The sequence below is a fragment of the Hippopotamus amphibius genome, chromosome 10, assembly GCF_030028045.1.
Source record: "Hippopotamus amphibius kiboko isolate mHipAmp2 chromosome 10, mHipAmp2.hap2, whole genome shotgun sequence".
Classification (NCBI taxonomy): domain Eukaryota; kingdom Metazoa; phylum Chordata; class Mammalia; order Artiodactyla; family Hippopotamidae; genus Hippopotamus; species Hippopotamus amphibius.
Genome location: NC_080195.1, coordinates 32,484,696 through 32,625,073, shown reverse-complemented (window position 1 = coordinate 32,625,073; position 140,378 = coordinate 32,484,696). Strand labels below are relative to the sequence as shown.

General features: G+C 53.5%; 2 protein-coding genes across 4 annotated transcripts; both read left to right on the top strand.

The window, feature by feature from the left end:
* Positions 1-30,239: 30,239 nt before the first annotated feature.
* On the top strand, positions 30,240-130,466 carry ANK1 (ankyrin 1). 3 transcript variants are annotated; one of them, XM_057696688.1, is made up of 44 exons: positions 30,240-30,288; positions 36,629-36,730; positions 57,920-58,018; positions 62,381-62,479; positions 63,025-63,123; positions 64,105-64,290; positions 65,304-65,402; positions 65,757-65,855; positions 66,117-66,215; positions 68,402-68,599; positions 70,213-70,311; positions 70,754-70,852; positions 71,353-71,451; positions 73,199-73,396; positions 73,912-74,010; positions 74,644-74,742; positions 78,881-79,078; positions 81,240-81,338; positions 83,055-83,153; positions 83,736-83,834; positions 84,817-84,909; positions 85,328-85,400; positions 86,170-86,193; positions 87,016-87,112; positions 88,651-88,729; positions 90,703-90,800; positions 90,881-91,105; positions 91,999-92,153; positions 92,455-92,666; positions 93,148-93,352; positions 93,607-93,703; positions 93,973-94,201; positions 95,484-95,609; positions 95,725-95,844; positions 96,867-96,945; positions 97,207-97,278; positions 98,781-98,912; positions 100,163-100,309; positions 114,073-114,631; positions 117,541-117,793; positions 122,111-122,194; positions 123,134-123,274; positions 123,525-123,659; positions 129,417-130,466. In XM_057696688.1, the coding sequence occupies exons 1-43, from the start codon at positions 30,250-30,252 to the stop codon at positions 123,621-123,623; spliced, it is 5,706 nt and encodes a 1,901-aa protein (XP_057552671.1). In that variant the 5' UTR covers positions 30,240-30,249; the 3' UTR covers positions 123,624-123,659; positions 129,417-130,466. The 3 variants fall into 3 exon arrangements, with proteins under 3 accessions (XP_057552671.1, XP_057552673.1, XP_057552672.1); XM_057696690.1 differs by lacking the exons at positions 30,240-30,288; positions 36,629-36,730; positions 57,920-58,018; ... (35 more) ...; positions 114,073-114,631; positions 117,541-117,793 and adding an exon at positions 121,073-121,477 and having other exon boundaries at positions 123,134-123,199; XM_057696689.1 differs by lacking the exons at positions 30,240-30,288; positions 36,629-36,730; positions 57,920-58,018; ... (35 more) ...; positions 114,073-114,631; positions 117,541-117,793 and adding an exon at positions 121,115-121,477.
* Positions 130,467-134,362: 3,896 nt separating this feature from the next.
* NKX6-3 (NK6 homeobox 3) lies at positions 134,363-138,320 on the top strand. Its single transcript, XM_057697885.1, has 3 exons — positions 134,363-134,744; positions 136,565-136,734; positions 138,084-138,320. The coding sequence occupies exons 1-3, from the start codon at positions 134,363-134,365 to the stop codon at positions 138,318-138,320; spliced, it is 789 nt and encodes a 262-aa protein (XP_057553868.1).
* Positions 138,321-140,378: the final 2,058 nt, after the last annotated feature.

The following is a 140,378-nucleotide window of genomic DNA, read 5'->3' as shown; positions in this document are numbered from 1 at the left end:
CAGCAAGGAAAGCGTGTGAAAAACTAGACCCCACGTGCCTGCAGTCCCAGGGCTGGTTAAGCAGAGAAGGCCAGAGGCTTCTGGAGAGCCCTCTGCCTGTGGAAGGGATGCTACCCTCACTGGGGACCTCATCCCCTCCAGAGGCCTCCTTCAGGCAGCCCCGCCTCTGCAGGACTCCTGCACCCAAGCCGGGGGGGGGGGGGGGGGGGAGGGGGGAGATGAGCAGGGGCGCTCCCTGCTCCCAGCTCTCGGAGGGGCTGCCAGCCCTGTTCGCAGCCCGAGGGGCCCGGGGAGTGGGGCCAGGCCTGCGGGCTGAGCACACAGGCGCGGGTATCGCTGCAATCTGCAGGTGCCAGGCGGGCGCCTCCCCTCTGCTTGGCTCCTGGGCCGGATAGCGCCTCTGCTGCTGATAAAGGCGCCAGGCCCCGGCCTCCCAGGCCCCGCAGAAGTGCGGTGGCTCCTACGGCCCCAGCTGTTCCCACAGCTAACAGCGGCGACTGACCTCAGGGATCCTGTTAGGGACGGCATGCACTTACCGGGCAAAGTAAGTTCTGGAGCAGCTGCTCCAAGGGGAGGGGGCGTCCGGGGAAGATAAGGAGGCAGGAGGGGAGGGGAAGCAGCAGGGCCGGGTGTTCACCCCGGGCACGCATCCCTGGGCTCCAAGCATCCCTGGGCTCTGAGCATCCCTGGGCTCCGAGCGTTACAATCACATCAACTCTCATTCTCTTCGTTGGCGAAGGTAGCAGGTGGCCTCTGCTTGACTCAGTTAATCCAGTTCATATTTTTTACAGCCTGAGATGTGATGTCAAATTGAGTTCCGCCTACCTGGGTGTCTGAATTATGTCTCTCTCTTCCCAACCTCAGGGGTTGGGAAGAAGAATCTTTGGATTCTATTTCTTTGGTCTGTCTGGAGAGCTTTTAGAAGCTTTCCTTTGATGCCGCTTAGCCGTGTATTTTCCAGGTGTGTGGTCACAGGCCCGTGGCCCTAAGGGAGTATAAGGGCACCTGTTGGGGGCGGCCTGCTGGGGGCCGGGTCACCCCTGTCGGGAAGGGGCTCTCAAAGACCCACAAAAGCCAATCACTTCGTTGTCACGCCTGCTCCACTGTTGAGACCCTGAACTTTGGGTTCATGTTGCTGACTAAGCAGAGGAGAAAAGTCTAAGAAAGAAGGGCTGAAAGCGGGCTGCGTGGCCTCAGGGTGTTCTTCAGGCGGCCACGGAGGGCCACGGGGCCGCCCCACCCCCGATCCTCCCAGTGATGACGGGACTATCACCGGGTCGCAGCGCCGCCGGCCGTGCCTCTGTAAGGTGTCCGGGGTCAGGGTGAGGCTCTTGGTTTTGGTGGTGGATTCAGGCCTGAGACGGACCCCAGGCCACAGGCTCAGAGGGTCCCTGTGGCAGCCTCCAGGCAGGACATCTGCCCTTCCTCTCGTCTAAAAGTCTTTGGGTGCAGGAGAAACGATATTTAGTGGAAATTGCTTTTTAGTGCTCTGGCATCTTCATGGTTGGCTTTTCCGATGGTTGCTGTTTCCTCCCCCGGGAAGGGGGAGGGTCTGCGGAGGAAGCCAGGGACCCCGTTTTTGTCTCTGCAGCATTGTGAGTCAGGCTAAGGTCGTCTGAGTCTTCTCCTTTCACTTGGTCACCTGGGGCTCGAGTTCACCGTGAGTCTCGGAGGCCCGCTCCCTGCGGACCACAGGACGCAGGGAAGGGGCTGTGGGTGGCACACAGGACACAGGAACCGTCTCCAGACTCGAATACAAGCCCGGCGTTTCGCAGGAATGAGCCATGGCTTATGAACAACCTGTTTAAAATTAACATGATTTAATTTAACTGTTTGCTGTGGGTCAGTTTCTTTTTCTCTCTCTGGAAACTGGGTCTGCTCTGAGGCTGAATGTGAAAACCTTAGGAAAAGACACAAGTCTTGAGGGTGGTTTACATAAGCAGGGTCGTCTAAACTCAGCTGATCCCTGACCTCAGGGGTCAATGGTCGTAAGTTTCTAAACCCGGATTGCCACCCCTCATTCCCCCCTGTCTTTGCAAAATCAGCTGACTTAAAACTAAAAAAAGAAAAAAAAAAAACAAAACAAAACAAAAAACAAAACAAAACAAAAATCAGCTGACTTATCTTGAGGTTCAGCTAAGCGAAACGTTGAGAAAGGCAGGTTTTTCATTGCTGCTGTTGCAAAAATATAAAAAAGAGAAAGTAAGAAGGATGAGAGAGGCAAAGACGAACTGAAAATCGCTGTCTTCAGGGTCTGTTCTGCATTTAACCAGCTTTCCTCATATGCTGCTGTGTCTGTTCTGGTGTGGCATCAGGACATGGCCACGCCTGAAACACACATCCCTGTCCTGTGGAGCAGGGCAAGGAGACCGACAAGAAACAAAATAAATGAGTACTCATTTATCGAAAGATGAGAATCGCTGAGGCGGGGAGCAGGCAGGAGCTAAGATGCGTGGGGACGTCTGCCATTAAAACAGGTGCTCAGCAGGCCTCAGGGAGGCTGACTTTGGCTGTTGTGTTTCCAAGCTAGATTCCACAGGACTATTAATAAAGAATTATAATTTGCTGTGCAGCATCTTCTGTATCAGACTGTGCTGACTGTCAGAAGCTGCAGGTTGCTCAGTTACGTCATCACGGTTGAGACGGGTCACCTCGGAACCCAGCAGAATTCGTGATGCTTGCGTATGCTGTCCTGTCAGAGTCCAGTGGTACCAGGCTGGGCGCTCGCCTTTCCGGCTGGCCCAGCTGGATGGATGACATTTTAGGCCTCTCCTCTCTGAGTTGCCAGGATTTCTCATGAGAAACGGTTGACGACTGTATTTGCATGTTATAATTTTGGGTGGCTGCGGGGGGGACTTGTTAAATGTCTGACGGGCACTGACAAATGTGATTATCTTGGTTAGGAGTCTTCTTAAGAGTAAAGAATGTTATTTTTCATATCTCCTAAAAAACCCCCAAAAAGCCACTGAGCAAAGACTTGAAGGAGGTGAGGGAGGTCCTGCAGGGCTCTGGAAGAAACGCCAGATGCCCAGGTCCTGAGGCAGGCGTGGCTGGAGCAGGAGGAGGGCGGAGTAAGAGGGGGTGGGGTCACAGCTGTGGCGGGAGGAAGGATGGGGGAGGAGCAGGGGTGCAGAACCCATGGGGCCTGGTGCACCATCCTCAGGACATTACTTTTACCCTGAGCAAGATAAGAAGCGTTAGGGCTTCCCTGGTGGCGCAGTGGTTAAGAATCCACCTGCCAATGCAGGGGACACGGGTTCGAGCCCTGGGCCGGGAAGATCCCACATGCCACGGAGCAACTAAGCCAGTGCGCCACAACTACTGAGTCTGCTCTCTAGAGCCTGAGAGCCACAGCTATTGAGCCCACGTGCTGCAACTACTGAAGCCTGTGCGCCTAGAGCCTGTGCTCCACAAAAAGAGAAACCACCACAGTGAGAAGCCCGCCCACCACAACGAAGAGTAGCCCCTGCTCCCTGCAACTAGAGAAAGCCCACGTACAGCAACGAAGACCCAGCACAGCCAATAAGCAAATAAATATATATACACATACACAAAGCATTAGACAGTCTTGGGATTGGACAGACGGGATGATTTGACTTGTCCCTACACCCATGACCTCCTAACGCCTTTGAAACCAAACTCCTGGGGATGGAGTTATGGCCGCTGACCCCTCGTGCAATCGTTCTCAGCCATCTTCTTCCCTCTGGGACGCAGGAGCCTGGCTGCTGACATAGTTGCGGAGGGTCGATTTCACCGCCACTCCCGGATGTTGATAACCCCGCCTTACCCTCTGCACTTTAATGAGAAACTAAATAGTGCCACAGATGCTCTTTACTTAAAAACTTGCCATGGGTAAAATTAAAGAGGAAACGGAAGCCACTATAAAATCACAATTCACACGCCGTACGGCCATTTGCAGTCACAGCTGCAGTGGGCCCTTCGCTGATTTCTTTGGCCCTCGGCGTGGGTGGCGCCGACTGAGGCTGCGCGGAAGGCTTACTGGGGGAGCGCGAGGTTGCAGAGGTGCCAGAGGGGAAGGCTTGAATTTGCTCGAAGTTTTGAAAGGTAGTAACGGTCTTCCTACAGGAGGCTTGGTTCCCTGGGATCTTGATTCCCTGGGATCGCGCACAACCAAGGCGATTTTGTGGGAACTACATCCCACCCTGTCACTGCCCTGCTGTGACTCTTCTATGGCTTTACCTTGTTCTTAGGGTGGAGTCCAGCCTCCTTCCTGGGACCCCTCCCGCCCTCCCCCCCCCCCCCCCACCTTTCCCCCCGGACTGCTTCCTACTCCGAGCTCCCAGAACTGTTGGCTTCTTTAACCAGCTGAATGTGAAAATTGTTCTGGGTTTACAAGCGTCCCACGTGGGATCTTGTGCTTACTTTGTTCACGCTTGTTTCCTTGGCACATGGCACAGTGCCCAGCACATACCGGATGCTCATGAAATATCGCCGCGTTCGCGCATGAACCGCAAGTTCCTTGCAAAAAGCATCCCGTGACTGATTACTGCTCACTAGTTTGGTCCCAGTTCCGCAGCCCAAGCTCTAGTGGTTTGTGTGTGTGACTTTTTAGATCCTCGGCTCTTGGGATTTTTTTTAAATCCAAGGATGGTTTCTCCTTCCTTTGAACCCTTCTTGCATTGTATTGGAACCTCCCTTGAGGCCCTTGTCATTTTTGATGTCTTTCCACTTATTTACATGGGTGTCACCGCTCACAGCCTGGGGGGGGGGCGGGGGGGGGCCGGAGGAGGGAACAGCCCGGCTGACTCACGTCTGAGTCACTTTATGTTCCCAGGCACCCACCCAGGTCTTGAATGTGGCGCTGAAAAAAACGCGTATTTGTTAAATGAAATCATCTAAAACCAATGAATGAGTCTGGACGCCTGCTTCTCCTTCACTTATCCACACTGTGAGCGCTGACTGAGCGCTGGGAATGTATGGGGGCGTTTATTTGGAAAATCTATCTCCCGCAGGCCCCACGCAGAAGCCACAGTCACAGCCCGGTGCCCGGCCGGCCACACAGCCCCCATTTCTCTGAGATGCCCGCTGTGGACGGAGGTCAGTGTGAGTCGGCTCAGGGCAGCCTCGGCGTCTGTCATCATTTTCCGACAGGCAGTGACAACCGATTAGAGATCTAGTGAGAAATAGAATTGTTTTCTCCCCTGCCTCCCGCTCACCCCTGACCACCACCGTCCCTCTGTGGCTTGCTCTCTGAGTCCAGGCTGATTTATCTCCTGAACTGAATGTCTGTCGTGGCCCAGGAAGGAGGGCGCATTCAGGGAGGAAGCGGTCTCCCAGCTAATGGGCCTGAGCCGCTAGCTGCCGAAATCTATCAGCCCGCAGGGAAAGGCCGGCGGGATGGAGGCGGCCGGATGGCTGGACGGGAAACTCGCTTACGGACAGATGAGGGAAAACCAAACAAGCAAACAACCCCTGCCCCCCAGCCCTTCTCTCCTGCCAGAGGGCTGGAAGGAGGGGTTGCCCGTGAGGAAGAAGCAGGCACCAGAGTTGCCAGGATACAGCAGGGGCAGCGGGAAGCTTGTCTTGCCTGCCCCACCCCCCCAAGACCGTATTGGTCAGAAGGCTGTGCTGCCTTTCCAGGATGGGAGGATTGTGGAGCCGCAGAGTTTGTAAGGAAGAGCGCCCGGTTTCCGTTTCCTTTGGAAAACTCGTGCCTGTAAAAGCTGAGAAGAAGCTGGCTGTGGTCCAGCCGTTGATGGAGGGTGAGGATGATTTGCAAACACTGGAACACGTTCCAGCTGCTCTGAAAGCCCCTTCTGGGCTCCACTCCCTTTCCCATTCAGGCAGCCGCTCTCCCCAGTGGGGGCGGGGCAGGGGGGGTCGCCGTGTGTACCTGTGGTTTTCTTTTTTTTCCAAAGGAAGGGAATGGCTGGGGTGTGTCATCTGTATGTCACCCCCCCAGGGCTGGCTGACATTTCTAAGTGGTGTGATTTGAGGGTACCCTTAGGCTGTGAAGCCCGAAGTTCCACCATTAGAAAGCATCCCTTAGGTTCTTAAAGGGGTTTTCATCTCTAAAAGTCTTCTGTTCATTGCATACACTTAAGCCTTTCTAATAGGATCTCGAATCTCGTACAGACGCAAGGATCTAATTCTTATCTTGCGAGATTAGCCGAGGATTAGGCAAAAGGGAGGAGTAGAATTTAGGGCAGGTTCACAGAATGGGACGGAGCAGGTGGGGTGGGGACAGAGGGGCTGAAGGAAAGAAAAGGTCACCCCTTGCTTAGAACAGTGACTGCCTAAGACTCCTTCCTAGGTATTCGCACAGCCTAGGATGTGGGTTTCAGGCAGCCTGCCTGTCACAGTGTGGAATGTGACAAGTGATGTTGGACTGAAAGTGAAAGTAGGGACAGTGGTGGAGTTACTTGGATTCTGAATCCCCTCCTCGCGCACGTGCCATCCAGGTGGCCATGGGATCAGCCCAGGGATCGGCTGTGCTTCTCAGCCCCAGCGCCCAGGGCTTCATCCCTGCCCTCGACTAGACTTTCAAATGTTGTGTGGAACAATGTGCTTTTGCATTATTACATTGATCTGTGTCGAGTACTGTAGCCCTTGTTGTTTTTTTTTAAATCAATTACTTTATTTATTTATTTATTTTATTGGCTGTGTTGGGTCTTTTTTGCTGTGCGTGGGCTTTCTTTTAGTCGCGGTGAGTGGGGGCTACTCTTCGTTGTGGTGTGCAGGCTCCTCATTGCTGTGGCTTCTCTTGTTGCAGAGCACGGGCTCTAGGCGCGTGGACTTCAGTAGTTGCAGCACATGGGCTCAATAGTTGTGGCGCACAGGCTTAGTCACTCCGCAGCATGTGGGATCTTCCTGGAGCAGGGCTCGAACCCGTGTCCCCTGCATTGGCAGGCGGATTCTTAACCACTGCGCCACCTAGGAAGCCCTGTAGCCCTTGTTTTGCGTCTTCATCTAAATGTGATCTTGAGACCACCCTGTGAGATGGGTATTATTATCCCCACTTTCCAGATGAGGAAACAAAGGCTGAGCAGCCAGTTGACTGGCCCAAGTCCCACAGCCAGGTTCCCAGCTCTTGTCTGTCTCCTAACTGTCTATAGACGATGGGCACAGGTGCGAAGCTTCCTCATCTCATGTACTGGTCGTGCTGAAATCATTATTTTATGTGCTTGTCTCCCTGCTAGTCTAGACCCCAGTGCCCAAGCTGTACAAGGCAGGGAGTCTTATCCCAGCATCACCAAAGGCTGATGTTGTGACTGCAGCGGTCCAGCCTCTGAGCTCTGCAGCCTGACTACCTGGGTTAGAATTCCTGCTCTGCCACTTTCCAGGTGGCGCCCTGGAACTAGTTCTCTTCAGATGCCCCCTTGACGGATTGGATGTCTCCCAGATAAACAGCAGTCAGAACACGGCTCATCTGATTACGGCTCAGTGGAAGAAGAAAGAGACAGAAAGAAGAAAAAGGAAAACAACAATGGACCAGAAATGGCTGCTATAACCCTCCCACGAACACCCAACCCTCCCCCACCTGGCACCCAGAAGACATTGCTAATTTATCACACACGCTTTCCCACGAGCCTGAAAGAGGCTCCAGAATCCTTCTCAGTACAGCATCCCAGGCAGCTGCGACCAATCGGATTGGCACTGACATGGGTGATGAGACCCATTTTCTATTCCAGTGTTGTTTAACCAGCAGTTTGGTTAAACAACCAAATTGATTATATACCCAAATTGCTATAAACCCTCCCCGTACCTCTATTTTCTCATCTGTAAACTGGAGACAGTGGTGGTCGTCCTGGAGTCGTACATGAGATCGGAGCCTGACATACCAGGAAGTATTGGTTATTATGATTTTGTTTGGAATCACACGTTCTTTTCTGGACCCATAACTTCCCACATTCTAAGAACTTTGGGAATTAAAAAAATATCTTTCTACCTTCGAGTACCTTCGATTCAGGTCGACAGAATTTGCTGAATAGGAAACAAGAATAAATAACCCTCAGGACGTGGTAGGTGTGCCATTACTGGGGGACTGGGATGAGGGAGAATGAAGGCTACTTGTCAGGAGAACAAGGGAGCTGGTCAGGGGAGCGTTGTAGAGGAAGAGGACTTTGAACGGGCCTGGGAGAATCAGTAGAACGTCACAGAGATTGGGAAGGTGTGACAGCGGAGGAAGCATGTCAAAAGCATGGCCAGTGCAGGAGCCCGGTGGCTGGGGATGGGCAGGTGGTGGACCGTGGTGGGGGATGAGGATGAAGAGGGTGGGCGAGGCGGGAGTGTGAATGTTTCTGAGCAGCAACTTCAGACTCTGGACTTTCTCCTACAGCTGCTGGGAGGCGGCAGAGGGCTTTAATTCGGACAGTGTCACGATCGGAATGCTCGCTCTGGCCGGGTGAGGAAGAGGGGCTACGGGAGTGGCAGGGAGAGGAAACCAGTTAGGAAAATGTTGTCCCCTCCAGGAGAGACTGGGTGAAGTCCTAATTAAGGGGATGGCGGACAGCTGACATTGTTGAGGGTTCCAGCCACCACGCTGTGTGAGTCCCACACCTCAGCCCATCTAGTGTTCCCAGCAGCCCCACCAGGAATCACTACCCATGTTCCCGACGAGGACACTGAGTCTCGTTTCATCCGGGAAGGGCGAGGACATAAAATTGCTGCCTGGGGCATTGTAGGGGTGCCCCTGTGGTCTGGGGTCTGGTCCTCAGCTTGCAGTCCCAGCAACTCGATGTGGAGGCACAACCAGAGGACAGCAGGTTTGGGGAGGGACAATGCTAATCCAGTCCACTGGCATCTGGTTTGGACATCGCCCGCCAACTTCCCGATGACAAGTATGGCTTCTCTGGTCCTCTGGCGTCCTGCTGTCTTGTTCACCGGTGTTCTCTGGTCAGTGAATTCATCCCAGTAAGAGAATCTAAATGGCCAGTGAGCTATAGCGGTGTCTGGTGAGCGTGCAATCAGAGAAACAGAGGCGAAATCATCTTGAAGAATGTGTCATCAAGACCGTGGTGAGGCCTGATGAACGAGTCGCGCCCCACCGCCGAGAGCATCACATGCGTTACAAATTGCTGGTTAAACAACCCTGGAATGGAAAATGGGTCTCATCGCCCATGTCAGTGCCAATCCGATTGGTCACAGCTGCCTGGGATGCTGTGCTGAGAAGGATTCTGGAGCCTCTTTCAGGCTCATGGGAAAGCGTGTGTGATAAATTAGCAACGTCTTCCGGGCGCCAGGTGGGGGAAGGTTGGAGTGTTTATAACAGGGTTATAGCAGCCATTTCTGGTCCATCATTGTTTTTCTTTTTCTCCTCTGTCTCTTTCTTCTTCCACTGAGCCGTAATCAGATGAGCCGTGGTCTGACTGCTATTTATTTGAGAGGCATCCCATCCGTCAAGGAGACGTCTGAAGTGAGCCAGTGCTTGTGTACTGTGTGTCGCTTTGCTGCCTACCTCTCAGAAGGTGCGATCAGCACATATTTCACGTTCCTAGTCTTCCCTGGCTGCCGCTGTCTCGTTCAGGGGTTAAATTCAGGTCAGAGAGCCAGGAAGTGGCAGGGTCCACATGCAGACCTCGGTCTGTGGGGGCCTGGAGCTCACTGCCCCTGTCACTGCAGCAAAGGCAGAGGAGGCCGCCTCATCGCCACGTGTGTGTGAGGTGACACTCACGTCACTGTTAGGATGGAGCTTTCCAACCCGACTTGCCCAACCAAGCTTTGATACAATCACCAACAAATCAGGACTGTTGGCCTCCGGGCCGGGCCTGCCTCCACCCCCATCTCTCTGTGCCCATCCAAACGCCACCCTCCTTTGGGGCTGAGAGGGCCCGTGGTCCCCCCACACCAGCTCCCTTGGTCCCCCTGCCCTCCAGTCTCCTCCAGGCTGTGGCCTCATCTAGCAGGTTATCCATTTCTGCACTGGGATGGCTCTTGCACCAAATGAATATTTACAGCGTCAAAAAAGTGAATAAGCATTGAACACCACCTCTGACCTCTGTGTGTGTGTGTGAAATGTGACGTGTCAGGTTTGCTGCACTGAGTGACAAGTCCGTGGCACGTGTTCCACCGCTGCCTCTGTTCTTCTCCTTAGGGATTCCTCCCTCGTTGAAACAGCCTCTTAGGAGAAGCACAGCCTTTCTCAGATTTGGTTAAAAAACATTTGCAGATGGAGTGGTGAACTGACAGGCTGGGAGGTTTGGGCTTTCCGTCTCCATCTAAACTGTCTTCCTGTAGGGTTTTGAAAAATCACTTCATTTTGAAAGTTCTTGTCTCTCCATCTGAAGACACACCCTTGGTACTGAGGACCACGAAGGAGTTTGGTGTCAGATGCTGAGTTCGTGGTACAGGTTGTTCTGCATGTCTTGGGCACACGGTGATGCTCAGATAGGTGCTCCGGGATGAGGATCCCTGTCCGAGCCCTTTCCCTCCATCCCATTCATCCCGAAAGCGTCCCTGGGAACTTCGTCTCCAGCCGTTCAATAAATGGGATCTATTTGGAGTGTGTAGTTCATAGGGCTGCCTTAAAGTTTTTTTTTAATTGAAGTATAGTTGATTTACAATCAACTGCACAGCAAAGTGATTCAGTTATACATGTATATACATTCTTTTTTATATTTTTTTCCATCATGGTTTATGATAGGATATTGAGTATGGTTCCCTGTGCTGTATAATAAGACCTTGTTTTTTATCCATTCTATACAGAAAAGCTTACATCTGCTAACCCCAACCTCCCACTCCATCCCTCCCCCAAACCTCTCCCCCTTGGCAACTACCAGTCTATTCTCTATGTCCGTGAGTCTGTTTCTCTTTGGAGGTGAGTTCATTTGTGTCATATTTTAGATTCCACATATAAGTGATATCATATGGTATTTGTCTTTCTCTTTCTGACTTATTTCACTTAGTGTGATCATCTCTAGGTCCATCCAGGTTGTTTCCAATGGCATTATTTCATTCTGTTTTATGGCTGAGTGGTATTCCATTGTACATATGCACCACATCTTCTTTATCCATTCATGTGTTGATGGGCATTTAGGTTGCTTCCATGTCTTCAGCCTTAAGTCATTGACTGAAGCTCTTTGCTTTGCTTGTTGGTGTCTAGTTTTGTTTGTGTAACAGAGCAGGTATGCCCTGCTGAGAGAAATTGCTAATGGCTGAGCTGGGGAGCCTGTCTCTGGGGTCCCCCACGATCCAGTGATTCCTCTCTTGAGGCAGGTCTCCTGGGGCCCAGGGTGACCTGCACCACTGTCTGGAGACTCCCTTCCCTCACGCCTTTCCCACATGGAGACCTTCCTCTGAAAATTCCTTCCTCTGAAAATTCCTTCCTCCCTCATCCCCAGCAAGCCTTTCCCTTGCCCCTGTTCCCTCAGAGTCTTCCTCTGGGTCATTTCCCAAGCTGTTGAGTGATTATTAGCTCCAGAGATGGGCAAGGTCCTGGGGGGCGGCAGATGTGAAGCCTGGCGTGACCGCTCTGAAAGCACCTGCAGCCGGGAAGGGGAGAGGAGGCAGGTACAGAAACCACAAGACCCCCAAGATGGGAGGAATCTGCCACAGGGATAAAAGGCTTTGGAAATTCAGAAGAGAGAATCCCGCAAGCAGAAGAAATCAAGGGCAGTTCTGCAGAGATAGTACCTCCACGTTGGCTGTAAGGGACAGGTTTGGGGCAGACAGTCGAGGATGGAGGGAGGAGAGCACGGAAGGGTGTCCCAGGGGGAGGGAACAGCGTGTGTGGTCAGCCCTGAGAGGTCAGCACATCTTCATTCAGTTCAGGGCAGGACAGGAAAGGAGGTATGAGGTCAGGTTGGAAGCTTAGCTAGAAAGGGGACCAGGAAGGGTCTGGGGATGACCCGCCAGGGTGTTTAAAGGACCTGGAAAGCAGTGAGGAGCAACAGAGGGGTCCTGAGTAGGGAAGGAGCAGGATCCTGGCTGAGGTTCAGGAAACTGACTCTTGCACTGGCGCCGTGTAAGTTTCGCAGGAGGGAACCCGGAGGTGGAAACACTTGCGAGGTGGCCGCTGAGTGGTCCAGGTGAGATGTGATGGAGCCCCGACTCAGGGTGTGAAATGGAAAGCAGTGGATGCAAGCGATGATGGAGCTGAGGAAGGGAACTGCCGCTGACACTTCCTGAGTCCCGTGCAGGCTCTGTTCTCAGATTAGACAGGATCCCTGTCACGGCTCTGTGAGGTCACTGCCTGTGATGCTGAGGACACGGAGGCACAGAGAGGTGAATTTGCTCACGGCTACAATAGCGAGTATGCGATGGAACTAGGATAAGCTGCAGGGAAAGCTGGCCCCAGAGCCTGGCTTCTGAGCCAGTGCCTTATTCTGCTTTCATGCGAGCAGCAGAGGCAGGAGGCTCGAGGGGAGAGGCAGGGGCTGGGGATGGCTGGCACCCCTCCTGCCGGGTCCTGCGGTGGCATTTCATGTGGAACTCCCGAGCCCATTGACCGAATGCTTGACCCCAGAGTGACAGTGTGGCCCTGTGGCAGGATCCTACAGGCTAGGCTTTTGGACCCTTCACATCCCCTGCTCTGCTCATTTCTTCAACCAAGGCTTATGGGGCCACCTGTGCCCGGGGCACCCCCCATGCTCTATAAATCAAAGCAGAATCACCTCAGTAAGCGTGTACCCATCTGAACTCAAAAAGCAGATGTGGGGCAGGATGTTTACTTAATTTGCAAAAGCTTCACCGTGGGGTTTCTTTAAGTAGCTAGCTCCCAAGTGCATAGGAAAATTATTATATATGAAAACATTCGTGGAAGGCAAAAAAAAAGAAAAAAAAGCTTCAACAGAATAGATTCGGATATACTGTACGTGCTGAAAGTACCTAAAATTGTTCCCAATTTTCTCCTTGTCTTTCATATTGGTCAGTCAATTTAATGAAAAACATCAACCACCTAAAAAAACGTAACCACAGGATAGATGGTAGCATTGAATTGTTCTACAGGTCTTACTGAAGAAATGAAAATGTAGTAGAGTTCACATGTCCCAAGCAGGAAAATTATGGAATTGATTCACTGTATCCTCAAAGGCTGTTGTGCTTTAGGAAGGAATCCACTAAATATAGTTTGCTGTTGAAGTTCTTGTTTTCCTGTCATCAGTTCATGGGGACCAAGGTGATTGGGGCGAGCAGGGAGGTTAGGGCCACAGAGCCCTGAAGTGTTGTAAGGCTTAACTAGCTGGACATCAGTCAGAGTGACATGACCAGCCTTTCCCGCTGTGGGGAAAATAAATAGTTTTAGAGTCAAATGCCTTTGGGGTACATTGGCTTAAACACCCCTGAGCAGGGTTTCCCCAAGATTGAGCAGAGTCTTACCATGCTCTCTTGTTCTGCGTCTCTCTGAGGATCGAGTTTGCATTTCCCACATTCACTTGGCCAGCACACCTTTGGGGTGCGGTGGGTGACATCACACGGGGGCTGGTGTTCCTGGGAACACACTTTGGGAAATGGAGTATCAGGTGCTATGGAGAAGATGGTGTTCAGATTTTCATTTCAGGGCGGACTTTAACCACTGGAGAACGTATGTAGGTTCCAATTTTGAATGAGGACGAACTTTCCAACAGTTAGAACTCTCCAAAGGGGGAAGGATTTGCTCAGAGACCTGTCAAGAAGGCCAGGAAGGAACTTCCCTGGTGATCCAGTGGTAAAGAATCTGTCCTGCAATGCAGGGGACACGGGTTAGATCTCTGGTCAGGGAACTAAGATCCCATATGCCATGGGGCAACTAAGCCCTGATGCCACAACTGTTGAGCCTGAGCCCCTCAACTAGAGAAGAGAAAACCCACCACTACAACTAGAGAGAAGCCTGGGCCCTGCGGCAAAGAGCCCACACGCCACAACAAAGATCCTGTGTGAAGCAGCTAAGATCCGACACAGCCCAAAAAAAAAAAAAAAAGGTAAATTAAAAAAAAAAAGTCAGGAAGAAGAGCTACGTGGACCAGGAGGAGGACTTAGATGACCCTGGAAATGATAACCTTGAACAACGCGACGATCAGATATACGGCTGAGACCGGAAGCAGGGTTCGGTTAACAAATACTCCACGTGCTGTGTTCATTCCAGGCACAGTTACTTTGTCAGGGGGTTGACTTACCTAAACGTCGCCTAATTTCTTTCTCCTGCTGGGTCTGTAGGGCCTTGATACTCACATGGGTGGTTTCGCAGCTCTCTGTGGAAATGAGAAAATCATTCAATCAGGGGGAATGGATATAGGGTGAGCGAAGGAGCTTTTTCCAGGGCGGATATTTTAGGAATGCCTCTACCATTTAGTATACACGGCGGTTAAAAATATTGGGACTCTCTGATCAGCTGCTGTCTAATGATCAAGTCAATGAAATCCTTGAGATTTTATAAGCTGAATAGGATGGAACTCTTTCATCTAATTTGGGATTCAGATTTACATCTTATTTACTTAGATTTGCATAGGTGATTAGAGATAGAGAGGTCCTAATCCCAAACGTGTAAGATGAAATGAAAACTAATTTATGCAATGTGTGATCTTTTGATTCAGATAAAATGCTTAGGCTTTGATTCACCCAAGGATCCAAGGCTCCTTGAGTTGGTTCTCAGCAGGCAGTACCTTCCCCGCATGGGCGTTGGGAAATACCTGCGGGGTGCAGAGGGCAGTACAGATATTTAGGGACAGGCCTGCAGGACGCAGAAGTGACTCACTCGGTATGTTGCTTTGCTGCTTCCGCTGGGAAATAAGATCTCATCTTGCGGAGCTGGAGACAGAGGAGCGGAATGGCTGAGTGACTTGCTTGCAGGCAAACAGTTCAAGGGAGACATGCAGGGGGTGATAGTAGGAAGCCTGAAGGATGGCAGCTTTGCTCTCCCAGTTTGAAATACCCACCCAGGGAACGCCAGGCACACCCTCGCCAGACACATCCTTATCGACACAGATGGGCATTTCGACAACATACTCTGTCTTTTCTGGCCCCGTATTTTGGCCTTGAGAGTGTGCCTGTTGAGTTTAACAGCCCTTCAGGAAATAGTCCGTCTTCCATCAGGCAGCCCCGTAGCAGGGGTACACCTTCCCCCAGAACTGGGGTGGGCTGGGGGATGACTTCCTATCTGGGATGAGGACGTGGCAGACGCATCCCGATGTTGGAGGGCTCCTGGCATCCTTAGACTGGTGCCAGGTAGCAAGGAGCTGGTGGCGGGCACGTGAACGGTCTACTCTCTCCAAACCAAGGACCCAGCAAGCAGCGGCTGAGCTCCTCTTTCGTACCAGCCGTTTAGAACCCCAGTGATTTACATCCTTGGGTTGCTTAGATCCATTCTCCGTTTGGCCAGAGTTGTTTCTGACCGCTCGGTCCTTGGCTTTCATTTAGATGGGCGCTTGCCCCGGGTGCCTCATGCAAGAGGTTTGGGAACAGCCGTGGATTCCACAGCCCCCACTCAATTTGTTTCTTACCCTCCAGCACTTGCTCTCAACTCCCTAGCGCTGCACTCTGGGATGGAACCTGAACTTGACCCTCTGGGCCTTGGAGACCTTGTGCCTCCCCTCCCCTGCACCCCTCTCCTGGTCCCATTAGTTCTATTGTGTGTCCTAAGCACACTCCCCACCCAGGAAGGGCAGGGAGGAGGGGCCATCTGAGCAGACTACAGGGGTGTGGAACATCCTGGACCAGAGGGTGGACGACTCAGTTTCCGGTCCTACTTCTGCCGTGAACTGTGACCTTGAGTTGGTCACTTCATCTTTCCAGACCCGGAGATGAAGGGTTGCTCCCAGGTCCCGAGATCTGTGCCTTTCCAGCTGCACCCAGAACGTGCAACTCTGAATGTGGTTTTTGATTTCCACTCTGGTTGGGATTAGGAATGACTGCAGGCTGCTTCCTCTGCAGAAGGCAACCGCAGCGCATGCCTTGGAAATAAAACAGGGCGGGGAGGGAAGGTGGTGAGAGCAGAGCCGGAACACCAGGGTCAGGGAGCCTGGGAAGGTGGTCCTGCCAAGTCCCTCAGTGGTGGGATCCCTGGGGTGCGGTCCCCAAGCTGAAGGCAGGCGGCACCACTGCCAGGAGGGGGTGGTTCTGCTGTGGTACCTGGCCTGAAAGGTATCTCTTGGATCACACACAAATTAGGGGGATTGCAAAGCAATTAGGGAAGGACCCCTAATTGTTGGTGGACGGTCCAAAGCTTGCTGGCGGTCTAGGAAAACTGCAGATGGCAGGGAAAGTGGAGGTGCCGAGAGGCTTGGGGGTGAGGATCACACACTCCCCATCCCAACCTCCGACTGACTGTCTTCTCCTCTCTCGAGCCTTCCAAATGGAGTCCCCAGTTAAAACATAAAAGGATGGCTTATTTTTTCCCCAGAGAGGGAGACGTCCCGTGAATGTAGAAGCGCAAGACAGAGACATTTCTCTTTGGCCCTGCTGAGTTAGAAAACAGTGGCTGACATTGTTTTCTAGCGAGACACAGTTACAAGTTAAATGCCGAAACCCCTCCTGATGTTCTGTGTATCTGTGGTGTAGCCTCTCCCCACCCCCACCTGTCTGTACCGTCTTTAAGCAACCTCTCCAGTCAAACTCTAACACATCTTCCCACAGAAAAGACAGAAAAGACAGTGAACACAGCAGGCCTCTGCCCTCCTCAGCATCCTCCCCGCGCTGAGCCCCGAGCCCTGGAGTCTAATGCCCTCTGACCCACTGTTTGTCTGCATGTCTGAGTTTGCGCCGACACACACACACACACACACACACACACACACACACACTGCCTGGGAAGTATTGGAGCCACCCAGGCCTTGGAGCCCAGGAAAACCATCCCCTTGTGTCCCGAGAAGCATCCACCACGTGGGTGGGAAGAATCTAGTAAAAGAGAGGCGTCTGCCCCGCCCCCTGCCCCCAGTGGGGTGTTGGGGTGTGGGAGGATGTGTCATCCCATCCTGGGAGTAGAAGAAGCTGGATGCTCTAATACTGAGTCACTCAGGTTAAGTCAACAAACTCCTACAGACACTTGAAAAATGTTTGTGCTGTTTATGAACTCAGAGTCCAAGAGGAAATCATGGAAAGAGTTTGGTTCGAAATGAAGAGGAGGTGCACTTGGGCCTCCGAGCTGGTCTGATGAGCCAGCTGCATTCCGGGCGAGGTCCCGGGAAGACCCAGGAAGGTCTGTGACTTTAGCCTCCTGATCAGCCCCAGGACAGGGTAGGCACTTAGCAAATGACAGATGGTCACGAGAACAAGTGCCTGGAATCAGCACGGCTGTAGAACACACCAAGCTGCCCTTAGCGGACAGTGACCTTCCCAGACTCTCTCTCCTCTCTTTCATAGCCAGACCTGCCATCTCTGATTGATTGGTTTCTCCAAGGTCCCCGGGCTTTCTGTGCCTCTAGTCTCACTGTCCCCTAGAGCATGATGTTTGCAACCGCAGGCTTGGCTCCAGATTGCAGAGTTCAAATTCTGACTCTACCACTTATGTGCTGTGTGACCTTGGGCAACTTTCTTAACCTCTCTGTGCCCCTGTTTTCTGCTCTTAAAATAAGGACAATTAGAGCATCTACCTTCTGATGCTGCTGTGAGGACTGAATGAGTTCACATCTGGAAAATGCTTAGAACCGTGCCTAGCACACAGTAAGCACCCCAAAATATTGCCTCTTTTGCTTTCTTTTGGTTCCTCTACCAGCACCTCTTCTGGTCCCACGGGCATCAAAAGATGCATAGAATGTGCAGGTTTAGAGGAGGGCATTCCAGACCTGGCAAGAGGAGTCTCCTGGTGATGGGAGAGGGCTGGGCGTTCCGGGCACTAGAGTGTTTCCTGTCTGCATCGAGCTTACCTCTCAGAACCTTTGCATTTCCAGACACATAAGGTGCATCCCTGCCTGCGGCCAGGCCTCTGCTGCAGTGTCACTTCCTCAGAGAGGCCCCGCATGCCTAGGGCTGCATCCCACAGGGCTCTCCATCCCTTCTGCTTGGTGCTTATCACTTCCCCATGGGAGACGTGTCCACGTGTGTTACGGCCCCATCCACTTCTCCTCTCCCATCAGAGGCAAGCTCTGTGAGAGCAGGATGTCTGTCTGTCTGTGGACACACTGGGTCCTCAACAGAGCCAGCACCCGACAGGCACACAAATATCTTTTAAAGAAACAAATGAGTCTAACAACGAACATCTCACCTTCCTCTTTGATAACATCTCTGCAAGGGATGGAAACTCCCTTCAACCTCACGGCGGGAGACATGTAAAACTTTAAAGGCTGTGCTATTATTAGGATTAAATTGTTCTTTTAGATAATTTTCACACCATCCCCTAGAATAGGCATGTTTGTTTTGCTGACTCACACACATATTTTTAATTGACAAGTGTCTGTTTCTGAACCCCCGCCTTCTGTTGGAAGCATGTATTCCTTTGTTTTCTAGAACCAAACACCTAGAACACGGGGCTTCAAATAAGCATCAGTGGTATTGAAATCGATCCCCGTGACTCCCTAAAAACTGGCAGTCCTTAAGGTTTGGTTCAAATCTCACTGCTCAATAAAAGACTCCCCCCAGTGCCGTATTCCCCTCTGATCTCAACCCTTCCTTTGAATTCCTGGAACTACTTGTTGGAACCTCTCACTTCCTTTTTTTTTTCAAATGTTCTCGGAGTACAGTGGATTTACAATGTGGTGTTGGTTTCAGGTGTACAGCAAAGTGATTCTGTTATACGTATACATGTATCCACTCTTTTTCAGATTCTTTTCTCAAATAGGATATTACCAAATATTGAGTCGTTCCCTGTGCTCTACAGTAGGTCCTCGTGGATTATCTATCTTATGTATAGTAGTGTGTGTATGTTAACTCCAAGCTCCTGATTTATCCCCCTCCCCCACGTTTCCCCTTTGGGGACCATAAGTTTGGTTTTGATATCTGTAAGTCTGTTTCTGTTTTGTAAATAAGTTCATAAATATCATTTTTTAAATTAGATTCCACATACGAGTGATATCATATGATATTTGTCTTTCTCTGTCTGACTTACTTCACTCAGTATGATAATCTCTAGGTGCATCCATGTTGCTACAAATGGTGTTTTCTTCTTTTTTATGGCTGATGTTCCATTGTATATATGTACCACATCTACTTTTTTTTTTAAAGTATTATTTTCTTTATTTTTTGGCTGCATTGGGTCTGTTGCTGGGTGCAGGCTTTTTCTAGTTGTGACGAGTGGGGGCTACTCTGTTGTGGTGCTCGGGCTTTTCATTGTGGTGGCTTCTCTTGTTTCAGAGCATGGACTCTAGACACATGGGCTTCAGTAGTTGCAGCACGAGGGCTCAGTAGTTGTGGCACACAAGCTTAGTTGCTCTGTGGCATGTGGGATCTTCCTGGACCAGGGCTCAAACCTGGGTCCCCTACATTGGCAGGCGGATTCACAACCACTGCGCCACCAGGGAAGTCCTACCACATCTTCTTTATTCATTCCTCTATCAACGGACATTCTCATTTCCTTTTAATCATACACTCCCGGGTTATCTCTTGAGCTATTGTCCTAATGAGTCTTTAACCCGTGTATCGTTCTGTGTACTTCCCATGTAGCTGTATCTTTCACCTCCGCTAGTTCGCAATCTTCCCAAGGCTGGGAACCACAGAATGTGCTTATTCGCATCTACCATTGTGTTCTCAGACCGCACATGGAAACTCGGCAGTTTGAATGGAAGAGTATATGAAAGAGGAGAAGCAGACCTATTAGCACCACCAAGTCTTGCAGTATCACTAATTTCTCTCTTACACCCTCACCTTGAAAGCACTTGTGGAACTAAAGGTTGATGTAGATATTAACAGTGATTTGCCTTTGGAAATGTTGATTGGCCTCCAGGTACCTGATTTCAGAAATCCTGGAAATGTCTTTCTCTGAAAGCTAAGAACTAGCTCAGTCATTACAGAAATGATAACGGTTGTATTAGTGATAATTGATTAATTGCGCATTTTTCTCTTTCTTTCTCTAATACTTATCCTTCCTTTATTCAGAAGTTCAGGTCAGGGTAAGACAGGTCATGTTGAAAAATAGCTTATGGAAGTGGCTGTCAAGGGTGATTGTAGAGTAGAAATGAGGACTCCATAGAGTCATAACATTTTGAAGATGGAAAGAACATCAGTACATCTATAACATTTTATTTCTTCCCAAAAATACGAAGCCTAGGTTTCAGAGAGAAACCATCTAGTCATGCTTCATCATTGTCTAGATTAGAAATGTCCAAATGGGAAACATACCTCAGGATTTACCCATGGGGGGTGGGGTTTCCTGTGGATGAAGCAGGCTGGAGAGAGATGCAGATCAGGCTGATGACTTATAGCTTATTTCCTCACCTTTTTGATTTAGGTAATTATAAAAGGGGTGATATAAATACTGCATGAAAAGATATTTGAAAGAGAAGCCAGCCGGAATTCATAGGAGGATTAAAGAGAAAGATAATGGCCTCTATTCAATTATTAAGAATACTATGATGAGCCCTGTGTGAAATATTATGTGTGGCATCTGCCCTGTTGCCTTGGTAGTAAAGAGAAAATAGGACCAGGAAGTGGAAGGCAGATGCCAAGGTGCTTTTCAGTGGTAGCTGCTAAGTACCCTGTTGAAAGGTGCTTAAGAGTATCTCGAAGGAAAGAGCTGGCCTTCCTGTTGTTAAGTCGTGAACAATGGCAAACTTCAGGGGACTGTAGGTAGGCTGGGTGGTAGCCTAATTGGGTTGAACTGCCTTGAAATGTTTTGGCTCCAGGAAGAGAGAGGAAACCACTTCAGTCAGCATTTGGCCAGCTGGGTCTGCCCTTGACCATCAGGGCCCGAATGAAAGGGGAGCGAGGTTGGTTCCACTGTAGAGGGTCCCTACAGGCTCCACTGCCTCCGGGCTGAGCACCTGCTTCTCAGACCTTCCTTCGCCTGGTTTGGAAGGGGGTGGTACTGAAGTCACGGTTCTGAGTCTAGAGAACTCAACCTGCGTAGCCTGGGATTAAGGTCAACCTTATTGTTTCAAGACCCTCCATTTCCACAACCCTCTGGGAAGAACAGTTTCAATCATCTCTCATCAAACCTTATTTATTTATTGATTGGCTGCGTTGGTTCTTCATTGCTGCGCACAGGCTTTTCTCTAGTTACGATCAGTGGGGGCTACTTTTTGTTGCGGTGCCCAGGCTTCTCACTGCTGTGGCTTCTCTTGTTGCAGAGCACGGGCTCTAGGCATGCAGGCTTCAGTAGTTGGGGCACACAGGCTCAGTAGTTGTTCAGCGGCATGTGGGATCTTCCCGGGCCAGGGATTGAGCCCGTGTCCCCTGCATTGGCTGGTGGATTCTTAACCACTGCGCCACCAGGGAAGTCCCTCATGAAACGTTTAATATAACAAAAGAGAAACAGACACAGATGCAGAGAACAAACTAGTGGTTACCAGTAGGGGTAGGGGATTAAGAGACGCAAACTACTATGTATAAAATAAATACAAGGATCTATTGTACAGCACAGGGAAATAGAGCTAATATTTCATAATAACTCTCAATGGAGTATAATCTATAAAAATATTGAATCACTACATTGTACACCTGAAACTAATATAATATCGTCAATTAAAACAAAAACAAAACATAACAAAGAACCCTTTGGGGCCTCGGTTCCTAGAAACACGGGTCTAACATTTTTGCATTGAATGTGTCTTGGAGCAGCAGCTGGGGTCTTTTCTAACTACAGAGAATGGCCAAATTCGAGAGGCCCTGGTTGCAATCAAATTTCCAGGACTGAGCAATTCTTTCCGGAGAATATTGAATTTCACGTTTCTCACACACTCTAAAAATACCTTAGGCTCATATAATCAAGCGAAAACCAGAGCAACTGCCTGCACTCTGTTCCACACACCACTCCAAGCATCCTATTACTCTTCAGTGACTTTGGGTAAGTTACTTAATGTCTTTGTGCCTTGACTTTGTCTTCTGTAAAATGGGGACAATCACGGTAGTTACTTCTTAGGGTGGTTGTCGAGGATTAAAGGTGTTAAGGCATCTAAATTGCTTAAAGTAGTGCCTGGCTTGTGAAGTTCGGCTATTACTGTTTTCAAATCGTGCCTTCTCCTGCCCTTTCATCTGTATTGCATTGTCACTACAGTGAAGTGTTATGGGCCACAGGGCATGGAAGAGGCCACCCAGCATCATCTTCCCAGGTCCCACTTCCTAGTGGATGTCCCAAGGCCGCCTCTGCCAGGCTGGGTAAACCTTGCTACACAGACTGGACAAACCTGGGGCCCCTCTGGAATTTTTCATGCAAGTCTCCATGTGGCTGGCGATGGGCCACCACCCATCCTGGCTCTGTCCCCTTAGGGAGAACTGTTCAAATAAAGGATCTACTGGGTGGCCGGGCAGGGCTGTCTGAACTGACACTTGAGCATCCTTCAGAAACTCTGGAACCATGGGTTTCATTGCCGATACACGAGCCCATTGGGCAATTTGAAAGGGAAAAAAAGGTGTTTCCGTCTTAGCACGTGCAAGTGAGAAGTGAGTTTAGCTGTGCAGTTTCTCGAGCGTATCACACCCTTCTTCCCGTGCCAGCAGGCTGCAGGGGCAGGTTCCCGTGATGTGTGGAACCACTCAGTGGGCATAGGACCACCTGGCAGCGCACTGCATCTCACGTGTTTTCCAAAATGTGTGTGATTTCCACCTCGAGTCTGGGCTCCGCCATCAGCAGTCAGGCAACATGTTCTGAAACGTCAGTTCTGAATGTAGCCAGCTCCTCGAACCATGGGGAAAGTGATGCAGGATGGTCCGACGTGAGCCAGGGCACCTGACGATGGGGGATGCTCTTGGAAGGATACTGATGCCTCTCTTGACATCTCACTACCTTCCCAGCCTCCGCAGAGAGATGTGAACTGTTGCAGACCTGTCTGCCTCGTTGCCCTGGGAGTGAGGAGACGGAGTTGCTCTGTGGGTCCTAGACTGGAAATTTAGTCCGATGGAGATTGTGTGGAAGAGCCAGGGGGTGCTGGCTGGGGTGTGGGATCCTTGCCTGCAGGGTGGCCCACCAAGGACCGTAACCTCCCCACCCAGGAAATGCAGGGTTCTAAGGCTGTATCCACAGGGGCTATCATGGCTTATGGGGAAATGAACAATTGTGTCAAACAGCCCTGGATATCTGATTTTTTTTTTTTGCCACGGATGTGACATTTACAAATCCGAACTGATCATTCAGATTCCAATTTGGTTAATGTTTATTGAGCCTCTGGTGTGCGGCCAGGAGCATGCTAACACTCGTTTTGACCAGACCTGGCTGAAGCTCCCATTGGTGGAGGCATTTATTGAGCGTGGCTTTGTGGGGATTCTGAGATGCACAGGTGAAGACACCTCATCGCATCCTTACTGGGTGGTCCCAGAATTGCTCAGCAGAAGCACTCGCTTCTTCTCAAGGCAGTTCTTTCTATAGGAATTCCAAGTCTATTTCTTACCCCAAAAGAGAAATGAATACTGAAGCTGAAACTTGTTATTGTACATACACATTCTGTTCTCTTCATCTGGTTATTTGATGGGAAACTGACGTTCGGTGCCTGTTGGCGTCTCACTATTGAGAAAATAATCCCATCCCCTGCAGACTCGCCCCTCGAGTCCCCTCTCCACCCTTCTCTCCAGCACAGGGACAAGATTTCCAGCGTGGGTGGTGGGCACAGAGAGCCCTACGGAGGTCAGGCTTTGCTTGACTCCTCTAGTGGGCAAACCTGGCTGTGGGCTCATGGTGCTGAGGGGCAGGGGGGTGTGGGGGTTTCTACTTCTGATGTGAAAATCAGAAGAGAGAGAGATGACAGATACACAAAAAGGCAAGTTGATTTTTCACTCTGGGGGAGTGGGGGGAGTGTATATTTTTAAAATCTCAGGACCGAAACATAGACTTAGAAGGCAACTCAAGGGTTCATTGTCCAGGAGTCAGATTCCACAAGGTCATGTCCAAGAGGGGCCTGCAGCTAAAGAGATCCCTTTGATGGACAGTCCGTATCTGGTCCCAGGACCGAGGGGAACCCTGTGTGTGGGAAGAGAAAATCCTAGATTCGGCTACACTCTCCCCGCCTCCCCCGTGTGACCTCGGGTTTAACGTTGGCCCTCCCTGGAATCCATGTAGCACCTTCTCATAGCTTTAAAAATAGACTCCGGGCCTGCCAACCCTCTTAAAAGGAACACGATAGAGACCAGTGCCAGCTCCGTGGGACCTGATACCCGGCTCCGATCACCTCCCTAAATAGACGCCTCACTCCGGATCCTTGCTCCAGTGAGGCGGGGCCGGGGCCACTGCACAGGCTGCCTGGAGCTCACCACACCAAGTTAAACAGAAAAACGGGCCAGGCTCTCTTTCCTTGCCTCCCTCTCTTCTCTCACTACTAACCGAGTCACACTGGATCTCTTGCTCCATTCAACACATCCGCTGTAGCATCTGTTCTGTGAAGTTCCTTCCTCATTAACTGGGGAGGGGGCTAAGCAGGCGGAGGCAACAGTGTGCACCAGAGAACACACATTTCCTGGGCAGGGATGCTCTAGATGGTTCGAGACTCCCCGGGCGGTTGACCGCTGCCCCCGGTGGTGATAAGCTAGCCTGCCTTTCTCAGTAAAGGGTGGGGCTCCTGGCATCGACCCTTATCGGCTCCCACACAGACGGGGGCAACTCCCTGAGTGGATGGGGGGCCGCCCAGATAGAAGAATGGCGGGGGGCAAAGCTAGCCTTGTCAGCAGGGGAGAAGCTATGGACCTGGGCCGGGTTCGGGAGCAGGGCTTCAGCTCTGCACGCCCCCTGAGAATTGGTTCTCCACTGCAGAGAAAATGGAAATTGAAAATGATGCAGGGAAAGAAAGCCCAAGGGGTCCAGTTGCTACAGCAACGCGCTGGGGAGGCCTGGAGTCCTGTTCTCGGCCGTGGGGGTTCTGACCTTGCAGAAGCGGTGACCAGGCCCTAATCTTCCAACGTGGAAGCAAAATCAGTCACACCACCCCTTACCTCGGAGTGGGAGGCAAGAGTTAACCTTTGACCAAAGCTTTGGTGAAGGAAGGGAGGGAAGGAGGTAAAAAGAGCATCCCTGTCATTTCCTGAGGACTTACTAAGTGCCTGCAGAGGTGCTGGGCATTTTCCCATTATTCTCACAATACCTGAGGATGGGTTATTTTCACGTCACGGATGAGGAAGTCAATGCCCAGAAAAGTTACTTCCCTTTATCAGAAGTTACGCAGCTCGACTGTCGGGGGCCTGCTAAATTTGAGTATTTTAAGGCTGCCCAGAAGAGCAAATGGTGACGTTGCAATTCATTGAGGACTGAGTCTGACTTGACTGCAGGGGAGGATTAACACAGAAGGAGCGGGAGGCCCCCCTGTCCTCCAGTGACCTGCAGGGGGAGGGAAGTGGTCGTTGCACGGGGCACGAGGTGTCAGGAGACCCATTTCTGGAATCCTGGGTCCACCCCGAATCTTAGCTCTGACGTCCCTGTAGAGAGAGAAGAGGCAGCTTGGGTCCAGGCTCTGTTCCTGTTCCCCCAAAGCATCCTGGGGTTCATCCAAGAACCCCACGCACCTGGGATCCTTTGTGGCAGGCTTATGAGTAAAACGAAGCATCCTCTCAGTTTCTGAAGAGCTAAAGATTCACGGGGGAGTGCGTGGCAGGGAGCCCAACAGCTGTGCGGGCTCCCACTCCATCCAGGGGTTCTGCATGCTGTATCCCTTTCTTCTCCCTGCACCGTCTCCTCCTGACGTAGCTGATGTGGCCTGGAGGACAGAACTCCACAGCCGAAGCCTCCAGAACCTCATTAAGCTTGCCTGTGAGGAACTGCAGAGACAGCTGGTAAAATATTTAGCATAACTGGAACAAACACTGCACATGCCATGATCCTGGAAGATAGAACAGGGGGTCCATACCAAGCACCCCTCATCTTTTTTCTTTAGCGCATCAGTTCCTTTCTGGTCCTTTGCTTTGGTCGTTTGCTTTGGTTTCAGTGACTCTCCCTGGCAGATCTCACTGGCACGCTAAATACCTGTAATAAAAGTGCAGCTTCAGGTATGAAAAAAAATAGGAAAGGAGTAAGGAGCAGGATGATTCTTTGTTATCTAAGTTTGTGGGAGTGACAGAGGGTTGAAGAGGGACAGTCAATTAATGGGAAAAAAAATAAGGGCTTCTCTTTCTGAATCCCTAGAGCCCAAAAGAACCCTTCCAAGTCATCTAGTTTATCCTGTGCTTCTCTACACCATATCAAATGATGAGTTTTGTTTCTCTACTACCTTGAAGATCCCCAGCAAAGATTCAGCCCTTTCTGAATAATGAGTTCTATTAAGTCACATCCCTTACTGCCAGAAAAATTCCTTCTGTCTGATCTAAACCTTCTCCACATCAATTTGACCCCATGACTTTCAGTTTCCTTATGACCTGTGGAAATGTTTGTACATCAGTCAGCAAGCCTTTATTTGGCACCACTGCCAGCTCTGTGCTAGTCACATAGGGGAGTGAGTGGGATAGGTGAGGGAGAGGGATTGGGAATACAAGACACGTGAACCAAGCTGTCCCTACCTGTGGGAAGCTTATCATTGACTCATGATGGCCACGGCACCTGGGAAAGGGCGTCATATAATTAGTCCTGCTCTGGGATCCAGGCTCTAGTGCTGGAGGGGTTTACATCTTAAGGGCTATCTCCTTGAGCCTTCTCTTCTTTAATGGCCATCATCCCAGGTTCTTTAACCTCAGGCCTTATTGAGGAATGTGCCTGGAGTTGTTTCCTTCTTCTCCTCTTGGGCTTTGTCCAACTCTGCATATGTTTTCTTTTTTTTTTGATGTGGACCATTTTTAAAGGCTTTATTGAATTTGTTGCAACACTGCTTCTGTTTTTATGCTTTTGGTTTTTTGGCCACGAGGCATGTGGGATCTTAGTTCCCCGACCAGGGATGGAACCCACACCCCCTGCATTGGAAGGTGAGGTCTTAACCACTGGACCATCAGGGAAGTCCCCAACTCAGCATATCAATGTTGCAAAACCTCAACCCTACAACCAATGTCAAGAATTCTTGGCAGTCCTGAGTACTCGAGTCCTCTGATAATACCTCAGGCCCTTTCCCATTCTCTCAACAGTACCATGGGTTGTTTTCAGCTTCTGGTCCACTATGACTAGCTCATCCTTTTCCTTTGTGATTGTACATAACCCATAGCATACATGGCATAAAGAACCCTGGGCTTAGGAGTTATACTTCCTGGGTATCAGAATTGGGTTGGGAATATTTTGCTCTTTAACTTTGAACATTCCACTCTACTTGTAAAATCTCAGTTTATCTCACCTTTAAAATATATATGCTGTCTAGAAAGGACTCTCAAAACTCAGTAATAAGAAAACAAAGTACCCAATTTAAAAATGGGCAAAAGATTTGAATAGATACATCACCAAAGGAGGTATGTGGATGGCAAGTAAGCCCCTGAAAAGATGTTTAGCATCATTAATTATTAGGGAAATACAAATGAAAACCACAATGAAATACTACTACACATCTATTAGAATGTCTAAATTAAGACTGACCATACCAAGTGTTGGCAAGGACATGGACCAACGGTTGGGGGGGGGAGACTGCAAAGCGGCAGCAGGAAACTTTTGGACATGATTTTGGAGGTTCATTGTCTTGAGTGTAGTGATGGATTTATAGGGTTACGTATATACACAAACTTACCAAACTGTACATTTAAAATATGCAGTTTATAGTGTGTCAATCACACTTCAATACAGCTGTTAAAAATTGTCTATTTTTCAGTTCTCTGTGCGAGTCAATTGTATTCGTGTGTTTGAAACTCTTGTATTGGTCACATCATCTTCCATCTGAGGAGGGCATTTCTCTCTCACTCTAAATATTAATGTTGGAACAGTGCTTTGGAATCCCTTGAGATATTGCACTGGGCTATGATCAGAGCTGTTCCAGTAACCATAATTTATTAATTGAAGCTCTCTATGTAGAGGCTTTTAGCAAATCTGAGAGGCAGTTTTAAGAAGCAGGCAGTTTTAAGAAGCACAGAGCAAGAGACCTGCAGAGTAACCGTGTTTTTTAAATGTGTGCATTTTTGTGCTCAGAGAAGGGGCTGTGGTGACTCCCCCACCCAGACACCTGCCTTTGGTACAGGGGTGTGGTACTTTCCGCCTTTTAGAGGTTGCCTGTGCTCTGATGGTGTCGAGGGTCTCGGGCCTGGAACATTCTGAAGCTGCTGTCTTCAAATACCAGTGTTTTCATCCACACGGGAGGAGTTAGTTGTATTGTACACTTCAGATCACTCATTTTTGTCAACATTCCATCCTTCTCTCTTGATCTTTATTTATTCCATTTATTTGGGATGTTCCGCTTGTTGTCGAATGGCTTTGCAGGGCACCTTACTTTTTTTTTACTTGAAGCATAGTTAATTTACATTATATTAGTTTTTAGTTTCAGGTGTACAGCATAGTGATTTAATATTTTTATAGGTTATACCTCATTTAAAGTTATTATAAAATATCGACTCTGTCCCCTGTGCTGTACATTACATCCTATATCTTATTTATATCATACGTAGTAGTTTGTACCTCCTAATTCACTTCCCCTACCTTGCCCCTCCCCCACCCCTCTCGCCACTGGGAACCATGAGTTAGTTTTCTGTATCTGTAAATCTATTTCTGGTTTGTTATATTCATTTGTTTTATGGTTTAGTGTCCACATATAAGTGAAAACGCATAGTGTTTGTCTTTCTCTGTCTGACTTAATTTCACTAAGTGTAACACCCTCTGAGTCCATCCATGCCGTTGCCAATAGCAAAATCTCACTTCTGTATGGCTGAGTAGTATTCCATTGTGTGTACCACATCTGCATCCACTCATCTGTTGATGGACATCTAGGTAGCTTCCATATCTTGGCTCTTGTAAATAGTGCTGCTGTGAACACTGAGGGGCGTGCATCTTCTCGAATTAGCATTTTTGAGTTCTTGGGATAAATACCCAGGAGTGGAATTGCTAGATGATATGGTAGTTCTGTTTTTAGTTTTTTTGAGGAACCGCCTTACTGTTTTCCATAGTGGCTGCACCAACTTACAAGAGCACCTTACCTTGGAAAACAGTTTTTTTTCTAACCTCAGAGCGTCCTGTACCTTGTCCCCTTCTGGCACTGGGCACACGTGGGCTGGGGGTCTTGCCAGTGCTGCCAATGGAGGGGCTTTGGGTCAGCTGGACTCTCTGTTGACTGGTAGTAACCTTGGTCCTGACCTTAACATCCCTGGGCTGAGCTTCTCCAACCACACAACTACAGGAGCATCTCCTCCCTTAAGAGCCGCCTGTGAGGGTTAAATAAGGTAACGCAGTATGTCCTTCACCTAGTAGGTACTCAATGGGTTAATTCCTCCTAAACACTCGGGTCTCCGGAGCCCATGCTTTGGGGCAGGAGGGGTGGGAAAAGAGCATTTGGTGTCTTGTCTCGACTGCTATGTGAGGAGAGCGCGAAGCTGGGCTCATCGCACGGAACATCCGTCTTGGAACAAGCAGTGTCGCCAGCGGCTGTCACAGCTCTTGTCACTGCTTCTGCCGGCCACTGCTCATCACTCAGCGTAATCCCTAGTGTCACCCCCACTCCCCGACATGCTTGTGACATCTGTCCCCGAAATGGCCTCACGAAGAGATGAGGATGGCCCCGGAGCAGAATCTGGGCGCCTCCTGTCGCGGCCTTGGGTGACATTCCCCAAAACACCGTCAGCCTGGAGGGACGAGGGAGACGTAGTAACAGATGCGCGTCTCAGCTTCTCTCCGCCGCGCGGCTCCCGGCAGGAGCTGGAAGAGGCTGATGAGCTGGCATCTCAGGACACGCTGCGAGAGCTGGAAACATGCAAATCGGGGATGGGGCAATAAATAGCCTCTGCTGAGCTCACCCTGGCCGTCGCCGCCGGCCCCGGGGCCCGTTCACCCGGGCGGTCGGGGCGGCAGGAGGCAGGGCCGGGGCGCCATGCAGCTTGGGGCTGCTCACCTCCATCGGACGTGTGCGCCTCCCGCCTGCAGCCGCAGGACGCTGCCCTCCGCCGGCCGGCCGCACCCCCGCCGCGCCCTCCACGCGCCCGCAGCGCGGGGCCCGGCCCCCGGTGCCTGGCCTCCGGAGATCGCCTCGCATTAACTCTCCCATCAGACGCGGGGATGGGGAGACCATGAAGAGACCCCACTAGCGGCTGGCGGGCGGCCCGGAGCCGGGGTCCGCGCGCCCGAGCCCAGCCGCGCCTGGGAGAGCGGCGGGCGCCTGTATTTTTAGCCCGATGCCGCGTAACTTGCTGGCGCTCCGCGCGCCGCCGAGCAGATAACGGGGGAGGGGAGCCGGGCGCGGGCTCGGATTTCCGCGCGGGCGCCGGACGATGGCAGCGCGACAGGGCAGGTCGGGTCCGGACGCCGCGGTGAGTGCACGGCCGGCCCGCGCCGCGCGGGGTCCCCGCCGCCGCCGCCGCGCCCCTCGCCGCGGGCTCGCCGGGCGCCAACTTTCCGGGCGCGGGCCGGGGCGGGGACGCGCGCCGGCCGCCCTTCTGCTGCCTCACGCCCGCGGGCGCCCGGGCTTCTAGCAGGATCCAGAGGAAAATTCCTCTGGCCTGGAGGCCGCCGCCGCCGCGGAGGGGCTGCTGTCCGGAGGTGGCCGGACCCGAGGCCTGGCGGGCGGGCGGGCGGGGCGCACGGGAGGGCGCGCAGGAGGTGCCCGGAGGACAGTCCCGCTGGGCTGGCTCTGCGGTGGGGGGCGCCCGGCCGCCCCTCGCGGGGACCCACTCGCACCCGCGGGGATGCCCCGGCCCTGGCCTTGGCCGGAGAAGGGCCTCCTCGGGCGTCCGCGGCACGCCTGAGCCCTAGACCTTAGAAACACGAGCGCCCGGAGGTCCACAGGCAGCGGGAAATGAATGGGGAGGGGGGAGAGAGAGCCGGGCGGACTCCGCCTGTCCTTTGTCATCCTCAAAGCCACCCCCCTGGCCCCCCGGCGGGCTGTGTACTGTCCCCATTTTAGCTATGGGGAAATTGAGGTCTGGGAACTTGTACGAGGTACAGCATCAAGTGGTCGAGCAGGGCTTCACGCCAGGTCTGCCCAACGTCAGGGTCCACGGTGGCTCTTCTCACCTCCTGCATCACCCAGCCTCCCGGCACGAAGCTGCAAGAGCACAGAAACGCACGGGGTTTTCCCCAAGGCCTCGCACTTGTGTGGAGAGGTTGTAAGAGGACCTCATTTCCTCAGTGACACCTTTAATAGCGCAACTTTCTGGAAAGACAAATGAAAGAAACCTAATGGAAATGCACCCTGGGGCCCAGGGGTCACTTCTGTTTCTCTGTAGTCAGTGGCCTAGCGCCGGGGCCACACAGGTGTGCGCTGGCTTGGAGCTGCCTGTTCTTTCTTGGACGCCCCACCTGGGCTCCAAAGAACAACCCCGTGCTGAGTATGAAGGGACGCTCAGATGTGAAGGAGAACCGCCATATACTGGCGGAACACCACCTGCTGTAGCTGGTCTGGCTGTGCTGCAGTCCCGCGGAAAAGGGTCCAGAACCGCTACTGGCAGTTCTGAAAGTGACTCTGCCTTTTGCCCAAATGACACCCTTTGGGACAGCGATACTGTGTTATCGCTGTTTACAGAAATTGATAAGAGCTCAGTTTCCATTCATCTTTTAGATGAGAATTTTGTGTTGAAAGACCTTGAAAAAGTCAGTCCTGATTTGTCCTGGGAAAACTCAGGCCATCTCAAGCCCCAGAGAAGGTGTGAGGAGCCCTGGGTTCTCCCGCGTGGCTCTGGTGTTCCTGCAGCCTTCCCTGGGTACAGGCTAGTTGACATTTAGCAGCCTGCTTCCGGCTCTCCCTCCCCAGACACTGGAGCCCCTCAGCTACTTATCTATTGCTATATTCGTATTGCCCCACTCAGGAAGTGCAAGTTTAATAATAGTCTGGCTGTCTCAGGTAACCAAGGGTTCACCTCCCTTTTCTGAGTATCAGCCCTGATGAGAACCTGAGTCCCAAGAGGAATTCCATTCCCTTCCTTTCCCCTCCACCTCCTTCCTGCGGAAGCAAGGGCTGAATGGGGCACAGCCTCTGAGCACAGGCAGAAGGCTCCCTCCAGCCAGAGCTGAACTGGAGAGGAATCTCTGGGCTCTAGAGCATGGCTAGTGAGGAAGTACTGCTTAGATTCAGTTCCTGGCCCAGCCAGGCTTCGCGGTGTGACCTCGGACAAGATGCTTAACCTCTCTGTGACTCGTTTACCTCATCTGTGAAAAGGAAGCAATGAAAGCACCTGCCTCCAGAGATTAGTGGGAGGAACCAATGAATCCGTTGATGTAGAGGGCTTAAGCGTAGGAAGGGCTTTATAAAGGTAACTTATTTCGTTGTGAAAAGACGTTCAGGGACCTCACACGGGTTCATCTGTACGGATGTGGGCCGGGGACGCAATGACAGGTGCGGTCCCCTCCTCCCCCCAGTGCCGGCAGTTTCCTCACGGGTAAAATTAAAATAAAGCTCGAGATGGTGGGGGTGGGGAGGTGGGGGTGGGGGGGGGCAAAGGTGCAAGTGGACAGCCTTGGTGGGGTGCTCAGAGGGCTGGCAGCTCTTGGTACAGCGTTTAGGGCCATCGTGGAATGATTTTTCTGGACGCATTGAGCAAGCAGCCTTCTTTAGCTCCTCTGGTCTGTCCACACAGAAGCCTCTCTGAGGCTGCCCATCAAGGACGGGGCACTCGGGGAGGGCCAGAGACTCTGCTCTAATTTATCCTAGCGCTGAGATAGTCTGGTGCGTATTTTGTGATTATCGTTGTTTTTCTGGTTGGTATGTACTCAGGTAAATAGTCTAAATGGACCATCTTGGATTCTTTTGACTCTCTTTCTGCCCTATTGGATTATAGACTGTTCCTAGACGCACTGGGAAATGGCACCTAGGACAGAGGCTGGGCAGGACAAGATGGCAAGAGTGGGTCTCATCTTCCAAAGAGGGCCCTTTGCTCTGCAGCTGAAATATTCTCCGGCACCCGGGAGCTGCCTACCGTGTGCTTGTGGAATGCAGCGCTTTCTAGCTCTGTCACTTTGTTTTTCAAATCACGAGGGCAGGGACCTATATTCGGAGCTTTTAGTCTCTCTCTTTGCCCTAGCAGGATTCTGGACTTGAAATAGGACTTCAGGAAATACGTTGTAGAATTAACCTGGGGGTCGCACAGTGGAACGACACCATCATTATTAACAGTCCACCTGTAAGATGCCCTGAGAACCCTACCCAGGTCCTGGCTACCCTATGCTCAGAGAAGACCACAAAGAAAATGAAAAAGCCTTAGCAATTGAACTTCACCTCTCACTATCTAGGTGACCTTAGCCAGTCACTTTCCTTTTACTGTCAGTTGTATCATCAAGGAAGGGAAGGACTGCGTCTAGATAATTCCTTGCTAGAGGCCTGTCTTGGTCTCAATGCAGTGCTCGGGATCAGAGCCAGGAGCTGCTGGGGACCCTTTCTCTGCCGTGGATTCACTGTTTGATTAGAAAAGACACAAGGGCCCTCCCAGCCCCTACATCTGTCCTGGCTTTCTGGTCACCCTCAGGTTTGAAATCTCTGAGAATGCACCTCAGGGTCAAGCGCAGTAGGAAGACGTCGGCTTGATTCAGGGAGTCCTGGGCTGAATCCCTGAGTGTTGACTAATGCACAACTTGGGCAAGTTATCAAGCTCTCCAAACCACAGTTTTGTCGCCTCTAAAATGGTCACAATGATTATACCGACCTCACAGGTTGTGATCAGGATTAAAAGATAGAATGTTGGTAATACACCTTCCCAGGGATTGATATTAGTATTGTAACTTCATGGTTCAGTTATCCACATGACAGAAACTAGTTAGCTGTCCTCAGCCTCATCTACATAGGGCTTCCCCAGTCCTCGGTTTATCTGCTTGCCTGTCTGTCCTAAATATTCTCCTTCATTTTCTAGATTCAATGCTTTGAACAGTGACAGTGTCATTAGTTGGTGCTGCATCTATTTTTATCCACTGCGCTTAGGTTTTCATCCCAAATCCTACGATTGTGCAGCAGAAGATAGTTTGGACAAGTGGGAGATGTGTCTCTCTATAATACTCTCATTTTGGGGAAATAATATACTTTTTTTTTCCAAACAGCTGAGTCCAGACAGGCTTTCTTAACCAGCAGGCAGAGAGAGACATTTTTGGAGAGGCCAGACCTTGAGCGTGATTCCTCTGGGAATTCAGCTCATGGGGAACCAACAGATTTATCCTCATTTCTGGAATATTTCCTTCTCTACAGAAGCCCTACCAGGGATCCTGCGGACATTACGTGCCCTGTGTTTTAGGGCAGGGAGGTCTTGGCCTAGCAGATGCTTCAGGCTTTGAAGGATTCAAAAGTGATCGAAGATTTGGTCCTTGCCCCAAGACCTTTGGCAGGGGAGAAAAGACTTGCGTGAATCAAAGAACTAGAGGAAGGTGTATTTAAAATGCATTAAAAAAAAATCAGGCTCTTGTTCCTAGACTTTAAAGATGGTAAATATTAAGTATCCACGATTAGCATCCCAGAGGACACAGGGGCTGAGTGGACCATGAAGAAAGGCAAGATCGGGCTTCACAAACAAGAGGATGTCAGGACCCCGGGAATAGTCAGAGTGTGGGCCTGCTGGAGACAGAACATGGGACAGGGAGGGAGGAGAGGGGAGGAAGGGGCCCTCTTGCTGTACTGGGGGCACCGAGACCCACGTGTGTCATGACTGAGAGCTTGGGTTTGAGCCTATCTAGCAGGACCCTTGCGGACCTGGAGTCGGGGAGGGCTGGCAGGACATCAGGATTTTAGGAAGATCAGTGAGGCCGCGTGGAGCGGGGTCGGCCGGGAGTTCTAGAGCAGGACTGGAGGCCTGGGGTGGCGCAGGGGTGGGGACGGGGCAGCCTTCGGTGTGAAGGTCTGAGAATCTTTACTGCCCTGGCTTAACTGTTTAATTGGCGAAGGTGTGCAGCCCTGCGTTGGTTTAATCGTAGGACATTGAGGTTGTTGGCTGTAGATTCTGCGTCTTCCACGTTTGGGGACCACCATCCTCGTGGCCGCTGTAACACACTACTGCAAACGTGGTGGTTTAAAACAAAAGAAATTTCTTCTCTCACAGTCTGGAGGCCAGAGGTCTGAGTCAAGGTGTTGGCAGGCCTGTGCTCCCTCTGGAGGCTCCAGGGAGACTGTTCTTCACCTCTTCTAGCTTCTGCTGGTTGCTGGCTTCCTTGGCCTGTGGCTGCATCACTCTGACCTCTGCCTGCATCTCGTGTGTGTGTGTGTGTGTGTGTGTGTGTGTGTGTGTGTGTGAGAGAAAGCGAGCGAGAGAGAGAGAATGTGTTCTGTCTTTTATAAAGACACTTATCATTGGATTTGGGACCAACCTACGTAATCTAGGACAATCTCATCCCAAGGCCCATAACATAATTACATCTGCAAAGACTCTTTTTCCAAATAATGTCCCATTGACAGGTTCCGGGGATTAGGGTGCAGACATCTCTTGGGGGGCCACGGTTCAGCCACTACAGCAGGTTCTCGGAGGAGGGGAGCATGAAAGAGGAGACAGAGTGCCCTCGGGTGGATCTTCTAGAAGAACGATACAACTGCCCCCAACCCTAACCCCCCCCCAACTTCACACGTGGCTTGTCACGTGACAGCTCTCACCTGGCAAACTCACCCAGAGTGCACACCACATGCAAACACCATGCTCAGTGCTTGTGCTGATGTAATCATTTTAATCATATATCCTATGTAATATCTCCTTGCAGCTTCGCAGCTGGGGTATGGGAAAACCTTGCCCCACCCCCCGGCTTACAGATGAGAACCCAGGAGCAGAGGTACCTGCGGACTGCAGGGCCCCCTAGATGCAGGGGAGCTACTCCGAGCCCCTGCCCTTGTCTGACATCCCCCCAGCCCTCCCTCTCGGGCCGTCCTTCATCTCTAATACAGACCGACGTCCTGGGCAGGATTTGGATGTGCCTGTAGGTGTCTAAGCCTCAGTGGACAGACCCCAAGTGCTTCACTCCCATTCAGGAAAACTGGCAGGGGGCACCTGCCAGGTCAAGCGGCAGAGCCAGATTGCCTGCTGTGCCTCTTCCCTGCTGTGTGACCCTGCACCCGTCACTTGGGCTCTCTGGGCCTCGTTCCCTCATCGGTAAAATGGGGACGGCAATGGTACTTACCTCTTGGAGATTTTTTTTAATGACGAAATGCATCTCTCTCTTTGTGTTAATACATATTATATGTCAAGTGCTGATAATGGTTCTGGGCACGTAGTAAGTGCTGTGTGCTGTTTACTTAAAAACAAAACCACAAAATAGCACCAAAGAGCTTGTGTTTGGTTCCTGCGGCATCTCCATCTGTGACTCAGTGGGTGGGGCCGGGCGATGTGATTTGGGCTCCCCAATAGGAAGGCAGAGCCCATGGAAGCGTCCAGGCAGTGAGACCTGCTGAGCGGTCACTGGTGGAATGGGCACCCCCTTGAAGGCGGGCCCCTCCCAGGTCCTCGCCGAGATCACTTCCTCGTGAAAACGCCAAAAAGGAAGGGAGGCTGGGCTCTGAAGGCTGCCCCACACGTGGGCTGAGAGCCATCCGTCCAGGGGCTCCGGGCCTGCCTCACCCGGGACCATGGTGGGTGCCTGCATGGGGGGGTGTGCTGGCTGAGCCGTGACCTTGGCCCTTTCCCAGAGCCCCAGGCTGAGTGAATCTTGAGATCCGGGCCACACAGACCCGCTCACAGCTGCTCTTTCTCCTCACAGGCCGATGCTGCTACCAGCTTTCTGAGGGCAGCAAGATCAGGTAACTTGGACAAAGCTTTGGATCACCTGCGGAATGGGGTAGACATTAACACCTGCAACCAGGTAAGTGAGATGCAGGCAGGCATGTGGTCTCTGCAGAGCGGCTCTGCCGGTGCCCTTTCCTTGAAGGCTTGAATCTGCCTCTATTAACCTTTCCCCACTGGCTTCAAACACTGCCCAGGGCTCCCGCCGCGGAAGGCCCTAACCTGGTGTTTGCGGCCCTGCAGCAGCCCTGGGCCCCACAGAGAAGGGCTGGTGCCCGAACAGCCTGGGCCTCGCCCGGCTCCACCCCTGCGGCCTCTCCGCTTAGAAGTCGCGGCTGGTCCCTGCTGCAGTCTTAGAATGTGTGGCCTTTGAAAGTGGGCTGGAGGAAGGGCCTTTGAAGGATGCTGTGTCCGTGGTGACATTCATCTCCTTTGTCCAGCAGCGGCCTTTGTGGGTTTGCCGCTGGGCTGAGAGGGAAAGATCACTGAGGGCTCTGTCGGGTGTTGACAAAGGCTGAGAACCCGCGCAGCTGAAAGGGCTTCTCTGGACCGTTCTGGTGCTGATAGGGCTTGGTTTGGGGAGGGGCTGGGGAGGAAAGAAAGTGCGCGGGATGGATTGGAGGACAGCTAGGTTTGGGGCCAGAGATGGAGACACTGACTGAATAGACAGGGACTCACTCCCTGGAAAGAGGGTGGGGTGTGGCTGGAGCTGTGGACTGGATGACTTTTGTTTTGTTTCTGCCAGTTGTTCAGGTACACGGCCGGCCGATTCCATTTCTAATTGAGAAGAAATTTACCAATTGTGACTTTTTAAAAAATCGTCTTCACCGTTTAAAAAGTTGTTTTAATTGTGGCGAAAAGCATATAGCATAGAATTGACCATCTTAAGCATGCGTGAGTGTACAGTTCAGTGGCCTTAAGTATATCCATGGACATCACCCCCATCGGTCCCCAGATCCTTTATGCGTCTCGCAAAACTGCAACTCTGCCCCCATTAAACGGTAACTTCCTATTCCCTCCTCCCCGCAGCCCCTGGCCACCACTGTCTGTCTCTAGCCACCAGACTCCTGTCTGTCTCTAGAAATCGGACTGCTCCAGGTAGTGCACGCGTATCAGTGGACTCACGTAGTGTATGTCTCCTATGACGGGCTTATTCCACAGAGCACGGTGTCCTCAGGGCCCGTCCCTGTTGTGCTGGACTGGATGCCCTTTTTTACAAGCCAGCAGGGGAGATCCCAGGAATGCAGCTTCACTTTTCCTCCGGCTCCGGCCCCTCTGCCTCCCTTTCCTGCCCCTCCACCCCACTGAAGACGCGCCGTCCCACGTGTCAAGACCCCTCTGGGATCCAGTTGGGCTTCTGTGGTCTAAATCCACAGCTGGAAGATCCAAGAGGATGGGGCGGGGTGCGGAGGGCGGTGTGAAAGGAAACACGGGCAGGTGTGTGATGCGAAGCAGCAGGCGAGGCAGTGAACTTCGGGGCAGAGACACGTGTGGGCAGACCTGGGGATGCAAACTAGATGGGGAGACGCAAGACCCCCTTCCGTCCTCCCTCCACCCAAATATCCCAGCACGTGGGCGTCCACAGACCTGAGGACGCTGCCGCTGATTCTAAGCAAACGCACAGCGCTAAGGGTTGCCTTTGGAGAGACTGACATCCGGGACCCATTTCTTTCATGAGGAGGGGCAGTGAGCGCAGAGGCTGGGGGCCGAGGGAGAGTCCTGGGCTCAGAGGGCTCAGGAGAGCGGCTGTGTGAGCTGTCGTGGTGTCCCCGCGCCCCCCTCGCCAGGTGGGGGCACCTGTGGGTGCCTTCCTGCGCAGCAGGGATTCGAGTTCTGGCTTCCTTTGTTCAGGCCCAGAAACCCGGCTGAGCGCGCGTGCTTGAGAAGCACCGGCCCCTCAGAAGCCTTTCCGAGGGTTAAGATGCCAGCTCTCAAGGGAGCCACTTAGCAGAGATGGGGGCAACTGCATGTCCCTAAGCCCCGAGCCAGAGCTGATTTTCCGTGTGAGGCTGGAAGGCTCTGATGACACTGGGAAGGGCTCTGTCCTGATTGGGCTGCTGGGGGTGAGGCTGGGCGTGTGACTGGCCTGTCCCTCTGCCGTGGCTCCTCAAGGCGCCCCCTTGGTTCATCTCGGGCTGCAGGAGCACCGAGGCAGCATTTGCACTCCAGGGACGCTGTTTCCGTTGGGCTGAGCACCAGAGGAAACTGCTCACCACTGCAGGCAGGGAAAGAGTGTGGGGGCGGGGCAGTGTTAAAGGAAGGCTTCCCAAGGTGCAAAACCCCTCCTGCTGGTTTAGTCCTGAGGCTCCATCCCCCCCAACCCCAAATCTGGGCCCTGCTGGTCTTTGTCCTGTGCTCGGTGCCTGCCTCAGGGGCAGAGCTGCAGACCCTCCCAGAGAGGACTGAGTGGCGGGGGCGGGGGCAGGTTGGGCAGAACTTAAACCTCAGTTAACCTCAGCGCACCATCCATCCGGGGGTTGCCCTTTGATGTGCACAGACCCATCCGCCTCATGGGATGAGAGCTGCTTTTCTTTAAAGCACATGTTCATTGTTTTGAGAAGACAGAAAAACAGGCTCCTGTCCTGGGGTCATCGCTCAAGGATTTGCTTTTGCTTGAATCTTTTGAGCCTGTGGACTGTAATAGCAGTAACGCGGCAAATGTCGATCCTTATGTAAGTAACACACTTTCAAAGAAGATGTTTCGTGGATAGAATCTGAGTCGTTCGCCATAATCGGAAGCAATTACTCTAAGTAGTGTGAAAAGAGGCTTCTAAAAGAGACATCTGAATGTTCAGGGCAGCTTCCTTACTGCATAGATCACATCTACTGATTTTTATCACCATGATTAGAGCTGTAGAAAAGAACAAATCCACACACAAGGACACATCCCCACATGCCTGCACCAGTATCTTTGCATGAATACCTGCCTCTTCCATTTATCCAAGCAGTTTTCAAGTTTCAGACCCATGTCGCCAGTGTCTTCCTGGCCACCTCCTCAAGTGTAGAGCTGGGCTTTAGGAATTTAATGGTTGGAAAAAAAAAGCCATCATCCTCAGCCTCTCTGAACTGTAGTCTACTGGCTGTTAATCAAATAATTAACAAATAATCACCCAAAGCTGTTAATCAAATAATCCCGCAAGTGGATCTACAGACCAAACTATGTTCGGGGCTGTGGAGGAAAGGCAGAGGGTGTTAGGGGACTATGTGAGAGGGACCTGGGGTAGGGCTGGAGGTCAGAGAAGGCTCCTGGAGGAAGAGATATTGAGCTAAGGGGTGAGTGGGGGTTAATGAGGGAGGGGAGGGAAGAACATTCCAGAAGCAGGGACAAGCCCGGAGAGTTTAGGGAGGGCCAGAGGGGCTGCAGGTGGAGAGACCAAGGACCAGATAAAGTCAGAGGGGTGACCTCGGGGCTGTGCTGGACCCGAGAGGCAGGGGTGACGGTCACAGCAGCCAACAGCTGGGTTAGCGTGCCCCAGGGCCCGGGCCGTGTGTGTGTGTGTGCGCGTGTCACGTGTGTGGGCACGAGTGCACCAATGTGTTTCCTGTGGTGCTGCACGTTAACCCTGCGGTTGCTGAGTGAGGAGAGGGGACTGGGGGAGGGGCCAGAGTGGCCAGAGCAGCAGGGGTGGAGGGATTTCAGCCTCTGATCACCTGCACAGCTGTGTCCGCTGTCCTGGTAGAGCATCCACGCCGCTTGCAGACCTGGTTAAGGATTCTGATCTTTACCCTAAGAGCAGAGGGGCGCAGCCACAGACTCAAGCACAGGAGTGACGGGGCCACAGGTGTGCCTTAAAGGGGCCCAGTGCCTGCTGTGGACACAGCAGGTGGGGGAGGGCCCCCAGGTGGACCCAGGGAACCTGGTTATGAGACGACAGCAATAGTCCAGGAGGGACATGTCAGTGGCCTGGATGAGGGTCGTGGCCGTGGGGATGGGTGAATTGGATGGGGGTGGAAGGACCCTCAGACAGCTGGCTCGTGCCAGGGGTGGAGGGTGGCACCACTCATGGCCCCGAGAACTGGGAGCGGGCTAGGTGTGGGGAAGGGATGAGGAGGCTAGAGCAGGGCTGCGCGGGGATCCTCTTAGGGAGTCTTTGAGGAATCCAGTGAAATACCTAGTAAGCAGTTGGATATTTGAGCCTGGAGCTCAGATAAGAGGTCCAACCCAAAGATAGATATTTGGAAGCCATTCAGCACTCGAGGAAGTGAAACGCTGGTGTTGGCCGATGGGAACAGGGCCGAGAGGTGTGTTGAATCTAATCCCCCAGTGTCTTTGTGGCGGGCACGTCACACGTATTTATGAAACACCTCTTTTGTGCCGGGTAGGAGGCACTGGGCAAGACAGACAGAGACACAGTCTGTGCGCTTGTGACATTTATAGCTGGTGAAGAAGACAGACAGTAAGCAAGGACGTGAACAAATATATAACTTCAGCTAATGAGACATCCCATGGAGGAGAGAGGAAGAGGGGTTATTGTAGAGGGTGGTTAAGGCTGGCCTTTCTCAGGGGATGACTTAAAAAGAAGTAAGGGAGAACCATGTGGTTTCCGGAGGCGAACGTTCCCTGAGGAGGGCGTGTGCAAAGGCCCTGGGGTGGGGGTGAGCTTGGTTTGTTTGGGGAAGAGCAAGAACAGCGTGACTGCAGTGGAAGGATGGGCGGGAGGCATGGTAGGCAGGGATGTGGGAGAAATTGCCAGGGTGGAATCTCGAGAGCTTTCCGGCCCCGGTGAGGACCTGGATTTTGCTCTCAGGGTGACAGGAAGCCTTTGGAAAGTGCTCCACCTAACTTAGGTATTTAAGAGATCACTCTGGCTATTGTGTGGAGAATCAACGTGGGGCACAGGGATGGAAGTGGGGAGACTGGTGGGGAGACTGAGGCAGGGAACCAGGCAGAACCCCAAGGGGGCTCTGAATAAGGGGAGAGAGTGGGGTGGGTGAAGCTCCAGGACTTGCCCCCACTCCGCCCAGGACCCTGTCATTCTCACCACCACGGCCGCCACGTGGCCATGGGCTGGCTGGGTCATGTCTCAGCTCAAAAGCCATTGTGAAGACACGGTGGTTCCCAGAGCCTGAAGCAATGTCCCCTGCAGTCACCCCAAGCCTCTCGCGGCTCAGCCACGTCCGCCCGCCCGTATTGTATAGCGATGTCGTCTTGTCTGTCCTGATGGATGCTGAGCGACTTGGGGGCAGAGTCTATGGCTGCCTCTGCCCCTCGTATGGCATATGGTAGATCCTGGCTCCAGTAAATATCTCCATCATTAGGCACATACTAACCTCAGCTTCATATGTCCAATTTCCAAAGCGACTGCTAGATGACTTATGGCAAATTAAATTATTTTATTATGGCGGCCATAGCATGAAGAAAAAAAAACCATTTATGGGAAGAACTAATTGACCTTACGCACTTAGCAGTTAGCCAAATAGAAAGAGAACGCGAGGAGAGCGAGGCAAGAGCCTCTGTTCTCCCGATTTCCTAGAATTGCTGGGTTTACACGGGGCTCTGCCAGGAATGGCCAGCTCTAACTCTGGGGGTGAAAAGCCTCACTGTTTTAAGTTTCTGCTCTGTTCTTATGATGCTCACAAACCCTGGCTCGTTGGCCCTCCTGATAGGAATACAGGAAATTTCACTCCAGTAGGAGAAGCCTTGCTGTCCGCAGCACTGGCACGAGGGGTCTCCCGCAGCATCCCAGACACCCTCCACCCCCTTAGCCTGTCTTATCCTTCTCCGTGGTCCTCGCTACTGCCTGCCTTGCTATACGTCTGTGTGTCTCCTTGCTGCTCTCCGTCTTCCCCGATACAGTGGAGGCCCCTGAAAGGGAAAGGACTTTGCTTTTTCAGTGCTCCTCACCAGGAGGCTGGCTGGCACATCGTAGGTGATCATAAACTCCCTCGGTGGCTGTCCAGTCTCCTGTAGCCGCTAATGATGAAAGCTTATGTATTTGATGCGTAGCCCATGTAGGAACCCGTCTTGGCACTGCCTTTTTTTTTTTTGGCTTTTTGAATTTTATTTATTTATTTATTTTAAAATTTTTCTTGGGGTATAGTTGATTTACAGTGTTGTGTTAGTTTTAGGTGTAAAGCAGAGTGATTCAGTCATACATGATACATGTATATATCCTTTTTTTTACATTCTCTTCCATTATAGGTTATTACAAGATACGGAGTAGCGTTCCCTGTGCTGTATAGAGGTCCTTGGTGGTTATCTCTTTTGTACATAGTAGTGTGTCCAGGTTAATCCCAAACTCCTCATTGATCCCTCCTTCCCGTCCCTTTTGGTTCCCGTAAGTTTGTTTTCTACGTCTGTGAGTCTGTTTGCGTTTTGTAAGTGAGTTCGTTTGTACCGTTTTTTCTTTAGATCCCACACGTAAGCGATAGCATATGGTCTTCGTGTTTCTCTCTCTGGCTCCCGTCACTCGGTGTGATCATGTCTAGGTTCACCCATGTTGCTGCAGGTGTAAGCACGGCCACCTTGAAGTGCGTCGTGAGAGAGTCCCTCTTAGGAGAGCGTCGCCCCTGCACGACGGCGGTTCTGGCACCAGCCACGCTCGTCAAATACGTGGCCAGAAGCGCGACCATCTGAGCGATCACAAAAACATAAACAGTTTCCATCACAGCCCACGAGAGCATGTGAAACCATCCTGGTTTCACTGGTACTCCCTCAATTTCCACACGTGCCTGCCACATGCACCCCACCACTGCTGGGTAACCATTTATCTTCAAAGTGAAGGGTTTTCCGCATTTCAGGTAAATGGAGCACCTGAACGAGAGCTACAGGATAATCATTTCTACGGCAGCCAAATACCAGGTCTTCTGATGAGGATTCGTTGGGCTCTGGTGATTGTGATAATTGCTACCTTTTCAAATTATAGGCTTAGAGCTTAGAGGAGATAGTGGCATTTAACTCTCTCTCACTTTATAGCTCAGGAAGCTGAGGTCTAGAGGTTACTTCTGATTATCTTCTGAGCTTTATGACGTTGGATTTGGAGAGATGGGCTTGCAACGAACACCTGAAGTTTGTCTGCTCATTCAAACATGTATTTTTAAACTTTTCTTTAATTTTTTTCCTTTTTAAAAATTTATTTTATTTTATTGAAGTATAGTTGATTTACAATGCTGTGTTAATTTCTGCTGTACAGCAAAGTGACTCAGTTATATGTGTATAGATATATTCTTTTTCATATTCTTTTCCATTAAGGGTTATCACAGGACATGAATATAGTTCCCTGTGCTTTACGGTAGGGCCTTGTTGTTTACCCATTCTCTATATAATAGGTCTACAAACATGTATTGAGCACTTACAGCGCCTTGGTAGACACTAAATTCATCCAGGCCCTGCTCTCAAATAAACTCAGAGTCCAGTAAAGAAGCCCAGCTTGTAAGTAGAAGGGTACAAACCCAGAGCCATCCCGAACAAGTACAGAGGCTGCTTTCATTCACTTTTTCATTCACTCAACACATTTCACGAGCTGCTCTACTCAGCCACGTGCTGGCCGCTCGCCGTGAGTCCCCACGACAGCTCCCCCATCACTCCTAGTCCGGGGGTGGTGGCTGGGATGCCAGCGAGTCAGAGAAAGGCTTGGAAGGGAGAGTGGGAGGTGGCCGGGGAAATCAGGAGTGGGGCATTGCAGTGAGGAGGAGCAGACCGCGCAGAGGCAGCAGCGGCGAAGGGCACGGGAAGATGGGTGAGGCTGGGGTAGACGAAATGTAAGAGGGGCGGGTGGGGGTGATCAGGCTAAGGGGAGGACGTCTGGATCAGGGTCAGCAGGGAGCCTGTTACGCGTCTCTGGCATCACCTCTTTATTTATTTATTTATTTTGGCCACACCACACAGCATGCGGGATCCTAGTTCCCCAATCAGGGATCGAACCTGGTCCCCTGCAGTGGAAGCTCAAAGTGTTAACCACTGGACCTCCAGGGGAGTCCCCTCTGATATCATCTTTTTTTTTTTTAGAGTTTGAGTAGGATTGGTATTAATTCTTCTTTTTTAAAAATTAATTAATTAATTTATTTATTGGCTGTGTTGGGTCTTTATTGCTGCATGTGGGCTTTCTCTCGTTGTGGAGGGCGGGGGCTACTCTTCATTGCAGTGCAGAGGCTTCTCATGGTGGTGGCTTCTCTTGTTGCAGAGCATTGGCTCTAGGCGCGAGGGCGTCCGTAGTTGTGGCATGCGGGCTCTATAGCTGTGGCTCGCAGGCTCTAGAGCGCAGGCTCAGTCGTTGTGGCGCGTGGGCTTAGTTGCTCCGCAGCATGTGGGGTCTTCCCAGACCAGGGATGGAACCCGTGTCCCCTGCATTAGCAGGCAGATTCTCAACCACTGCGCCGGCAGGGAAGCCCTCTCTGATATAATCTTTTGCTTAAGAACTGCTGACAGGCATACAGATGGTGTTCAACTACATCATTTCCTGATTCTCCCTGCACCCCCAACTCACACAGAGAGCCTCTCTGTATGATAATAGGGTAACATTAAGCCTTCTGGAAACGCGGCTCTGGAACAGCGATGGAAGGAGGGGGAAGGGTGTGTCATTGCAGCCCCCAGGCAGGAGAGCGGTGGTCTGGGGTGTGCCGTGAGTCGGGGGGAGCACTAGACACCCCGACACCCGGTTCCAGGGGCTCTCCTGGAGCTCCAGTTCCTACCAGAAAAGACATTAGTGAAAAAGACAGAACCTGAAAACCTCCTTCCCCTGAACTATTTTAAATAGGTAAATTACTTCAGCATCGCGGCAGAAATGAGCTATTTGATGTTCATCTTGCTACTTACAGTGGCTAATTTATAGTCTGAAAGGAAGCTGATTGCTTGACATGAGTCAAAGTGACCCATGGTGTTTAAGAATCACAGATTTCACTTCTCTGCTTTCTCAAGCCCTTCCAGGCACGGCCGCCCTGGAGGCTCACATCACCCTCGCGGGGTGGATAGAGCGGGTGCTTGACGAGTGAGGTCGGCGAAGCGGCCAGGAGTCTTCCTCAGCTGGAACCAGGGTCTCCCAGCCCCCCGCCAGGCCTCAGTGCTCCGTGCTCCATGGAGGGGTGACTGGTTATATTTTCGTTTTCCTTCCCTCTCGGTGAAGGAAGCGTTAACTGACCGCTTCGGGTATACAAAGATGTCCACTTGTAGCAACAACAGGGACCTCTCTGGAATCCTAAGGACTAGAACAGGTGATAGCATCGTCAGGAGGGATCTGAGACATATTACAAGGAAGGCACACCCTCCAAAGTCTACTTCATGGCTCGACTGCTGTGAATTTACAATGTGAAGACTGGATGTGGCGTTGTGAGTCTTGAGAGACTGAGAGATAGCTGTGTGTGTGTGTGTGTCAGGTTGCAGGCGTGTGAAAGTAGTTCCGCCAGCTCTTAAGGAGCACACGGTGTGTGCCAGGGCCCGTCCTGGGGCTGGAGGCACAGCAGGACGTGGGGCACCGCAAAGAGACAGAGACACGAGCGCTGCTACATGCAATGTAATGAGGGCCTTGGTGGACTCGTGGATGCCATGGGAGAGCCGTTCACTTCGGGGCGCTGGGAATGGAGCAGCGATGAGAGAGGGACAGGGAAAGTCACGGAGAAAAGTGACATTTGATCTGGGCTTTGGAGGACGATTGGCCTCCCTGGTTAACAAAGGAATTGTAAATGCCATTCATTTTCTTTCCAATTAGAATAGACTGTCCTGTGAATTTGCCTGGGATTATTGACATGCGATTGTGAATTCTCTGTCGTTTGTGATAACCGTGTCCCTGAGTTTAATTGTTTCGAGATTTTTCCCTTAACAACAAAATGAATACAGGGTAGTTGTTGACAAATTCACACTTTACAGAAACAAAGTCAGCCTTCTATAAGTCTCCCCTTCTTCCCCTGCTCCCCCCAGATCACTGTGAACAGTTTGGCGCGAGTCTTGTCATATCTGTTTCTGCATCTCTGCGTGCAAAAGTACATATCTTAATTGTTTCCTGTTTGATTCTGGAACTGTGGAATTAGGAGGAAGCAGGCCTTTCATTTTGAAGATTCACAGACTGGGAGGTGAAGTGACACGTCTAGACACAGGAGGACCATTTAGAGGCCCTCATCCCGTATCCGATGTTCTTTCCTCTAAACCTCACTGCCCTGCTTCCAAAGGGCTGGCTCTTTTCATCCTTTTAAAGGAATGCCGAGATCTCGGAGGTGGACACTGTTTCTAGTCCATAGGAGATATTCTTAGCTGCTGACATCAATTTCAGAGTCCCGTTGCCTTATTAACTTGAGCTTACACTTTCCTCCGTGTCCCTAAGGGCCTCCAGCCCCTGCGGCTGCCGTGCTGCTGAGCACGGGAGGCTGCCCAGGTGTGTACGGAGAGGAGAGGACAGGGAACCGGGTTGAGGTATCTCCTTCTGGAGCTCCCAAACAGGTGTGGGTTTCTGGTTCTTTCTTTCTTTCTTTTCCTTTCTTTCTTTCTTTCTTTCTTTCTTTCTTTCTTTCTTTCTTTCTTTCTTTCTTTCTTTCTTTCTTTCTTCCTTCCTTCCTTCCTTCCTTCCTTCCTTCCTTCCTTCCTTCCTTCCTTCCTTCCTTCCTTCCTTCCTTCCTTCCTTCCTTCCTTCCTTCCTTCCTTCTCTCTCTCTCTCTTTCTTTCTTTTTCTTTTTTTCTTAAGAAAATGAAAACATTCAAGTGTTCTCCTCCTCGTGAGTATCCAGTAACCTCTAAATTGTAAGCGCTACCCGGGCAAGGAGGTAAATTTTGGTTGTAGTGAAGCAGGGGAGGGGCGTGCTGGGAGCTGGTCCTGTGCCTTTCTCTGCCTGTGCGCCTTCCTCTCCATTTCTGAGCTGCCTCTACCTTCCCCGGCGCTGGACCAGAGACAGGCTGGCAAAGGAGAGGAGTGATTTCCCGCCAGGGTGACACCAATCGCTTCAGCTCTTTCTGGCTTCCGATGCATTAGATCCAGGATAGTATATGTTTAGCAGACCTTTCCCACCAAGCAGTCTCTGGGGAGCCACGCGATATCCGGGTCAGAAGGAGGCTGCGGGTGGGGGTTCCCATGCGGGGCTTGGGCTGTTCTCTGGGGTTTCTAGCCCAGAACAGTCTCTCAGCTCTGGTGAAGGTCGCGCCTCACGGGGCCTGTAGAAATAGGAGGGATGTGTACCCTCAGCCGCTCACTCTGGCTCTGGTCCTTACACGTGCGGGATCCCCAACGGGCTGTACATCCTCTCCCACCAGAGCGAGAACCCAGAGTAACCCACAGCTCTGCCTCTGCTTCTCCATCAGCCTCGTCTACCCCTCCCCCACGGCTCCTTCCAACCCTCCACTTTCTTTTTTAAAATTGTAACATTTCGATATATGTATAAATACAGCTGATTCCCTTTGGTGTACCTCAAAAACTGGCACAATAGTGTAAAACAATTATATTCCAATAAAGAGCTTTAAAAAATATTGTAACATTTCGAACCTATAGAAAAGTCGCAAGAACAGTACAAAGAATCCCCACATCTCCCTCACCCAGGTTCTCTGTGACCTTTCCTGTCTATCAGTCTATAATATGTACTCTAGATGATGTAATTCCCCATCACCCCTAAACAGTCAGGGAGCACCACCCAGAAGTCAGAACACTTCCCCACAGAACACAGAGTCTCTCCAGGAACACACTTTGGCTTCACTTGTCACATCCCGTCGGCCTCCTTCAATCTGGAATGCTTCCTCCGTCTTGGCCTATTTCTCCTCTTTCTGACTGTTGTCCCTTCTGTAGTTTCAACCTCAGCTGTGGCTGCTGATGTTTCCGGGTGGCCAGGCTGAGGCGGTACATTCTTGGCCGGATCCCATTGAAGTCACGCTTCCTTTCCACCCCTGGGGATGTTAACCTTGATCGCCTGCTGAAGTTGGTGTCTGCCAAGCTTTTCTGCTGTAAAATCATCGATTTTTCCCTTTGTGGTTGATGGGTATTTTCTGGGGGAGGAATATTCTGATAGGATGCCAATAATCCTGGTCCTCATCCAACTTCCAGCCACCGTTCTTGGAATACCCTGGTGACTTCTGCTTGCATCGACTACCACGGTGATGGATCCAGGGAGGAATTCTCCGTCTCCATCATTTCTTCTACGTTTATTAGCTGGCATTCCCCTGAAGGAGGAGCTTTCCCTTCTCCCTCATTGATTTGTTTTCATGATTTGAGTATACCTGTTCAGACTCATGGGTTCCTATTTTATTCTCTGGGTTGTAATCTGATACTCTCATGACTTATTTTTGGTGTTCAAATCTAAGTCAGGCCACTAGGAGCCCTTTTGATAAGCTGGGTTCTGTGTTCCGTGATGCGACTGCATCATTCCTTGATTTCCTCACTTTCTGGCATAAGTTATCCCAGCACCATTTTTGCGCTTTTGCTGCCCTAGCCCCTCATCAGCCACTTTTCCAAGGCCCCTGGTTCCTTTTAGTGGAGGATGGTATGTAGACACCAAAATCTGGTCACTCAGTGTGCCCATTGCACCTGTTTGTCACATGTACACACACATCTGCAACTATCTCCACATCTATCTGTGTGTGTATATTTTAAAGAATCCGTGAGATCAAGCCAATACTTCTAATCCTAGCCCAAGAGCTCAGGGTTCTTCCTAGATTCTCCTCTTTCTGGGTTTTACATCCCTTCACACAGTGAGATAACTAACTCCCTACTGATTTGCATCATCCTCAATGCACTGTGTTTATTTGCTTGATGCACCAACCTCCCAAGCACTCCAGAGCGGCACCTTCGCCCTCTCAGATGCCACTGCAGGGCACCTCTCTGGTTCACTGTCCTGCTTCCCCAGATGCCGGCATCTTCCGGCTGGGAGGTGAGGGAAGGCAACAGGAAGAGAAGGGAAGATGGGAAAAACCCCGTTCCCTTTGGATGTCATTTCTGTTTGGGTTGAAAATTTAATGCAGGCAATTTGAGGAGAGGACTCAAGATTTATACTGTTGTAGTAATTTCTTTGCCAGCAGCTTAATTCATGCCCTCATCTCATGAGCCTAGGGTGACAGTCACTCCATCCTTCCTTTCCCATCACCTCTTGTTGCCCATCATCCCCTCTGCCTGTGGTTTCCGTGGTCTCTGCCTTTCCTTCTTGCCTGACACTTTCTCTCTTTCCCATCAATTTCAGGATTCAGAGTAGGGACTGCAACGACTTCAATTCCTTTTTTCTCTCCATAGCCCTGTTTAGATTCTTATTTCCTACTCTGTTTCAGGGCTGCAGACCTGCAAATATATAATGTCAGTGATTGTGCCCCACAAATAGGAACCAATAATAGAGCAAAGCTAGAGGTCACAAATATACAGGCGGGTTTTTATTCAGGGAATTAAGCTTCCGTAACATAGAGTATAATACTTATCTTCTCTGGACAGATATAACAAGCTAATAGAGGATCCGTGCTGGGTGGGGAAAGTAGCACATAAAATATAAGAACTAGGTGCATGATCCTCTGTGTGTACATCCTTGTCCTTTATGGGCGAGACCTTCACTCCTTGCTGACCACCTGGGTAAAGTGGGTGTGGCCTGAAGGCGAGTTACCTAGAAGCCCCTCCCCCACCTCTTCTTGTTCCCCTCTGGGGTCCTCCGCTTCTTGGCTTTCTCTGCCACTGCTCTGGCTTATTATTCCAGGATTCCACTCCTTTCCTTCCCCATCAAAGCTCCCCTTGCCACCCTGGGCTCCATTGCCTTTGGCAATAGGACAGCCAATTAAACGATCAGCTGAGTCAATAACAGAGTAGTAGGTGCTTATGAATAAAATGGTCCTGCTTCCCAGCTGCTGCAGGAGCAAACACTGCTTAGCTTCGAGAAAAGGGTTGGGGGCTGGGGTCATGAGATTCCGCGGCCGTGGGGTTGGGAGGGCGGGTGAGCACAGGGTCCTCAGGACACAGCCTGAAACTGCCCGCTCTGTGGGGGCAGGGCCAGCTGTGTGGATGGGTGAAATCATCAGCTGTGAGAAAAAGTGTGGAACAGAGCGTGTCCACCCGAGAATGCCAGCATCAGCCCTGGAGGTGTTCTTGGAGTTTTCAAAGAGGCAGAGGATCTCTGGACACCACAGCCTCCCTGTTTGAAATCATCCTTTGCTCTGGACAGGCTGAGAGTGGAATTTCCTGTGACACATCTACTGTATTTGTACATTGAGAAATCAATTAGCATAATTGGGGCAATCAGAGACATGAAACAGAGGGATCATTTGCTGAGAACAAATGTCTGAAATTGTCTATTTTGCCAATGGAATTTCTCACAGTTGGTACAAGAAAATACTCCAGATTAAATCATTCGGGTTGAATGTCACTTTTTTTTCCTTCTTCTTCCTCTTCCTCTTCCTCTTCCTCTTCCTCTTCCTCTTCCTCTTCTTCTTCTTCTTCTTCTTCTTCTTCTTCTTCTTCTTCTTCTTCTTCTTCTTCTTCTTCTTCTTCTCCTTCTTCTCCTTCTTCTCCTTCTTCTCCCTCTTCTCCTTCTTCTCCCTCTTCTCCCTCTTCTCCCTCTTCTTCCTCTTCTTCTTCTCCTTCTCCTCCTCCTCCTCCTCCTCCTCCTTCTCCTCCACCTCCTCCTCCTTCTCCTTTTTCTTCAAAATGTTAAAAGAAACACAGCCTGGCTGAGATCTCCTCCCCTCCCAGCAGACACATTGCTGCCCAGAAGAATCCTCTAAATTGACATTTTACCTGAAAAAAAAGAGCAAAGGCAGATGAAAAACTCCAGGTATGCATGCTTGACATGAATATTTTTACCAGAAAGACCCTAAAATGGTTGTCTGCCATGTTACAACCACATGGGATGAGATCATAAGAGGCCAGGTGGCCTCAGAGGCTCAGGATGGTGAGTTTCTAGAATGTAAAAGGCTTTGAAGAACATTGCTCCCACCCTAATAGCAAGAAAAGCCTGGATAATCTACAGAATTACGGTTTTCCCTGAGCCCATCCGAGGGATGAGGCCACAAGGCAACGGAGTGAGATGAATTCCCAAAAGGGACACGCCCTCCGAGGAGAGGGCCACTGTTCCAGCTTTGGCAGATGCAGGAGAGAAAAGCAGCTGCCTTACAAGCCAAAGTCTCAACAGATTCTTACAGGCCAGTGTGGCTGCCGTGTGTCTGGAACCCCAGCCCTACACCGGGTGCTCCTGAGAAATATGGGGGTAAATCAGGAGATCAGAGAGCATCCCTGGGCGGCACAGGAGAGCAGGTGGTACTTGTGACTGTGGGGCAGGGGTAGAGGGGAGAGCAGACAAAGCCTGCCTTGCAGACTCTCCCTCACGTGAAGCAAAAACAGACCCTCTCCCCTTCAGACCACAAGCAAAATCTCTTCTCCAAGGGAGGAGTAGAGGCAAACTGCCTCTGCCCCTGGGGAGGGTAACCTTCCAGCCCCAGGACACAGGCAGAGACGCAGCGCTGCTTCAGGAAAGGGGGAGGCACAACCCCTGTACTCCTAGGGAGGTTGTTTGGGGCCAATAAATGCCTTATACCAGTAAAAAGCAGAGGTCTGCTACTGCTGGGGGAGGAGCAAGGGAATCTCACCCAACACCAAGTATAGAGACAAGGCAGGTTTTGCTGCTACAGAGAAGAGGAGGAAAATGATGAAAAAAATAATCCCACCTTTGAGGTCCAGGAGCAAAGCCTGCCTAAGACTGAAGCTGGACCAGGACAAAAGAGAACCTCTGTGCTCCTACCTTGTAACTGCTGGGAGGGGGCAAGCGCATGGAGAGACACCCCAGCTGAGACACAGGCATGCAAGGATGGCTGGAAGCTGAGGGGAGATCAGGAACACAGAACAACCCTCCAGCACCCCAGCTCCTACTCTGAGCTCAGGGTGACAGCAGCCTACCTCTGGAATAATCTGAAGGCTGTGTGCACCAATGGTAATGACAAAATCCAGACACAGATCAACTCCTGGCTAGGTTGACTCAGCCCCCCAACCTGCCCCACCCTGCCTGTGCTAACAGCTTCACAGAAGCAGAGGCATGTCCATTTCCAGGCACAACTTACATCAGTCTCTACTGCTCTTCTATGTATAATGTCTGGCATTCAATTAAAAATTACAGTGCATACACACATGCACATGCGCACGTAAGAAGAAAACAAAGCATTGTCAATAGACAAAGCAATAAACAGAACCAGACTCAGAGATGACCTGGAAGTTGGAACTGTTAGATGGTCTTTAAAACAACTGTGCTTGATATGTTTAAAGGATCTAGTAGGAAAAGTGGACAACATTCTTGAACAGATCAGGGATTTCAATGGAGAGATGGAAATTATAAGAAAGAGTCCAATAAAATGCTAGAAATTTTTTAAAAACTTTCTTGGTGATGAGGAATTTCTTCAACAGGCTCAATGGTAGACTGGACACAGCTGAGGAAAGAATCAAAGAACTTGAAGATAAGTCCATAGAAATGATCAACATTGAAACAAAAGAGAGAGAAAGAATGATGAAAGAAGAACAGAATAGAGCAGCCAAGGGCTGTGGAACAATATCAGTTAGTCTAACATGTGTGTAATTGGAGACCCAGAAGCAGGTGTCTTTAACAAGAGGAGTCTGGTAAGCTGGCATTTTCTTGAGAAAAGTGTGTGGTTAAAAAAATGGCCACAAGTAGCTATTGCTTTGCTCCCCAGCTTCTAATTTAGCTGAAGTGTTTATTCCAATATCTCTCCACCTCCTTCTTGATTATCTTCTACACCCAGTTATTTGGGAGAAGAAATATGTGATTCCTCCCCATAATCCCCCTCAGCAGTCTGCCTGCCATTCAGCACGGAGTGGAGTGGCTGTCAAGTTAGCTGGACCAACTGAAAACGTGCAAGGAAGGTTCAGCAGCTTGCCCTTTAGTCTTAGCCAACAACTTAAACTTGATTTAACTCGAGTGCAACACATGGATCTTGATTTTATAGAGGTGGTAGATTACAGTTTGTCTCTGTCCATAGTTATAGCTAAGCTCCCAGAATTTGCACCCCTCCCCTTCAAATTTGAGCAATAACAAATCTGCTTTTAAGAAAGGATGAGGGCTTCCCTGGTAGCGCAGTGGTTAAGGGTCCGCCTGCCAATGTAGGGGACACAGGTTTGATTCCTGCTCCAGGAAGATCTCACATGCTGCAGAGCCACTAAGCCTGTGCGCCACAACTACAGAGCTTGTGCTCTAGAGCCCGTGAGCCACAACTATTGAGCCCGCATGCCACAACTACTGAAGCCCGTGTGCCTAGAGCCCATGCTCTGCAGCAAGAGAAGCCACTGCAATGAGAAGCCCACCCACCACAACAAAGAGTAGTCCCCGCTCACTGCAACTAGAGAAAGCCTGTGCATAGCAATGAAGACCCAATGCAGCCAATAAATAAATAAATAGATAAATAAATAAATTTACTTAAAAAAAAGAAAATATGAAAGGCAGCATTTCTCCATGAAACACTCTTTTGAAGTACCAGAAGTAGTCTCCTGTATAGACTAGTTATGCCTCTAGTAAGACAGTTGTACAAGTGCGTCGTGTACAGGTGCAGTTAACTCATTTTCAGGCTTTCAGCGACTTCAGCTGCTGGGTGTGGCTATCTCTCCACTGAGGCCAATTGCTGGAAAAAACTAGCTGCAGTGGGTCTGAGTGTTTTTGTATTCCTGGAATCCAGATGCTTCGTGGAAGAGAGAGGTGGGCGCTTGATGAGAATGGCTGGGAGCATCGTTTCTAAAATTTGAGCTCATGGGTTTAGAATTTAAACTCAGACACGTTTAAACTCACATTGCCATTATTAACGGACCTGCACCCTTGGCTGTGCAGACTGCCCTACAAAGGGCTCTGGGAAACTTTCCTGACCGCGTCACCAAGCATCTCCTTTCTCCTCTGTGCTACTTTTAGTCTTATACCTGCATCTGGGGCATTTTTCACATGATTTTGTCTTTATTTTTGTGCATCTCTTTTCTCTACTAAACTGAGTTCTTCGAGGGTCAGGGTTTGTGCTTGGGACATCCCTAGCTGTACCAGGCACAGAATAGGTTCTCAGTAAATGTTTGCTGAAGTGGAGTAAGTGCGTGCTCCGTGCGAGGTAACTGTAGATGGGATGAGAGTTCGTCACAGCTGTGCCCCTGTGTGATTTTGCCCTGCACTGGGTTCCTGGGCCTTCTTGCACACTCGTCATAGCTGTGCCACATGGGGCTTGTTCTGTGGCCGTGGGGAGGGTGTTGGATTCAGATCATCACAGTAATGGACTTGGAAGTAATTTAGAGTGATCATGTTGGAAACAAACAAATCAAAGATAAAGTGAGAAAAATAAAGTCATAAGGAAGAAAAAGATCTTTGAACCAGGATCTGAGAGGGAAGCTGAGACGCAGATCTGTTTAGACGGTTCCTCGCCTTCTGCCAGGGTGCGGCTTTGGGAGGCCAGTGTGCGACTCAGGGAGGGAAGCAGGGGGGCTTTCTAGGGACCAGGGCAGCGAGCAAATCCTGGGGACCCCCTACAGCGGTCCTGACCAGACCCACATGGATGGTCAGGGTGACTGAGCAAGCCCTCGCTCCAGGCTGCCTGGTAATCACACAGGGAATCTGTGCTTTCATCATCTGATGAAAAGAAATGTACTAGTTCCTTGGGTTAAGGAAAAAAAGAACAAAGACAAAACCCAAGCCCTTTCTTCCTGGGGAATCCAGGTTGACTCTGTATGTGGCTGTGTGACCTGAGACAGTCATTTGACTTCTCTGGGCCTCAGGTTCCTCAGCATCCAGGGATATCCAACATCCCTTTGGACGCCAGCATTCTCTGGGTGGACAGTGTGTCTAGAATCCCTGTGGACTGAGATCCTGACTCTGGCCCCAAAGAGCAGGGACAGCCACCCTAGGGCCTTAGCAGCAAACATTAGCTGCCGCTTCCCCAGCGTCGAGGCATTCAGGCCCAACAACTGCCCCTGGAAAGGGACCGCAGCCCTGGCAGCACTGAAACCCCAGCAGTCAGCACACCCACAGCCACAGCCACAGCCGGGTCCCCTGCAGTGAGCAGCCTGTGACCCCCACAGGTGCACCCCACCCTGGATTCCCACGTAACCACAGGGTGCCTGTGCTCCGAGTCCAGAGCCTTCCAGACAGGGAGCTGCTGGGCGTGAAGAGGAGAGCCGGGAAGGGAGGGGGCCTCTGCCTGTGCAGACCTGCCCCGGGGGTAAAGGCAGGATGCAAAGCTGGAGAAAGTGCCTCCAGTACCCAGAGGGGGTCACCTGACAAATGTTCTTCTGCAAGTTTGTGTTTTGCAAAATGATTTGGGGGACCTGGTGTACTTCACCCCAGCTCTTACCCCTCCCCCAGATGCCTCTCGTAACAGACAGCTGTCTTGCCTTCAACCAGTTTCTCCCTTTCTGTTATCAAAACTGGCTCTAACCCGGCCTTTATCTGACAAACTCATTTACACTGGGGTGTGGGTTATTCACAATGCTTTGGACCCTACGTTTCATGGTGTCCAAAATCTGCAAGAGGAAGAAATCTAATGGAGGTTTTCAGGTATTTGCAGGGGAAATATTGCAACGGGCTCTCCCATCACCCACCTCCCATCCCTTACACCCACACCGACCCTAGCAAGCCTGGCTGTGTGGCAAAGGTTTGGCCAACTGTACTCTGTGTGTTTGGGGTGCAGGGAGGGTCTGTTCTAAAGAAGAGGTAGGTAAAGTTTCCCTCAGGCCTACCCTGGGCTGTTCTCTGACACCTAAGGCGCCTGTTATATTTGCCCTGACCAAGGACCCGATGTAAAGAGGGTCTTGTACATGTTCCGTTCTCCTGTCATGAGACACTTGTGTCATATTACCACAGCAATCACGCCGTACTTTCCTTTGCTAGTTTTAGCAAAGCAATAGGACTAATCTGTTAGTTGGTTAATGTACGACCCCTCCCAGGCAGAATATTTGTGTTTTAATTGGAATCTCCTGAAAATGATGCCCAGATACAAAGGGAGAGTGGGAGTTTCAGGACCCTATGGTGGGGATGCAGAGATGGGTGAACCGGGGACCCCTCCATCCACACCATCAAGAGCCAGCCCCTCCACCTTGGTGGCGAGGGTCTTTCTTCTCAGCCAGAGCCCGCAGTGGCCCTGGGGCACCCCCTGAGAGGGGAGATGCAAGAACAGAGTTGACCGGCATAGGAGACAGGAAGGAGGAGGCAGGAAGAGGGGAGACTTGCTGGTGGGGAAGGAGGGGGAGATGGAGATCACTGACTAATGAAAATCATCCTCTGTGTGGAGCTGGAATCTACTTCTCCACTGGAACTGAAAGCTAGTTCCATCGCGTAGCCAGTTGTGTGTGCTCTGAGTAGCTCTCTTTGAAGTAGGCTCTTGCCAGAAAGTTTCAAACATCTAAGTCCTAAGGGTCAGAAGGGTCAGGCGCAGGTGGGGGACCAGTGAGGCTGGAGCTGGCTTCTTTCTCTCGAGCCCGGGAGCAGCTCCAGCAGGGCAGCTGGGACTTTTACTGCTGAGTGAGAGTGCACTGATGGTTGCTTGCTTGTTTTTCTCTTTCCCCCTAAAATGTAACTGTCAGACAAACGTTGGTCACATTTGAAATGCCAAGGTGGCCAAGGGGCTATTTCATTTTATTTCATTGAAGTATAGTTGATTTACAATATTGTGTTAGTTTCAGGTATACAGCAAAATGATTCAGTTATATATATACATTTTTTCTGATTATTTTCCATTATAGGTTATTACAAGATATTGAGTATAGTTCCCTGTGCTATGCAGTAAATCCTTGTTTATCTGTTTTATATACCGTAGCGTGTATCTATTAATCCCATACTCCCAATTTATCCCTCCACACTTTCCCCTTTGGTAACCATGTCTGTTTTCTATGTCTGTGAATCTGTTTCTGTTTTGTAAATAAATTCATTTGTATTATTTTTTAGATTCTGCATATAAATGATATCATATGATACTTGCCTTTCTCTGTCTGATTTACTTCACTTAGTGTGATAATCTCTAGGTCCAATAGGCTATTTTAATACTGACTCTTCTGTTGAGGAAATCTTACAGCTGGGTGGTTGGTGGTATTTAGTGTTCATATGACCTTATTTCAGAATATATTATCTTACTAAATATACATCTAGCTCTACAAATGTTTAGGATGCCTTGGTGTTGCCTGTTTGATTTTTCTGGTTGCTGCTGTGAAAAATTAACCAGGGGGTTGAAGTTAGACCATCTCAGTTAAGTGGCTGCCTGAACCTGGCTGAGATGTGAATTTTAAGGGTCCCCTTGGGACCCCTTGGGGTCTCCACTTGCAGCCCTTTACACATCCCCTTGCAGACAGGGGCTTCGGTCCAGCTGTCTGGACCAGCAGGACGCACAGACCCTCTAACCCCATCGTCTCTGCCTCTCTGCTCTTCACAGAATGGGCTGAACGGCTTGCATCTGGCCTCTAAAGAAGGCCATGTGAAGATGGTGGTTGAACTTCTGCACAAAGAGATCATCCTGGAAACAACAACCAAGGTACGCCTTCTCAGGGGATGGGAGCTTTCCATCAAAATTCACATACTGTCCCAAACTCTAAAGCCATAGAAGCCAGCCCTTCATGACAGAAACCCAAGCCTGCTTCTGAACTTCTCTCGTCCTTCCAATCACTTCCTAGTCCTGTGAGCGCCTTAGGTCACCTGAAAAACACAAGACCCCGTTTCCACAGGGATTCAGAGGGCCTTTATCCTCATCACAAGACTGTAAATCTAAAAATAAAACTCCTTTCCTGGGGGCTTCATGCTTTCCCAGGCTAAGAGATCCACAGGCAGGAGCTTTGGGTCCAAATCCTCACTGAGATGTTTCATGCTCTGTGACCTTCAATAAGTTACTCAGCCAGTGAGAAGCCTCAGTTTACTCATCTTTAAAGTGGAGATTATAATACTGAGTTGCAGAGTTGGTATTAGAATTAAACGTGGTAGTGTGTATAAAATGTCTACATAGGAAGAAATCAATAAATATTGGTGACTATGTTGTTCGTGAGGGCTATAGAAAAGCCCAGATCCCCCTCATTCATCCTTCTCCAGCAAGTCTTCCTTGGTCACCTCCAAACCCATTTCCTCTCCTTACTGGTCCCCTTGAATAGCGAGCAGAACAGCGTTCTCTTTACTCCAAGTGTTTGGCTGACGTCACACCTCTCACAGCAGGACATTTCTCCCCAGAGCAGTAGATTGTAAAGACCAGTAACTCAGGTCCAGAAACTGCAGTCATGAAATTGATGCATCTACATGCTGCAAAATCAGTTTCATTTCTTATGCATCTTACTTGTTTACTAAGCAACAAACAGTCAGCATTTTAAAACAAACAAAACTAAACCAAAAAATCACCTCTGTTTACTACGTTTCCTCTTCTCCCTCTTCCTTGGTTACATCCCATGGTTTTTCTTCCTGGGCTGGTTCCCGCAGCCTCTAATTTTCCATTTGCTGTTTATTCGATTCGGTCTCACACACAGCTCCGATTTCAGTTTCACGCAGCAAACGTTTTCCTGCCTCATGAGCAGAGAACCAGAGGAACAACATGTAGAGCACAGATATAATTTACGGTTATGAAGTGAGCTACCAAAATATTATGAAGGTAGAATCATCTCTCGAGGTGAAATTCTGTAATTTTCATGTCATTTCCCAAAGGTGAAAAGATCTCACGGGTGAAACAGACTGACTTGCTCTTTCTGAACGTGTACAGGGCTTTTTTTTTTTCTTTTTTCCTAACCCCGTGACACATACCAATTGTTTCCACCCGGCTTCTTCTGTGGATGAAAGGGATGTGGTCATTTCTCTACTGATGCTTTTGCCCACCTGACCACAAGCACGGTGCCATCTGACCGGCTGTGGGGGCCAGAGCGGCTGTCCTTCCCCTACCATCCCCCCAAGAGCTGCAAAAACGTGACGCTTCAGCACGTTTACTCTCTCCGAATTTCCCCCTTTGACTGGTATTTGGCAAGCGAATCCTTGGTGTGTCTTTGTGATTTATAGAAATTGTATAAGTCGATGTGGTTTCCGAGGGCCCAACAGAGGGAGGAAAAAAAAGGGCAAAGCTGAAACCGTGGGCAGAGCAAAGTCACAACAGATTGGGGGATTGTAACGGGTCTCACAAGCAGGAGTGAGATTAAAAAAAGAGAAGACTGAAAAGCCAAAACCAATATAGATTCCTAAACGGTGCTGAGAAATTTTAAAAGCGTGAAACAAATGTCTTCTCTGCCTCCCATCTCCACCCCCAGAGGCCAGCTCGGCATCCAAGCTGGTGGTGATCAGAGCAGCGCTAGCCTGCCCCTCCCCCACTCGGGCACCCACCGCAGCCACCCTCCCTTCCGTGAGCTCTGGGACTCCCTGGAAAGGGAGAAATTGGGTCTTTGTGGATCCAAATATAGCTAAGCAATTTCTCCTGCTTCTTTGAGGGCATGTTCCTTCAGGCTGAGGGAGGGGCAGAGAAAAACCCATCACCCTGTGAGTCTGGACCCGAGGCCGGGGGGGCCTTCTTCTTGAGCCTTGCAAGGTGTGCATGTGTGTGTGTGGAAGGGGCGTCCATTCCTCACCGGGGCTGCTCTCAGCCCAGATTCTGGAGGTGTCGTGGGCTGAGACCCACAGCCGGGCCCCCACATCTCTCCCCGGCCAGCTCCCCTCCACGCGGGTTTATATGGGGTGAGCCCTGTTGTAGTGGGACTTCAGGCAGGATGGGTCAGACGAAAAGAAATGTTCGAAGGCCCCTCCGGAGCTGGCCCAGTGCCTGACACACACGTGCTCAGCGTGTGATGAATGAATGGATGGACACGGCACGCCTTCTTCTAGGTGGGGAGGTGTGGAGGTCTGAGTCCTGATTCCTAGAGTAGGTTCTGGTGCCAACAGCCCTGTTCCTCTTGGTACAGCAAGAGTCAGACCCAGGTGCCAAGGTCCCTAAGTGGAGGCTCTTTGGACTTCTAAGAAAACATGATTAATTAGCATCTATATACTCATTTCTGGCACTTATTCTCTGACGGATATTTGAGGAACAACCCTTTTGTTTATCAAATGGAACTTAGGGAGACATCAGAAAGACAGCTTGGGGAGGTACTGAGAGGACACTCCAGGCCACGCTGTAGAGACAGAAACCTAGCCCTGGGGCACTGGGGCAACGGTGGCCAGTGGGGGTACCTCATCCCCCTGGAGCACCAGGTGGCCCCAGAGCTCAGACCCCGTGAGGCCCAGACCCCCTGGGGAAGGCGCTTGGCTCCCAGTGACGGGTGGCCCCAGCAGATGGACTAGATTTGAAGTCTCTGCTTGGCGGGTTTCCTGAGAGGGATTAGCAAGTATTCAGGTAATTTCGTTAAAAATTATATGTCGGGGACTTCCCTGGTGGCGCAGTGGTTAAGAATCCACCTGTCAATGCAGGGGACGTGGGTTTGAGCCCTGGTCCAGGAAGATCCCACATGCCGCAGAGCAACTAAGCCCGTGCGCCACAACTACAGAGCTTGTGCTCTAGAGCCCATGAGCCACAACTACTGAGCCCACGTGCCACAATTGCTGAAGCCCGCGTGCCTAGAGCCCGTGCTCCGCAACAAGAGAAGCCACCAAGAGAATCATGCTCACTGCAACGAAGAGTCGCCCCCGCTCGCCACAATTAGAGAAAGCCTGCGTGCAACAACAAAGACCCGACTTGGCCAATTAAATAAATAAACAATTGAATAAATTAAAAAAAAAACAAAACTGTATGTCTGAACTAGAAACAGTGAGGTTGTATGAGACCTCTGCTTCTTTAGTAGCAGAGGGAAAGATGGATCCAGCCGCTGTCCCTATTTGATAATTTGTCACGTGGGGCCGTCCTGCCCCTCCTGGAGCAGGAACGCCTGTGGGGTCACGAAGGCGAAGGCGAGAGGGACCTGCTAGAGGGGGCAGGAAGGAGCCCAGCAGGGAGGCAGCATCCGGGAAACAGAAGCCGCCTGCTGGACCTGAGGCCAGCTAGGAAGTGCTGTCCAACACCCGGGACAGATCCACACGGAAACCTCATGCACCCCCCACTCCGCGCTCCCCCTTCTCAGAGCCTGCCTGGCTTCCTGGTCTCCGTTCTCAGCTTTTCAAAAGTTTACTTTAAAACAGCCGTGGTCCTCATTTTCTTCTAGCGTTTGTTCTCTCTGTCCTTTCTCTCCGCCCTTACTTAGTGAACTGTGACTCGCTGTATTTTACTTCATATTCTTTGTATTCTCCCTTGCCAGATTTGATTCTGTTTCTTTCTCCCCACTTAGTTTCGTATTTTTCTTCTACATACATCATATAGTTTGTTTTATTACCCACCCCCACACTCCTTTACCTATTTCCACCCTTCCCGCTTCTATCTGAAGCTTGACTCCCCTCGCCCCCTGCCCCCTTCGGTCCAGCCTTTGGTCAGTGGGTGTTAGCGTAATGGCACAAGGGTGCTGGGCCTTCGGGATCTGCGGCCTCCTTGTCCCCGGAGATTGGGGCCTCAAGGGGCTGCACGCCGTCCTGCAGAGCTGCAGCCTTCAAGGAGCTGGACGTGCAAGGAGCCGCTCGCCTGGCAGCCCTTCAGCAGGTGTCCCGGGGCATCCTCACTGACCATCAGCCAGTGACAGGACGCCGAGCCCGCGTGCAGTAGACCCGTGCTGAGAAGCTGGCTTTCGTGTGCTGGGGTGTTATTTCTCAGGAGAACGGGGGGAGTTTCCCTCGCTGGGCTTCCAGTGCCGTTCACGATGCCTGACAGGTCAGGCGCTCACGTGTGTGCTGTCCGCCCCCCGGGGCCGTCAAGGAAGCCCGCTGCCTCCCTGCAGCCTGCACCCTTGTCCCGCACCTGTGACAGCCCTGCGCCTGTGACAGGCCCCTGGGAACCTCCTGTCTTCCGATTTGTGTGTTTCAGAAGGGGAACACGGCGCTGCACATCGCCGCCCTGGCGGGTCAGGACCAGGTGGTGCGGGAGCTCGTCAACTACGGCGCCAATGTCAACGCCCAGTCGCAGGTGATGCTCACGGCCCCGGGCAGTGGGGCCGCCTGGCCCCTTCACCTGGGCGGACACACTCTGTGGCCGGGTCCAGGTGTATTCAGGTGTCTCCGAGCACGTTCTCGCTTTTTCCTGATTCACAGCGGACATTCTAAGCACGATGGGGGTGGGGTGGGTCATCGTGGACCCCGTCCCTGTTCCTGGAGCCATGTAATATGTTCAGTTGTGGCTCATCTGTGTATGGCAGGGGGGCGTGGGGGGATGAAGAAGGGAGTGAAATTAGCAAGGGGATGTGTGCCCAAGAGGCTGACCATCCTGGGAGGGGCAGAAGCAGACTTCTGGGGGGATCGCCCCACCTGGTGGTCTTTTGCAGTAACCCTGCTACGCCACTGCAAAGTGTCCATGAGTTTTTACAGCTGGAGACACGGGCGGGGAGGTTGCCCCAAGGCCTGGGTGGAAACAGGATGCAGGGAGTGCTGTCGTGGAGTCTGGAGGATCTCGCGTCGGTCTCAGCATCTGTCCAGAGTGTGGTGAATTGCAGCGGCTCTTCTCTGGGTTTACAGAAAGGCTTTACCCCCCTGTACATGGCAGCACAAGAGAATCACCTGGAGGTAGTTAAGTTTTTGCTGGAAAACGGAGCTAATCAGAACGTCGCCACAGAAGTAAGTACCTCGGGGGCGTGGCCTCGTGGCTGAATGTCTCTTGTGGGGAGGACACGGTCGCAGGGGCGTGTGTTTCTGGGACGTGGCCTGGGGTGCGTCCTCGGTCGTGATCCGTGTTCTGGGCGCGGTCGGACCCTACAAGGGGGTAAGAGACCAAGTCGTGGCCGTTGAGGGATGCCCAGACACGTGCCAGAGGAACGACAGCAGGGCTGAGCCCCTCATTCCCACGGTGACCAACGCTGGAGGCCGGGCAGAGGTGGGGGTGCGCGTGCGTGTGTGTATGGTGGGGGAGGTGACAGGTCTGCCTCAGACCTTAGTGAAAAAGGCTCCTTCCAGGAACCCAGGTGCACCTCGGACAAGTCACGTGACCCTGAGTTCTGTTGCTGGTGAAATGCTGTAATGGGACTAGACGGAACCAAAGCATCGCTTGACTGTTAGCATCACGTGACTCAATGATTAGATGACTCTGTTTTCATTCTGCTTCGCACGTTCAGGGGGCCGTGTGCCCCTAGTACACGACACACCGAGGAGATTAATAACAGTAGCTCACAGTTGAAACCTCGGTGCCTGGTATGGTTTCCAGCGTTTGGTAGGTGTTCAGTAATATTTGTCAAATGAATGAAGGAATGATGGTTGGCCGTCAGTTCACGGCATGGTCCTGACACCGGGAGGTGGGGGGAGAGGGAGGCAAAGAGACGGGCTGTTGAAAGCTCTCATAGCACTTGAACTAGGAACAAGTCATCAAGGGAATATTAAATAAGTGCTACAGGAAAATTACTGTAGGTGCTGTGAGATGCAGAGAACGAAAGTGGGCCAAGAAAGGTGTCAGGGAGGAGGTGGCATCCACGCCGAGCTTGTGGAGGAGGGCCATCTTCTCGGGCAGAGGGCAAGAGCCCTGAGCTTGAAAGCGTGTGTCCCGCCCTGAGGACCGGAGAGGTCAGGACGGGCAGAGCAAATGGGTCTGTCCTCTCCCCCGGCCAGGACGGCTTCACCCCTCTGGCCGTGGCCCTGCAGCAGGGCCACGAGAACGTGGTAGCGCATCTCATCAACTACGGGACGAAGGGGAAGGTGCGCCTGCCGGCCCTCCACATCGCGGCCCGCAACGACGACACGCGGACGGCTGCGGTGCTGCTGCAGAACGACCCCAATCCCGACGTGCTTTCCAAGGTGAGGCGGCCGGGAGCATCCTGGGGCCCCGGCCGGGGGGCCACAGGGTCTCCACTGAGTCCCGGACAGTTACCCGGAAGCGACCCAGAGCAGAGAAGCTCCAGCGTGCGCCCCAAGCAGCAGCCCTGCCGCGCCCGCCGTTCCCCCAGCCACCCGAGAGCCACAGGGGACGCCCCCCTTTAAATCCCCAGGGAACACCAAGGAACACGTGCTTGGTGTGGCTCTGGGTCACCCAGAATGGCGTCCAGGCGGGCCAGGAGGAGTCCCTGGCCAGAGTAGCACCCACCCCCAGGTGGTGTTCTGGAACTTTATTCCAGCTCTTTTCCTGGCCACCCCTCATTTAAGGAGGGAGGGAGGGGCCCCCACGTGGAGATGGGACGGTGCAGGGGCCCCCCAGGGGCCTGGCCAGCCCGCCGTCTGCACACGCTGTTCAGGGTTTTCACTACCTGCAGGCTTAGACTGTTAACATCTCCCTCCTGCTGGGAATGGACATGAACTGAGTCAGTCACACGGTCTCCCCACCCCACGGTCACAGGGTTCTGCTTGGAAAACTGTGCCTGGATTATTAGGGGTGGGGGGAGGTTTAGGAAGAGAAGGATAACGAGGAACCCACCGAGGGTCAGAGGGCCGCCTTGGCCACCCAGCTGAGTCACGGCACCCCTTTAGGGGCTGAAATCGTCCCGAGGATTAAGGTCATGGACCCCATAACCCGTCTCACTCATTAAAATCTCTTCAGACGTAATCGTTCGGGGAAATGGGTCCTGCCTGCAGGGCTGGAGGTCACCGTGGTCCGTGGTTTGTCCACGTGAACCACGGAGGCTGGGCGTCCCCAGAGGCAGCACCTCGCTTTTGGATGTAACCCGCCGTGGGGTGTCCCTCGACCCCTTCCGTCCGAATCTGCCCTCTGCGGGGGCTCCTCTGGCCCTGCCGGCTCTTCAGAACCCCGGTTGATTCTGAGGTAGAAGTGACAGTACGTGGCCTGTGACGCCTTGTCCCCCTCCTTCGTGCCCCAGACGGGATTCACCCCCCTTCACATCGCAGCCCATTACGAGAACCTCAACGTCGCCCAGCTGCTCCTGAACCGGGGAGCCAGCGTCAACTTCACCCCCCAGGTGAGGCTCTCCGACGGGGTCCCCCACACGTGCCGGGGCTGGGGGCCTAGATCGCAGAGCCCCCGCCTCTCATGGCACCGAGGACATCGCCGGGCTGCGGACGCGCCTGCGGGGGAGACAGCCCTGGGTGGGTTTCTAAGAAACTGCAGCCCGTGCTGTTGACTCTGGGAGACTTGGGCTCGGCCAGCTTGTGTGATGAACCACGATGCTGGGGTGTCCGCAGAGGCTTTGAAATCTTTCTTAGGCGAGAAGAGCCGTAATGGCGGGCTGGGGCAGGGGCACGGGGGAGTGGGGTGCAGGCGGCTGCCTCCTGGACGAGGATGCGCGCCCTGACCGGTCCCTTCCTCCCCCCAGAACGGCATCACGCCGCTGCACATCGCCTCGCGCAGGGGGAACGTGATCATGGTGCGGCTTCTGCTGGACCGCGGGGCCCAGATTGAAACAAGGACCAAGGTGGGTGCCTGCCAGCTGCGTGGCAAGGCCAGGGGAGGGAGTGCCGCCTGCCATGGTTCCACCCGGGTCGTGGGCTCTCCGTGACCAGCTAGGGAAGGGCGTCCAGCCTCTGGAACAGCCCGCCGGGGCAGCTGGAGACCAGACTGCTCCATGGCGCTGGTCCTTCAGGAAGGTTCCCGTGCCCCTGCGGCTGGAACAGTGCCTCTCCCGCGGCCTCTGATGGGTCCTCTGGGGCTGTCTCTTTTTGACTGTCTTTTAAAGGATGAACTGACACCTCTCCACTGTGCAGCTCGGAATGGGCACCTGCGAATCTCAGAGATCCTGCTGGACCACGGGGCACCCATCCAAGCCAAAACCAAGGTGCGACCTTCCTTTCCGCGAGGAGTATCTCGTAGGCAGGGCTCCAGGTCAGGCTGATCCGGGAGCGAATCCCACTTCTGAGAAACAGAGCTGCTAATACTGCTAACTCAGCCAGCGTGTGTGACGTTGCCCCCAGTGTCTGTCGCACAGGAGGCACTCAGCTCTAATTATTATCTAGATCAAGGTCGGCAAACTTTCTCTCTAAAGGGCCAGATATTAAACATTTTTAGGCTTTGCAGGCCATGGTCAATGTCACCACGATTCAAGTCTGCCACTGCAGTGGGGAAGCTGCCCTGGATAATGTGTGAGCTAGCAGCCCTGTTCTAATAAAACTTTATTGACAGGCACAGACAGTGGGCCGGATTTGATGCACGGGCTGTCATTTGTCTATACAGCTCGAGATCAGGCCTCATCTCTTTCACCCTGACTCCAGAAAAGACAGGAACTAAGCACTTGGGGTGTCTTCAGAGCCTGGGATAGACCAGATGATGTTAAAAAGAACACAAAACGGTTCTTCCCAAGGTCCTTTCGGGACCAGAGCAAAAGGCTAGCCCTCAGTTCTAACATGAGGTCTTGCATCTTCCTGGGACTAAAGCTGTCAGACCGCCCGGTGCTGTGTACACCTCCTCCAGCCCCTCTACCTCATTCTTGGGGTGAATTTAGAAGGTGGTCAAAACAGCAAGGCAGAAACCAGACCCACTCAGGGTCGCTCCTGAGGTTTTCTGTGAGCAGCTCCCTGTCATAAGATTCCACACCATGAAAGCAATTTATTTCCTGATGGATGATCAGATGAGTGTTGGATGGAGCTCTCTGAAATCTGGGTCATGTTCACGGCCCAGGCTTTCGTGTCTGTGTGTGTGTGTGTGTGTACATTTCCCCTTTTTATAAGGACAGCAGTCATATTGGATTAAGGTCTATACCAGTGACCTCATCTTAACTAACTACATCTGCACTGATCCTATTTCCAAATAAGGCCACATCCCGAGGTCCTGTGCATTAGGACTTCAATGTGTGAATTTTGAGGGACACAGTTCAATCCAAATAACCTGATTGTGTTTCTCCCTCGCTGAAAGTCCTTCTTTCAGCTGCCTCTTCCTAAAACCTAATGTCGCAGTGTCCTCGCTCGTGGGCATTCATGATGCAGCTCCCGCCTGCCCCTGGAGTCCAGCTCCGTGCCCCATCCTCTGCGGCCTCCTGTGTGTTTCCATGCACCGAGCTCCCTGGTGCCAGGGTGGCTGCCTCTGCAGCACTGCAGGCGCTGTTCCCTTTGTGGGATGCTCTTCCCGTCATCTTCCTGGCGAGGTCCTAGCTCAGGGATCACCTCCCTGGGAAGCCTTCTTTCCCCATGTCCCCCTCATCGTGACTCCACCCTCCCCTGCTCCTCTGTGCTTTATCACGCCTTCCTGATGTCACCACATGAATGGCAACAATGTATCTCTTTCCCATCTTTAACCTACTAGTCTGCCAGCTTCCCTGGCCTGGGATTGTCTGTTTTGTTTCTCCAGAGTGTATCCTATACCTGGTGCACTCAATCTCTTAATATTTGCTGAATTAATGTCTGAATGAATGAGTGAGTGAGTCTTCTCTGTCTTTAATTTTTTGAAATAAATTTCTATCTAAGAAACAGTGAGGATCCTTACCAGTTTAAATTTTAAAGTGATGTGCACTCGTTAGGGGCAAAGAACAGAGGGCTTTAGATCCAAATTCCATCTTAGCGTCGTTCATTCATTCAAGACCACATTGATTAGGGACCACTGTGTGTGTTACACATGCGCACGGGGTGTGTAAGAGATACTAGGCACCGTCACTGGTCTCAAGAAGCTTCTAAGGAAGGAGAGGAGATACATACACCTGAAAAGTTAATTACGAAAACAATTTGGCAAATACATGAGTAAGGTCCCAGTGAGGGGTACGATGAAAAAAGCCCACAGGGGTCGAGGGTGGCCAGGGGAGGCTTCGTGAAAGAGGCAGGCCTGGCCGGAGCTGGCCTGGAGGATTTGGCGGGATGGGAAGGAGGAGGTTTGCAGTCAGAGACCAGCAGGAGCGCGGAGGCCGGGATGAACCAGGCTCAGCCGGGAGCCACGCGGAGGCCCCTGTGCGGGCAGGAGGTGAGAAGGGAGGTTGGATCCTTGCCCTGCATTTCTGTGTTCGTGGCCTTTGCAATTCCTTGTTTCCCTTGTCACCAGAATGGCCTGTCCCCTATCCACATGGCGGCTCAGGGAGACCACCTCGACTGTGTCCGACTCCTACTGCAATACAACGCAGAGATAGACGACATCACCCTGGACCACCTGACCCCGCTCCACGTGGCCGCCCACTGCGGCCACCACAGGGTGGCCAAGGTCCTTTTGGATAAAGGGGCCAAACCCAACTCCAGAGCCCTGGTGAGTGGGAGGCTATCGGAGAAGGTGCCGGAAGGGCTAGGGCCAGAGCTGTGTGGCTGAGACCCCCGGCAGCTGCCCTGGAGACTCAGGGCGGGGACAGTGTCGGGGTGCTGAGGCCCAGGGGGCGTGGCAGCGCGCAGGCGGACGTGACCTCACTCCCTGCCGCATCCCACACATAACGACTGAGCCCCCGTAACCGGCTGAGGTCCGGGTGGGTTCGGGCCCAGGAGACCTGACTCACAGACAGCGTCCGTGGTACGTATGTGGGGTGTCGCTCCCGTCCAAGCCCAGAGCCGAGGCACCGTGACGTCTGGCTTTTGGATCTGCTCTGGGGGCGAGTGAAAGGGGCTCCGCTCAGCGTCCTTCCTCTGCAGGGGGGCTCCCCGTGGCCGCGGTGCGCGAGCAGAGTGCATTCAGGCCTGAAGCAGATTCCCTCCTGGGACTGTGGTTCCTCTCCCTCGCCCCAGGCTGGGGGCTCCCAGGGAAGTTTCTGGGGGGACCGGAGCGCTGCACAGAGCCTGCCCCCGCCACCCTGCCGTCTCCTCTCTGCCCACTCCCAGAGGAGGAGAATTCAGGAGGCAGGGCAGCCTCCAGCCCGCAAAGATGGCTCGTTCATTCGTTCAGAAAGCTTTCCCTGAGCACTCCCCGCGTGCCAGGCACTATCTGGGGCTTCTCAGCCTCAGTGCTACTGACATTTGGGGCCCGACATTCTTTGCTGTGGGGCAACGGGCCTGGGAAGAGATGTTTAACAGCGTCCCTGGCCTCCATCCGCTGGGCGCTAACAGCACTCCTCCCCTCGTTGGGACCTGCAGATGGTCATACGGAGTGAAGTGAGTTAGACGGAGAGAGATAAATATCATATGATATCGCTTACATGCGGAATCTCAAAAAATGATACCATTGAACTTATTTACACAACAGAGACAGACTCACAGACTAAGAGAAGGAACTTATGGTTACGGGGGAGGGGAAGGATGGGGAGAAGGGTAGATTGGGAGTTTGGGATTGACATGTACATACTGCTGTACTTAAAATAAAATGCCTTTCCTTGAAAAGAAAAAAAAATGTCTCTAGACATTGCCAGATGTCCCCAGGGTAAGGCATGGCTGGTGAGACAAAATCCCCTCCCCCCACATGGCAACCACTGCCCTAGGGGATAAAGTACTGGAAAAACACAAGCGGACAGACAAAACCCTGTAAACAAACAGAAATCCCTGTCCCCGTGGAGTTTACATCCTAGGGTATCACATTAGAGCAGGGCTGAGAAATCCGTTTGATCTGCAGTTCCAGGGACATCGGAACGTGATGGGCTTCACAGAAGTTCTCTTTACTGTAAATTTCCCCTTAAGGAAACTTTAAAGAGCAGGCTTTTTCAGTGCATCCAAAAATATGACTGAATTTTTAAGAAAGGGTTTACAGACAACATATCCAGGACCATGCCTGGTGCATAGTGAGGGCCACCTGCCTCTGCCTTGATTCGCAGTAACTGACGTCCTGGTCCGTGGGGACTGCTGATAGGCTGGGCTGCCTTTTCACCAGCAGGGCGGTCTGGGTGTTCCCTGGGCTTGTGAGTAAGCCTCTGCTTGTCTGTCTCCCTTTGTGTGGGGCTGCAGAACGGCTTTACCCCTTTACACATCGCCTGCAAGAAGAACCACATCCGTGTCATGGAGCTGCTGCTGAAGACGGGGGCCTCCATCGATGCTGTCACCGAGGTAGGAGAGGCTCGGCGGGCCAGCGGACGGTCTCTGCGGGTCTTCTTCCAATAGTCATGTTGAGAGCTGTTCTTTGTGGCTGTGTGTGTGTGTGTGTGTGTGTGTGTGTGTGTGTGTGTGCGCGCGTGCGCGCGCGCACGTGCATGTTCGCATAATAAGGGGTCGATAAGACCGGGAGCTTGTGTCAGATCTCAGGGAGCTGTCCAAGGTCAGATGCAATTTTGTGAGTTATACACGTGGGTGGAATCACCTCGCAGTGGTGTTTTCTCCCTCTGGCCCTTTTCCTGGAAGCAGACCCATTTCATAGAATTCCCTTTCCTTGGAAGATTGTTCTGGAGCACCTAGAGGCAGAAAAAGCTAAGATCCATCCGGCTGTGTCTCTGGAGGAGTGGGAAAGCGCCCCCCCCCCCACCCCATCTCACTCCTGTCTGGTCTGTTCCAGTCTGGCCTGACACCTCTCCACGTGGCCTCCTTCATGGGGCACCTGCCCATCGTGAAGAGCCTGCTGCAGCGGGAAGCGTCGCCCAATGTCTCCAACGTGGTAAGTCCGTGGGGAGAGCAAGGCCTTCCTGTGAACTGGGTGCTCAGAGGTGAGCACTTGCCGGTGAGCCCAAGCCCTCCTCTCGAGGGTAGAAGTAGAGTTCTCAGAATAGCAGGGGCTTCAGACTTGGGGAGGACATCTGTATATACTGGCGCTTTCCCAGTTAAACTTGTCTCAGATCTGTAGCTCTTGGGGGGTTTATTTTGGATAGTCATTTGGGAATTTCTGTAAGTGTTACCTGGGAATACATGTACATTCTTAAACATTCCTTAGCTCTGGGGTTTACCTTTAAATATATCTTACACACACACACACACACACACACACACATACACACCCCAGGTATCGGCAGAATAAAGGCTGAAGTTGCTTGCTGGGGCAACTCCACCTCTTGAATGAAAGCCCTCCAAGCTACTCCAGGCTGGCACTGTGGAGCTCTGTGTGTGCCCTTTGGGAAAGCCAGCGTGTGTTAACACTTCCATCATTTTGTTATTTGACAGAAAGTGGAGACCCCACTACACATGGCAGCCAGAGCAGGACACACGGAAGTGGCCAAATATTTGCTCCAGCACAAAGCCAAAGTCAATGCCAAGGCCAAGGTGAGTTCTGGAGGCAGGAGGAATCCCATATGTAAGCAATTCAAGCGAAGGAGGAGGAATCCTCCCTGATCGGAGACCGGGCTGCAGGGCTCGTGGCACTGAGATTCCTCGTCACACCCACGTGGTGGCACTGAACGCTCGGGCTCCGCTTTGCAGGGGTTCTGAGAAGGCAGAGGTGTGTTGGCATCCACAAAAGGCCAGGAAGCAGTGTTTGGGGGCTGAAAGATTGCGTGGTGGTTACAGTTACAATATCAGAAGAGAAGCAACTTTCTGAAGACAGCATTGTCGGTGAAAATCAGTCAGGAATTGCTTGATCTAAAAGTGGAAGGTGCCCCTTCCTTGTAAAAGGCATCTCTGAAGGACCGAGCGAGCAAAGAGTAAGAAGAGCCTCTGAGTTTGCAAGCTGGCTTTGGCCAAGATCAGGCTTTCCTACCGCACAGGCCACAGAGTCTCTGTTTAGTGTCAGGACTGTGGTTTGGGTCTGGGCCACGTGAGGGAGGGGCCCCAACTGGGCCCAGGAACACAGAGACCCCACCCACCGGCCCCCTCAGCTTCCGAGGGAGCAGGAAGGGGCAGGGCTGGGAGGAAAAGTCATCTTTCCCTAGTTCTGACCCTCCCATCACTCCTGGTGTAGAGAAAACCAAGGTAGCCTTCAGACAGAAAGACAAGCGGGCCCCCAGACAGGACTTGGGAGACAGTACAGATCCCCTTATTTGACTGCCCTTCTGTTGAGTGCGCTTTGCAGGTAATGTGTTTTTTAGAATTTTGTGGCAACCCCGCATTGTCAGATGGTTCGCATTTTTTCTAGCAGTAAAGTATTTATTTATTTATTTATTTATTTTTATTGGCTGCATTGGGTCTTCGTTGCTGCGTGTGGGCTTTCTCTAGTTGTGGCGAGTGGGGGCTACTCTTCGTTGCGGTGCACAGGCTTCTCATTGCGCTGGCTTCTCCTGTTGTGGAGCACGGGCTCTAGGCACACGGGCTTCACTGGTTGTGACACGCAGGCTCAATAGTTGTGGCTCACGGGCTCTAGAGCACAGGCTCAGTAGTTGTGGCACACGAGCTTAGTTGCTGCGTGGCATGTGGGATCTTCCTGGAGCAGGGATTGAACCCATGTCCCCTGCACTGGCAGGCAGGTTCTTAACCACTGCACCACCAGGGAAGTCTCGTCTAGCAGTAAAGTGTTTTTTAATTAAGGTATGTGTAGTTTTTTAGACATAATTTTATGGCACACATAATGGTGCGTAATACCATGTAAATAACTTTTATATGCACGGGGAAACCAAAAAAATTCGTGTGACTCACTTTACTGTGATACCCAGTTTATTGGGGTGATCTAGAACTGAGCCCACAGCATCTCCGAGGTCTGCCCCTGAGAGCAACCAGGATGTATAGTTTGTGCCAAACGTGGTGTGAAACGTCTTACATATGGTGTCCGCTTGACCCTAACCATAGCCCTATGATGGCAATACCATTATTCCCAATTTACAAATGGGAAGGCTGAGCCTTTGGGCAATTAGGTAGGAATAACAACTAACTTGAAAGTTTGTTGGAAGGATTAAATAATACAGAACATACTGGTTCCCAAAACTCAGAGACTTGCATCTCAGCTCTTCCTCTTCCTAGCTGTGTGGGCTTGAGAAAGTCAGTTAACCTCTCTGGGCCTCACCTGCCTTCTTTGTAAAATGAAGAGCTAGGTCAGGTAACCTTAGCGTTCCCTGTTCTTTGTTTTGGCTTCGGGTTCCAGGATGACCAGACCCCACTTCACTGTGCAGCTCGCATCGGCCACGCAAACATGGTGAAGCTCCTGCTGGAAAATAATGCCAACCCCAACCTGGCCACCACGGCCGGGCACACCCCCCTGCACATCTCGGCCCGTGAGGGCCACGTGGAAACGGCACTGGCACTTCTGGACAAGGAGGCGTCCCAAGCGTGCATGACCAAGGTACAGCCTTCCTCCTCCTTCCAGAAGCAGCAGGCTGGTCCCGGCTGGGCCTGGGGCAGGGCAGGGGCGTTCCTGCCTGGTCCTCTGTGTTGCCTTGACGGCGCTGAGGGCCACCAGGAGGGTTGGACCCACAGGACCGGCTGCCTCCCTTGAGCCGGATGTGTTCTGTCCTTCTCCAGGAAGGTGAGCTGTAGGTTCTCATCCACCCACCAGCCTCCATCCGTTTCTCATGAGTAGCTCAGCCTCTGCTGTGGACAAAGCAGACAGGTTCTGGGACGTGAGAAGGATGATGGCTGGGCCCCTGCCCTCCGCTAGCCGGCTGTCAAATAACAGCGCAAGTGGTTTGGACTCCATCACGAGAGGGGCCGCTGATTCCCGGAGTCTGGGCGTCACATTCCGGGCCCTTATGGCTTCTCTCTGCCAGTCAGAGCGGGACACCTCCTTTGTCACCGGCCCTTTCTCCGGGGAGGACGGCGCGGCTCCCCGCGGTGCTGACGGCCTGTGTTTCTCCTCAGAAAGGATTTACCCCTCTCCATGTGGCGGCCAAGTACGGGAAGGTGCGCGTGGCAGAGCTGCTGCTGGAGCGGGACGCACATCCCAACGCTGCCGGGAAGGTGAGCTTGACCTTCCCTCCTGGCCGGGGGGGGCCAGGGCGGAGGGACAGCTGCACGCGGGTGGCCGCTTCCCTGCCTGAGCTGACTGTGTCCACCTTTTGAATGTGGCCTCTGGGGAGATGGTTCTTTCGAACAGAGACTTCGCTCTTCTAGAAAGACCTCACTCTTCTAGAAAGACCTGGTGGCTCCTCTGAGAGGAGATGCCGACTGCACTGCCCCATCAGCCCCTAGGACCCCCAGGAAAGAGGAGGTGACCCCCAGGAATGAGGAGGTGACCCCCAAGAATGAGGAGGTGACCCCAAGGAAAGAGGAGGTGACCCACAGGGAAGAGGTGACCCACAGGGAAGAGGTGCCCCCCAGGAAAGAGGAGGTGACCCCCAGGACTGAAGACGTGATCCTTCAGGAATGAGGTGACCCCCAGGACTGAGGAGGTGACCCCCCAGGACTGAGGAGGTGGCCCAAGTCCAGCTGGCTGTGTTCTTAGTGACTTCAGATCACTACTGGCCCTGAGAGGGCTGTCAGGCAGGCGTCCTGGGTACTGGTACAGGCCCCCAGGTGGTGCTGCCTGTACCCACAGGCATGGCCAGTGGGACGTCCCCTGAGTGGAGGCCACCCCCGTCTGTCTCCCCGCAGAATGGCCTGACGCCCCTGCACGTGGCCGTGCACCACAACCACCTGGACATCGTCAAGCTGCTGCTGCCCCGGGGCGGCTCCCCGCACAGCCCGGCCTGGGTAAGCCCCCGGTCCCCACCCCGGGACCGCAGGCAGCTGCCAGCCCTCAGGGAGGGCTGTGCGGAAGCGGTGGAGTTACCTGCAGTGTGATGGCTGCTATCAGAGACCAGGAGCAGGGAGGGAAGTGCGGGACACGTCTCAGCCACAGGTCACCTCGCAGAGGTGGAGCTCATTTTAAACAGCAAATGTGTCCCCCAGACGGGTGTCAGAGGTCCGTAGGTACAGCGTGTTCGTGGATTCCTGGACCAGGGCCATACGTGGAGAATAGGCAGGGCTGGGGGGAGACGCGCCAGGACCTTGAAGCGAGGCATCTACCTTGAATGCAAATAGTCTCCCCCAAATCTGTTTCTCTCTGGAGTTCAGACTCTGAGAGGGTGCTGTTTCTGCACATACACTACACCGTGAGATGTGAGCCGTGTGCCCCCCTCACACCGGCCCCTGAGATGCTCAGAGCCGGGGGGCTTAGCTCCTGCGGGACCCTGCATATAGGGAGCGGATGGGGCTTATGTAAGAGTGGACTGCGGGAGGAGGGGGGCCATGCAAGGTACAGGGATAAAGCTGGAGGCGGGGATCATTTTGGGGGGACAGGTGGCCCCCTGTGGAATGAGAGGGTGCGCGGGGTCTGTGAGGGGGCTGGTGGCCGTGCAGAGGAGGGGTGAGGAGAGGGATTAGGGCTCGGATGCAAAGGACACTTGCGGGCCCCTGAGCTCACCATTAGATGGGTGACCAAGACTCAGAAGAAAAGGAGGATCACGTGTGGGTTTCTGGGAGAGCAAACCTCGGCGCTCAGCCCTGCGGCAGGAGGGAGCCGTGGGTGGGTCGGAGTGTGACCCCAGGCGACATCTGCTGACTTCCATGGGGACGCGGGGAACATCCGTGCCGGCCTTCAGTTTGCTTTCCCTCCTCAGAACGGATGCTCATCTGAATTTTACAGCATCACTTTCCTGCAGACACAGCATCTCCCAGACACCCTGTCTCCTTGGGCTCCGGTCCCAAGCTGTTGTAGCAGAGCCCACATCACTGTGTAGACAGCACGCAGCCCTGCTGGGACATGACTTACTCCTGCCTCTAAAAATAAAACGCTGGACTCCCCTCCTCCTCGCACCCCCTCCTTATATAAAAGAAATCGGAGCCAGGCTCATGGTATTTAAAGAGAGCTTTATCCAAGCACAAACCCTGTACAGATGGGTTTTGTTTCCATGGCAAAAAATAGTTTCCAAAGTAGTCTGGCAATTTTGTAGAATTTCACATGCAAATCTCTCTGCACCCAAACCAAACCCGCCCCTTTCTAATTTTGATGCTAATGCTGTTTTAACATTTAGGCAGATCTCTCTCCAGAGTCCGCATTCCTTTGGACGAGCTCATTTCCTTGGGAAAGAGGAGCCTTTTACTGGCTCGCATCCCTCCTGAATCTCTCCCCGACTCTCCTGCCTCGTCCTTGTCACCTACAGAAGGTCTTTCATTCCCTGTAGTCCCGGCTTCAAGGAAGCTCAGAGGGGCTGGTCCCTGATCTGAGACTGACAGGTGCTCTTGTATCTCGGTTTTAACTGGGGAGGTCACCTGGCAGCCTGACCTGGACGGGGGAGGCCGTTCTTCCAGCTCAGACATCCTCCACTGCCCAAGTGGCCTGGACTCCTGATTATACTGACATGAATAATTGCTTGAGTTCCTGTCTTTGTACAGTAAGAGGAGTCCAAGCAGGGAATAGAAGGCAGGCTGCAGTCAGGCACCCTAGGTGAGCAGCGGCCTCACCCTATTCCATCCTGACCTGCGAACTTGTTAGAAATGCAGCGTCTGGGGCCTTCCCGGGTCAGAATCTGCACTTGAACAAGATCCCACTTAATTTCATACACAGTTAAGTTTGAGAAGCATGGCTCAGCTAAAAGGACCTGGGCGCTGGAGAGGAAGATTGTCTGATACTCAGAGAGGATCTCCATTTGGGGGTGACTCCGCATCCCAGGCCCGATCCACGGAACCGCACCTCTTTTCTTTGCTCCCTTTTGATATAATACAAAGCCAATTTTGTTTAATTAATTTTATTACGAGCAAAATACCAATCTTGTCGGGAACACAACCTACAAAGAATTTAATGTTTTCTCATAACAATCAGATTTCAAAGGAGGGACACTAGAATGAATCATCCTACATAATTACGCAAAGAGAATAATTTTTATTATTCAATTGAATTCTTTGGGTAAATGACAACTTTTCCTTTCCCCATAAAATCTACTTTGCAGGGGCATCTTACCCTGTCCCCCAGTGCTTGTTTTTTTGTTTGTTTGTTCTGTTTTTTGTTTTCGTCTTTTTTGGCTGCTTTGGGTCTTCGTTGCTGTGCACAGGCTGTCTCTAATTGTGGAGAGCAGGGGCTACTCTTTGCTGCAGTGTGAGGGCTTCTCATTACGGTGGCTTCTTTTGTTGTAGCTCACAGGCTCTAGAGCGCAGGCTCAACAGTTGTGGCACACGGGCTTAGTCGCTCCACAGCATGTGGGATCTTCCTGGACCAGGGATAGAACTGGTTTCCGCTGCATTGGCAGGCAGATTCTTAACCACTGCGCCACCAGAGAAGTCCTCCACACCCCCGCCCCAGTGCTTTAAGCTGGGATTTTACGGCTTTCTTTTTTGTTTCTTTTTCCTGATCCGTGGATGGTGGCAGAATCAGACATGCTGGTTTCCACAGTAAGGCAGTGGCTGGCGGAGGAGATTTAGTTCTGCGGGATGGCCAGAAGAACGCTGGCCATGGGGGAGACCATGTGCCTTATGCCATCTGCTCTGGGACTGGGTGGGCATATGCTTCAAAAGTCCTGGGTCCTGCTCAGAGGTCCTCAGGCCTGGCATCCCCCTGAGCTCTGAAAGCTTTGTGGCCAACAACATCAGCGTTACCCGGACACTTGTTGGAAATGCAGAGTTCAGGGCCTCCCTACACCTTCTGAGTCAGAATCTGCATTTTACCAAGATTCCAAGTGGAATCTTACTCCAGCTGAAAGAACCTGGAATCCGGAGTCACAAGACCAGACTTGGGTTCTCTGTTGTTTCACTTACTATGTGACACTAGATAAGGCACTTAGCCTCTCAGAGAACTGGCTTCTTTATCCGCAAAGCTGGGTAATAATAAAAATGCCTGTCTCACGTGCTGTATGTGGGTTGCAATGAAGCTTGAAAAAGATAACATAGGTGGAAGTGGTTTCCAACAGTGATGACCAAGGTAGGCTGTGGTCATCGTCTGCCTTCAGTGGGATGCAGAGTTTGCTCCCAAAGGTAAACCCATGCACTGCTTCCTTCATCAAGAAAGTCTTCCTACCGAGACAAAGGGAAAAGGAAAGCCAGCTGAATAGACAGTGCACTTGCAATGTAGCTGATTTACTGTGGGACCAATCTCCTCATCTCATCATGGACTTAACGGATCTTGTGAACCAATGCACTGCAAAACCATACAAAGGTTTATTAATTTTATGTCTTGATTTTGGAAAGCACCTTCGCAGATGTTATCATATTTGATCTGTTCAACAATTTTAAGAACAAGGTAGATGTTACTATCCACTTCTCATGGCTTAAAAAAATACCAAAGGAAGTCTAGTTGACTGTCTTGCCCCTAGTCACACGGCTGGTTAAAGTGGACCAAGGTCTGACTCCACATCCCCAGGTCCCTTGCCAGGGGCATGTCCTCTTACACCACCTGCCTGAAGCCACCAAGCCCAGGGGAAGTTCTTGGCCCAACTGCACAAGGAGAGAAAAAGGGCTCTGTTCCTTTTCCTCTGTGAACTGTCTTGGGGGAGGTGGGGGTGTTTCTTACTGCACGAAAGCACGCGTGGAAGCTTTTCATTTACTTAATGCACCGAGCCTGCTGACTGTTCTATAGGCTGCCTGGCTGAATCCTAGCATCTGCTGGGGGCAGAGCACCTCGTGCACAGAGCATAGATGGAGAGAACGGGTACAGAGCGCTTGCTGACTCTGGGAGCCTCTCCAAACCAGATGGACTCGGTTTGTTTGTTTACTGAAGTAGCCTTCCAGGGCGACACGAGCGCTGAACCAGGCCTCCTGGCCCCCGCCCCCCACCGGAGGATCTAAAACGTAAGGCATGAGCTCAGCCTGTCCACTCAGCACTCCTGTAACCAGGCTCCATCGGCCCCTTCTATTTCAGAACGGCTACACCCCTCTGCACCTCGCCGCCAAGCAGAACCAGATGGAGGTGGCCCGCAGCCTGCTGCAGTACGGGGGCTCGGCGAACGCGGAGTCCGTGCAAGGCGTGACGCCCCTCCACCTGGCGGCCCAGGAGGGTCACGCGGAGATGGTGGCTCTCCTGCTCTCCAGACAGGCCAACGGCAACCTGGGCAACAAGGTAAACACGCATCTGCGATGTCCCTGTGGACTCGGGCATGTGAGCGGTCAGCTGACGACACCCTGCGGCTCAGGATTGAGCACCTGCTGTGTGCGCGGGTTCTGAATCAGGTGATGCGTGTGTGTGTGTGTGTGTGTGTGTGTGTGTGATCCTTACAGCAGCCCTGTGTAGGTTTTATCTCAGTTTTACAAATGAATAAACAGGTTCACAAAGGTTGCTCGTCCCAAGATTGCAGGACCCCAAGCTTACCTGATGCTAAAGCTTTGGTTGGTCCTTTCTAAAGAAGTTGACTCAAGAATCTACCAAAAGTTGGCTACTGAAATCCATTGCATGCTTTTCCAAATATAGGCCAGGGTCTGCATTCGGCAATGTATTCAGTAAGTTGGGACTAAATATTCTTTTCCTGTGGGGCAGATATTGTTTTCAGTGCTGACCTGTCCCTTAAACAGAGTTCTCCACCCAAGCACTGTCGGTGTGTGAGTAGTAAACCCTCCGCGGTGAACCCAGCACGTGGGAGGAGGGGCAAGGGAGCCGATTCCCAGGTGACGTCCTCCCGGTTTTCATCCGCTTCTCAGAGGAACGCATGACCCAAGAAAGACCAAGGGTCACTTCTTTTGTTAAACAACAGTTTTATTGAAACAGAATTCACGTACCATAAAATTTGCCTTTTTGAACTGTACTATCTGGTGAGGTTTGGTATATTTGCAGAATTGAATGACACCACTATCGAACTTTAAAACCTTTCCATCACCCCAAAAGGAAGCCTCAGACCCATTAGCAGCCACATCCCATTTCCCTCAAACCCCTGTCCCCTGGAAACCACTCATCTACTCTCCGCCACGATGAATTTTCCTGTTCTGGACGTCTCGTACAAATGGAATCATATGATACGAAGTCACTTCTTTAGACGAAAAATGAACATAATACAGTTTCAGAAAGGCAAGCATTTTGAGGATAACTCAAGATTTCTTAAAAACCTGTGGATCCATTGGCTCTTTCTGAGCAGTTTTGGACAGTGACCCCCAGGAGGGAACCGTTAGGGCAGGACAATGATATTGGACGGGACTCTTGGTTTTTTGCTGGTCACGTAAGTGAGCTGTGTCAGGAGTCAAGAGGAGGATGGTAATGCCCTGCCCTGAGACATCCCCACTGGTCCCCATCCACCCTCACCAGCAGGTTACGGTGTTATCCCGAGGATCAGGCTTGTGACTGGCCCAGGACCTGTTCTTTTGTGGGCAGCCCCGCCCACCTGCCCTGGCAGGCTTCAGCTGGGGAGGGGCACTGCTCCCGGGACTCCCGTCACTCTGGGGGGACGTGCAGACGGCTGGGGAAGGTGAGTGGAGTCTCTGGAGAGGGGACAGGCCCTGCCCACGGCCTCTGATGACAGAGGAGCTGCAGCCCTGTTTGCCCCACGGTTAGTAAGGCACGTTGAGTGGAGGGAAGGCTTTCCTGGCAGTTTTGTGTGAATGCGTATATCAGTCAAGCCCCCTGGAATATCACCATCCTCATGAGAATTCCAAGAATCTGGGGTTTTCGGTCCCAGCAGGATCCTCCACCCTTTTTACTGGCTGGGATGTGCTGATCACATGCATTCAAACGTCACGCTTTACAGTGTGTTGTTGTCTGTGTTTTCTCAAGTGAGCCCTCCTTGGTTTGTTGAGACTCGACAGCGATAATCCCGATTTTCTCAGTAAGGAAACCAAGGCTTCGAAGCTCATCTCGAGTCATGGAAGTAGCCAATATTACAACTGGAAAGGGCCATAAGGTTCATCTATTTCAGATATCAGCAAACTATGGCTTGGGGGCCAAATCCGGCCCACCACTTGTTTGTATCAATAAAGCTTTATTGCAACAGAGCCGTGCCCATTCGTTTACATGTTGGCACAGCTGCTGTAACTGGAGGAGCTGGGTAGTTGCAAGAGAGACACAAGCCTCAAATATTGATGATCTGGCCCTTAACAGAAACTGTTGCTGCCCTCTGATTTAGTCTAACCACCTTGTGTTTTAGATAAGGATGTGGGGGCCTAGAAGAGCTTACCCAAGGTCAAACAGCTGGTTGGTGGGTGCGAAGCCAAGTTCGACTCCCAAACCTCAGTGCTCTTTCAGGGCAGCCTAGACTTCTTTCCTGGCTCCAAGCTGATGAACTTCTTTTCCTTTCCAGAGTGGACTCACTCCCCTCCATCTGGTCGCACAAGAAGGCCACGTTCCAGTGGCAGACGTGCTGATCAAACATGGTGTCACGGTGGACGCCACCACCCGGGTAAGACGGGAAGCCGGCGTTCTATCCACAGGGGCTCCCCACTTCCCCCCATACCCACAGGACTGCCCGCTCCAGCCTCCCTCACTGGTCCATCCAAGGAGCTTTGAAACCCTGAGGACCTTCTTATCTGCCACTTCCTAGGGGCAGCAGTGAGGTTTGAGGACCACAGGCCAACGGGTTCACTTTCCAGTGGGGAGTTTGAAAAGTTGGCTGGACCTTTGAGCCTCTGTGGTGAAAGGAACATTCAGTCATGATTCCAAGCCCTGTCTTACGTGAGCAAGGTGTCAAAATGTCAGGCTTCTCTGGATGCCCTGGAAAATTCTACCCCTTCTATTCCAACATTTGGCTAAATGCAGATCAGCATTCTTTGAGCCTCTGTGTGTGCAGAGACCTTGGGGGGGGCAGTAGAGGATGACCCAGTGCCCAGCACACAGTGGAACCTGCCTCCGGGCACCTGCAGGTGACCTAAGAGGCAAGAAGGGACAGTGGGAGTGATATCCGGCACAAGGGGGGTGCTCGTGAACCACGCGGCACGCAGATGGAGGAGAGGCTGTTTCCATTTGGTGGAAAGAAGAGGCTTCCTGGAAGAAGTGCCAGCTTGCTCCTTTGCACTGCAAGGCAGCTGTATTAAAAGGGAGGAACAAAGGGACAGCCATGTAGCTCCAGCCCCCTCCAGAGTTCCCCAGGTACACTGGGCAGCAGTGTGACATTGAAGCCTCCCTGAGAAAACTCCAGACGTAATTTATCCCCAATTGTCTATAGCTTCCAAAGGAACCTGCTTTAAACCCAAGGATATTCTGGATCTTTGAGGCTTCTCTTGTGAGGCCAGTTTGGTCTTTTGGGGTCCTGCCCTGAGAGATCCTACGTTGTAGGTTAGAACTTGGGGGTCCCAAAGTCCCGCCATCTCTCCAGGTCCGGCATGCAGGGTCTGGGTCCAGACGGCCTCTGAGACCAGGCCCCCCAGGGACACTTAGGAGCCCAGAGAGCCTTGGCTTGTTGGCCTTTGGAAGGAGCATTAAAATATTTAGCAGAACAGCTTCCTTGAAAATTACCTCTTTTGCAGCCAAAACTCAAACGAATAAATACCCAAAGCCGCTCATTTGAAGCCTTGGCCTTTTCCTGTAAATTCCATTACGCTACAACTCTGTAACCTAGAGAGCTTTAAGGGATTTTTTTTTCAGTGGGATTTCGCCTTTCTAGTGGGGAGTCCCTGCTTCTCAGAACGACCCCTCTCAGCTTCTGTAATACGAGTCTCTCCCTCCTCTTTGCTGCTTCCTCCCCGTCCTCTTCTCTGGGCTCCCTCTAAGTGTTGCTTCAGTCCATGAGCCCTACTTTTTCTCTGCACACTTATCCTGGGGGACCTCGCTCACCTCCAAGACTTTGAACTCCCCACAGGCGCCTCCTCGCCTGGCTCTCTCCCCAGGGCTCAGTGTCGGGTTTCCAATCACCTACTTGACCTCCCCTCTTGGGTCTCTCCTAGTCATCTCATACTGCCCTTGACACTGAGCCCTGTCCCTTCCAGGCCTGTGGTATCCGACAGGTGACGGCAGGACAGCCTAACCCGTATAGCTGCTGCCGACCTTACAAAGGGCTTCTTCATCCATCCTCCCTTTCAGTCACCGTTGTTCTGAGACTTTCATTCCCGTCCAGCTCAGAACGGCTCGTGGTGTCCCCAGGAGCCCTGCTGGTCACCCTCTCTCCTCCCTTGCTTTCCAGATGGGTTACACTCCTCTCCACGTGGCCAGTCATTATGGGAACATCAAGCTGGTGAAGTTCCTGCTGCAGCACCAGGCAGACGTCAATGCCAAGACTAAGGTACGGGGATGCCTGAGACCACGCCAAGTTCAGATGCAGCCAATGTCACTCCAGGCACCCTTGGGGCTCTGCCACAATTTTCAGCTGGAGGAGGACATGGGGAAAATGCCTTTTTTTAAATAAATTTTTTAAAATTTTTATTTATTTTTTTCATTTATTGGCTGCATTGGGTCTTCGTTGCTGCACACGGGCTTTCTCTGAGGCGAGCGGGGGCTACTCTTCATTGTGGTGCGAGGGTTTCTCATTGCGGTGGCTTCTCTTGTTGTGGAGCACAGGCTCTAGGCACACAGGCTTCAGTAGTTGCGGTGCGTGGGCTCAGTAGTTGTGGCTCGTGGGCTCCAGAGCACAAGCTCAGTAGTTGTGGCGCACGGGCTTAATTGCTCCAAAGCATGTGGGATCTTCCCAGACCAGGGCTTGTACCCGTGTCCCCTGCATTAGCAGGTGGATTCTTAACCACTGCACCACCAGGGAAGCCCGAAAATGCCTTCTTTATGTTGCACATAGAAGACAGGCTCTGGGGCAGGTGGGCAGTGCTTTGTCTCGTAGCTAGCTCATCCTGCCAAATGTCTGCTTGCTTTACAGCTCGGATACAGCCCCTTGCACCAGGCAGCTCAACAGGGCCACACAGACATCGTGACACTGCTCCTCAAAAATGGTGCTTCCCCAAACGAGGTCAGCTCGGTGAGTACCCGCCTGGTTCCTGATTTCGGAGACCGGCTCTCACGGGCGGCCCTGTGAGATGTCCCTTCACCAGGGAAGCTCAAGCCATCCTCCTGCGCCTCTGGGGCCTGGAAGGGCTTCCCAGGGTTGTTGGGATTCGTTCCTCCTCCTGGAAGACTGAAGGTTACCCCGGTAGCACTGTTTACCTTCCCCCTTTTATTTTATTTTTTAAAATATTGTCAGAAACCCTTTCTAAAATCTGTGAAGCCGCTTTCTGTGTGGCAGGAGTGCACAAAACCACATATCTGGAGTGGTTCGTGATGTTTGGGGGCCTCGAGGTCTTCAGCCAGTCAGTGGTCACTGTTCAGCGTGAACTTGCTCCCCAGACGTGACTGTCAGGTTTACTAGATCATCTCTGTGGCCGCTTCCAGCTTGGAGAGCATGCAGACCTTTGACTGTAGGTGTGGTTGCTGAAACTGTACCTGTGAATGGGGCTGAATCTGCCTGGGGCACAGCCTGCAACCTAAGAACTTAAACGTAAAGAAAGCCTCGTCATCCGTTTATTTTCACTTAGGTCTTCCTTTTAAAATAGGAGTAGAAATATGCCCCTCCCCTCTTTCTGGTGACTTGTGATTTCTGATTGGCCTGAAAAGAATTCATTGAAGTGTGTGGATTGTTTTAACTACTTAAAAGCTCAGTAACTGACACCCAAAGAACCGGCCTTGGGAGCCGTGGGCGGTACTGCTCTGTGGCCTCCTATTCCTACAGCGGCATCTGGTGCCTCCCTGACCCTGACCTTCCCGCTGGCTCCCTCTTGGCCACTCTTGACTTTGGTGGCAAGATCTCCCCTGCTCCGGCTCAAGGCTCCTGCACCCCTCCTCTCTGCGGGCATCGCTGGAGACCCACCTCTGGGCCCACACGTGGGCAGGGGTCTTGCTCTGGGTGTGAGTGATGGGGCTGTGAGCTCGGTGTGACCTCACTCTCCCTCTGCTGTGCTCCCCAGAATGGAACCACCCCTCTGGCCATAGCCAAGCGCTTGGGCTACATTTCTGTAACGGACGTGCTCAAGGTTGTCACGGATGAAACCGGTGTCGTGGTACGTCTGCTCCTCCCCTGCTCCCCCCCCCCCCGCTGACACACACAGCCTGGCTGCAGGGCGCCCCGCGGGGGACCCCGGGAAGTGAAGCATGTTCTGGGGTGTGGGGGGGGCCTCCTCCATCAGGCGGAGCTTTACTGCCACCTACTGGCCGCAGGCATTGGGGCCGCGACCAGACCTAAGGAGGCAGCCGAGGATGGGGCGGGGGAGGGACTGTGCAACCAGAGGCTGGGGTTCCGCTCATCCCTCCACGGTTCCTGCCAGACCCCAGAGACCCTCTTAGCTCTCATTTTCTTCATTTGGGACAAACCTCCTTTCCCATCTCCTTCCTGTCTCCACAGTCATAACAGGTAGCGGCTGGATGGGTGAAAGAGCCCTGCTGTGTTTGGGTTGACGTCTTTGCTTTTTCTCATTTCAGTTGGTCAGTGACAAGCACCGGATGAGCTTCCCCGAGACGGTGGATGAGATCCTGGACGTCTCTGAAGATGAAGGTACAGGCGGGGAGCAACACCGTGTCTGGGTAAAGTCCGGCTGAAGGGGGTGCTCGGGGCTCTGAACACTCGGGGGGCCTCCTGCCGCTACCCTGGGGCACCGGGTCCTCCCAGCACACCCACCTCTGACGTCTGAGTCGAAGCCGGACAGAGCCACGTTCTAAAGATGCTGTCCGCTATCAAAAAGACTCTTTTGATGTGATTTTAGGAGGAGGAAATCTACATTGCAGGGATTAAAATATAAAATCCCGCGAAGTTTCATAAATACATGTGTGTTTGCCTATATCATACATGGAGTCTGATTCAATTCAGATCCACTGATTCAATTCAGAGCCATAAGGAACGGTCATAAAATTCCACCTGGCGCGTTCCTCGTGCTTTGGACGCATAACAAGCTATTTCATTTAAAATGTATGAGAATTCCTTTTCATAAGATGCTCTTCTGACCACAGTGGGTCAGTTTAGGGGTGGATCCATTATGAAATGACTATAGTTCCAACTTTTGCGGCCACGGGTACTTGTAGCATTTTTCCTGCCCCATGTAAGCCTGTCTTTTCAGTTAACTTGGAAGAGAAACCTCGTGATGAAAAAAAAGGTGGGGCTGGACCAGAGTTCTCTCTGGCCCCTTCCATCTTGGTAACCCAGGGGTTGTGTAGCTTTGTCAACTAGGTGTTGAAAGCTCTCCCGTATCCTCTTAGATGATATGCCTCTTGCATTAACTGACTTCAATCCTGTCCATCCTTAAACTTGGCTCTTCTTTGCTTTCCAGGAACTGCTCATATAACTATATTGGGTATGAAACACTTTCTGTTCCCTGTGGTCCTTTCTCACCCTGTGGTCATTTCACCCTAAGCAATCCAAGCTCTCACTAATCCATCCCTGCTTTCCATAACAATTGGAGCTTGACTATAACAGGACATTTCCACCCGTGAGACCCATGCCCTGGCGGGCGGCTCCAGGCCTGTCCATGTCTGTGTCTGTGCCACTTGCCACTGTGTCTGTGATCACAACTGCATGAGCTACTGTGATCCATCCTGTCGGCTGCAGATCACAACGCCCTGCTTGGGGGCAGTACCAGACCCTGCAAGGTCCAGGGCTTCAAGGAGGAGAGAGAAACAAAGAGGCAGTCTGGGTGCAGACAGATTTGAACCTCCTGGTGCTGGCCTTAGGAAATAACGAGGTTCAGCTGCCGTGGTTACAAAAGTCCCTGGAGCCTCTCAGAATGGATGGGCTTGGTTCCACGGTGGTTTCCTCTTCTGTCACGTGGTGTGGAAGAGAACGGAAGCACCTGTTTCTTTGGTGTCACTGCACACCCCACAGGGGCTGTTCTGAAGTGGACTTTGTCAGGCAAGCAAGTTCTTTCGGATGGAATTGTTTTCTTCTCCAAAGCCTGGTGCAGACTAAGATGTGAGGGGCTGGCTGCCCAGCTCCGGGTACCAGGGCTGGAGGAACAGGGTCAGGGCTGGTTGAACACATTGCTGTGGTCCCCTTTGAGCATCAGAGACCTTCCGCCACCACTCGGGGCAAGCGTTGAGAGGAGGAGTAGCAAAAGCACTTTTAAAAATGAACGAGGGCATCTCCCTCCTGTCACTCACTTAAACGTGTGTACTTTCAGGGGAAGAACTTGTTGGCTTCAAGGCTGAGAAGCAGGATGCCAGGGATGTAGATGAAGAGAGAGAGCTGCTGGATTTTGTGCCAAAGCTGGACCAAGTGTAAGTGTTGCTCCCGCCACGGGAGGCCAAGGTCCACCCTGGGACTCAGAGTGGGAGAATTCCAGAGTGGGGAGGTTTCCAGGAAGGCCGGGCCCCGACAGAGCACCGCTACAGCGCCTTAGGATAAGCTAGCCCTGCACCAGTGATGCCAGGCGGGGGCACAGGTCTCCCCTGCTGCTGGCGACCCTCTCCGGGGTCCCTGCCCCCCACCGCTCCTCCTCCCCTGCACTCAGTCTCCTATCTGTGCCCCTCCCCCCTCACACACTCAGCTTCTCACCAGAAAAATCCACTGAGGGAGATTCCCCTTAGAAACCATTGCCAAAAAAACAGGTGGTGGTGGTGGTGATTATGGGATTATATGAAATCGTGTGTGTGAAGCTTTTGAAAATTGTAAAGCACTGCAGAATTTTAAAAATCTCTCATTCAATTAAAAGAATTTAAATAATAAAGAAAGAGGACTTCTCAGGTGGCGCAGTGGTTAAGAATCCACCTGCCAATGCAGGGGACACGGGTTCGAGCCCTGGGCCAGGAAGATCCCACATGCCGCAGAGCAACTAAGCCCATGCGCCACAACTATTGGGGCTGCGCTCCAGAGCCTGTGAGCCACAACTCTTGAGCCCGTGCTCCGCAACTACTGAAGCCCACATGCCTAGATCCTGTGCTCTGCAACAAGAGAAGTCACAGCAATGAGGAGCCTGCACACCACAACGAAGAGTAGCCCCCGCTCGCTGCAACTAGAGAAAGCCTGTGTGCAGCAATGAAGACCCAACACAGCCAATAAATTAAATAATTAATTAATTAATTTTTTTAAAAAGGAAGAAAGAGAGAAACCTTTGCCAAGCTGGCCTCACAGGCCAGCCACGTCCCTCCACCGGCTGGTGCATTAGGGAAAACCCACAGAGGGCTGGTGTCTGCCTGTGTTTCTCATTCCTCCCTGAGATGCTGTGAGATGTTCTGATGCAAGTCCTTGGCATTTTGTGAATGAATCTTAAAGCGACAACTTTCTAGAAACCCTGAGCCCTCGGTATTTTCTGAAAAGACAAACGCATGCTAGCTTGGTCCCAGGGCTTATACAAGATAGGGCAGTGGACCAAGGAGAAGGGAAACTATGATTCATATTTACTGAACTTCAGTTAGAAAGAAACGAGACTCGGACCCTAACCGTGGAGAACCTACAGATGTATTTGGTAGCATCAAAACACACACCCAGGGGTCAGATGGTGATGCAGGATAAGATGGTATGGCCAGAGCGAGGGCTCCCTCAACAAGGGGTCTGAGGCTGCAGAACTCAAAACTCGGGTGGTGCATGCGGGAAGACTTCCTGGAGGAGGCAGTTCCTTCAGCTCAGCCAGACTGTCGGGCTCTGGAGAAAGGCGGGGAGGCAGAGGGAGGAGGCTGGTCAGTGTGTGAATGGGGAGGGGGTCAGATCGGATGTGTGATCCTGGGGGTGTGGAAGTTATTCCCTAAGGCCTCCCACGGGAGATGGGGGGCTACTCAGAAGGATCAGCCCTTGACGTCCTGCTGTTCTCGGCACACAGAGTGGAATCCCCACCCATCCCGCGGATTCCTTGCGTCACACCTGAGACCGTGGTGATCAAGTCTGAAGAGCCAGAACAGGTAAGAAGCATCCTTTCTCTTACTTCCCCTTGGCAGCGAGCAGGTTCCCCAGACAGAGATTGTTTTGAGATGACCTACAGGACCATAAGAGCTCATAGTTGAAAGCTCGCAGTGTTTAGCAAGCCCTGCAGATCCCAGATTCCATGTGTTCTTGGTAGCGCCTGTGCAGTTAGTGCTCTTAACAACCAGCTATTGATGATCTGGTCTCCCAGAGCCCGAGGGCGTGTGTAACACCCTCATGCAAGTCTCAGCGGGGCTGAGAACTAACTCTAGAAGTTCTGGCTCCAAAGCCCATGTTCTCACGGCCACAGCACCCAAACACACGCTGTCCGCACCCGTGGGGGCCGAGGGTCCCAGTGCCGGAGGGGGAGCCTGCAGCTGTAGCCACACCTCCGTGAGGCTGTGGGCGAGTCTGGAACTCTGCACCTTTTTTCTTTCACATCCATAAAAACGGGGACAGTTTCTGCCTCACTTTCCTCAAGGGATTTACTGGGAGCTTAAAATACCGACACAGATGGGAAGGAGATGTCAAGGAGAGCTGTTCCCAGCGTGGACTGTTACTCATTATAATACCCTATTTTGTGGCTTCCCTGGATGCCACCTGAATTTGTCCCCAAAATGGGCGGGATGGTTTAAAGCAATGTAATTCCCCTTGCTTTAATTTTATGCCATTTGGCACTTTTTCCCCCTGGGCAAAGGGGTTTTCTAGGATAAAAAGAAAGCAGTGTGGTATTTGGAGGTTGGGACTGGCCACCCTGAGGCCTGATCACTGAGCCAGGCTCGACTGTTTTCCAGCTGAGGCTGGTCTCTTCCTTTGCCACTGAAGGCATGCATGTCCCCTGGACCCAGAAGCGGCGCCGGGAGAAGGCAGCTGTGATGCTGTCCAATCAGCCGTTCTGCCCTAGGGCACACCATAGCGGTGTGATGTTGGTGTCACGTCCTGGGTGGCATTTGGGAGATACACTCAAACACGCTCGTGGGCGGCCGAAGACGGCCAGAGAAATATCCAAGCAGACCCGGGTCCTGCTGTTCCCTGGCGAGCCGTGCTCTCTGACTCCTTGCTTAAGTCATGGACCCGAGTCAGCAGGTGTTTCCTGGAGTCCCACTGTGTGCCCTGGATGGGGCCCCCATGTGGGAGGATGGGGGAGCAGAAGGTCCAGTTGGGGAGGCATCTCAGAAAACAGGGAGGGTGACAACTGAAGGGCCCCGCTGCGTGGTGGGAGCCCTTCCAGATCAGAGACAAGAGGAAGGGTTCATGGAGGAGGCAAGAGGTGAGAAATGAACAGGCGCGTCCAGTGACAGAGAGGGACGTGGGCGTCTGGACCAATGGGGATGCGAGACTGAAGGCAGAGCTGAGAAAAACCTGGAGGCTTCATGAGTCCTGGCCACTGCCTGGGGTGGGGCAGCCCCCGTGGTCCCCAAGTCACAGCATCACTGCAAGGAGGGGGCTGTCCCATTTGCAGAAGAGGAAGTGGGAAGCCCCCGGGATGAGGGTCTGTTCTGTTTCCCTCGTGCCCCTCGACGCCCCAGGACACCTGACGTGTCCAGAGCCGAAGCGCTCGTAGGTGACGGGTGGCAGGCAGGGGTGCAACGCCCGCCCTCGTGTGAAAAGGAGCTGCGTCGAGCGGAGGGTTCACGTTGGGGGGCGGGGACGGGGGGGCAGCTGCAGGGCACGGGCAGGTCGGCGTGCACCTGGTACAGGAGCTGGGACTGAGGCCGGGCGGGGCAGAGGACGCGCGCCATCCTCCGAAGCTCTGGCCAGTATCCTGAACCGAGGACCGACCGTGTCGGTGGAGGAAGCCCTTGCTGCCTTTCAGGCTCCGGGAGAGCTCTGTCCCGAAGGGTCGGTGGGGCGCACCCTACGCTGGGCCTCTCGGCTCCTGGCCGAGCCTCCCGGGCCTCCCCGACCTTGGCCGGGACCATCGGCTGTGGCCGGGGGCCGAGAGGATGGCTGGCCTTTGTCCCACCCGTAGGCCTGGAAGGAGTATGACGAAGACTCCCTGGTCCCCAGCAGCCCGGCCACGGAGACCTCGGACAACGTCAGTCCGGTGGCCAGCCCCGTGCACACAGGGTGAGTGGCCTGGGGCGGGCGGGCGGCTGCAGCCCCGCCGCCCACCCGGGAGAGGCCGACACGGACCCGCTGTGCCCTAGGTTCCTGGTGAGCTTCATGGTGGACGCCCGCGGGGGCTCCATGCGGGGCAGCCGGCACAACGGCCTGAGGGTGGTGGTCCCGCCCCGGGCGTGCGCGGCGCCCACCCGCATCACCTGCCGCCTGGTGAAGCCCCAGAAGCTCCCCGTGCCGCCCCCGCTGGCCGAGGAGGAGGGCCTGGCCAGCAGGGTCATCGCGCTGGGGCCCACGGGGGCCCAGTTCCTGAGGTGAGAGGTCGCGCCCCTGCCCCCGACCCGTCCCGGCCGCGCGGCGACCCCCCAGCCCCAGCCCAGCTTGGGTCCTGACCGGTCAGAACCGGGAACCTGTGTTCCTCCTAAGGCCTTTTCTAGGTACACGTGGGCGTCCGTTGCCTGGGGGGAGCGTAACACTCTCAGCTCCTGTGTGACCCTAGAGGGGGGATGAAGATGGCTCCTTTGGGGGTCCCCAGGGTTTAATTATTGAAGCTCTGAAATGCTCTTCTCAGAAGGCAGCCCTGCAGTATTGCCCCCAAGGACAAGATGGATGGTTTCAGAGGCTCGGTCCTCACCTTTCCTGCAGCAAAGCGGCTCCTCCTTGGAGCTGGGCCTCCCTCCGTCACCACGGGCGCTGCGTTGGGACAGGTCTTGCCCGGGAGGCCCTGCCTTCCCGTCTCCAGCCACGGCCTGTCCCCCGCTCCAAGCTTTCATGCACTGATTGTAGAGCAGCTACAGAATCCTTTCACGTTGATTCCCCCTTTAAATGGGGTCCTCAGAGCCGTCCTCCCAAGGAAATGTCCTTGTCACCGATCGGCAGAGGAGGAAGCTGGGGCTCAGAGGGGTTTGGTCCCCTGTCTAGGACATCAGGCAGGTTCTCGGGGTCGGGTCCAAGGGCAGCTTTGTTCTGCCGTGGCAGGAGAGCCCCCTGTGAAGTGAGGCTGGGGCCTGATGGGGAGCGAGAGGGTCCTGGGGGGACTCAGGAACCTGAGGCCGGTCTGTCTGGCTGTGAGGACCAGCCTGCAGGTGGGACGGACTCCTTACAGGCAGAACCTATCTGCTTTCCCCGTCTGAGCCCACAGCTGCCGCCCAAGCGGCACACATACCTTGGTCCACACCCCTCCCCACTGTCCCCTCTGTCCCCCCAGCCCTGTCATCGTGGAGATCCCCCACTTCGCCTCCCAAGGCCGTGGGGACCGCGAGCTCATGGTGCTGCGGAGTGAAAATGGCTCCGTGTGGAAGGAACACAAGAGCCGGTACGGAGAAAGCTACCTGGATCAGCTTCTTAATGGGATGGACGAAGGTACACGAGCCCCAGGGATCTGGAGCAGGGCCCTCCTCCCGAAGGATGGGGTTCGAGGTTGCGCTTTGGGGTGGGCTGTCGGGGCATCCTGGAGTGTGGGACGCCCTGAGAGACTAGAGACGGCCCGGTTCAAGTGCCCGGGCCCCCTGCAGCCCGGTCTCCTTGTGCGGGGCCAGGACCTTTCTCCCTCCAGGTGGCCCAGGCTCCCGCCCCTGCCAGGGCCTGGGAAGGGGCGCCAGAGCGGGGATGGGGGGCCCTGGGACGCCGCGGTGGTGACGGGGGCGCGGGCGTGTGGTTGCAGAGCTGGGGAGCCTGGAGGAGCTGGAGAAGAAGAGGGTCTGTCGCATCGTCACCACCGACTTCCCCTTGTACTTCGTGATCATGTCGCGGCTCTACCAGGACTCTGACACCATCGGCCCTGAGGGCGGCTCCCTGAAGAGCAAGCTGGTCCCCCTGGTGCAGGCCACCTTCCCAGAAAATGCTGTCACCAAGAAAGTGAAGCTGGCCTTGCAGGTGACACAGCTCCTCCTCACCTGCTGGGGCCCCATCACCTGGACCGGGTTCAAGGGTGGAAGGCATCAAGGCCCTCGGAGATGACCGTCCTCCCCAGGACATCTCCACCTGTTGGTCCAGTGCCTGAAAAGTCCCGTTAGAGCCCTGACCTTAAAGCTCAGGAGAAAGTTGGGTGGGTGGGTTAGGGTAGGTGCTCCGGTAAGTCGCAGAAAACCCTAGATAACGGGTTAAACCACAGGCTCGGTGTGAGGGGAAGCAGCGTGGCTTCCTGCGCCGGTCCTGATGCTGAGCAAGGCCCCGGGGAGTGGTAGCAGCAGGGAAACGGGGATGGGGGCTCAGAGAGGAGAGCCGGGCCAGCCGTTAACAGGAGTGGGACCCCCGCCCCGGGTGCCCTCGCACCTACCTGGACAGCCGCTCCCTGGCGCCATCCACGAGCCCCTCTGCTGCCCCTTGGCTGAGTGTCCCCTTGGGTACTTTGTAGGCCCAGCCTGTACCCGATGAGCTGGTCACCAAACTCCTGGGCAACCAGGCCACGTTCAGCCCCATCGTCACCGTGGAGCCGAGGCGCCGCAAGTTCCACCGCCCCATCGGGCTTCGGATCCCGCTCCCTCCCTCCTGGACGGACAATCCGAGGGACAGCGGGGAGGGAGACACCACCAGCCTGCGGCTGCTCTGCAGTGTCATTGGTGAGCGGTGCGGAGACGGAGGATGTGAAGCTGGGGAGGGGTGGGAGCTGGGGAGGGATGGGCTCCTCGGAGGGATGAGGGGCTGCGTCTGTCCCTGAAGAGCCCTCTGACCCCAGAGGAGGAGGTGCTCCTAGGGCAAGGGGGGCACAGGGTAGGGGATGGAGGGCAGAGTGTGCTCAGGGCCACAGCCAGGTGTGCACGCCCCGCGTCAGCCTCCGGAGATGGTCCCCCAGCCCCTTCTACTCCCTTCACAGGAGGAACAGACCAGGCCCAGTGGGAAGACATCACGGGGACCACCAAGCTCATGTACGCCAACGAGTGCGCCACCTTCACCACCAACGTGTCTGCCCGGTGAGGCCCCACCCGGCCCGGCCCCTGGGCCCCCTGGGCCCTGCATGAGGGGGCGGCGCTGTCCCACGAGTGGCCACGCGCAGGCCACCACCCGCCCGCCCCAGGCTCGCGCCTGAGGGTCCTCCCCTGCCGCTCTCCACCTGCAAGACCCACCTCCACCCCTGGGGCCGTCAGAGCGGCCACCGCCCGGCTTACCGGCCGTCCCGTAGGATGGAGGGACGCTCCCCCTCTGGCAGTTAGGGACAGGCTCACGTCTGCCCTCCTTCCAGGTTCTGGCTGTCGGACTGTCCCCGGACGGCTGAGGCCGTGAACTTCGCCACGCTGCTGTACAAGGAGCTCACGGCGGTGCCCTACATGGCCAAGTTTGTCATTTTTGCCAAGATGAACGACCCCCGAGAAGGGCGTCTGCGCTGCTACTGCATGACGGACGACAAGGTGGACAAGACTCTGGAGCAGCACGAGAACTTCGTGGAGGTGGCCCGGAGCAGGGACATCGAGGTAGGGGCCTGGCTCCCCTGGGCCCCCCCGCCTCGTGGGGAGGTGGCGCCTCCGGGGCCCGAAGCCGTCAGGAGCACGGCCTCCGCAGAGGGGCTCCCGGGCTCCGTCCCTTGGAGAAGCGTCCTCGGGAAGCTTCCCCAGAGCCCAGGGACACCATCGTGTGTCTCTCAGGAACGCAGCAGGCTGTCAGCCCAGTGATTTGTGGTGCTAAGAGCTGACATGTATTAAAGGTTTTACATCCCAGGTACTATTAAAAGCGCTTGAGTGGGGCTTCCCTGGCGGTCCAGTGGTTAAGACTCTGCACTTCCACTGCAGGGCGTGCGGGTTTCATGCCTGGTCGGGGAACTAAGGTCCTACATGCCATGCAGTGCAGCCCCCCAAAAAAGTGCTCTCATGGCATCATCTCCCCTGATTCTCACACCTGTGTGTCCTTTTCTTATCCCCAGTGTACAGATGAGGAAACCAAGGCTGAGAGAGGTTAGGTAACCTGCCCAAGGTCACACAGCTGAGTAAACAGCAGGGAAAGGATTTGTCCAAGGAGTCTGACCCCAGAGCTCACTCTCCCTGACATGCCAGGATTTTGGCAGTGCCCAGATGAGGAAGCAGGGCAGAGGCTGGGCAGATGGGGGAGCAGTAAAGAACAGGGACTAGGTTTGAACCTGTTACATCCCAGGGTCCTCACACAGGTTAAGATGTGCAACAAGCCAGGACCTTTCCGAAGGCCTGCTGGCTGCAGAGACTGTGTTGAGCATTCGGGGGGCTCTGAGGGCCCAGAAGGAGGAGTACAGGCCTGGGACCTGCCTCTAATGCTGTTTGGGGCACTAACTGAGCAAAGCACTTAGTCTCTTTGGGCCTCAGTTTTCTCAGCTGTCAAATGGGTTCATGATAACGTCTCAGTTGACAGCATTATATACACAGTAGGGCTCATTACATTATGGGTGAGATTAAAATACGACATGGTCCTTCTGGCACTCACATAAAGTAAACATTGTTGGACGGGCGCTAAAAGAGATAAATGTGTTTTGGAAGCCACATGACGATGTTCTCGCGGCGTTCTAGAGCACTCTGGTAGCAATCAACCACGCAGAGACATGTGATGTGCTCATGATAAAATCCTCTGAAGTACAGAAGCATCCGCCACAACCTTTGCAGAACATTGGGCGGCGTTTCCCGGAGCACGGCCCCCGGCGGTCGTGGGGAAGGAGGGACCGGAGCTGGCAGGCAGGATCTGGCATCTGGGCACTGCTCCTGACCAGCTGCATTTGCTCTCCCTTCCCTGCAGGTTTTGGAAGGAATGCCCCTCTTTGCAGAGCTCTCCGGGAACCTGGTGCCCGTCAAGAAGGCCGCCCAGCAGCGAAGTTTCCTCTTCCAGTCGTTCCGGGAGAACCGGTTGGCCATTCCCGTCAAGGTGCGGCCTCCTCGTGCCCGGGTCTAGCAGTCTGGGAGGCGGAGAGCTCTGAGCCAGCCTGGCTGGTGGCCGGCGGGGCGGCCCCCGACTCTCCCTTTTGTGTAACTGAGTCTAGGTGAGGGACAGCAGTAGAGAACCAGCAGGGTCCTTGTCATTCCTGCGCAAGGCGATGAAGTACGAGGACACGCAGCACGTCCTCTGTCACCTGAACATCACCATGCCGCCCTGCACCAAGGTGAGCACCCCTGGGACCCTCGGCCTGGCAGGGGGAGAGAGGCCCCCGGCTGCCCTCCGACATTGGCGGTGGCCCAGCCCTTCCCGCAAAGCTCGGGAACAAATCAGAGTGCAAAGGCGACACGCCTGTTCACACCAAGGCCCTGAGGTCCCCAGGACGCCCCTTCCACGACATTGGAAGGTGAGGCCTGAGAACCGGGTGGCCGGTGGCTTGAGGTGTCCCAGCCACGTCAGGGCTTTTTTTGGAGCCTCTTTTTCCTGCACTCACTTGTCTTACCCGGAGACCAGGCCGCCAGAGAAGGGAAGCCTGGAGTCTCAGCCCTCTGCTGCACCAGGGGCGGAGGGGCCGAGTCTCGTTCGTTGGTTGGTGTCGTTCTCTGGTCATTTCCATCATCCTCCTTTCATGCCAAACTAGATGCCAAGGTCACATCCAGACGTCCAAGGCTCAGTTTCTCTTTTCTGTCTGAAGACAAGGGAGAACCAACTTCTTTTGCAAGATGGTTTCCCGCAGCCGTGGGCAAGCGTCCCAGTGCTCCACCACAGGGCCAGCGTGCAAAGCTTTGGGCGTCAAAAATGGGTCTTTTGAGCCGGAAGGAATCCAGAAAGAAAAACTTGGTTTTTTAAATTCAAACCCCAACTCCACCGCTTCCTGGCGGAGTGACCTTGGCCGGGTTACGCCACCCTCTGGGCTGGTGCAATGGCAGGAATGGTGGTACCTATCTCATAGGGGGTGTGCCCATCAAGCAGGGCCTGGCACGTGATAAGGGCTCTATGAGCTTATTATTATTAAACTAATAAAATAATGATTACATAAACAATAAGTTAATAATAATAAGTTAATAATAAAAGAAATTATTAATAATAATAAAGTACATGAGCCTCGTCGACTCCACCTCGCCCCGCCACACACACGTCTACCCCGTGTGTCGAGGCTGCAGGAAGTGCACCTGCCCCAACATCTGCCAGGCTGGCCGTCCTCCCCACCCGCACCCACAGCACCCTTTCCTGGTCTCTCCCCTGCAGGGCAGTGGAGCCGATGAACGCAGGAGGACCCTGACGCCACTGGCCCTGAGATACAGCATTCTCAGCGAGTCCACACTGGGTACAAACTCTCTGGGATGCTGTGTGCTCACTCCCTTCCCCAGGGACGGTGGGGGAGCTCGTGTCCCCTCACCCCAACGGGAGCTCCAGGCTGACACCATTGACCCAACCCTTGGCTGGGGTCTCCACCCACCCTCTCAGGCTCAGCCCCCAATCGGGTGGACACGGAGCGTGACCTGAGCACCCTCTGAGGTCCCCCGCCCACGCCTGTCGGTTCCGTGTCCTGCCAAGCCTCCTAAATGGAATCCGATGCTTCCCCCAGGTTTCCTCAGTGGTACAGACCCGGCCGAGAAGATGGCTATTATATCAGAGCACCTGGGCCTCAGCTGGGCCGGTGAGTCGGGGAATCAGGGCGGGAGAGCACATGGCCTGTCTCCACCTGCCCCTACACTGCCTCCCCCCTCTAAAGAGCAGCTGATGAAAGCGTTTCTAAACCTCTTCCCAGCATCTGTGGTGCGTCTGATCTGGGACTGTCGCCATGGGTACCTATGGAGGGGGGGCTCCCTCCCTCCCCCACTTCTGTCTGGTTTTCCTGTTGTTTTTCCAACTCTGACGTTACAGGAGACCTTAGAATGCATCCAGTCTGCCCATTTTACAGATGGGCAGGCTGAGATTCAGCTGACTGGGGTGACTTTAGTTGTGCAAGAGTTAGTGACAGAGCCCTGAAGAGCCCGCAAACCGAGAACAAACACACAAGCAAACAAAAACTGTGCGTCCTGACTGCCTTTCCCACATCTGTAAACTCTGGCCGTGGCTGAAGTTGTCCACAAGCCCTGTCCACCGTGAGGGGAGACCTCACCCGAGGGAGGCGGTGACAGCTCCCCCCGCCTTTCACTCAGTGGCAGGCCCTATGACTTAATCCCCCCTTTCCCTGTGAGCTTGTGTGTGAATGGACCCCCTCCACTCAGCCACCTGCAGACGTGGCTTCAGACAAGCTCAGGAGCCTTAACAGTGACTTCCTGGAAGGCGGCGTGACCAGCTCACAGCAGAGGTTCCGAGACTGTTCCTTCTTTGAGCCACAAAAGCATGTCTGCTGCTGCTTCTTGGTTTTGTGTGTTTGTTGTGTGAGTGTGTGTGTTGGGGGAGGAGGTGTATGTGGTGTGCGTGAATGTGTGTGTGTGTGTGTGTGTGGTGTGTACGTGTGTGTGGTACACGCACAGTCACACATCCTGATTCTCAGCATCACTTTCCCTCTGGCCTTCCTCATCCTTGAAATTAGACTCCGACGCTGTTCTCCCATCTACAGCACCCGCGAGAAATAACAATAAAAATAACGGAAGGGGAAGAGCTCACATTCTGTGTTAGTGCCCTGCATTTAGATGCAAACTTGTATGTTCATTTTAAATGTGAAGAACACCTTTCCCTGAAGAAACGTAAACACAGAAATGCGTTTCCATTATAACTGCTTCTCACTGGAAAGGCCGTGGCGTGCGGTGTAGCACTAACAGCCCTGCGGGTCGGGCCCCTCACCCGCTGTGGCCCCAGCCTGTCCTGTGACCTTGGATAAGTGGCTTAGTCTCGTCACCTCATGTTCAAAGCCAAGAAAGAAAGGAAGGGAGGGAGGGAGGGAGGAAGGAAGGAAGAGAGGGCGCGGGTTCATCGTTCACTCAATAGCTATTTACTCTCCTGTGCACACGCCTCCTCCTGGCCCATTTCCTGGGGATGCAGCAGTGTAGGTGTCACATTGCACTAGGCAGCCTTGGGAAGAGGGAGTACCATACCGGATCCAGAGGGAGACTGCGCCTCACCTCCCGGTACCCAGTGGGCGCCCCACTGCATGCGTGCCCTCGGGGGCTCGGGCTGGGCTCACACCCGGTCTCGGTTCTTTGCCTGCAGAGCTGGCCCGGGAACTGCAGTTCAGCGTGGAAGACATCAACAGGATCCGCGTGGAGAACCCCAACTCCTTGCTGGAGCAGAGCGTGGCCTTGCTGAACCTCTGGGTCACCCGTGAAGGCCAAGACATAAAGAGTCAGTACCCATGAGCTGGGGCACCTTCTCTCCCCAAAGCCTCTGCCAGGACCTCCTCTCACCACGTAGTTCTCCCCCCAAATTCCCTGGGTGGTATGGGCCTTTGGAACCACTCTCTTCTGCACACTGTCTCACACAAACATACATGGACATGCACACACGCACCTCTCGGGGTCCCTGGTCTTCTGAGCAGTCCTGCCAGGAGGGAACTGCAGAGAATCTTGGCTGTGATCTCATCCCATCCTCAGAATGACTTCACAGTCACACCAGGACCCCTAGAAGACGGCACCTGTGTAGGGTGCATGACTTCCGGTCGAATTTCTCAGACAAATGAGGACTGTCCCCTCGGGACAGAGCCCGGTGAGGAGTCTCCTCCGATGCAGTTTTTGTTCTTCCAGGACTTTCTCCAACCTGGAGGATAGCTCTGTCTCAGCCCCTCCTCAACCACATTCCGAACACAAAGCACTGAGAGGAAATTTACATTTGCATCTCAAATCAACTGACAAGGACCAAGGATTTCCAGAAGACGGGATCCAGTCACTCTCACTCTCATTTTCGTGTAGTATTCCTCTTAGGTTAGCAAAAAACCAGCCTTTCCATGCCTTGAAGTTCTCCACTGTTAGGGTTTGGAAAAGGTGTGTTAAAGGATAACAAAACAGGCATGCCTCGCAGATATTGTGGGTTCTTTTCCTGATCAAATTCAAGCAGGTCTGTTGGTGCCAGTTTCCAACAGCACTTGCTCACTTCGTGTCTGCCACATTTGAGCGACTCTCAATATTTCAGATTCTCATTGTGACTGCATTTGTTAGGCTGATCTGTGATGGGTGATCCTTAAGTGACTGTTAAGTCTCGCTGAAGGCTCAGAGGACAGTTAGCGTTTTCTAATCATAAAATATGTTAAAGTTAAGGTATATACCTTGTTTTTCTAGACAGAATGCTACTGCACAGTCAGTAGACTAGAGTGTAGTCTAAACATAACTTTTATATGCACTGGGAAAACAAAAACATTCGTGTGTCTGGCTTTATGATGATATTGGCTTTATTGCGTGGTCTGGACCGGAACTGCAGCATCTCCAGTTCTGCCGGGCTTCTCCAAAGAGGTAGTTTGTTTTGCCCTTGACACAAGAGGGGGCCTGCACATCCCCCTCCTCGCAGCCTCTTCCCCCACCCAGTGTTCAGAGCCGGGGGTGCCGCGTGCCCTGTGATGGGTAGCGGCCCCCCAGCGCCCTCCTTCCTCCCTCTGCCCGCAGTGGAGAACCTTTACACAGCCCTGCGGAACATCGACCGCGGCGAGATCGTGAACATGCTGGAGGGTTCGGGCAGGCAGGGTCGCAACCTGAAGCCCGACCGCCGGCCCACGGACCGGGACTACTCGTCGTCCCCCTCCCAGATGAATGGTGAGTGTCTCCTGGGCGGAGGGAGGGGCCGAGCCGCCGCCTCCTGACCCTCCCTGGAACCTTCTCTCCCAGTGGCGCTGGTGGGAGCTCAGTCTCCCTCCGGACGGGCGCTGGTGAGAGCAGAGGTGATGGGGCGCGCTCGAGGCCCGTGCCGGACGCGAGGAGCCGGGCGCCCGCTCTGCCCGCTGCGAGGAGCCGGGCGCCCGCTCTGCCGGCTCCCAGCTGTGCGCACGCCCTCCAGCTCTGCGCCTGCGCGGACCCACCGGGGACCCAGTCAGTGGGGAAGAAGCGAGCGCAGGAGGTTCCGGCGCAGGTCCCCGTGGGGACCAGCATCCTGAAGCCCTATTGCCGCCCCTTCTCTGCGACTAAGCAGCATCTTTTCCTCGGGCCGGTCTTTGCTTTTCTCTCCTTTTTTTCTCGCGGCATCTCTTTCCCCTCACTCGTTTTGTTGTGACATGGCAAGAAGCCTGCATGTGACCAGGCCCCGGGGGGCCCTGACCTTTGCCCCCAGCACCCCCGCCCCCTGCAGCCTTTGAGGACACCTTCCTTGCAGCATAGAAATCGGCCATGTGAGGAGCAAGGCTGCGGCCCCCACTCTGCCTCCATCTCTGTCTCTGACCAGGGGCGCAGAAGCAGGGCGGAGAATCCACCCTGCGGTAGGAGCCGGGAGGCCAGGTTCTAGTCCCTTCTTTCCTCCTAAGTCCACGTGCCGAGCCATGAACCTCTTCTTTAAAGTCAGCAAGTGGGATCAGAGACCTAAGGCTCCTTACAGGCCTTGAAAACACTTTGGTTCTGTGAACCGGCTTCCCTGGTGCCGGGCACCCCCCTCCCAGCCCCCTCCCCCACCACCACCCTGCAGCTGGGTGGCTGTCCTCCCCCAGCTCCTAGGTCACCAGCCATCTGGCCACGGGCACGTGTGCACGCTGTGTGGGTCCCTGTGGCCGGGGTTTGTGAGGGAGTAGAGGCTGGGGGTGGGGGCCCTCCCCCTGTCACCGGCGTCTCCCACATCCTGTGTCTCCTGACACATGCCGTCCAGCGCCCCTGGGTGCAGGGCTCATCTGCAGACTGCTTCCTGTGGCTTTTCTCTTCTGCCTCTGACCTCACCTGGGCCACGAGTCCTCTCTCTCCCCCACTGCCTGTCTCCACTGTTTCACCCTGCCCAGGTGTTCAGGGCCCCTCAGCCTCCAAAGATGCATGTCACCGAGGACCTCCGGCCTGCCCCTGGGGCATCCTTGCTGCCTGCCGGGGCCTGTGTGCGCTTGGGGCTGCCCCCCTGGAGGAGGCGCACCTCCCAGGCCCAGCGTTGAGGGCTCCCAGGCCCTCTCCCCACCTTGGGGGACTGGCCTGGACGCAGCAGGGACTGCTAAGTGACCAAATCCCTTTCACGAGGACCGAGGGAAGGGCTCCAGGAATGCTGCAGACTAGGGGAAATGAGGGATCACGTCTCCCTTTTTCACGTGATAACCGGTCAGCTGTTTGAGTTTCTTAACATCCCCAGAGCTGTTTCAATCAAGGGAAACCAAGTTTGGGGGGGGTTGTGCCCCAATGCTGTGGACACCAGGCCCATAGAATTACATGAGTGTAAACAAGGCAGTTACAACGATTTACAATCCGTCGAGAGGAGAGGTCCTATATCAACTGGTCTCATCACAATAAAAACATGTTTTAAAGGGGCAGTTATGGACCGAGGTATTTACGGACGTCTCTGCTGGTCGCAGGGTTCCTGCTGGGCCTGGAGACTCTAATGCTGGAGCAGAGTTCTAACCCCTGTGGGCCTGGGTCCTGCGCTCATGGCTGTGGAAAGGCTGTCCAGTCGGTCAGCTCCTTTGGCGAATATTTTTTGAACCCCTGCCACGTGCCAAGGGCTGTTCTAAGCAGGGCACCTAAGTCAGTTCTCAAACAGGCAAAAAAAAACACAGAAAATTCCCAAGGTCTACCATCGTGGAGTTTACCTTCTGTGTAGCGAGGCAGACAAAAATATAATATGTGAGTGAATTGTATAACGTGCTAGCAAGTGGACGGTTGAAAGCATCAGAGTCAAGCGAGGAGGATCGGAGTGCTGGGGTTGGGGGGTTACATAGTGGGGCGGGAGTGGGGAGCATCTGAACAAAGGCTGCAGGCAGAGGAGCAGGTGGGCGTATAAACTGAGGAGAGAGCACCCGGACAGGCTTTCCGGGCATTGGCCATGAGCGGGCGTGTCTGGTGCACACACAGAACAGCGAGGGGCCACAGAGGAGGAAGAAAGGGCAGACACAGAAGGAGGGCAGCTTTTCCAGGCCCTCCTGAGGACACTGGTTTCCCTGGGAGGGAGAGAGAGAGCCGCTGTAGGTTTGGAGTGGAAGAGTCACAAGATCTAACAAGTTTACAAGGGGTCCTCCCCTGCTTTGGTTGCAGACCTCACACTCTGAACGCTTCTGTGCTTCCTGACTGCTCTGTCACCTGTCAGCCCTTCTGAACCCCCTCGTCCAGCAGGTGTCCTGGCAGACGCAGGCCGTGTGCCCTGCGTGCACGCTCCCCCCGCGGCCGGAGCAGACACTCAGAAACAGATGCTCGCTTGGTCCATCCTGCCTTTCTGGTCACCAGAGCTGGCATCTCTGTGTTTTTCCTGCCTTCTTTCCTGCCCCAGGAAGAACATCCCACATCTGGGTGCCCTTCTGTCCTGGAGAGAAGGAGCAGGAGGGATGAGAGGTGGAAGGGCAGGGTGACAGCAGCTTCCTGCGCTTCCTCTGGCTTTTGGTCCTGGGCCAGCCTCTGCGCCGATGGCCACGGCGGTACCTTGCCTCCTTTGTGCTTTACCTTGTTCTCTGCTCATCTCAGCCTCCCTGTGAGCACTCAGGGCAGTGATTCGTTGCTCTGTGGTGTCAGGAAGATAGGAAACTGAGGTCGCTTGTCCTTCCTTCATGGTTCTTCTTGCTGTGTTTGCCTGGACTGGCCAGAGCAGAAGGAGCTTTAAGTCAAAAGGCCAGTTTGCTTCTCCTGAACAGGAGGGAACTACCCCAGGCCCTTGGAACGAACATGAAAAAAAATTGCCCATGGAGCAAAAATAAACACATGTTCCTAAAAATAAAACAGATTTCTCATATGAAAGGAAGAAATGGACATCTCACATCCCATTCGGTCAACTCCATTTGGCTTGATGCATTGGACACAATGTCTACTTGGCAATGTAATATGTCTGATTTCTGTGGACTCATAGTGAACGCGGCTCGTGAAGTGTGGCTGCTGTCTGAGTTAGGGTTGTCTGTCTACCCCTTGTCTGGTTGGCTGCTGACATCAAACTAGTAGGGTCACCGTTATGTCTGGGTTATAGAGACCCAGTGCGCCAGCCCGAGGGGAGGGGAGGCTAGGGGGTGGGGGACTCCTGGACTGCTCTGCCCCAGAGCTGTGTGTTTGGTTGCCTGTTACCTGATTTCCCCAGATGCAATCCCAGAGGGGAGAGCTCTAGACTGAGGGATGCACTGGTGACCCATGCATGGCGGGGCCACGTGAGACTGCAGGGCAACAGGCACTTCTGAAACTCAACCCAGGGACTCAGCAAACCGTCCTGTGCTCTGGTCCACCCCAGACCTTGTGAGGTGGTCCTCGCTGAGCACGGCCCCTTCTCAGTAGTAATCCCCACCCCACTGAGCATGGCCACCTACAGCCTTAGGTCCACGCTTGTGGAGGTGTGGGGGGGTCAGTGGGGTCTTCTGGAGACTGAGAGGGAGCAGGGAGAATAGCCCTGAAACACTGCAACCAGGGAAGGGCCTCCAGGATAAACACAAGTAAAAGAAGTCCTGGAAGAAGGTTGCATGAGTTCTCTTCATGGACACATTTTCATGTGGGTGAAATTCCATTCACATGAAACCCAGGAAATTTCAAGGTGGAAAAGTCACCAAGAATGAGCCTCGGGTATTCTGTGAGCAGCAGAGTTATCCTCTCCCAGCCTTTGTCAAGTCTTAGTGAAATTCCCAGGAGTGACAGAATGTTTACTTGGTTGTATCTGAGGGGCTGTCTGAGATGCATTCCGCTTCTGGCCAAGATGAAGCAACAGGGACTGAATATACTCTCCTGCTTAAAAGAAGCAAAAAATGGACAAACTATATGAAACAGTGGTTTTCAAGACATTGGACATCAGACAGCAAAGGACAGTGACCTATGAGACATGGAAAATAAACAAGGTGAATCCTACAGTTGCCTAGATCGCTGCCTCGAAAGAGTTTCTAGGTCATGGCAGAAGGAAGAGAAATCCAAGAAGACTCCCTGGTTAAGGAGAAGTCACTGGGAGTCCAAGGATACCCGGCCAGCTGGAGTTCCCTAGAGAGACAGCTGCACAGAGAGGGAGCTCTGTAGACCTTCAGAAGGTCCCCCGCAAGTTTTGGTTGAATATTAATCGTCTATTCCCAACAGTCTGATCGTTCACAGAATGGTCCTGTCTCAGAAATGAAGAGTGATCAGCCGTAGGTCGATCAATGTTCCAACTTAATAAACCTTGAAAGCAAAACTCAAAAGGATCAAACTGTTTCCAAGGAACTCAACTACATAACCGAACAAAGCTCAAGAATCGTTGTAGGAATACGAAAATACCCAGCACCCAACTAGATAAAAGTCACAACATCCAATTAAAGATTACCAGACATACAAACAAAGAGGCAGGGAAACACAGCCCATAATGAGGAGAAAAACCAATCGATTGAAACTGACACAGATGTCAGAATTAGCAGGCCAGGATGGTAAAACAGTTATTATAACTGTATTTCAGATGTTCAAAAAGGCAAGTAGAGACTTGGAAGGTATTTTTTTAAAGACCCAAACCAATCTCCTAGAGATGAAACTATAAGGTATAGGATGGAATGCACTGAATGGGATTAGAGTTACAGAAGAAAAAGTGAACTTAGCAACGTGGAATAGAAACTCTCCAAAATGAAACACAGGAAGAAAAAAATCTTTAAAAGCATCAATGCACTATGGGGGAATTTCAAGTGACCTAATATTTGTGAAATTAGAGTTTCCAACAGAGAAGGGGACTGAAACAGTATTTGAAGAATTAATGACCCAGAATTTTCCAATTTGACAAAAACTGTAAATACACAGATCCAAGAAGTTCAGTTAACCACATGAAACACGAAAGCTACTATGCCAAGGCACATTTTAAACAAATTGGTCAGAACCAGTGATAGAGAGTTTTAAAAGTAGCCAAAGGAAAAAAAAGAAAGGTGCGTTATATACCAAGGGATAAAGATAAGGATACCTAAGATTTCTTATTAGAAACAATGGACGTATGATGGTGAACCAATAGTAGAACATATCTTTAAAGAAGAACATCTCTATAGTAACTTAGACTTCTGTGTCCAGCAAAAATAACTTCCAAAACCTAAGGCAAATAAAGACTTTTCCAGACACACAAAAGCTGAAAATTCATCACCAGGAGGTGCCTGCTACAAGCAATGTTTAAAAACAAAATCCTTCAGGCCAAAGAAAAATGATACCAGACAGAAAGACGGATCTCCATGAAGGAATGAACAGTACCCAAAATGTTAACTACAAGAATAAATAGGTAATTTTCTTGTTATTTAAATCTCTTTAAAAGATAACTGAACAAAAATAACAATATGATGTTGAGTTTGTAACATGTATAAAAGTAAAATATATTACACCAATGGTACAAAAGTCAAGAAATTTGAGAGACAAATATGGGAGTATATTGTTGTAAGGTTCTTACACTACATGCCAAGGGTTACAGTTTCACTTAAAAGTAGACTGTGATAGTTTAAGGATGTATATTAAAAGCCCTAAAGCAACTACTAAAATAATCAAAGAATTATAGCTAACCATGCAATCCAAATAGATAAAATGGAAAATTTCAATTAATCCAAGAGACAATTATTCCAAAAGAGGAAAAAGAAAACAAAAAACAGATGGGATAAAAGTAGAAATCAGCCAATGATAGATTTAAACCTAACCATATTAATAATCTCATTAAATGTAAATGACCTAAGTAACCCACATTAAAAGGCAGAGATAGTCAGAGTAAGGTAAATTTCAAGGATATACTGCCTACAAGAAATGCCTTTCAAATATAAAAACACAAATTCCTTCAACGTAAAAAGGTGAGTAAAGATAAACTGTGCTAACGCTAATGAAAAGAAAACTTAAGTGGCTATATCATATCAGACAAGTAGATTTCAGAGCAAAGAATATTACCAGGGGTGAATGAAATAATTTCATAATGATAAGTAGCTCATCAAGAGGGCATCAAAATCTTAAATGTTTATGCACCGATAGTATAGCTCTAAATACATGAAGCAAAATCGGAGAAAACCACATGGAAAATAGACAAAAGCACAGTTATAGTGAGAGATTTCAATACCCCATCTTGATAACTGATAGAGCAAGGAGAAAAATGAGTAACCGTATAGAAGATCTGAACAACATTTGAATGAGGTCATTCTTCTTGACCTAATTGACTTTATAGGACATTCCACCTGGTAACAACAGAATACACATTCTTTTCAATTGCACCTAGAACAGACCAATAGAGACCATGTCTAGTTCTAGACTGTCAAGTAAGTTCAATAAATATAAAAGAATTCGTCATTCAAAATATGTTCTCGGACCACAGTGAAATTAAATTACAAGTCCATAACCAAAAGATGTATGGGAAATCTCAAACATTCTGAAACTAAATAATACACTTCTAAATAAACCAGGGGTCAAAGAATAGAGCAAAAGGGAAATTAGAAAGTATTTTGAATCGAATGAAAATGAAAACATGACATATCAAGATGTACAGGAAGCCAGTAAAGCAGTATTAGGGAGAAGTTTATAGCACTAAATATCCACATAGAAAAAGAGAAAAGTTCTCAAGTCAGTGACCTCGATTTATAGTATCTTAAGATATTCACAAAAGAAGAGCAAATTAAACCCGAAGTAAGCAGAAGGGCCATAATAAAAATCAGAGTGGAAATCAATGAAATTGAAAACAGAAAACACTAGAGAAAGTCAATAAAACCAAAAGCTGGGCTTCCCTGGTGGCACAGTGGTTAAGAATCCTGCCAATGCAGGGGACACGGGTTCGATCCCTGGGCCAGGAAGATCCCACATGCCTCGGAGCAACTAAGCCCCTGCCCCACAACTACTGAGCCTGCATGCTGCAACTACCGAAGCCCAAGAGCCTAGAGCCCGTGCTCCGCAACAAGAGAAGCCACTGCAATGAAAAGCCCAAGCACCACAACGAAGAGTAGCCCAAGCCGGTGCGCAGCAACCAAGACCCAATGCAGCCAATAAATAAATAAATAAGAAAATAAATCTTAAATAAAAAAAAGCTGGTTCTTTGAAGTGATCAGTACATTGATGAGCATCTAGCCAGACTGATAATGAAAAAGAGAAGAAAAGAGTTACCAGTATCAGGAATAAGAGAGGCAATATCACTAAAGATTCTAAGGTAGCAAAAGGATGGTGAGAGACTATTATGACAGTTTTGTTCCAACAAATTTGAAAGCATAAGTGAAATTGACAAATTCTTTGGAAAACACATGCTATCAAAGCTCATGTAGGAAGAAATGGATACTCTGAATATATGAAAGAAATTAAATATAAAAACATTTCCACCAAAATGTAAATTGATGCAGCCACTATGGAAAACAGTATGGAGTTTCCTCAAAAAACTTGAAATACAGAGTTGCCATATGATCCTGCAATCCCACTCCTGGGCATATATCTGAAGAAAACTATAATTTGAAAAGATATGTGCACCCCAATGTTCACTGCAACACTATTCACAACAGCCAAGACAGGGAAGCAAGCTAAGTGTCCATCGACAGATGAATGGATAAAGAAGATGTGGTACAGATATACAATGGAATATCACTCAGCCATAAAAAAATGAAATAATACCATTTGCAGCAACATGGATGGACCTAGAGATCATCATACTAAGTGAAGTAAGAAAGAGAAAGACAAATACCATATGATATGACATATGGAATCTAAAATATGACGCAAATGAACCTATTTTTGAAACAGAAACAGACTCACAGACGTAGAGAATAGACTTGTGGTTGCCAAGGGGGAGGAGAGGTGGGGGAGGGATGGACTGGGAGTTTGGGGTTAGTAGATGCAAACTATATAGAATGGATAAACTACAAGGTGCTACTGTAGAGCACAGGGAACTATAGTCAATATCCTGTGATAAACCAGAATGGAAAAGAGTATGAAAAAGGATGGGATGTGTATATATACGCATAACTGAATCGCTTTGTTGTACATTACGACATTGTAAATTGACTTCGATAAGACAGAAAAACAAAAAACAAACAAACAAAAAAACATTCTCACCAAGAAAACGCCAAGCCTAGATGGTTTAACTGGTGAATGCTACCAAACAGTTAAGGAAGAAATGACTCACTCAGAAGATTTTAAAGGATATAATACTTCCCAACTCATTCTATGAGGCCAGCATTACATTTTTGGTCAAAAAAAAAAAAGGCCATTACAGGAAAACTATAGACCAATATCCTTCATGAACATTTATGCAAAAAAATCTAAACTAAATTTTAGCAAATCAAATCCAGCACTATATAAAAGGATAATGCATCATGACCAAGTGGGGTTTATCCAAGGAATGCAAGAACGTTCTAAAAGAAATCAATATCTGGTTCTCCATGTAAGGAGCTTGGATGTCACCACTCCAAGCTAACAAGAAGCAAAAAGCTAAATAGTTTGAAAAATCAGTAACTCTTCTAGGATTTGTAAGAGAGGTGAGGACTTATGGCAAATCGCTGTCCCCCAAATTGGAGAGTTTGATAGGTGAATATGGAGAATAACAGTTTACCTGAGCAGAGACCTAAAGGGCATCTACTAAAAACCTGAAGCCAACATGACACTTGATGGGGGAAAGACTGAGTGCTTTCCCTCCAAGTTCGGTACCAAAACAAGGATGTGTGCTCGCCTGCTTCTGTTCCATGTTGTCCTAGAGGAGCTGCTGGTACAATAAGGCAAATAAGAGAAATAAAAGGCACCCAGATTGGAGAGGAAGAAGTAAACTGTCTTTGTTCACAGACAACATGGTATATATAAAAATCCAATGGAATCTAACAAATCAGTTTGCTAAGTTTGCAGAACACAATTTCAGTATATAAAAAGTTAATTGAATTCTACATACTAGCAATGAACAAGTGTAAATTGAAGTTGCAAAAAGAATACCCTTTATGATAGTGTTGAAAAAATTGAAATACTTGGAGATGAACCTGATAAAAGATGTGAAAGACGTTCGTTGAAAACTACAAAACATTGCCAAGAGGAATTAAAGAAGACCTAAATAAATGTAGAGATACACGGTGTTCATGGGTTGGAAAACTTGATACTGTTGTGAGTTCTCCCTGAGATGATCTATATGTGTGATGCAACCCCAGTCAAAATCCCAGTAGGCTTTTTTTGTGGAATGTGACAAAGTGGTCCTAGAATGTATATAGAAAAGATCCACAACATCCGAAACAACTTTGGAAAAGAACAGAGTTGGAGGACTTACACTGTCTGACTTCAAGATTTGTTACAAAGCTGCAGTGATCCATCCAGTGTGGTCTTGCTGTAAAGATGCGTAAGTCAGTAGAACAGAATAGAGTCCAGAAACAGAACCACACATATAGGAACACCTGATCTTCAGCAAAGGTGGAAAGGCAATTCAGTGGATGGTCTTTACAACATAGGTGCTGGAACAACTGGATATTCGTATGCAGAAATGAACTGGGCTTCACACCTTATATCACATACAAAAATTACCTCAAACTGGATCATAGATTAAATGTAAAACCTGAGACTGTGATGATTCTTGGTTAACACATGAGAGAAAACCTTAGAGATCTTGGATAAGGCAAATATTTCTTGGATGCAACACCAAAAGTGCAATCCCTAAAGAACACATGGATAGGGACTTCCCTGGTGGTCCACTGATAAAGAATCCACTTTCTAGTGCAGGGGACTCAGGTTTGATCCCTGGTCAGGGAACTAAGATCCCACGTGCCATGGGGCAACTAAGCCCACACGCTACAAATACTGAGTCTGCACCCTGCAACTAGAGAGAAAACCCACTCGCCACAACTAGAGAGGAGCCCGCACACCGCAGCGAATACCTCAATAAAGAGCCCACATGCCACAACTAAGACCCTAGGCAGCCAATAAATAAATTCATTAATTTTAAAAAAGAACAAATGGATAAGTTGGACTTCATCAAAATTAAAAACTTCTGCACTTTAAAATGCACTGTTTAAAAAAACAAAACAAAACAAAACAAAAAAACAACAAAAGTACTGATTGGGAGAAAGTATTGGCAAGTAATCATCTGATAGAGGACGTGTATCCACAATACATAGAGAACTCTCAACACTCAATAATAAGAAAACAACTCAAGTTTTAGAATGAGCAAAAGATTTGCACTTAACCCAGAAGATAGACAGATGGCAAACAGGCACCCAAAAGATGCTCAGTATCATTAGTCATCAGGGAACTACAAATTAAAACTATAAGGAGAGGGACTTCCCAGGTGGCACAGTGGTTAAGAATCCGCCTGCCAATGCAGGGGACACGGGTTCGAGCCCTGGTCCAGGAAGATCCCACATGCTGAGAAGCAACTAGGCCCATGTGCCACAACCACTGAGCCTGTGCTCTAAATTAGCCCATGAGCCACAACTACGGAGCCCATGTGCTGCAACTACTGAAGCCCACGCACCTAGAGCCCAGGGCTCCACAAGAGAAGCCACTGAAATGAGGAGCCCGTGCACCACAATGAAGAGTAGCCCCTGCTCACCGCAACTAAAGAAAGCCCGTGTGCAGCAACGAAGACCCAACGCAGTCAGTAAATAAATAAATTTATATATAAAAAAAAACTATAAGGAGATACTCTACACATCTATAGGAAGAGCTGGAATGAAAAAGACTGACCATACCAAGTGTTGAGGAGGATATGTTGAAACTGGGACTCCCATACACTGCTGGTGGGAATGTAAATGGGACAATCCTTTTGGGAAAAACTTTGGTCATTTCTTAAAAAGTTAAACATATACCTGCAGTGTGATCTAGACATTCAGCAATAATGAGGGATGAATTATCAATACATGCAACTACATGGGTGAAATTAGGCTGAGTGGGGGGAAAAACATACAAAAAGACTCCATGCTGTATAGTTCCATTTATATAAAATTCTGCCACATGCAACCAATGTATAGTGACAGAAAGCAGATTAGTGGTCACCTGGGAGTGGGGTGGCAGAAGGAAGGATTACAGAGAAGCCTGAGGAAACCTTTCAGGGGTGATGAATGGCCCTTCTCTTCACTGTGGTGATGGTTTCCCCGTGTCAGAAGTTATCAGATTATCTGCTTTAAATATGCACATTTATTGTATGCCAACTAGACCTCCATGAGCTATCTTTAAAATATAATTATGGCAAAATCTAGTGAAAGGACCACTTTACTGTATTCCTTAAGCCAGTGGCTAAATCTCTAGTTTCCTAATCTGTAAAGTAGGAATAATGTCATTGCGACAATTAAAAATAACATGTTGGCTATAGTTCCCACCCCACGAAAGAGAGCTCAGTTACTAATGGTAATAATAATGCTTTCAAGAAGAAAAATAATTATGTGATTCTTAAATGTTCCGCTCACATATACCTGGAGAGATTTCTGTGGAGTATGGGAAGTCCTTTGCCCTAGTTTCCCAGTTAGGTCAGTTTCATGTGCAGTGATTTGACGTTAGTGTCCTGGGAAGATCTGGCCCACCCCTCTCCCCCACCATCCCTCCCCCTCTTTGTTCCTCCTAGTGTGGCCAGAGCTGAAAGGGTCCCTTGGTCTCTGTCACTGCACAGCCCTACCCCCAGCCACCACCACCCCTGCCCCCCCGCTCCATGGTCTCTTCCTTCTCCCAATGTTGGGATCCAGAACCACGCAGACTTGTAGAGATCAGTCGGGTGGAAAACTCTCCTGGAAGATTACGGGGGAGGAGGAGTGTCAAGCACATGGCCTGGTTGCTGACGCCTTGAACACCTGTAATCCTTAGCAATTGCGGTTTCACTGCATATGGGCGACGTCATCTGTTCTGGCTTCTGTGTTCCCCTCACATCTGAAAGCTCTGCACCGGAATAGCGTAGACAGTTTCCCTGTCCTTGAAGTCGACAGTCACGTGAATCAGCTCGGTGGGGAAGCATGGGACAGGCTCAAAGATTGGGGAGCTCAGGTGAGCTGGAACCATTGTGAAAGAAAGAGGACGAAGAGAATCCATCTGTGTGTGTGTGTGTGTGTGTGTGTGTGTGTGTGTGTGTGTGTGTGTGGGTATCATCCCCAACCCTTTGGCATGCACGGTACCTGGCATGGAAGCAGACCTCAGTTAATTTTTTTTGCTTGAAGAAGTGAGTGATGGAGGGCAGCTGAGTTCTGTCAGAAGTAGAGCAGCTGGAGGACAGGAGCTGAGGCCCAGCTGGGAGTGAGGAGGGCCCGTCTGGCCAGGAGGGAGGGAGGGAGGTTAAGCCTAGATGCAGGAGCTGGGGCATGGCGGGGGGCAGTGAGGGCTGAATGGCAGGGTGAAGAGTGTGCACACTGGGTTAGGGGCTTCTCTGGATGTGGCAGGAAGGTCCCTGGAGACCCTGCAGGGGCAGTCCCACCCACGCCCAGGGTGCCCTTCCCTCTGCACCATCTTCAGAGATTGTGGGCACACACCTGCTCCCGGGTCCCCAGACAGTCTGCGTCAAGTGGAGAATCTTGCCTCCTAGCTCCCACCCCCACAGCTTGGCACCTGTTCGGAAGGGGAGGCAGAGGCCCTCTTCCCCTGCTGCAGGGACCCCACCCCACCGCAGCTGGAGGAGGGGCAGAGGCACACCTGAGGGAAGCCCGCCCATAACACACGCGCTGATCCTGCACTTACCCCTGCTGCTCCGTCAGCATCCTGGTCTGCACACCAGATGCAACCAGGAAGCTATCAGGGACTGGGGTCCAAGCCCGTCCCCCAGGAACTGGCGTGGGCACAGGCTGTGCCGACCGCGGGGCTGTGCGCGAGGGGCCTGGGCCCACTGGCTCCCCTTGCCGGGTCCCGGCTGACCTGGCGGGCACAGCAGGCAGAGTTGTGAGGCCGCAGCGATGTGCCTGGGACCTCGCTTGCCCTCTGACCTGGCCTCCTGCTGTGAGCCCTGAGACCCCTCCCTTGTGCCACTTCGCATCATTCACGGTTCCTGGAACCCGTAGGCCGCTTGCGGATAAGCGACTTCATCCCAAACCTAGCGGTTTCCGGTTAGACCCCCGCGCCCAGGTCTGTGGATACTCAGTGTTCTCGGCAGACCCCCAGGGCTCGGTCACCGACCCCGGTTCTGGGGCCGCCCCCTCCCTTGGAGGTGCGTTCCTAACAGAGCCCCCAGGGGCTGTGCCCAAGGGACGCCGGCGCAGAGGGAGAGCAGCCCTGCCTTCCGCGTGGGGCTTTCCCCTGATTGGGGACGGCTTGAGCGCAGGCCTTTGGATCAAGGCGTCTTGATCCCCGGCTCTGGACAGGAAGAGAAAGCGTTCCAACCTCTTCTCTTTACGTCCAGCAAAGGCGCCCCTTCCCCGCTCCCACCCCTGGCTGCCCCCTCCTCCCTCCCCCCAGAGCCTTGCTCTCTTGCCCAGGTGCCTGGGCAGCAGCCACAAGGCTTGGGACCCCGCCCTCTCCCCCCCACCCGGAATGCGCATGCCCGTGCGTGCGGGCCTGCACGTGAGCGCGTGTGATGGAAATCGCTGCTGGAGCATGTCGCCCTCTGTCTGCCCATGCAGGTTACTCCTCGCTGCAGGACGAGCTGCTCTCCCCCGCCTCCCTGCACTACGCGCTCCCCTCTCCGCTGCGCGCAGACCAGTACTGGAACGAGGTGGCCGTCCTAGACGCCATCCCCCTGGCGGGCACGGAGCATGACGCCATGCTGGAGATGTCTGACATGCAGGTGTGGTCCGCGGGCCTCCTGCCCTCGCTGGTCACTGCTGAGGACTCCTCTCTGGAGTACAGCAAGGCCGAGGACTCGGACGCCACCGGCCACGAGTGGAAGCTGGAGGGGGCGCTGTCCGAGGAACCCCAGGGTCCCACGCGGGGCTCTCTGGACCTCGTGGAGGATGACACGGTGGACTCAGATGCCACAAATGGCCTTATCGATTTGCTTGACCAGGAGGAAGGTCAGAGGTCAGAAGAGACGCTGCCAGGTCATGAGAGGCAGGAGGACGTGACAGGTGCAGGGCAGGACTCAGAGAATGAAGTGTCTCTTGTTTCAGGCGAGCTGAGGGAACAAGCCCGCATCACAGAATCCCCCACCGTGAGTCGGGTGACGGACTCGAGCCAGGACAGGTAAGGGCCGGGCCGCCCGCGGGATGCCTTTCGCTGTCCGGGCTTCTAGGGGATACTGTTCCTGGCAGTGAGTCCGGAGGGAACTCTTAGGCACTGCTGACCCCCGACGCTGGGTTCTAAATGCCCTGGAGCAAATAAATTCAGTAAGGTCCCCGCTCGCCTCTGGAACCGCCCAGCCCGCACTCAGGCCTCTGTCTTGTGAGAGCGGAGCTGTGTCTGCAAAGCCAGTCCCTCCCCTGGATGCCCCACCGCCCCCCCCCCCCCAACCGTGAGGCCAGCAGCAGAGAGGCTGAGGGTGTTGGGACAGGGGAGAGCATCCTTGGGAGAGAGATTGTAAAGCTGGGAGAAGCCATGCCCTTGAAGTACAGCTGAGCCGGGTGCTCTGGGCCCCCGTCGCTGTTGGGTGCCCGTCGCTGTTGTGTGTTGATTGTTGAAATCAAACCATATTTGGAAACGTAGAAGCACCAGGGCCTAGAGATGCTGTTTGTGCAGTCACACGGCCTGCGTATGACAGAACTGATAAGGCTGCCGTTTCTACTTACACCCCTTTGAAGGAGTGAGGCCAGTGGGCTTATCGGGGGCAGGACAGAGCTTCAACTGTTGAAGGTGGTTATTCCCCTGGCTAGCTCCTTACCACGCCTCCCGAGATGAGAAGGCCTGGTTTGGGTCCAGCAGGAGGACGCACACTGGCTGTGCAGGCGAGGCAGAGGGCCTGAGGCCCCTCTGCGGACACGGCGTCCCCAGACCACGTGCGTGCAGGGATCACCCACCACACCCCAGTGCTGGGCCCAGTGCGGCCGGGGGCGGGGGGTGTGGGGGCGAGAGAGACACACACACGAATGACAGGCATCGCCTTGGCCTCCGGGGCTGGTCCAGGAAGGGAGTGGCACAGGCCCTTTCCTCCGTGCTGCTTTGCTGCCTACATTCCCCTAAAGCAAGCAGATAGTTCCTGCGCTTCCAGAAGGCTGTGGCCACCCGTGGAGCTCAGATCCCGCCAGGCTGTGGGAAATCTGTTCCCATTTCCTCTTCCCATCCGCCTTCTTCTCCCAGAAGCCGGGGCAGACAGCCCCTCCCCAGGCTCCACCCCCAGCAGGAAGGAAAACCAAGTCGCTTAGGAGATAAGACAGCAAGGATTCATTTAGCATCCCAAACAAATCCTTTGATTTGTTGGGAAAATTGGGCAGACTGAGCTGTGAGGAGTCAAAGTGAAATCCAGCCTCCCAAGCCCCCGCGATGGCCGTTCACTCCACAAACACTGCTGGGATGCTCCTGTGTGCAGCTGCTGCACCACTGCGACCGCAGGGTCCCTAGACGGGGACCAGAGGCCCGGGGGCCGGGCCTCAGATGGTTTCAGGCTGGCTCTGTGACCTGGGTCAGCCCTCCCACAGGGACAGATGCATTTCATGCCCTCGATCGACAGTGTGTGTTGAGTGCCCCCTGGGTGCCGGGCCTCTGTACGAAGCGCCTCGGAGCCCAGGGTGAGGCCCTGAGCAAAGCGGACAGCTCCACCTACAGGACGTTTATGGTCTAGCGGGGAAACTGACAAGACACAGAATCAGTAAATGGAGTTAAAAGTAATTAAAAGAGAAATGCTAATTAACGCTCAGTGCTAAACAGAAAAATAAAGCAGGGAAGGGGGTGGCTGAAATTATAGACTGGACGGCCAGGGACGCCCGAGAGTGACTCGGGGGAAAGACGTAAAGGAGTGAAGGCTGTGAGTATGTGAATGCCTGAGCACGGGTGCCAGCAGAGAGCCCAGCTGGGGCGGAGGCCTCGGGGCAGAGCGTGCCTGGCATATTTGAGGGACGGTGAGAAGCTGGCTGTCCCCAGAGTGGCATGATCGCTGGAGATGGGGTCAGGGAGGTGATGGGGCCGACGGTCGGGCCTCGGGGTCCTGGGAAGACTGGCATTTCCCGGGTGAGAGAGAGGCGATCTGGCCACGGCCGGACACGGCCAGGGTGGAGTCAGGGAGATGAGCTGGAGGCAGGCGTCGATGGTGGCGTGGACCAAGATGGGGGCAGTTTGGTGGCCAGGAGTGGTCGTGTTCAGGATGTAGTTCTGAAAGTTGAACCAAAAGCGTTTGCTGGCAAATAAGATGTAGAGTGTGAGAGAAAGAGGGGCATCCGAGTGAACACGGGTATCCTTGACCTGACACCCGGAGGGACGAGGATGCCGTCTACTGCAGTGGGAAGACGGCTGGAACAGGTCTGGGAAGAAGACCCTGAGTGTGGGCTTGGCCGTACTGCGACGCCCATCAGAAATCGCAAGGACAGAGGTCGAGGAGGCAGTTGGACACACACATCTAAAGTTCGAGGCAGAGATGCAGGAGACCCACATCTGGGCTTATGGCCACGGGTTGAATGCGCTTGGGTAGGAAATAGGTGTAGACAGGGAAGAGGTCTGAGAACTGAGCATGGGACCTTCCAGGGTCAGAAGCCGGAAGGATGCTGATAAGGAATGGCCAGAGAGGGAGGGAAGCCAGGCAGATGTGTCCCGGAGGCCGTGGAAGAGGCTGCTTCAAGTGGGGAGGGGTGATCATCTTGCCAGCTGAGCCCTGGCATGAGGACCATTGCGGGGGAGTGACCTGGGGGGCTGAAGGGTGGTGGGTGGGACGACAGGTGTGGGGACCCCCATGACTGGACCGTGAGCCACGCACCTGGGAGCCCAGCCTGTGGAGCCATCCATTCAAAGGGCAGGACCCAGCGGCACTGGTGTCTGTGGCCCTCCCCACTGGGACAGCAGGGATGGCCCGTGTGGGCCCCTCTGGACAGGGCAGTGGCTTACACTCTCCCGACCTCCAGTGGGCAGTGCGGGACCCACCCTGGACAGGCCAGCACTCTGGATGGGGAGGGTCTCCAAGAGCAGAGACTGGGGGTGACTGGTGTCCTCGGTTTTTTCTTGGGCCCCAGACCGCAGGACTGGGATGCAGAAGGCTCTATCACCTCCTACCTACAAGAGGCTGCACCAGGATCTGGGGCAGAGGAGGCCCTGCAAGGCCCACACTCATTCCAGAGAACGGTCAGCTGGGCTTGGGAAGGCAAGGAGGTCCTGAAGTCTGCCCCCGAGCACACACACGTGGAGCAGCCTGAGGCCGAGAGGGAACGGAGACCACGGGACCCCCAAGAGTGGATGCAGGAGGCTGACAGCACCGTCTCCCTCCAGGTAAAGGGGAGAGCCCGCGGGGAGGTGCCACTGATGCTCCAGCCGGGGGGCCAGGCCTGGGGCGGCCGTTCACTTGCTTGGCCCCTAGCCAGGCGTGTTTTCCGGCTTTAAAAATTGTGGCCGTGGCTCCTCTTTCTCACTGTCCACCTGTCTGTGTCCTTGATCCCTGCGAGGCAGGGGAGGGGCTCACCTTGATAGAGGTCCAGCAACTCCCAGGCATGCCTGTGCTGAAGGCCCCCCCCCCCCCGCCGCCGCCTTCCAGATGCCCAAGGTCACAGGGTCAGAGGTGGGCTTTGCAGGGCTGACCCCAAAGCTGTGGTTTTGTTTGCTTTCTTTTTCTGTCTTCTGGGTTTAGGAAGAAGGGCTTGGAACCAGAGACCTGGGGGCTGGGCTAACTGGGGTCCTAGGTGTCTTTGGGGCCGAGGACTCGCCTCTCTCCTCCTGGCCCCCGGGCTCTCTCGTGTAAACGAGGTAGAGAAAGGATTGTCGCCAGGGTTCACCGGGGGACTCCGTAGCCGTGCAGCTGGGCTCCCTGCGTGGAACAGGCTGGGACGGAGGGCTCAATCCCAGCTCGGGCTACCCCGCTTCTGCCCTCCGCCCTCCGGCCTCCCTGCACATTTATTTTATTTATTGGCTTTCATGATCACTCCCCTTCCCACAGACATCCACTTTAATGTAATTTGGGAAACCATTTTATTATGAAAAATTACAAACTGATACAACACCGGACAGAACAGCCTGTCACCTCTGCTCACACACAGCGTCCAGGTGCCACCACTGCCCGCCGGCGGCCCCCCTGGTTCCATGCCCCCCCACCCCTAAGGTTCCCCCCACATTATCTCGTCGCTAATCCCAGACGTATTATGAATGTCTTTTTAATTTGTGCATTTCTGTAAAGTTCGAGTCGCCACTCTGTGCACGTGTAGTTTTAACGCATAGGTAGCAATGTGCTCTGAGCCTCCCTGGTTTCCTCTTTTCCGTCAGCACCGTTTCCTCATCCTCTCTCCCCTCCCCTCCCGTCACTCCTGTCCAAGCCCAGGCCTCACAGGCACCTCTGAGGACCCCAGGACCAGGCGGGCTCCACAGTGACCTGGGCTGCTGACTGCCAAGCGCTGCCAGGAATTAAACAGGGTTTTATTTAGAACGCGTCCCTGCCAAGTCCGTGCCTCTGATGGCCCAGTGGCTGCACCCATTTTTAACCGCAGGCCACCCTGTGCGTTTTTGGCCATCAGGGAGTTCTGCGGCACCCTCTTCTGCCGCTCCCCGTAGCGAGCGCTTGTCCCAGAGCACAGATGGCCTCCCTGGGTCTGTGCCCACCCCCAGCCCCGAGTCCTGGGGAAGGACGGGACGCCAGGAGCATCTCTGCGGTCAGCTTGGGTGAGGGGAGGCCTGGAGAGGAATCAGGACCGCCCCAGGGGACCGGGAGAGAAACCCTCTAGGTCAGCGGTCCCCACCCTTTTTGGCACCAGGGATGGGTTTCGTGGAAGACAGTTTTTCCATGGGCAGGAGGAGCGGGGCACGGGGGATGTGGGGGCAGGCGGGATGGCGCAGGCGATGATGAGCGCGACAGGGAGCAGCAGGTGAAGCTTTGCTCCTTCGCCACCACCCCCCCCCCGCCCTGCTCACCTCCTGCTCTGCAGCCCAGTTCCTAACAGGCCACAGACTGGTACGGGTCCAAGACCCGGGGTGGGGGACCCCTGCTCTAGGTCATTTGGCCCGACTGCCTCATTTACAAAGGAGGAAACCGAGGCCCAGGAGGCCGACGTCCGGTCCGGGGGAGCCGGGGACCTCCTGAAGCCCAGCCCCGGGAGCGTGCAGGGCCGGCGCCTCCCTGTCTAGGGCGGGCGGGAGGGTGGATGAGCTGTTCCCTAACCGTCTAAAGAGGCCTGTTGAAGGTGCTGGTTTACAAAGCACCTACTTACTAGTATTTCCAGTGCGGCTCAAACAACCTGGTGGGGGGGCGGGGCTGTAACTGGGGGCCTGAACCCGCAAGGCAGCCAGTCCCTCTCTGCGGCCCCGGTGGGCAGGGTCTGACCTTGGACTCCTCGGCTGGGCTCAGACCCAGGGCTCTCGTAGCCCCTTGCACGTGTGGCTTCTGTGTCCCAGGTGCTTTCTTGTTGGGATGAGGCAGGATGGCGCAGGGGTCGGAGCTGGAAATCTGACTCTCATGTCCTTACTCTTTCATGTAGGCACGTTCTTAGCCTCTCTGTGGCTCCGTGTCCTTTGTGTGAAATGGGAAAACCAGAGACATGATGGGGGCGGGAGCGGGGGGAGGTTGCCGCGGGCGTCACCAAGTTCATGTGTGAAACGCACACAGAGCCCCGCCTGGGCAGCGGCTGCGTGGGGTGTTCGCTGCCACCGTCCCTGGCATCCCTAGCAGTGGGCTCACAAACCCCACGCCCCCCCCGGCACGCTCGGGATGGAGGGTGAGCTCCTGAACCCGCGCCTGCCTGAGAGGTGGGGAAACCGAGGCCCAGAGAAGGCGCCCTGCTTCCCAAGCCCCACGGCAGGGAAGCCGCAGGGTCAGTGTGCAGGGTCCAGTTCCTGGTTCTTTCTGCCACGCCGGCTGCTGCCCACAGAGGAACAGACTGATCCCGAGAAGAAGGATTCCTTTCCTTTCCTTTCAGCCTCAGCTGCCGGGCTGCATTAGTGAGTCAGCTCTGCAAAGGCGAGTTTCATGTGCGTGGTTCCCGCCCGATGTTGACAGCCCGGCCTGGGAAGAGCCTTTAAGGACAGGCCTTAAATAGACACACCAGTGACACGCTTGCATTTAGGGTTGCTGTGCCGCGTAAGGGGGGACCGAGGCCCACGGGGCTAATGGAATTGTACGGGCTCCCAGGGTCCCCACCACCTGTGCTGGACGCCTGCAGTCCCGGGGCTGGGCCTGAGCAAGTCACTCACGCGGGGCTATTTTTGAAACAAAGCCTGCACCCTGCAGGGTGTCAGCCAGCCCCACCTCACGAGCGAGAGGGGTGACATTGTTCTGATGATGGCAGTAGCAGCCCAGGGACACACACACGGCCACCTTCTGCAGCTGTCTTATTCTCCCAAGTCCCGAACGGGACAGTTTTCCTAGGCAGAGCTGCCCCTAGCTGGCACAGGGGCTCTGGCCCCCTGCAGGCTGGGGGGGGGGGGCAGTGTCACACACGGTGACTTTAACACGCATGTCCAGTGCCCAGGACATGCACACCTGCCGGCTTCCTTCTAGCCCCGCTGGACAGCTGGCTTGGGAGCTAAAATTACTGGAGCCTGACGTCACCCAGGCCAAGGGCAGAGCTGGGCTCTTGGCAGGAGGGCACTCGAGCAGCAGTTCCACTGGGGCCCCTGCAGCCTCCCACGCTGGGAGGGAATGGGGAGGGTCCCAGGGGGCCTCCTGAGTCCCAGAGGAGAATGAGAGGCTGGAGCCCCGCCTGGCGGCCCCCTGGCTCTGCAGGCCCCAGAGGGCCGGGCCGGTGAGAGGCGAGGATGTGGACCTTCATCACCCAGCTCCTGGTCACCCTGGTGCTGCTGGGCTTCTTCCTGGTCAGCTGCCAGAACGTGATGCACATCGTCCGGGGCTCCCTGTGCTTTGTACTGAAGCACATCCACCAGGAGCTGGACAAGGAGCTGGGGGAGAGCGAGGGCCTGAGCGACGACGAGGAGACCATCTCCACCAGGGTGGTCCGCCGCCGGGTCCTCCTGAAGGTAACCCAGGCAGGGGCGGGCCGGGGCTGCGGGCGCCGCGCTGGGATGTGCGGGGTCGCCGGTCAGCACGCCTGCTGGACGAGAAGGCCAGGCGGACGTCGGGTGGAGCGTGCGGGGCCGAGCTGTGCGGCACCGACTCACCCCACGCCCGTCCCCCTCCCACGGTGGCAGAGAGGGCCTGGCTCTGGGACTTAGGAAGCCGGCCCTCCTCCTGCTTCTGTCCGCAGCCAGCTCAGTGAGGCAGCAAGTCACCCTCGGGGCAAAGGTGTCTGTGATGGGTCGTTCTTCCTTGTAAACTGCCGTCGGAGTAGAAATCAGGGGCCTCCCTCCCTCGCCCAGGCCTCCTCCCCAAAACCTGCATGGCCGCCCCTGCTTTGACCATCCCCGCCGCACTGCTGTGACGGGGTCAAGCACACAGGGCTCCTGGGAGCCCAGGCTCCCTCCTATCCAGGGCCCAGGGCCGCCTGGGGTGCCCCTCACTTGGAGCTGTTGGTTTGCTGAGTTGCTGTTTCCTGCCAGGGTGGGAACCTGTCGGACCGCGGCTGTGGCTGCTACTTCGTTCCTTCATCCTCCATCCTTATTCCCAGATTCCCACCTGTCAACGTTGAGTTTCCTCCCTTTCTCTAATTCCAGGGCAGTGAGCTTCAGAATATTCCAGGGGAGCAGGTGACAGAGGAGCATTTCACGGATGAGCAGGGCAACGTCGTCACCAAGAAGGTGGGTGCAGAGTCCCCCTGAGCTGGTAGGCTAGCAGCTAAAAAAAGCAGTGGACTCACCGCCAACTTCATGCTGCTTCCCTAACAGAGGGGTGAGCACGGCTCAGACGCGATGGTTCAGGTACCGGCCGCCGTCCATACGTGACGTTCCTTACAGCTGCTTTGTCTCATTCAGCCTGAATTCAGTTCCTGCTACTGAGTTGCAAAAGGACTGGGCCTCACAGAACAGCCGAAACCTAGTCCTGGGGTGCCTGGCCCTGGAAACAGCTGTACGACAGCAGTACGGGGGTCCCCGCGGGCCTCCTGAGATAAAAGGATGTGGGGTTGGCAGGGGGTTTACACCAGGAGACGTGAGTCTGCCTGATGAGCGCTGGGCACCGTGCCGTGTGTGGGCAGAAGGCAGACCTGCGTGGCTCCGGTGCCCAGGCTAGGTCAGAGCAGGACCCCGTCGTCCGTGCTGCCCGGGGGTCTTCACGCTCGTCTGTGTTCTCACCTCCCACTCCCCCTGCACGGTAGGAGCAGAGCAGACCGTCCTTGGAATATTTGGATGCATGAATAGGGAACAGGTGGATTGAAGGGACAGAAACGCCCTGCCCGTTGGGCTCACAGTCATATGGGGAAGACAGACGGCATAAACTTCCAGCACACCGGGAGAAGGATGGACCGCCCTGGGCGCGAGATAGAAGTCAGGGGGGTCAGACCCCGATTGTCCATGAGCCCCGCTAAGACCCCCCGCAAATTCCAGCCCCTCTGAGGCTGCCCAGTGCAGACCCCCACCCAGATGGGGGTGAGAGGCCATCCCTGATCGCGACCGCTCAGGGGAAAGGGCGCCTGGGGACAAAGGCTGCCTCTCGCCCCCACCCCCATTCCAGGACCCGCTCTTCTCAAGCTCCGTCTTGCTGGCTTTCCCAGCCTCTTCTCTCCTCCCTCTCTTTTCCAGATCATCCGCAAAGTCGTTCGCCAGATAGACGCATCTGGAGCCGATGACACCCAGGAGCTCGAGGAGGTGATTTCGGAGGGGCCCCTGGAAGACCCTAGTGAGATGGAGACCGATATTGATTCCTTTATGACTCACGCCAAGGTACTGCCGGGGCTGTGGCCTCCCCAGGCCCTCGCTCTTCCGAGGGGCCGGCCCGGGACCTCTGCTGCCCTCCGCGCCAGCCCACTTGGGGTCCACCTGTCGCCTCTCACCTCTCTCCCAGCTCCCCCTCGAGCCTCCTGCGCCTGGTGGCACTGTTCCCACCGCCTCCGTAGGGCACCCGTTTTCTCTTGCCTTTCCGTCGTCTCTCTGTGTGACCTGTCCTGCCTTCTGTCTGAACTGCTGTCTCCAGGTGGAGCTGAGAGGGAGTGGCCTGCAGCCGGACCTGATAGAGGGAAGGAAGGGGGCTCAGATAGTGAAACGGGCCAGCCTCAAAAGGGGGAAACAGTGATCTCGAGCCCCTCCCTGTGGAAAGGCCTCTTTGGAGGTAACAGGGTCGTTCTCCAGCTTCTCTGCATGGCCTGGTCCCCCCCGCCACCAGTGGCTGCTCACTTCCTCACCCCCACCCCTTCCTCCTGGAACCCACTCCTCTCCCAGCCCCTCCCCCAGCCCAGCACGACGCAGGAGGACCAGGCACTGCTGTGGTCTCCAGGCACAGACGCCCCCCACTAACTGTGCCTCTGAGCTCCATTGCCTCCCCGAGAAAACAGTCAACAGCATCTGCTGACCTGTTCCCCCAGGGAGTGCAAAGATACAGATTTGGAAAGATGCTTTCATGAATGAGGAGCACTCAGTATATCCCAGTACAAGGGGGTCCGGAGGAGGCTGGACAGGGCCCTGTGCTGTTTCAGTGCATGTGCCCAGGAAGAACGGGACAGGGAGAAGCCTGGAACCCAGCTGTGCCTTGAACCGGGAACCCGAGGCTTCCACCCTCCTCGTGTTTCCTGAAGCATGTCGCTCTCTTGCTTTCTAGGAAGAGGCAAAGTTGACGGGAGGCTGTGGGGGCGCGGATGGCTGGGGGGCAGGGGTGTGATGTGCAGTGAGAGAGGGAGGGAGGCCGTGAAGACGTGGCGAAGGCTCTCCAGCTGGCTGAGGCGTGCTGGGGGCTTCGGGGCCAGCTCGGACCTCCATCCTCCCTGAGGGGTCCTGTACTGAGCTGCCCCGAGGCCCTTCGCTGTGCCCAGCTCGGGCCAGCTCAGTACCGGGCACATCGGGGTGGGAGTCGGCCGGAAGCAGGAAGCACATGGCCCCAGCGCCTGCTCGCACCGGGTTGTCACTTACACCCCCAGGGCCTGGCTCTGGGCCCGCGGCCAGCAGGCTCGCCTTCTGCATTCGGCAAAAAGCAGGGCCGCTGCCTCCCAAGCCCACAGAAGCGCTGACTCCGGGCTTCCCTCAGCACTCGGGGGGAGAAAAAAAGGTCTGGCTGATCCAGTTATAGGATAAAATTAGACCTGACTTCTCAGCAGCTTAAGGAGGTCACAGCGTTAACCCCCACACTGCTGGGGGCCCACCCGGCTGCTGGTTTAGGACATCAGCTGTGATCAGTCCTGGAAATTATCCAAAAGTGCAAGTAATTTGAAAACGCGGAGAGTGGAAAGAAAAGTACACGCTTGGGCCTTATTTTTCTTAGGGCAGCGACAGAAGCTTTAAATTCCAGCTTCTGTCTGGCTTAGGTTCTGCTGATATTCCTGAACAGGAGGGGAGGGAAGCGGCCCAGAAGCCAGGCAAGGGGAAAGGCGGAACCTAGACCTTTTAAGAAGGTGTTTCTGTCCCTGATCCGCAACGTGGCTGAGCCCCTCGCAGGGGGTGGGGGTCCAGGCCACCGGCGTGGGTCCTAGGAACGTGGGGCAGAGCAGCCGGGCTGCAGCGCGGGGCCGGGACCTCTGCCAGGAAGGGGCCCGGGGAGCGTGCCCTGGGGACAGTGGTGCAGGAGCCAGCGTGGAGGAGGCTCCTGCCTGGTCCCAAGCGCCCAGGGGGCAGCCTGCGATGCCCCAGCATCCGAGCAAGACAAAGACCGCAGACAAGAGGGGAAAGGGCTGAGGGCTCTCTGGTCCTTCATACTTACTACCTGCCCTTCGCAAGCGTGCTCAGTCCCCGGTGCTCACGGAGTCCAAATCATTGCAAACCTGCAAATTGGCCTGCTAGCTGCAATTTATTGTGACCCCCAAACCCAGCAGTCCCCTGCGTGGTCTGTTCCCAGCGGAGGTCAAGCAAGGCGACTTTCTCCACGTCCCCCTGTTTCAGCTCCCACTCTGGACACGTGTCCTCTCTGCGGTCTATTTCGTGTTAGAGTTTTTTGCGTTTTTGTGCTGTTTGTTGGTGATTTCGCTGTTTGAAATGGCCCCGCTGTCTAGTGTTCCTGAGAGCAGCAGGGCTGTGACGGGCTGTGTGGAGGAAATCTGTGTTTAGAGGAGCTTCGTTCGGGCACGAGGTACAGCTCTGTCGGACGCGAATGCAGGGTTCATAAAGCAGCAATGTACCGCTGACCCTTGAACAACGCGGAGGTTAGGGGCGCTGACCCCCTGGGCAGTTGAAAATCCCAGTGCTGCTCTCTCTGCCTCAGAAATAAAGGAATTGATGGATGGATGACTCACCGCCAAGGCGGGAAGTTGAAACAGTCTGGATAGAATCCTGGGCTCAGACCCTAGTCCTTTTGATTCTACATGTTGTGATCTGTAATCCAATACAAACGTTCCCCCACACGTAGTTCATTTAAAGATCTGTAAAATGAAAATGCTGTATTTATTGGAAAAAAAAGATAAGGTGGACCCGTGCGGTTCAAACCCATATTGTTCAGGGGTCAAGTATACATTCAGTATGTTGTCTTTAAAGAGAAACACACAAGGTTGTGTGTTTGTTGGTTGACGTAAACCTTGTGACCGGAGGCTGGCAGGAAGCCTGCTCTGTACCCTCCTCTGGTCCAGTATTGGCTAATTCAGGGCTCCAGGTGACTTGAGAATTGACTGTTTCAGAGAGAGTGAGAGCCGGGCTGGGGTCCAGGGTCCAGGCCTGGCACCTCCTGTTCCCAGGGGGCATTACTTTAACTCTCTGAGTTTCCATCTCCTTGGGAGGATGAAGTTAGTCCCTCTGAATGTGTGTCACACTGGTGTAAAAAGGCTTAAAAATAACCATGGTAACTGTGAGGGCGGCTGTGAGGAGTAAGGAGAACGGGTCTGTTCAGGCGCTCAACCAATCGCAGGTCTTACTTATAGCGTGACCCGGGGCGGGCCGTTGGCCTCTCCAAGCCTCAGGTGCTGCAGCTGTAAAATGGTACTAACGCCGCCGATATTCCCCTTGCAGGGTGGTTACAGCCATCTCTGGGTTTATGGCTTTCTAAACGGTCAAGTCCTAATCCACCGATTCTCAAACTGCCATCCACATCCCAGTCATCCGAGAGTCTGGTTAGGATGCAGACTCCTGGCCCCTGCCCCACACCTACTGAATGACAATTCTGAACGCAGGACGGCGGCAAGCTTAAGGGATCTTTATGCATATTGAAACGTGGGTGATTAGGACCGATTCTGGTCTTCCTTCCCAAACCTCCCAGAGGTGCCCCGGCGCAGTGGTAGATTTTACGCTAAAAGGTGAGCTGAGATGAGTGATGGGGACAGTTTGTTCAAAGCCGTGGAACACCCCGAAGGGCACAACACCCGGATCCTAGGCGCCTGTTCCCATTCCCCACAATCTCACCCCACTCGGGGAAGGATTTCACAGGAGGCCTGGTGGGTGAGGGGAGGGGTGCTTTCTGGTCGTATTTAAGCAGCTAGAAGATTGCTGTGTAGTCAAGCCCGATCGTGTGCGGCAGACTGTAGCAGCTGGTGGGTTTTGCCCTGTGCCCAAGTATGTAGGTCCAGGAATCAGGGTGTCAGCGCTGCCAGAGGGCAGTGGCAAGTAGGCAGGCTGTGCCCTCGGGTTAGAGACGCCCGGCCCGGCGCTGGGCGGCGCCACCCAGGAGACAGCTGTTGCTTTTTCTGTTTCTCTTTTTAAGAGACACTTTCCATTCAGACACTGTGGTTGCAAGACCCGTGTTAGCTCTGACTAAATAGAGTGTTTTAGTAAATTTGGAAGGTAACCTATTAGTAATCTCCATAGGAGGAGGCAAGGAGGCCAGGGGTTGTGTTTTGCTTTGCTCCTTTAAGGGACGGTCCACCCTCACTTCCCAGCCCCCTGCGTGTGTATCAGAGTTTGACTCTGCAGGAGAGAGGGGAGAGCTGCGGATGCTGGCGGGGGTTGGGAAAGCACAGGGACGGCACGAGGAAAAGAGCCCAAGCAGCACAGCCACTCGCAGCGGCAGGAGGCTATTTTCTAAGCATTTTATAGAGTGAGGCCTGTCTCTAGGGGCGCCCAGGGCGGTGACAGAGGACTAGACACAGCCTGAGACCCGCACTCCATTCACACCTCTACCACTGCCCAGCGGCTCCTGCCGGACCGTGTCCACTCCTCCTGGAGCCTCAGCTCACCGAGAGATGGGAAGAGTGGTTACCCTAGAATGATCTCTCAGCCTTGAACTTTCTCCTCTGCTCTGTGTCCGGGCAGAAGAGTGGGAGGGAGAGCATAGCCTGTCTTCTGCAGGCTCGAGATTTTATAAGGTCTCCTGTGTGAGGGGTGCTTAGCGCTGGGGTAGGTGCTCTGGGAGCTACAGAAAGGGTAAGGACCCGCTCGTGCTCTCAGAATGTTCATACTCCAGCCAGGGAAGCAGGCAGACTAGAGAGAGGACAGACAGCACAGGGCATTTCCAGAGCCCGTCACGGCGGGTGGCATTCATTACTGCTTAGTGTCCTGAGCACTTTATAGGTCGTTAGCTCTCCAGCATCGCAACCATCAAAAGAGGTACCTCCTACTACGGCCCTCGTTTTACAGCAGAGCAAACTGAGTCCCAGAGAGTGTAAGTAACTTGGCCGAGGCCGCAAGGCGGGAAATTGGCAGAGACAGGATATGAACGCAGGCATTCCAGCTTCAGAGTTCATGCACTGAATTGCACTCTGAGATTGTCCTGCGTGCAAGGCAGTGAGAGGAGAGGAGAGAGAAGGGGAAGCTGGAGTGTTCAAGGAAGGCCTCGTGGGGGAGAGGTCTGGAGGGTGGTGGGCAGAACGTCAGCCTAGAGGAGGCTGGAGAGGAGGCTGGATGACGGGGGAGCCGAGGGCGAGGCCAGGCAGCAGCGGGCAGGCGGGCTCCGAGGACTCGGAGGAGGCAGCGTGGCTGGCAGTGATGGAAGAGTCCCCTTCAGGGCTGGCTCAAGCCAGGACAGTAGAAGGCCTGGCCTTTCACTCTGGGGAGGAGCTCAGCCACACCCTCCATCCCTGGGGACCCACTCGGAGTTGAGTTCCCCTTGGTCACCTCTGGCCTCCTCCCCAACCCTGGCATCTCTAGGACCCAAGACAACCTCCCTGTTCGGAGACAGCTGTGCCTCAAATGAGTTTCCACCTTTCTATGTCACTCCCCACCGCACCCGGGAGATTGTCGGCTCCTCTTAACGTTAAGTCCCTGCACACAGAACCCTTGGTGGCTGGTCTTGGAGTTTTCCCCCCAGGCTGGAAGATGAGGCCCCACGGGGTGGCAGGAAAGCCGTGTTGCTGTGACACCCAGGCTGCAGAGTTGAACTTCACTCTGCAGGCAAAGCTGCTGTCCTCCAGCCTAACATACATAGTCCCCTGGGGAGAAGGCATCTGGTTTTCAAAGGTCTCTTTGCCCCAGTAGAGGCTGTCTATCCACGGGGCACAGGGACAGGAGCCAGAGGCCCCTGACAGTAAGAGTTGTGGACCAGAGCCGAAGAGGCACTGAGATCCCTTGAGGCCACACGCTCCTGAGGCCACGTCTGCTCCATCCCTGGGTCCCCAGGCTGGCACACGGCAGACCTCAGTGCGTGTCTGAACTGAACTGAACGAGCCAGGGCGCCGCCGCCTAGCCTGGCCCTTTCTTACCTCATGCACATACGTGGCCCCTCTCTGAGATACATGGGGACCTCTCCCCAGGGGACCGCGCCGGCACAGAGCACCCCGCAGGCGGGTCTCCCGGGAGCTCATCGATGGGCTCGGAGCCCGTGGCAGGGAGCGGGACAAGGATGGCTGCTGTTTCAGGAAGGTCCTGGCTGCGCTCAGCGCCTTTCAGCTCCTGCCTTGCTTTGGGGGGGGCTGCTTTTCCCGACTCACCCCCGCCCCGGCCACCAGCGCAAACTCAGGTTGGTGGGTTTCTGCTGGGAGTCGCGCCTCTAAATTCTGACTCCTCCTCTCTGTGTGTCCCTCAGGATCACACCTCGACACCCAACCCTTGAACTCCACACACTCTGCCACGCACCCGGGAGGAGAGCTGGACCGGAGGCCCCGGAAGCCGCGCACGCGTCCCTGGAGGCTGACGGCATGACCTCTGTAAGGGACTTCCTTTAGTCACCTATCCGCTGTAGACGCATGACCTACAGTCCTCAACCCCGCCTCTAGTGACGGTGACCTCTGTCGGGAATCAGGACAGAAGCAGCAAGGGGGGAGAGAGAGAGAGGGCCGCACAACAAGCGCAGGAGAGCACCGAACCCAACAGCAAACACGGGCTCTTCTGTGGCTGGGAGGAGATATTTTTTTAAATCATTTCAATTTTGACTTGTTACAGGGTACTTTTTTTTCAGCCTCATCTATAAAAAATCCATGTGAGCTTCCTGGAAAGGAAAGAAAAAAGAAAAAAAATTAGGCATGAAATCAGTTCCACACCTTAAGCCCCTACCCTCGTCCCCCAGCCTCCCCCACCAACACACATCCATGCTCCATGCGTGACCATCCCCGCCGCTCCCGCGTGGACCGAACCTTCCAGAACGCTCTACATGGCATGAGGACACACACACACACACACACACACACACACCTCTCTCTCCCCTCTGCTCAGTATACACACAGATTTTACTGTGACGTCCGAAGCTGTATAGACTCTCCTGTGGATAAACTGGAATTTTTTTATGTTGTCTCTCTCTCTCTCTCTCTCTGCCAGTTTCAGTATTAATCATCTTCCAATGGAAAATCATTACCTTCAGAGTGTATTCGGGGTTCCCTGTGTTAGGGACTTAAGGCTCTGAGGCGAGGACCCCCAGGCTTAGCTGTAGGGCTGCAACCAAGCCAGTGCCCCATCCGGAAGGGTCTTTGCTCTCAGCTGGGGGAGGGCCGGTGGCTGTCCCAGGATTGCACCAGCATGTTCAATAGAGAAGAGGTTTTCTATATCTTCAAGCACTTATATCATAGTCTGTGTTCAAAGTGTAAACTGTACAGTAATCAGCCTTGTGTATATGAAAAACAATAAATACTATGCAAACCAATAGAAACACTTTAGCAGTATGTACAAAGCACTCACAGCTCAGCTCCTGAGGACTTCTCCAGGCTGCGGGAGAAGGAGCTACAGCCTGTCTTTCAGTGAAAGAGGAAGGAAGGGAGTAGGGCTAGGGAATGGACCTGCCTGGTTCTTAGGTCAGCTGCCACCCCCCGAGGTCTCCCAGAGCGAACTTGGTGCTCTAAGTCCAGGCAGCCGTGGGATGGGGGCCCTGGGCTGGGCAGCCTCAGTGCCCCCATCTGACCAAGCCCCCCCACGGCCCCCCCTGGAGAGGCCGTGCAGGGGGAGAGACGGCTGACCACCCGGAGGCCCCGGCCAGGAAGGACACCCTCCTGGGCCAGGGCCCCATCAGGGCAGGAAGGAGACTGACGGCTGGCTGTTCCTCGCCTCGGTGCCATCAGGGAAGAGCCTTAAAGTTACACCAGAGCCCCCGGCAGAGGGAGGCCCGAATCAGCACAAGGCGTCCGCCCCGTGCGGCGCCCCCCAGGCCAGGAGAGAGACTGCAGGCTCTTCTCGCCCGCCCCAGGGCCACTGTGTGTGGATGTCCGGTCACCTTCCTCCCTGCCGCTCTGCCGAGGTGTCCTCAGAACACATCCGAACCTTCCGAGTAGCACAGAAGTTCCCTCGATGCCGGAGTCCCCGAGGCCCCGGCCGGCCCCAGCGCGCACGTGTCCCGGTGGGTCCGGCCGGGGCTGGCCCGGCTCCCCGAGGGGCGCGCGGGGAGAGGGAGCCCGAGCGCGCGCGTCGGTCCACGAGCCCCAGCCCCGCCCCGCGGGGGCGCGCGCGGAGCATCCCCGCCGGCCGGTCCCTCCGCCCTGCCCCGGCCCCCGGCCCCGGCCGGCTGGACTCAGTGAAGGCCAAGGAAGACAGGCGCAGGGCCGCCTCCCGCCGCGATCTGTCCCTGCCTCGCCCCGGCGCCGCCGCTGCCGCCGACCCAGTAGCCCCTGTAGAGCCGCGGCCCCGGCCCCGGCTGCGCTTTGGCTCCTCGCTCTGTCTGGCTTGGCTGCTCGGCCCGCCGGCCCCGGCCCCCGGCGGCACGCTGCGTCCGCTGCTAGTAGGAGCTGTAGGGGAGGGGTTTGGGGTCGCCACACGATGCCTAGAGAATGCTGCAGTCTGCACCTTAGACGCTTTTTAGAAGTTTTGGAATTACCTTGATTTTTTAAATTGTTATGAAAATGATTCTTTTCTTGACTCTCTCCCACACGCTCTGTTCTTGGGAGGAAATTCCCCCCCCCCCCCGCCCCACTCCACTCTGATGTACAGACCATTCTCCCTACACCAGCCGAACAAATGTCAACATTAATAAAGAAATCGACTCACGCCACAGGCCTGCATCTCTGCTTCCCGGCTCGTCTTTGGGGAGTGGGGGGAGGGGGCTGGGGGGAGTCTAGGGGTGCTCAATTTGCAGCAAGACCTGCACCCCAGAGAGGTGCCCACCTTCTGGAAACCTGGACAGCCTCCTAACCAGGACCAGCCACTCCCCCACAGCCCCCAGATGGTAGAGCAGATTTCTGTCCCACCTGACAACCATGTGATGGGGGCAAGTCCAAGGTCGGTGTGTGTGGGGGGGGGGGTTGGGGGGTACTACATACACCAGGGTACTGTGACTGAGTCCACAGCAGGCGTACACTAAGGGGCAGACCACCCCACCCCCCACCCCACCCCCGCTGCTCCTTGTGAAGGCATCTGGCCCCTGCGGGCAATGCCATTCAAAGTTCAAGAACTTCCACGAAAACCACTCTGTTCCTAACTAGTTCCCAACCCTTCATGCAAGGCTGGTCCCCAGGTTGGCCTCAGGTTCACATCTGTCCAGTGGGGTTAAGGGATTAAGCCATTGCTAAAGTCTTTTCGGTTTGTCATCCTGGGATTCCTGAACACAAATGCCTTTGTCAACCTTGGTGTTAAATAAGAATCGAATTCTTTACTGCGGCTTTTCCTCCTCACAAGTTCCCATCACTGGTGGGGGCGGGGGAGAGTGGCCAAATCACAGAGGGTCCTGGGAGCACTCCAGCCCTCATTCTGATTCCGAAGCTTCTCTCCCGGTGTCAGAAAAGACATCCAGGCCAAGGGGCCAGCCATGGCTGTGCCCCCGCTTCGCCCAGCAGGTTTTGTAAAGCACAGGTACAGAATCACAACTGCCTGGGTGGGTTCTGGCTGCAACCCTGGGAATGGGAGTTCAGTTTCCCAAATGGTTGTGATGGACCGCTTTGGCGCATAGCCAGCTCAGACCGATACGAACCTATTCTCTTGTTTTGAATCCAAACTTCCAGAAAAAATAATGTCCACAGCCTTTGTGAGGTCTTTCTTGTGTTAACCTGCATCATCTGTGCCGCAAGGTCATGGCCCATTCCAGCCCGAGCAGATAACAGCAGCGTGGGGAGAGTCGGGTCTCTGTGAAAGGGGAGCCCTCCCCACAGCCCGGGCCCTCGGCCTCCTGCTGGAAACCCAGGAGCAGGCTTGTCTCCACCTGCCAAAGGGCGACCCGGGGCTGGTCAGAAAGGACTTTGGGACTGCCAGGCAGAGGAGGGACAGAAGTCCATCTGTGTGGCAGCCAGTTTTTCCTGTCATTTGGCATGTCCAAACCAGTGACCTGCTGGTTGCCATTTTTTTTTAAAAACTGCAGGAAAGGATGCTGCTCTCTGTAGAAATGACCCAAGCTATTTACCGCATTTTCCTTGTTTGTAAAACAGGAGAGAGACCCTGGTAGAGCTTTGTATGTTGTATGAATTTTTAGGGGGAAAAAAAAGTATGTGGGTGTTCTGCGATTCAGTCTCGTCCCATCCATCAAATATTTACAGAGCTCCAACCAAGAGCCCAACACAGGCACCGCCGCTAAATCAACGGCCATCTCAGCCATCAAAGATTTCCAACCCAGGTGCCAAGCCAGGCAGAACCCGGCAGAGGCACAGATGAGTCCTCGGAGGAGGAAGAAGGGAGGACAGGGGATCAGGGAAGCCTGCCCAGGGGCAGAGGCAGAGGCAGAGCCAGGAAGCGCCCACAGCCAGCATGCCCAGAGATGCCTGACTCCCACCCCTTGCTCTCAGCCTCCCCACTTACCCATCCCAGCACGGAGGAGGGAAGAGAAGCATCCGTGTCCAGATTGCACACTCCCCCAAAGGCTTGAGCATCTGCACGGAAAGGGGCCTGGGCACCTCAGGACAGCATCCCCTGAGCCCGCAGGAGGTCAGCTGTAGGAACTGTGTCCTCCAGCTGCCCCGGAAGCCCCCTAGGTATCTGCTTTTTCCTAGATGCTCACTTGGGGGACCAGGAGCAGGTGGACATTCTGAGAATAAACAGTTCCCAGAGCCCTCTCTCTCTCTCTCTCTCTCTCTCTCTCACACACACACACACACACACACACACACACACACACACACACACACACACACGCTGGCTGACTTTACAGTCAATCTTTCAAAGTGCAATTTGTCTAGGAAAAGCCAATGTGAGGCCCGTGAGGGTTTCCACCAATGGCAACGCGGCTCGGGCAGCTCAGCCAGTCTCAGGGCTGTATTCTAATGGGCCCCATCTTTATCAGGGAAATGTTGCTTCTCTGAACTTGAAACTTCTCATGGAGGGTCCCCAGACTCTGAGGCAGAGAAGGGGCCTGAGCTGAGGCGTGGGGAGCCGCCTCTCCCCGGGCTGGGCAGGGACAGAGGGCAGGGGTGCTGGGAGGGCTCACACCTGCCCTGGGAGCACCTGACTTCCCGCTGACGTGGTCCCGGCCCCGGGCAAGGGCTGGGCCGGATGCCTGGGTGGGAGGGCGGCCTGGGGCTCGGGCCGCTTTGACCCTCCGGAACCGCCATGGGAGTCTGGCCTGGAGCTCTGGGGCTCTAGGGGCCTGGATTTGGGCTTTCCGCCTCCCCGCGGCCTGTTCGGGGGGCCATGGAGGCCAACCTGCAGGGCGCGTTCCTGCTGAACAATGCACCGCTGGCTCAGTTCTCGGAGATGAAGGCCCCTGTGTGCCAGTACTCCGTGCAGAACTCCTTCTACAAGCTCAGCCCCCCGGGGCTGGGGCCCCAGCTGCCCGCCGGGACCCCCCACGGCATCACGGACATCCTGAGCAGGCCGGTGGCCACGCCGAACAGCAGCCTCCTCTCCGGCTACCCCCACGTGGCCAGCTTTGGTGGACTCGGCTCCCAGGGGGTCTACTACGGCCCCCAGGTGGGGAATTTCTCCAAGGCGGGGAATGAGTACCCCACCCGGACCCGGAACTGCTGGACGGACACGGGCCAGGAATGGCGAGGCGGGCGGCAGTGCGGCAACAGTGAGTGCGGGCAGGAGGGGGACGGGAAGGGGTGCTCACGGGGGTCCTCGGCTGCCCTCGGACAGCCTGGGGCAGCCCCCAGGGGCTGTGCCTCCGCCTGGTGCGGCACGGGGTGCTCCCTTCCCCCTCCCACCCCGGTGGGTATCTTGGTTCCCACCCCGATTCCTTCCCAGCTGCCCTCCTAGGGAACCTGGGGTCCCGGGAGACCACACAGCCCACCCCCAGCCTATGTAAGGCCCCACTCACTTTACTGCTGCCAGCCAGAGCCCGTGTCACCACTTCAAGCAGGCAAATGCTGTCCCCAAGGAGAACCTGCCACCGCATCACCTTCCCAAAGAGCACCCCCCCCCCATGCACTGGCAGCACTCAGGGACGCAGAATGTACCCTGACCCCACCTCGGTCCCCGCTGCCATCAAGGGGGCCTGTTTCCCTCCTCAGGGTGTATGTAAACAGCTGCACTGCCCAGCCTCTGGGAGCAGCTACTGAGCCCAGTCCCACTGGGCCCTCGCTGTTGGGGGTGCCTCACACCCACGCATCCCCAAACCGTGGTTTTCAGAAGGTTGGTCCGGGGCCCCCAGGATGACATCAGGGCCTGGAGGAGGTGGCGGGTGGTACACAGGCCAGGGAGCCTTACCCGGGAGGCAGGGGACGTGACGGTGGCTGCAGGAGCCACCCCTGGGCCCGGATCCGGCAGGGGCAGAGGGGGCCTCCACTTCTGTCCCACCTGGGGGCTTCTCCACTGCAATAGGGGCTTGGGGCGGCCCAGGAGAGCCGGAAGCACACCTGCCTCCCACCTGCTGTGCTGCTCGGGGGGGGGGGGGCCCTCACAGCCTCCATCAGGCTGAAACACGGGAGTCCCACGGGGTCCAAGACCTCATCTCTTGGAAGCTATTCTGTAATAACATGGTTTGGGGGTGCTTTAGGCCTCAAGCTGTCTCTCTCTCTCACCTCCATGTCCCCCTACCCACACACACCCCCTTTTCACACCCCTGCTCTTCAACCCTGGAACACACAGATACACGCAAGGAAGTACCTGAGAGTCAGTGGCTACATGAACGCAAGGGGAGGGGATTGAAAGTGACAGTCTCTCAGGAGGTCGCCTTTCTGTGCCTCAGTTTCCTCACCTGTAATGTGAGGACATGGGATGTGGGAGTCGGGCTGCACTGAACGAGGTCCAGTCCGTGGGCATTCTGCTTCCTGTGGGCCCCATCCACCCTCCTCCCCTCCCCCAGCCGGGCTCCCCAGCTGATCCCCTCAGGGGTCAGTTCTTGAGGCTCAGCCTTCCAGACTCTCCAGTGGGGTTGAAGCCACATGACTCCCAGGTCTGGTGACAGGAGAGAGCACAGTCTTGAAGCTTAGGGCTCTGGTTTTCCGGGAAACCTGGAAAGTGGGATTTCAAGAGCAAGGAAGTAGAGGAATTCCCAGGCCCCTGGGGCCCTGACGGTTGGCGGAAGGTGCTAAATCTGTTTCTTGGTTACCCAGTCCCGGAGACCCAGAGGAAACTCCTACTGCTCCTGGGGCGGGTGTGGGGGGGGGAGGGGCGGCGTGCTGCGGCATCCCCAAGTAGTAAGGACGTTACATAAGGAGACCCAGTTCTAAGCATCCTCTGGCCCGAATTAGCTAAAACCTGGGGCAGGTGCCCTCGGGGTCCCCGCCTACCCAGACATGGCGGAGATACGCTGCTCAGGTGAGAGGTGCCACGATGTCCCTGCAACCTCAGCGGCTTCTCCGTAGGGGTGCTTGCCCTTCACGGGGAGGCAGGGCAGGGCGGCATCCCTGTACGCACCCCGCTACCAGCACATTTCCTTCCTCCCACCAGCCCCGGACCCCCTGAGCGACAGCATCCACAAGAAAAAGCACACCCGGCCCACCTTCACAGGGCACCAGATCTTTGCCCTGGAGAAGACCTTCGAGCAGACCAAGTACTTGGCTGGCCCCGAGAGGGCACGGCTGGCATACTCTCTGGGGATGACTGAGTCGCAGGTCAAGGTGAGTCTGCGCGGGAGAAGAAGGTGTCTGCCCGGCAGCGAGGAGCTTGCCAGGACGGGGCGCCACTGCCTGGCAGGGGGCAGCCTCGCTCTCCTGGCAACCGCAGCTCATTGGGAGGCCGTCCTGGTGTTTGGGCATCGCCTGCCCACCTAACCCTGGAGACAGCAATAATGACCCCAACTGGCTGTCATCTACTGAGCCCTATTCCGAGAGCCTCGTGTGTAGCAACCCATTTAAACCTCATAGCCACCTTGCAGTGGGTCTTATTACCCATCTTACAGGTGACGAAACCATCTCAGCTGAGCCTCTTGCCCAAGGTCACAGGCTGGTAAGTGAGTGTTGAGACAAACCTGGATACAGGGCTCCAACCTCACGCCTTCCCCTCGTCTGGGTGGTCACAGCTAGAAATTTCAAGAGCTGATAGCAGCCTCTGGGCCAGATCAGATCTGGTTTCAGGCTTGTTGCGTGAGCCAGACAACCAGCCAGGCCTTGGTTCACCAGACTTGAAACTGAGCTTAACGCCTCCCTGCGCCTGCCCATGAAGTCTGAGCCTCTTTGCTCCGCTCGGGGCAAGGCTTAGGGACGATGCTCCCTCTCAAACTGCACACCTCCGGCCTGAACTCGGTGGGTAAGCTGGCTTCTGCCCCCTCAGGCTCCCGGGGGCAACCCTGGCAACGCTCAGGCTCACTGTTCCCTGAGGGGCTTTGAGGGGGGGCACCAAAGAAGCAGGCTCTGAGCTATGCTGGAACTGCCCGGCTCTGTCACAAGACGAAGGGCTTGAGGGGACAGGGAAGCAGGGGGGCCGCTGGGGACCGGATCTGGGCGCCCACAGGGCCCCGCATCTCCAGCCAGCCACCCACCCCCGCAGCCCCCTCCGCGCAAAGTTGACTCTGCTGGAGAGGAAGCGTGGTGTTGAGGATCTTTCCACATCACTCCGCTTCTTGGGGTCCTTTCTGCACACTTCTGTCTCCAGCAGTGAGCATGTGTTATTTTTACCGGTGGGGCGAAATTATTCATGAAGTTCAGTGAAGGCCTGTGAGGTTAAGAGTATTTCAGTCCCTTTCACCCAAGTACCCAGATGGCAAAGGAGAGGCGGATACAACGCAGGGAGGCTTACAGCGAAGCCGAAAGGGCTGATGCCCTCACATTTATTTCTATTTTATTGTCCCTCTCAAAAAAAAAAAAAAAAAGGAGCATGACTACGACAGACTAGTTCACTGTTGAAGCATTTATTTTACTATAAAGATGAGGATGGGGGGGGTACCTGCCACCGAGTGGAGCCGCCCTTCCCAAGGGGGCCCCGTGTGCTCCGCGTGCGTGCGTGACCCTCGGGGTCCTCCTCCTCCCAGGTGTGGTTCCAGAACCGGAGGACCAAGTGGCGGAAGAAGAGCGCCCTGGAGCCCTCGTCCTCCACGCCCCGGGCTCCGGGCGGCGGGGGCGCGGGCGGCGAGCGCGCGGCCTCGGAGAACGAGGACGACGAGTACAACAAGCCGCTGGACCCCGACTCGGACGACGAGAAGATCCGGCTGCTGCTCCGCAAGCACCGCGCCGCCTTCTCGGTGCTCAGCCTGGGCGCGCACAGCTGACTCCGCCGCCTCCGCGTCCCCGGCCCCGCAAGGCTAACGGGGGCTGCGGAGGAGGAGGAGGAGGAGGGAGGGGCGGGGGTGGGGGAGGAGGAGGGGCAGGAGGATGGAGGGGGAGGATGGAGGATGCAGGGCAACGAGGAGGAGGGGGAGGAGAAGGAGACAGAGGGGAAGAAGGATGCGGAGGAGGAGGCCAGTCTTTTAAGGGAGGAGGGGGCCAAGAGGGAGCCATGAACTTGTCCTGAGACCGGGCACCCCCTCCGCCGTCTTGCACCTCTGTGGGCCCAGGCCCGGCCCTGCCAGCTCTTCAGATTCTTAGTTCACAGGTAGATGAGAAACGATCCGGCTCTGCAGCCAGGACACTGGCCATGGGGTCCCAGACACGCCACCGTGGTAGCTGCGGGGGGTCTTCCTACGAGCTGACTGCAGAAGAAGAGCTGGCATGTCCAGGGACCTCCTCAGATCCTGGCACAGGAAGGATCCCAGTTGAGGGGCCAGAGCCTAAAAGCTAACCCAGGCTGGAAGAAACTCACCCCAGGGAAGGGACATGGGTCCCAGCAAAGAGGGAACACCTCTGACACCCCAACTCAAGGATCGTATCCCTGGAGGGAGCTGTCCTCCTGTGATCCTTTCTCCACTTTGCCCTCAGAGGGGATCCCCCCCACCCAGGACAGGAAGAGATTAGAAGCCTCCACTGGCTGAGAAAGGGGAAGGTTGGAGGCAGAGGCAGAGACAAGATGAGAGACTCCGGCATCGCTGCTGCCCCACGGCCTCCCACCTGGGCTTCCCTCAGTGCCGGTGCAAGGACAGGACCCAGGAGAGAAGGGAACACCCTCTGGGGAGGGACTCAGGGCAGGACGGGACCTCAGAACCTCCTGTTCCTCCAACGGGGTGCCCCCGCAGGAGAGGAGAGGACCTGGGGGGAGGGGCTGCATTCAGGGCTTGCATGGAATCCACGACTCTCCCTTTCCTGGGATGCCCTGCGACCCTCTCTTTCCTGGGATGCCCTGCGGCCTGGCCTTGGGCGCTGCCTAGCAGGTGGGAAGGGCTGGGGCTGCGGGAGGCAGGAGGGAGTGGCCCTAAGGGATGCAGCACAAAAGGGACCAAGCGTTCGCCCATCTTCACTGGCTTTTAAAAAATAAAGGGTAAAAATAAAAGTCCCAGAAACCTCCCCATGGCTCACGTGTTTCCAAAAAACTCGCTGTGGGGTCCCAGGTATGCCAGCTGTGGGGGGCCCTCCCGAGGGCAGTGTCTCTGCTCATAGGGGGTCAGGGCTCTGGGAGTCAGGAAACCTGCGGGCCTTGGTCAATCTGAAGTCTCGTTGGTATATGCCAGGCAATGTTATAGTACAGAAACCCGAGAGGTGTTCAGCGGGGCCCCCGACCTACAGGGCTTCATAGCCTCGTGGAAGAAATTATCTGTGGGGAATTAGGTACCGTAAGGAAAAGATCCCGGGGCAGAGAATAGCAGCAACGACAAGGACCGAACACCTACTGACTCCTCCCATGTGAAGGCCTGGAGACCTGGGAGGTAGGGATTGTCCACTTTGCATGGATGAGAAAACAGAGGCCCGGAAGTTACCCAAACCAAGTCCCAGAAATGAGATGAGGCCACCTGAGCTGATGCCCGGGCCCTCACATCTATGGCGGGGGGAAGCTCCTCGAGGCTTTTCCCATGAAACCAGAGGCTGGGATGAGGTACGTTTCAGGACCTTCCACCTGTAACCATCTATGCCCACTCCAGCAAGCCCTCCGAGCTGTGAGCAGCCTGTCCTCTTTGCTTTCCCAGCAAGTCCTCCTGTGGTCCCTTGGGCCCCAAAGCGTGGGAGAATTGGGCTGGTGGAATCAGCCTGGAGTGGGAAAGAGGGTGGGAAGGAGACCTCAGCTCGGGGCCTCTCAGAAACGGAAGCGCCAACCCTTCATCATAACCCTATTGGACCCTGACGATGGGGGTGCACGACAAGAAGACGTAGGATGCTTTTGTGCTGTAACCCTCACTCCACGATGAGGCCCACACTCGGTCTCTCTCCATGTGAGGTGGGAAGGACATAAGTAAGAACTT

What these genes read in the sequence shown, in the direction of transcription:
- ANK1 (XM_057696688.1), top strand. Translation starts at nt 30,250, where the DNA reads ATGGCAGCGCGACAGGGCAGGTCGGGTCCGGACGCCGCG. An exon ending in GGTCGGGTCCGGACGCCGCG is followed by an intron (nt 30,289 to 36,628) that starts GTGAGTGCACGG and finishes TTCTCCTCACAG; the next exon opens with GCCGATGCTGCTACCAGCTT. An exon ending in GCGTCAACTTCACCCCCCAG is followed by an intron (nt 65,403 to 65,756) that starts GTGAGGCTCTCC and finishes TCCTCCCCCCAG; the next exon opens with AACGGCATCACGCCGCTGCA.
- NKX6-3 (XM_057697885.1), top strand. Translation starts at nt 134,363, where the DNA reads ATGGAGGCCAACCTGCAGGGCGCGTTCCTGCTGAACAATGCACCGCTG. An exon ending in CGGGCGGCAGTGCGGCAACA is followed by an intron (nt 134,745 to 136,564) that starts GTGAGTGCGGGC and finishes TCCTCCCACCAG; the next exon opens with CCCCGGACCCCCTGAGCGAC. An exon ending in TGACTGAGTCGCAGGTCAAG is followed by an intron (nt 136,735 to 138,083) that starts GTGAGTCTGCGC and finishes TCCTCCTCCCAG; the next exon opens with GTGTGGTTCCAGAACCGGAG.